Consider the following 142,340-nt stretch of genomic DNA (forward strand, 5'->3'; position numbering starts at 1 on the left):
TTCAATCAAGAAGATTATGATGGCTCACTCACAGGCACACACACACACACACACACACACACACACACACACACACACACCGATGCATCAGAAAATGGAGGTATAACAAGTACAAACGCCTGGAAAATGCTCTGGAAGACATACTGATGTGGTCTTAAAGTCTCGGTTGCCAAGTTGAGCAAGACAACGCAGATTTGGGCGATTGAACTTCACCTGTACCTACAAACCTTCTGCAGTAGGAGGAAGATGTTTAATGAATTCCTATGTGCAGGATTAAATATAGTTCATTGGTATGCAGAGTTGATGAATGCGGCCCAGTGTGACAGTGTGTGTGTGTGAGTGTGTGTGTGTGTGTGTGAGACAAAGAGCAGAGACTTATGGAACAGATGTATGGACCTTGAGACAGACTGACACACACACTGGATCCATATGGGGAAGCCTGTAGCAGAACAATCAGTCATGGATTCAGACAGAAACACTCCACAGAAGTGAGAGAGGAGAGAAGAGAATCCTTTCTATTCTTTTCTTTTCTCCAGACTCAGTGAGTGTCGGTGAGATGTTTCTCTTCAAACACACGGCTGGCTGCCTAAACGCAAACGTCTTCTTCTCTCTCTGCAGGCAACAAGCTTTTCTCTCGCCGAGCGCCGATGGAAGCAGAGACACATTCTGGACCACATCCCCACACACACACACACACACACACACACACACACACACACACACACACACACACACACACACACACACACACACACACACACTCACACACACACACACACACACACACACACACACACACACACACACACACACACACACACACACACACACACACACACACACACACACACACACACACACACACACACACAGGCTGGGGAAAACAAAACTCAGACATACGTATGAAGATGCTACACACACACATTCACATACATCTGCTGGATAACCACGCGGCGTCAGAGTGGAAGTTTGGGTGATCAGCCCTTCGCTACAATCCCCATTCCCATCACCTTCATCTTCCTCATGCAGGCTTTGTGGGCTTTCACACGCACGGCGACAGTAACTACCGATAAACACCGTCTAACTGCATTTTGATCCAGATGGCAGCGATGCCATCATCCTACAAAGAAACCCTAATGCCTCCATCTTTACACGGCTGAATCGATGACATTATCGATTCAACCGGACACAACATGGAGAGATCTGCACTACAGAGATAAGGAGGGGGAGGAGGATGATGATGATGATGATGATGATGATGATGATCCATTCATTCCAGGGTTCCTTTTCCCATCTGATCCATTCATGTCCGACATCAAGACCTCGTGATTCACAGTAAAAATCCATTCACTGGTCCCCTGAGCTATGAGTCCATGCCCCCATCCCCCCGCCCCCGACAGGCATGTGTGTGTGTGTGTGTGTGTGTGTGTGTGTGTGTGTGTGTGTGTGTGTGTGTGTGTGGAGGAGCCCCGCCCTTCCGCCCACAATGCCATCAGTGCCATCTTCCCACAACCCCCCCTCCTTCACCCGACCCTTCTCAGATAGCATCGCATCACATCGGATAGCCCGACTGCAGAGGAGGCCCATGAACGCACCGCGAAGAACGATCACTGAATGAATGAATGCACAAACAAATGAATGAATGAAAGTGAACGACGCCACAAATACTTCATAGCTTGATTAGAGACATCATGACTACGCACAGTTTGCCTGTTTAAGCTGCTTGTTTATTATCCGACCCCATTGTTTCTCAGATCTCTGTAATAATCAGCAGGATAATTAAATTAGACTGCAGCATAACTCAATCTAACGGCAGGAACAGGGGGAGACAGAGAGACGGGCAGCTGCTCTGTCTGTCTTCCTCCACCGGGTCTCCACAGCGAAGGCACAGGCGCGTTTTAATTACAAGCTACGCCGCCGCCAACGAAGGGGACGGAGGGAACGGCAACAAAGGATATAAACGAGGGGGTCAGAGGTCACATGTGGGCATTTCAAATGTGCGTGCGCATCGGAAACAAGCACCATAAATGACTGCACATCTAATTAACTGAAGCTGAGTGATACTTTAGATAAAACAGTGCCGGGAACAAGGGAGATACGGGGATTAGGTGAGAGAATTAGGTTCTTAACGAGGAGATAAAACAGAGAGAGTGTGTTTATAAGAGCTGAGATTCATTCCCTCTTTATTGCAGCAGTAACAGGTTGAGCCGCACATCAGGAATAAACATCATCACGCTTTGCTTTTCTAGATGAATAACAGGAAAACCCCAGAGTGTTTGCTGCAGTCAAAAGGCATTCTGGGAAATGTGTGAGGAGGCAGGTTGAGGCAAAGTGGATGAATTGCTGATCTCCTTAAATTAACTAAGTGTGCCAGCAGGTGAGTTCATTCTTTTCTGATGGGGAAACGACTCAACAACATAACGATTATGATATAATAGAGATATTAAGAAGTTACATCATTAAATTGTTAATATAAGAACGCTTTATTTTATTACGGACAGGAAACAAAGCTCATAATGTTTCATGAGCCGCGTTTCTTCTCCTTGTTCTCACTGGAATTACACTCCACACACACACACACACACACACACGCGCGCGCTCACTGTATGCTAAGAGGCGTTCAGGTGCCGTCAGTTCAATCTAGCAAGCTGCTCCATCAGGTAGAGCATCCGGGGGGTCTGGTGAGCGAGCGGGCGGGTGTGTAAGTAGTCATAACCGTGTAAGATGTCTCCCTCAGGCGTGGTGGAGGACGACGACTTCAGAATACCAAAAAATGTGTGTGTGAGGGAGAGAGATGGAGAGGAAAGGAGAGAGAGAGAGAATCAAACACTCATAATTAGTGTTTCACTCACGGGGGGAGGATTAATGAAACCATCAAGGATTCAATTGGATCTGATCTGACAGAATGAGACGCTGCCTGCTAATCTTGTTTCTCTTATGAAAAGTCAACAGAACGGCGGCGGCGGCGGCGGCGGCGTCAGGAGGCACAGACAAGACGCCGTCGATAACTCATTCCTCTCCGCGCCGATGTTTTCATTACAGCCCATCACTCTTCCCCGCAAACACAGCAGAGATGACAGACGCTCTGCTCCTGCAAAGGTTTCCCTCACAGCTCATATCCTTTCTCTCTCTCTCACATACACACACACACACACACACACACACACACACACACACACACACACACACACACACACCAGCCTCCTGTGCTATGGAGCGTGACAAAATGTGAAAAGCGCACAAATCGATGTGGTGGGGAACTGGTGAAGTGTCACCATTTGTGTGTGTGTGTGTGTGTCACCATGTATGTGTGTGATATCCTGATTGATCGATCCCGTCTCCGTCCATATGAACTATAAGCCCTCGCCGGTCTTTGCGGTGCATTGACAGGTCACTGACGGGACGGGAGGTGATTCATCCTCAGGCACGACGGCTAACTGCCTCTGAAGAGCCTCAGTCACGGGAGAGACGCGGCTCATATGTCAAGGCCAAACAAGATGTATGTGTTCTATGCACACGCATGTACAGGACAACAATGAGAACCGCTTACGCAACAAACAGAGGACTGGGGAAACAACTTGTTGCCTCAAATGAACAGAGAAATGGTGCTCCTCGTCACTTTCTCTACTTTTCTCCTCCTATTATGGAGAATCTATTGATGAGTGACGGTTGATGCTTCGGTATCGGGCCTCAGTGTGTGTGTGTCTGAGTGTGTGTGTGTGTGTGTGTGTTCGTGTGTGTGATGTGTTGGCAACGATTGAAGCTATTTTTAGAAGATGAAGGGCTGTTATTCTGGGGACACCCAAACAGGCCCGGGGCAGGGGGGCGGCTGATACAGAAGTGTGTGTGTGTGTGTGTGTGTGTGTGTGTGTGTGTGTGTGTGTCTCAAACAGGGAGTTTCCTTACCTTCTATGGACGGGGCTTGGTCCTGGGCAGCGTATAGCATGTCCTTGAATGCCTGGAAGGGGACAGAAGCACAGAGTCATGAGTGAGGTCATCATTTAGGATCACAGCTTAAACACGCGTAGCGTAAATACGAGGCGGTTTTTGTAGAACGTTACACACAGAAGCTGCTCGGAGCGTCTCGCAGTGTACCGCACCTCAGAGTTTACTGTGCTGACACAATGGGATCGTTCACACCATCTGCTTTTAAAGCGCCTGAGCCTCCAGAGAGTCGTCACTTTGCTCTCCATACGAGGAAGATTACAGCAACTGACACACAGCTGCTCACACAACAAGCAACACACACACATACACACACAGTTGTGTTTCACTTATCTCTTTTGGGTTGTTGGACAGAGATTTACTACCAACAGGAGGAAAACATTGCAGCGACGGCGGCGAGGCTGGAAACCAGGCATGGGCTTTACGGTTGCCAAGGACGACAGAATTGATGCCAATGCTTTTATTATCATTTATATCCAGGGAAATTTGGCTCCTGCTGCTTATCAGCTCTGTCTTGCGGGGTTATCATGTGACCACTCTATGCATTTCACATATCATCCTCAATGTGTTACAACATATTGCTTTAACATTAAAAAGGTGGCTGGCAACTGTTTACAGAAACAAGAGAGAGAGAGAGAGAGAGAGAGAGAGAGAGAGAGAGAGAGAGAGAGAGAGAGAGAGAGAGAGAGAGTCAGAGAGAGAGAGAGAGAGAGTCAGAGAGAGAGAGAGAGAGAGAGAGTCAGAGAGAGTCAGAGAGAGAGTGTGTGTGTGTGAGAGAGAGAGAGCTAGAGACAGAGAGATTCAAAGAGAGACATGGAGGGAGGGAGAGTCAGAGAGAGTGAGATGGAGAGAGAGAGAGAGAGAGAGAGAGAGAGAGAGAGAGAGAGAGCGAGAGAGAGAGAGAGAGATACAGTTGCTATGGCAGTTCAATGAGTTTGTTTCCTTGAAATAAAAGTGATGCAGTAGTAACGGAGGCTGACAGATGATGGAGATCATCAACATGATGTCAGCCGTATCAAAGAAGAGACAGAGAGAATCTGAATCCCTTCTGTCTTCTTGCCTCTACAGTGGATTTACCTGAGGAACATAATGAACTGTGACAGCGTCGTGTTTCTGCAGCTTTACTTTCCCAGAGTTGCACCACAGTCATTATATTTGAGTCTAATCATATATAAATAAAGCATCCAGTCTCTTATTGACAGTTAAAGGTGGAGTGTTTGTCTGCATGAATGTTTATTTTGCTGTAATATTGCATAGTGAGCGTCTGAGAGCAACATGCTGCTGTTATGTGACAGCACAGTGAGTAAGCCTGTGTGTGGGAGGAGAACACTCACTAACCACTGTGCACTGTTACAAGCCTGGGCTGCTGATACACACACACACACACACACACACACACACACACACACACTGAAACACAGGGGCTGGAGCCTAATCCACGAGGCAACATTTCATTTGTCGCTGGCGTTTGTCTCTACGTTGTCTGACACGGATCACAAGAGACAAACAGTGCTCAGGCTCCTGGGCTAATCTCTGGAGACCATGAAGACACACACACACACACACACACACACACACACACCGACTAATAGGGGGGAAATAGACATGCGGGCCTTCATCAAGATGGAGGGATTGCCATGGTGATGGCTGTGACAGGAAAAGGGGGCGGGGCGACTCTTTGGGGAATATTGGGGGTGAACCTGCAGGGCTCAGCACTAATCAGCAGTGAGACCTGTAGAAAGTAACTAAACCTCAACCTGAGCCTAATGGGGCCTCACGCTCAACCAGACACACGTGTAGGAGAAGCATGAGGACACACACAGCAGCAGAGTGTCCATTTAAGTGTGTGTCGTCGTCGGGACAATTTAATCCTTTGAGTGGCGCAGGAAACTAAATATTTGAATGGCAGACGGAGAGATCAGAGACTGGAGCTTCTCTAAAGATACTTGAGAAGATGGCAGAGTGGCTGTTATCCGTCTGAAGAGATCTCTGGCCCAAACACAACGTCGATAGCAGATCAAATAAATCCCTGCCTGGCTCTGAGTCTGAGTGGATCCCTGCATGTAGAGAGGGAGGAGAGGAGAGGAGAGGAGGAGGAGAGCAGAGGGCAGGACCGGTTGGGGACCAGATGTCCTCCCAGTGGGGGAGGAACAGTGAGGTGAGGGATGGAGGGATGGAGGGCTGGAGGGAGGTATGGGAGAGGGGGGTTCTCAGCAGTTGCCTGTTGTATACATTATGTTCTCTCTGTCTAACATGCTGATCACATTCACATTTACATAAACACAAAGGACCTGAGCGCGCTCCTGCTTTTTATGGAGTTGAATTTGTAAAATCATTACGGCAAAGCAGAGCCGTGTGTGAGGCGTTTGCGTTACGGCGCGGAGATAAATACGACAAGTTGTCACCTTTGAATTTAATCAACAATCGCTCACTGAAACACGACCCCTGCCTCGCTCCATCACAACCATCTCACCTCCCTGTTTGAATTGTAAATGGGTCTCGCACTCCACAGGCATCCTCCTCCTCCTCCCCCTCCTCCTCCTCATCCTCTCCCTCCTCATCCTCCTCTTGTAAACCTCCACAACTGCAGAATTAGACTGCAGAGGTTTCGCCCACACACACCTGCCTTCATCTCTCCCTCTCCCTCTCATTGTACACCTCTATATAGAGGTAAAGTCTGAAGCCTAAACTCAGAGACAGAGGGGCTCACAGGAGCTCTGCCTCTAAAGATAGAGAGGGAGCGTCTTCATCAGTGACCTATCTGGACTCTTGGACGGTGCACGTCTCCATACCAAATACATTATCGCCCCAACCCCATAGGATATCTCACTCACGCACACACACACACACCTAATTACTCCATCAGTCAATCACCATGTCGATGCCTCCATGTTTAGATGAAGTGTCTGGCTAATTAAAGGTCCCTCGCTCTCTTTCTCTCTCTCTTTTTGCTGGCACACGCACTTTGCTGCATCCTTCACAGAAACCGGCTGACCAATCTGAACACACACACACACACACACACACACACACACACACACAATGAGCATGCATGAGTAGGAGGCAGTGTGTCAATTAATCCAAGTGGCCGAGAACTTTACTCCAGACCCTGGTCAGTCTGAATGTGATGCAGACGTCGACATGTTCAGCCACAGAGGAAGAATCAGGTTAGACTGCTGTGCCTGCAGAGACAAACGACCTCCACTTCTGCACAGGCTGGCAGGCTGGCAGGCTTTAAAGATGAGGATTCGGTGTCGCCGTGTCATTTAATAGACTGACAACTGTGTTATGATACACCAGCTGTGTTGGCTGCAGCTACATCATGCAGGATAAAAACATCCCAAGCTGCATTTATGATGGGTAATGTTCTCTTATGCAGCTGTAACGGCCCGCTAACTGCCACGGCTCACACACACTGCCACGGCTCACACACACTGCCAAGGCTCACACAGGAGAGAGCTTTTATGAACAGCGTTAAAATGAAAAAGGTCTTTTATCTTTTCTTCTTTCGATCCGTGTGTGTTGACTTGTTGCTGAGTGCATCGGCGCACCACAAGTAAGACACAAACTGGAGACACAAACCTTCACATGAACACACACACACGGTGAGATGTGAGCAGCCACACAGCTGTTTGACCCTCTGACCCTCTGATTGCTTCACATTTGGCTTCCTTATTTTTTCTATTGGTTGAATTTCTACAGTGGTTGTTGGAGGAAAACTAAACCCCGGTCTCCACATGAGTCGCTGCAGATTATAATTATGCTGCAGTGACTGATCGCTGTTGTGTTCACACTCTTTGAATGTGATACTATTGTATATTTCCTATCGACATCATTAAAATCATTAAGCAATCACACACTAGAAAAACCTCTCAATCATTTCTTAGAGCAGATAAAAGTCATTCCTACATTTTAGAGTATAATCTAATGATAATATGTGTGATTCTTTATTTGTAATTTGGGGTAACGATGTAAACAAATTCCTAAAATGCTACATTATTACACTTTTAATATCACTTCAGGATCATTAGAGCTAATAAGACTTTAGGTAAACATCATCTCCACACAGAGCTGACAGAGAGAATCCATCACCATCCATCTCAGGTCAGCCTCAGTGCCGAGGTGTAAAATGGCTGGTACGTCCATGCGTCTGTCCCTGCGCTCTCTGTGCGCCCGTCCCCACATACAAAGAACACACGTATACACAGCATCAAGCTTACTTCTAATCAACAACAAAAAACATACAATGACTGATATTCTACAGCCTGTAACCATCTATGCATCTATATGACCAAACTGCATCTATATGATTATTTTATTCCTCTCAGTTAGGTTGATTAAAGACGTTCCTCTGATATCATCACTACATCACCTGGCTGCACACACACACTTGTCTCCTGTGACATATATCTCACATAACAATCATATACATATACATCTATGTGCTATAGGCTGAGAGATGCAGTTGCAGAGAGGTTATGTTGGTCCTGGGCTGCAGGCTGCTGAGGTTGAGGAGAACAAGGTCTTTGTCTATAATTCATAGAGCTAAATGGAAAGGAGCAGCCCCGTCCTGTCACTTCGCGTCTGCACTCAAGCTCTTAACGCACGGCCAAAGAGAAGTGGAGTGTGAAGATTAGATATTACTGAAGTATGGACACCGCCAAACAAAGACCATGTGTGTCTGCGAGGCTCGCTCTCCGTCCACAGACGTCAAATACCAGACAGAACGTTTACGTGAAGCCACGCAGGCGGATTCCCAGAAACATTATGGTTTCACCGTGCTAAACATTCAAAACAACCACATCCTGATCTGAGAGAAAGACAGAGGAAATGTGTGTAAACCTCACATCAAATATAAATCATTTAAAGGAAATGTTTGCAATTTGACAGCAGCAGATAATTGACAGCTGAGAGATCTCCTTTGTTTTAAATTGGATAATAATTGGAAAAAATAAAGCAATTGAAGCAAAATGAAAATATACCTGATTGCATTGCTGCCTAATTGATTGATTGATTGAAAAAGCCAATAAAAAAATCAATACAATTCCTGGCCTCACAGATCAGCTCAGGAATAAAGGAAAGGGAATTCAGACATTCAATTGAATTTTGATTTCATTAAAATCTCAGTTTGCTACATTTATTTTCAAAGTAAAATATTTTTCTAACAGGATTCTACAAAATGATGAATCCATGGTCTGAATTATGCAAAGAAAAAAAAAATTGTCAATCTCACTATGAAATTCACTTCAGATTTTTCTGGAAAATATGTTGAAAAATATTATATTTTATTGTGAAGTCAACAAACAGCTACAATAAAAACTGAATTCTGTTTCTATGGACCCCAAGAACCGCAGCCTGTTAGCCCACCATAAACAATAGACCCCCTGTCCCCCCCTCATTTACTGCTCTAAATGCTACAAGTGAAACTGAAACTGAAAAATATTAATTAAGATGAACATTTTAAATCAGAAATATTCAATCTATCTCCCTCTGTGCTCTCAATAACATTCTGGGGTAAACCAGGTGTTTGTGTGAGTTATGCACCTGAATGAGGCTCAGAACCTGAACGCATCATTGTGTGAGAATAAGCAGATAACGGGACTTTACCTCATACTGGAGGTACTGCTTCCTCCACTCCGGAGTGATGTGGGACGAAAGATGCTCCGCGAATTTCATGTTTGCCTGCACAAGTGTCCCCTCCGACCCGCCGTTAAAATCCGAGCGCGGCTGTCCCGCTTTACCCCGTCGACGCGACTTTTGTTATTTCCAGTCAACTTGCTGGCTCAACATGCGGCGCGTCAGCCCGGCGGCGGCGGCGCACTCGCACTCCGCTCTGCGTCTTCACTCCACTTGGTGCTCGTCCCGGTCTGCGCGCTGAGACCAAACCCCGTCCCGCATGCTACAGATCACCGAGGAGGGAGGGACGGAGACCGAGACAGACACGGAGACAGTCTCTCTTCTCCGGGTGCGTTAGACGCGGCGGTGTAGCGCGGTAGAGTTGCTCAATGACTTTGCTCTGTCCCTCCCTGGACAGGTCTGGGGACACTGCGGTCCGCCATCGTATTGAGCCACAGTGACGTGGTTTGCGTCAGCAGAGTGCGCGCTGTCTCCGGGCGGCGGTGGGACCTCCTGCTGGCAGCTGCGAGCCGGGGGGAATCGACCTGAAACCCTCTCCGGGACTCCGTGGAGACGTGGGTCTGAACACACAACAGCGTCTGCTTCCGTTTGGACGGGAAACTGGCCTGTTGTCTCTGAAACGATATTTGGGACAAAGTTAATCTCCCTGCAGACATTTCATTTCCGCTATGACGAATGACTGTAACCTCGATTTGAATATTATGTTTTAGTTTATACATATTTGACTCATAAAGCCCGGGTCTTATCTCCAACACTCCTTCTTCTCTGATTTGGTTCGTTGCCAATTTCTGAAGTTGTCCAGACTCAATAATAATAATAAACAAAGTTTAAGACCCTATAAATAACATTTTCACAGACTGAACACGGGACGCTGAGTTCCAGACGTGGTTTGCGGGTTGTACACAGCAGTCAATCCCAAGTTCATCGACCTTTTTCTCCAAAGCAAACGCGACGAGATAACGGGGGTACATATTCACATGAACGTACGCAGCTGACACGTTGTGTATTGGAGTCATCGATGAGCTGATATCGTTGATTAGTGCTAATATATGAGAGGATGAATTTCTGTCCTAAGATACTTGTGGCGTTGCATTGACATCTGCTGTTCTCAGGTATGAGACATTTCATTTACGTTACTTTATTTAGATTAAAGTTAAATCCAAAGCCAGAGAAAGCAAACATATGTCGTTGAATATTTAATAGTTCATCTGATGTACACTTTTGCTCAATCGACTTCATTTAATATGAGCGAATCTCTGGTGGCGACATGCAGTTATTAAAGTGGCGCAGTGTCGGTGGCGACACAAGCAGTTTAACGGTGTACCAACAGCGACATCTGGTGGCTATTATGTGCTAATGCAAGGTTTGCCGTTTTACCGTTTATTTCCCAAACGTCTTCTCTCGTAGATATAAATGCCTATTACAATGACATCGATATTGCATTAGCTATAGAAGAAAATATTTACAACAGATTTGAAGATTTAAATGTGTTATTATCGGTAAATCATAGAGTACTAATGTGTTTCAACGACTAGATGTAGGAATAGTGCGGCTATGTGGCAGAAACATTAATGAAAGCTCCTTTGCTTACAAGTTGAAAGCAGCAGTGTGTGTGCGGCGCTTCAGGCTACTTTAATTACACACTTGTTCTTACTTAACCTAATAAACCGGTTGACTCAAAATGGTCATCGCGTCGATAAACTAATTTCCTTCACGCCCGCGTTAACACACAAATAATGCGCTTAACTAAAACGCATTTTTAATAAAGTTAGTTTGTTATTTCCTACCAAAGCGCCGGGGGCAAGTAGACGGAAGCGAGCAGCGGAACCATCGTTCTATGTCCAATTTCACCCGGCTGTTTTACCCGACCGTACCAATGACGGACCAACTGGGGAAACAAATCCGGCTGTCACAATAAAATAATTCGCAGTTGAAACAGTACGCTGCGTTCCGTCAGAAGGCTTTCGCACCTTTTCGCACTTTCTTCACGGCATTTGTAACATTACGTCATCAACTGTAATAACGATGGCTTCTGGGTCGCCGTCGTCCTCTCCGGACACCGCGACGGGCTCAGGTACGGACCCAGCTCGGCCCGACACAGGGGAGCCCCTCGGCGGAGCCGGATCCGACAACTCCGACTCGGACCTGGGTTTGGGTAAATTCGACTGCAGTGCGGTGGAGATGGGGGACCGGCTGGAGGGAGAGGACCTGGAGCAGGAGTTCGAGTCTGCAGCAGACCGCCTCCGAGACCTGGTCCAGACGGCCAGCAGGGACCAGCTGCTGTACCTGTACGCGCGGTACAAACAGGTGAGTCCGTGCCAGAGGACAGACGCGTCAAAGTCCCGGTCTTGAACACTATGGCGCCATAATTCCTCACATTTACCTGCTGCTGTCACCTGCTGTCCATAATCCCTGTTGTCATGTTGAGTGTCAGTAACCAGGGTAACGAGTTTAACACCGGATCAGCTGAGTGATGTGCTCGTGTTGTGTTCACAGGCCAAGGTGGGAAAGTGCAACACACAGAAGCCTGGATTCTTTGACTTTGAAGGGCAGAGGAAATGGTACGGGACCTCTGATTGGTGCTCAAGTTACACGCATACAAACTAAGTTATGATTCTATCTTAAACAGCACTAGTGTGTGTGTGTGTGTGTGTGTGTGTGTGTGTGTGTGTGTGTGTGTGTGTGTGTGATTACACTCTACACACTCCAGTTACAAATGTGTGTATATAACAAGAGCTTGTAATCAATAACAGGTTCTTAAATTGTGTTTTGGCCTCCAGTCATAAAAATGCACTTTATTCACATTTGTTATGCTTTTATCTACTTTAAAAACATATTGTTACAAATATGACACCATAACATACATACACAGACACACACACACATACATACATGCTGGTGTTATGAGAGGGACAGGGTTAACGTGTTGATTGGAAGGTGACATTGTGAAGCTTTGACCTATGAAAGAACAGAATAAGCAGGAAATTACCTTCTCTGATTATTACTGATGATGATGATGATGATGATGATGACAGAGACTCTACTCTGGTTTCAGGCAAGCCTGGAAGCAGCTGGGGGACATGGAGGCCGATCAGGCTATGAAGGAATACATCTCCTGTGTGAACGTGTTAGATCCTGAAGGAATCCTCAAGGTAACAGCTCCGACCCTGAGAGCCAGCTGAGGCTTTTCACTCGACTCAGCTGTGTTTTGTTGTGAGATGTGATCACTATCACCACATCTCTACTTCAGCTCCAGACTGCAGTACAGCATCTGTGCCAGTAGATGTCAATGTGACTGTGTGTGTCGCTACCATCTACCAGGCCTCTCTGTATCTCTTCAGTGTGTGTGTGTGTGTGTGTGTGTGTGTGTGTGTGTGTGTGTGTGTGTGTGTGTGTGTGTGTGTGTGTGTGTGTGTGTGTGTGTGTGTGTGTGTGTGTGTGTGTGTGTGTGTGTGTGTGTGTGGACACATCAGGGAGACTGTTTCCATCTCCGCTCCACTCTCTCGTGTGTATACAGTGTTCATGTTTTGTCATCTGACCGTGTTGCCATGGTGAGGCGTTCCTCAGGGTGGCAGCAGTAGAGACATTAAAGTTACAGCAGCAGAGCAGAGTGTTATTACTGGATGTCCACTTCAAAATGTTTATTGTAGAAATGTGCTCTTGCTGTGTTGAAGTTAAGGATGATGTAATGGTGTTATTATTACACTGAGAGGGTCGAGAATGATTACAGACGTCCTAGATAAGGAAAGGACGCTTGAGAACCTCAGTTTAATGTGAGAGAGGATGCAGGCTAGTCATGCTTGGAATCACAGCAAAACACTGAATTAGCAGGCTCACACGCAAAAGTCGCTTTCCTGTTTCTCTCTCACACACACACACACACACACACACACAGAGGCCGTGTACTGTTTCTCTGAACAAACCGAGTCCCTGCCCTCATACTGGCACGGTGTCGTCTTGGCGCTGCCGGCCAAGATGGACTTGTATTTCTGGTTCTTAGGAGCGAAGCGTGTTGTTCCCTGGCAGGGCATCAGGTGTCCTCTCTGACCCGCCGTATACCCGCTCATGTTTCCTCTTTTCTCCCGCATCTCTACATCTCTACGTCTCTTATTTTCCTACTTCCTCCTGTCTACCTGATTTTCCTCCCTCACCCCCTCCCTCACCCTATTTTCCTTTGTTATCCTCTCCTCCCTCCTCCTGCTCTCCTCCCCTCGTGTCACATTAATAGTGTCAGAGTCAACCGGACGTCCAAACTTGACACGTTCTTTTCTCCTGGGCCGTGCTGCGGGACAATATTAGCTGACTCTGCCCCAGAGACGCACAATGCCAAGAGTGCAGCAGACTGGGCCGCAAACACACAAACGGCCCCCCCGCCCCCCCCTCTGAAAAGAAGCTGATTGTATTAGTGTTAACAAAGCACCACAGCGCGACAGCCGCCATTCTCTGGGAGGCACAGTGCGATGGTGTAAGCAGGAGTGCATAGACAGGGAAGCAGGGCAGAGAATAATAGCCAGGGTTTGACCTCTGTTACGGCCCCCATTGTTGAGCAGACACTGGCTTTTATGTTATATTATATTATTGTACAGCCCAGGAGCAGGGCCAGTGCATCAGCGAATATTCTGACTTTCAGAAGTGAATTAGCTTGTCCCAAAAGTGCACACACTCTTTGGTTGTTTTGCTCGGCTTGTCATGTTCTCCTCCATTCTCTGAAATCACATTTGTGCGTCTTCTTTTGTGAGTCGTGGGTCAGCGGAGAATGGCCTCGGTAATAAAGTCTCTGCTGAGCTCAATGTGATGGGAAAATAATGGAGATTAACAAAAGAAGGCCCAGATTAAGACGCCGTGTGTTTTATGATGGAGGGAGATAATGACACATCCCCTCAAAGCTCCGCCCCCTTACATGACGCGCTGTGACATCATTCATGAGTCTCAGAGTAGCACCTGTGTCGATGATGTCGTTAGCAACTGTGGCATCTTTCATGGTGATGTCATCCGTTCACGTCTCCCGTATTCAACTTCTACCATTTGCACAATTTGTTTATTTCAAATAAAACAAAGTGTGAAAATGTAAACAAAATGAAATGGCCTTTATATTCTTGTGTCATAACAAGTCCACACACAAACATCATCAACCTTCTAATCATCACCTGTTATTTCCCACTTCTTTGCCTTTAACGTGTTTCATTGTTTGTATTAATATTTATGTGTTCAACTTTAATATGAAGTGAAATGAAACTAAATAACGTCACCATTTCTTCACTTCTGTTTCGACTTTGCTACACGTCAACTCTTCCACCTTACTTAGATTTTAATGCCAGCAGTTTGTGTCATCAGATTACTGCCTGTGTGTGTTCAGCAACACAAACTGCACAACTAAGACCAAACTACCAACTAGACCAGAATTCTTACGAACTGTGTGAACAATTGGCGACATTACACACTTCCTGTCGCCATCACTGGCCATGGCGGTGAGCTTGTTAGGTGTGCAGCATCTGTGTGTGAATGCTTTTGGATGGAGGATGTTGTTTAACGTGCTTTAATGTGCTTCTTACCTGACAGGAAAGACGAGGAGCGGAGAAGAGATCAGTGTTTGGAGGAGCAGCAGTCAGCTCTCTGTACCAGGAGGAGACCATCAGGTATTTAGTTACATCAGAAAACATTGAAAACATGTGCACACACACACACACACACACACACACACACACACACACACACACACACACACACACACACACACAGTACTCTATGTTCTATTGAGGGTTTTAAGTTATTTAACTGAATGAAGCGTCCTTGTATGAAGGATAGCTGTCTGGTGTGTTGGTTCTTCTCCTGCAGTTCTGTTTGCTCCTCCAGAGGGCACTGATGACATCAAATAGAACCAAACTATCTTTTTCCCGCTGTGCTTTTTGTTGTCGTTCTGTTTTATCTCAGTTTCGTTTCATCTTAGGCACGGCAGATAAACAGATAAACACATGTTGGTAGATCAAGCGGCGCTCTTCACCTCTGTGTTCCTAGGTTGCGTTTCCAGATATCTGAGAGCTTTTCCCCAGTTTATGACGGAGCCATGATTCACCTTTTATGTGATGTCAGGTCATCCAGGTCTGAGCCTTCCTTTGTTAACTGCTGACCTCCGTTCTGTATTTGATTACATTCAACCGACCGTTTCCACATTTAGGGCCCGGCGATGTCGTACAGTTCTTATTTATGTTAATGAAATATATTCTCCATTTACTCTTCGCCTGGCAGACTTACTCAAGCTTAAAAACCTCATCTTCATTTCAATGAGAAAAAAAAAGAGCTCTTTTGGAAATGAAAATGAGATGTGTGTGTGAATCCTGCAGGTTTTCCTCCTAAATGCTGCGCCTGATTAGTATGCACAGTCTTGGGGGAGACGGCCAGAATCTCCCCTTTTTAATTACGTTGGGGGGATGTGTGTGTGTGTGTGAGGGGGTGCCGGGGAATAAAGGCACGGCGGGTACAGCAGAGGCAGACAGGTACACGGGGTTCCCAGGACGATGCTGCCCTTGGTGAAAGCCAGTAGCAACGATGCCCAGGGGGAAACCAGGAAGAAGGAAGTCATTAACACGGCACATACACACACTTATACACACACTCACACACACGCACATAAGCTCATACACTCGGCGCTATACGTCGACGCGATTGCGTTCGAACCCATGCAGAACCTGCCGGAACTGTCACACTCACTGCACTGCTGCTTTCCAATTTCCTCTTCCTCCCAAATACGCACGCACACACACACACACACACACACACACACACACACACACACACACACACACACACACACACACACACACACACACACACACACACACACACACACACACACACACACACACACACAGAGCCCACTCCATATTAAACAGCTAAGCACCTGTTAACCAGACAGAGTTAATTGCATTGCTCGCGCCTCATCTCCATCTCCATATGTGTGTGGAGTGTGTATCGACAAAAGCAGGATTGATTAGCGATATCCCTGGGCTAGTGAGCTGATCTGTGTGTGATTGGGGAGGCTTTGAATGCTACATTTGTAATTTTCTCACCCACCTTGAAGCAGGAAGGAGGTAAACACAGGAGGGATTGTTGTCCGGACGCCGCGCTGGAAGCCCGCGCTGAGTTATTTGAGCTCTCATTGTTTCTTGTACTTCCATGGAGTTCAGCCTTGTTAAGAGCTCAGACCAGGGTCCTATAGGGGAGCTGATGATGGATTGTGTAAGTGTGTAAGTGTGTGTGTGTGTGTGTGTGTGTGTGTGTGTGTGTGTGTGTGTGTGTGTGTGTGTGTGTGTGTGTGTGTGTGTGTGTGTGTGTGTGTGTGTGTGTGTGTGTGTGTGTGTGTGTGTGTGTGTGTGTGTGTGTGTGTGTGTGTGTGTGTGTGTGTGTGTGAGAGAGAGACAGAAACAGAGAGAGATGGATGGTGTGGCTGTAGTGTTGATCAGTGAAGCCCAGATCAGGTGGATGAGTGTTCCCCACCACTATGGCCAGTATGGGCTGATGGATGAAGGACATATCTGCCAGTACACCAGACTGGACACACACACACGCATATATACACACACACAGACATTCAAAGCCCTTGGTAACCAGCTGGTGCGATGACAGAGTAGCCTGTGACCTTCCCAGCATGCATTGCAGAGCTGTTGATGTCACGTCGTTTATAGGAGCCACATTAATCATGTGTTTGTTTATAGCCTCTGTGTGTGTTGGGCTGCGTTTATGTGCACAAACAGCAGCACAGACAGGTATTCTTAAGAAGAAACACTTTACTGATCTCAGTCACAGGCTCCATGTTGGGACAAACATGATATTCAATTTAAAAAACCAAGTGTTGTTCACTTAGAATAACACCAAAAGCAAAGGATGTAAACAATGATGTTTAACCTCCCTCCCGACATTTTTACATTGATTGATTGATTTAGATTTTGCATTTTTTGCATCCAATACTGAAAACACTGAACATATTGGGACCGCAGAAAAATCAGGATTATTTTTTATTTAATTTCTTACTCTCTTTTTATTATTATATTTTTATTTTTATTATTATTCAAATATTCTATACACACAATAAAAACAATTTCTATTTTAGGTTTTTTAAATTTATGTTTTACTGTAATTTATATTTTAATTTTTAATTTTTAAAATTTTATTTTATTTTATCTTTTCATTTTTGTTGTATTTACTTATTTACTTATCTATATTATATATTACTTATTTTTAGCTAACTTGTGTTTCTCAGTCCCTCATGGTAAGGTGATGAGGTTTGCCACTTTGTATGTACAACAAAACAAACAGTGGTATAGAGTATTGATAATTATTGATGTCATCTATTTGTGTTCATATGTGGGATTCTTTTAGTTACTTCATCTATTATATACCTTTAAACTGCAGCACATACTTGAGCATGTATGTGTGTATTTGTATTTTATATATGTGAGCGTGTGTCATACACCCATCATGCCGCCCATCAACCAAAGACTGATGAGCTGGCCTATTGATTAGTTGCCGGGGGAGACGGATGGCGGCCACACGTCAGGGACACTTGGGGTCACGGCGGCCATCAGACGAGAAGTGGGTGTGGCTCTGCCCGGAGCCTCATGAATAAACATAGCGGCGGTAATCAGGAGTATGTAAATGAATGTGCTCATACATAACCCAGCAATGATAAAAGTCTAATGAGTTATTCATAATTCATCACCGGCTGATGAGATGTTGCGAGGAGAGGAGAGGAGGGGAGGAGGAGGGGGAGGGGGAGGAGAACTGAGAGAGAGAAAATGGAGAGATGAGTAGCTGAAGAAAGGGAAGTGCAGAGGCCCATTAAGGCACAAACAAAAACTTCATGTCCGCTCGTTACATCAAAACTCTATTCTCACAGTAACCAATCAAGAGAAGTGCTGACGGTGAGTCAGAGCGTTTCATCTCCCCAGGGCACAGCTTTAAAGCCACGCTACAAAATCTAATGCTGTATTTCTTTTACGTGGACATTAAGACACTGTTTGTTTTTCCGTTTTGTTCATTTAACAGGACAAATTGATTTGACAAGGCTTTAACAAAGCATCACACACATATGGGAATCCAGAAGACGTTTGATTTCTGTCTTTGCACTGTTGGAGAAACCTTGGTTAGGACAACTTACACAAAACAACCTCAGTGACCTAGTTCAGACATAAACGACATCATGCCTTTTCTTTTATTGGACAGTTTGTTCTTCCTGCAGTGGGGAGGAGGACCTTATATGGTTCCTATTCTGTTGGACTTTGCCTTGTTGTTACACGTTACACTGTACAGAGAGCTACAACCAACCTTTTTTTAATAACAACGTAATGCATTAAAGAATTCTCTACAGCCACATTTCAAGCTCAATGGCTGGAAAATCCCCAATCACAAACTGTCATCAGTGTAAACAGCTGGTTGGTGTTTGTTTGGGTTTGGTCCACCGTCTCTGCTGTTTGGATTCTTTAAACTGGATTTTGTGCCTCACTTTTCATAGCCAGACCTCTGTTTCAATAAGCCCACGGAGCTCTGGCTGTGTGAGGGCATTAAACCCCCAAATCCTGGGTGTGTTGACTCAGTGAGCAGCTCCACGCTCCCCCGTCCTCCCGGGGGTAAGAGCAGAGTGAGGATCAAGCTCAGGGACGGAGGGATTCTGCCTTCAGAACGAGACGAGCTGGGTATGCAGGGTTTCTATCAGACAATAGTGCTGTAAATTCAATTAATCTGAACGGCCGGCACGGATAGAGGAGTGAAAGGCGTAAAGCTCTAAATGAGATTTGGCCCCTTCTCTCCCCTGCACCCTGCAGCCCGACGCCACCGCGTCCTGCCGGCCCCACAGCACTCATTCATGCCCCCAGTGCCACCAGGTGATTAGAGACGCACAGATATAATCAAAGCTGGGCTGGTGGCGGCTGTGTGCGTGTGTGTGTGTGTCTCGTATGCCAGCGGTCCCGTGGGATGCGACACGTCTGGCTGCTGCACACATGGTGTTTACTTTTCTGCATATACACACATAGCACTCGAATGTACACACATAGTTATCTACTAATGATCAAGTTAACTGTTCTCTTCTCTCTCTCCCCCTCTCCCCCCCTCCCTCTCTCTCTGCTTCTACCTCAGGGAAGAGGATAAGAACATCTTTGATTATTGCAGAGATAATAACATCGAGTACATCAGCACGGCCATCGGCTCCCACAAAGTGGACGTCAACGGTAAAGACGAAGAGGTAAATACAGAGAGCTGATGTGTGTTTAATGAAGTGATGTGAGATCAACCTTTAACCACACAATCCAAGCATTCATTCCTGTTCAAGTGGCCTTTTGCACACACACACACACACGCACACACACACACACACACACACACACACCTCCCTTTGCAGGAGTGCAAGTGAAAGGAGAGTTTCTCTACAAGGATCAATGGAGAGGGTTTTTGCTTCTCTTTTGGAATGATTGCATAATGGTTTGAATGGTCTGAAGCCACACACACACACACACACGGGGGCCGCTCTTCAGGCCGCGATGTGTCATTTTGCGTGTGAACAGCCATTATCAGCGTGAGGAGTTTTCTGGATTGACCCTGGAATCTATTCATCCGTTCTTGATTCATTATCAGCCGGGCCAAATAGCTCTCGCCCCGCTTGCCTTTCATCGCACGCGATCTGCAGATAAACAGGCAGTTGGCCGGTGAGACCCCCCCGCCCCCAGTCAAAGGCCAGATGGTTGAGGGCTCTCAGCAGAGAACGCTTTGTCTGTCTGCTGCCATTGTTGTTGTCCGCACACCTGTAGTGTACGCTGGTCAACAGCAGAGGGCAGTGGTGAAGTTTATTATCCAGGCAGACAGACAGAGAGAGAGAGAGAGAGAGAGAGAGAGAGATGCTCTTAGTACATTGCCTGCTGGTGTGACATATTTCTGGTGATGTGCCCAAGAAACTGTTAAGACTCCCGACAGCGACTGAGCCTTAAGAATGAGATTTGGGAACACGCTGGGACACGCTGGGACACGCTGGGTTCATGAGGTCATACCGGCGTTCGTGCACGAGGCCTCACTGCGATGCGTTGTTGTTTGAGCTTTGCTTCGTTTGAACATATCGCTTAAAGGCCAAACACCTGAGTTATGATTTTAAAGTAACAATAAAACAAAAGCAATCATCCAGATGGTTGAAGTGAAGAATCATATCATATGGAGGAGGATAAGACGGATACCTGATACTGGTGACTGATTAATATAATCTTTCCTTTCTGAAATTATTGATAAATGATCAAAGGTAGTTGGCAAAATTCCATTGCACTGTTTTAAATTCCTACACATGAACTTCTTGGATGAGTCGGGGATGATAGATGTTCTGTTGTTCTGGTAAATGTCCGCGAGGTTCTGCCAAAAACTGTGCCGTGTTTATATACCATAAAATAGATGTTTAATTGTTTCTGGCTTTCCCACATCAGAGAACACGAGGGGTCGACCTCCAGATGAAATCACTGCTTTGAAAGATTATTAAACGTGATGAACCTGGAGAATTTATTTGGAGTCGACAAAGAACCTTTAAGTCATTACTGTGTTCTCTTTCATCAATGTTTCTCTTTCAGATTCATCCAAAACGTGTACGTGTTTGTCCCATATCATTATCAATGCAGTTTGGTTGTAAATCAGGGAGGAAGACACTTCACAGTGACACAGTGAAAAGGGGTGCGTTTTTGTTTTCTTACACACACACCAGTAGAAAACTAAGAGAAGAAGAGGTTTTGTGTGTGTGCAGTCATAAATCCAGTACAGCTGCTAATCTGTCTCTTAATACTCACACGTGACTCTGCTCCTATCATCTGCTGGAGAAGAATCTAGTGTTTATTACCTACTTGAGCAGAAAGCGCTTAATAATTAATTAATAGAACTACAAAGAATTCTTATACAACTAATAACAATTTTATTATTACATTTTCATTCATATTTGTTGGGTTTGTGTTTAATAATAATGCTAAATAAAATGTTATTAATGCACCAATTAATTCTGCAATTTGTGTGTGTAGTCTCGATTACTGCAAACACCTAAGGTCATCAGTCTAAACCTGGGAGACAGTGTGAGAGAGAGTGTGTATCTGAGAGAGGGAGAGAGAGAGAGAGAGAGAGAGACTAATTGGTATTCTGGCCTGGCTCATAAGTTTCCATTTTAACATGCAGCCATGCTGATCAATATGTTTAAGCAACCAAACTGGACTCAGGGAGTTTGCTTTAACTAATTGGCCTCACTGAAAAATGATTGTGGTTTTATTAGAACAAGGAACTTGAGGAGATGTGTGTGTGTGTGTGTGTGTGTGGTAAAGGTTTCTGATCAGTGAGCAGCTCCTGTTTTACACACAGCCTCCCATCTGTCAAGCTGTAGAGTGTGTGTGTGCAGGTTTATGTATGTGATCTGTGCTGAGCTTGAAGCACCTACTCCTCTCTCTCTCTCTCTCTCTCTCTCTCTCTCTCTCTCTCTCTCGCACGCACGCACGCACGCACGCACGCACGCACGCACGCACGCACGCACGCACGCACGCACGCACGCACACGTTAACGTGTCTCGTCATTCTGTCCGCAGGTCATTATGGAGCTGAGGTCCAAAGGCTCTGAATTCTGAATGGTCGTGCATAATTTATTTTGTCTGGAAGTAGAGGGCCAGATTGAAGTCAAGTTAACTTTAAGGTGCAGGAAGGTAGAGGCAGAGAGTGAGGAAGAGGAGGAGGAGGATCTGTCTGAACTAACACAACTAGATATGACAGGACATGCAGTTAATTCATATAAACAAACTAATAGACTTTATGGGTAAATGAACTCAATCCAACACCGGGTATTCAAACTTTAGTGTCCATTTGTAGTAATTGTCATGTGTTTTTGTGTGCGTGTGTGTGTTTGGTTGTGTAGGGTCGGAACCTCCTGCACTGGGCCTGTGACAGAGGACACAAAGAGCTGGTGTCAGTGTTACTGCAGAACAAAGCAGAGATCAACAGTCAGGTAAGCAGCGTCTCTGGATTTCCTCTTTTTATGTTTTGAGGGGGGAAGCTTGACTGAGGTCCAGGTCTCTGTAGCGCCTCCTACTGGTCCAACAGTACCCACCTGACAGACAGCTGCTTTGAGATGCGGCGCTTTGAAACCAGTCTTCCTGCAGAGCTTTGGTTTGATTGCAGTTGAGTAGATTTCGGTGTTTGGCATTGATGGCGGCTGGAACCTTCCACCTCTGTGCACACTGAGAGCGACGGCGACATCTGCAGCATCCCCTCCTCTCTCTCACACACACTCTCTCTTCCATCCCCTGCATCCATTCCAGAAGGTCAACTTTAATTCACTTTATGTGCCACAGACAAATCCCCCCCCCCACCTCCCCGCCCCCCACGCGGCTTTAGTAGTGTTAGCATGTGGCTAGCCTCTTGTTTAGCCTCTCCAGGTTTATCCGCGTCCAGGAGGCTTTAGGCTCTGGCGATAAGCTGGCTCAGCGGCACATCGGAGAAATTACTCCTGGGCCGGTCCAGCAGCGCAGCAGCGTCCAGCTCCCAGTGCCGCCGCCGCACGCTGCAGGCTTTAACTGTACGGGCGAATCAATTGGAAGTAATCAGGCAAATTGTTTTAGGTTGCACAACCAACATAATCAGGACATTTCACAAATGACTTTTCTTTTTTTGTGGTCACGCGTGGCTCTTTTGTTTGCCGTGGCGGAGGGAGGGAGGGGTTGGATTTGCAGCGGGCGGTGCATCAAAGACTTAACGGCGGGGAGAGCGATGAAACACTTTGGCCGATGATGGAGCAGGCGTCCCGTAGTAACGCAGCAGAGGAAGGCTGACGTATGGAAACTTTAGTCCTTTTGTAGGATTAAGCATATTTACAGTCGCGTAGCTCTCATTAATATCCTAATGTGCAAAGTTTAAAGTACGTGACATAAATCTCTGCACGTCACGTTGTCGGCTTTGGATGAATTTGGTCGTCGTCATCGTTTATTTCCCAACTTGCAATGTCAAGAAAATGCAGAATGGATTGTGAAGGTGGCAGCGTTTAAGAGTTTTAAAACGCTTTTTAAGCTTTTCAAATCTGTCCTACATGAAAAATTAGTTTAAGTGCCATGGGGACCTGTGGGCCTGCAGGTCTCAGGTGTCACAGGTGTGTCGCCCCTGCTGGCTCTGGGAATGTGGGAATGTGGGAATATTAAGGAAACTGGACCTCTGCAGCAGCGTTACTGGGAGAGATTTATTTATAAGGTGGCTAAGAGGTGCCTGAGGGAAAAATATCGTCTGCTAAATCACATCGCTCTGTCCCACTGCCAAATGATCTCTCTGTGTGAAGCTTACAGAACCATACACACTCATTAGAACCTGCTAGAACATCCTCACATGCCTTTGGATCTTTAAAGGTTAAGACTTCCGCTTCGGCCCTTTGTGCACTTTGACAGGAGAAGAATTGTGTGCAAGGTTGTGTGTGTGTGTGTGTGTGTGTGTGTGTGTGAGTGTGTGTGTGTGAGTGTGTGTGTGTTCATGAGAGAATTGTTTGGGTTGTTTGCAGGCTATTAGAGGCCACAGTAATCTCTCTTGACCTCTAGCAACTGTAGCACAAACCAGTAAATAAAGATCAAACATGATTTATGCTTAATTTGTTGATTAAAAAGAGGAGGGGGACGCTGGAGATAAAAAAAAAAAAAAAAGTATTATTATTTGCTTGAGAGTGGAGGAAAATCGTTGGAAATTAATCAACTGATTGTTTTAGTGAATTGTTCCCAAACCCTGGTAACCTGCATTAAAAGGTCCGTTTGATAGTTAATCCTGGATCAGGAGGGGGGGTGGGGGGGGCTACAGTAGGTAGCTGTGTGTTTGAATACACAGATCACAGCTCTGCCACCTGCCAACAATAGATCAAGCTGTGGGCATTGGAACACACACACACACACACACACACACACACACACACACACACACCAACCCCATATCACTCCTCCCTCAGCTAATACACAGAGAAAGTGGGGCGTACAGCAGCACTGTGGGAAAAGAGACAGACTCATGTAATCATGGAAATTAAGGCTTAACCCTGCTCTTATATGTGTGTGTGTGTGTGTGTGTGTGTGTGTGTGTGTGTGTGTGTGTGTTTGTGTGCTAAAATGTATTTAAGCACATTAATGGGACTTTAGATTAAGTTTAGGACATTCCATCATATCAGGAGGAGCGAGCACAGATCCAGGGGCAGGGCCTTCAGCAGAGCACATACCTCCACCAAGGCCGAATCACAGACAAAATGCATTTTTCTTATAAAAGGTGTTTTGATGATCTCACACTTCAATGGAGACATTTGAGTTGTGAAGGAATAATGCTTTAGATTACTTTAGATTGTTTATGTACCTTTAAAGCAACAGCAGCACATTAAAGCCTTCTGTGTATTGACCTGATTCAGCAGCTGAGGTGTGTGTGTGAGGTGCCTCTCACGTGGCTCTGTGTGTTTGTGTGTGTCCACTCCCCGTGTGGTCATTTGGTCATTCTGTCCAGACACAGTAATCCTACACCTACAGCTAAGCCTCCTCTCCCCCTCACACACACAGGTACACACACACACACACACTTTTGTTTTCCCTCCCTTTGTGCTTCCTTTAGGTATTCATTCCCTCGCCAGCGCACCATAGGGTTGCCATGGAAATATGCATTTATAGAAACGACATGCCCGTTCAAGACAATCCGGGGCTTTGGCGGCGTCTGGGTTTCTGATTACGGCAAAGATGAGGAACGACCCTGAGTCGACTCAAAACAATGTCAGATTTAAGAACGCGACCCCCCAGAGTGTGAATGACAAAGACGCTGAGATTAGGCTGACAAAGGGAAACGACAGGTGAAGATGCAGGTAAACACAACGCAAACACAACAACAGGAAGGAAACACTGTCAAGGTTTAAAGGGAGGGAGAGGAGGGGGAGGAGGAGGCAGAGGAGTTTATGCACCGACACCACTCGCGCCTGCATTTCTGCCTTTCTACCCGTCTCTCCTCTCCTCTCTCCTCTCCTCATCACTCTGCCCTCCCTCCTTCCCTCCCTACCCGGCCTCCTCCTCCTCCTCTACTTTGTATTAAAACAACATGATCCATGAGGCGGGGAGGGCGACTCGCAGCACCGCTAATTCTAATTAATCCAGCGTGGTAGCGCGGCCGCGGCGCAGGGCCCAAGCGCTCCGAGTCTATCAGATAGAAATTCATAACTTAATTGAGGTCAGAGCCTCGAGCCGGCAGAACAAAAGTCTCCAGCCAGGACCAGAGAGATCAATAGTAATAAATATCTGACTGGGCCGCCTGCAATTGGTGGCTGGAGAGCACACAACAAGTCACACATACACACAGACTGGAAGACTATGGAAGGGCTGTGTGTGTGTGTGTGTGTGTGTGTGTGTGTGTGTGTGTGTGTGTGTGTGTGTGTGTGTGTGTGTGTGTGTGTGTGTGTGTGTGTGTGTGTGTGTGTGTGTGTGTGTGTGTGTGTGTGTGTGTGTGTGTGTGTCCATACTGTAGGTCTCTAAGAACATAATGTTTCTCTTCTTCTTCATGCTACTTATTGCCGAGAACTTTGCAGAGTTTAACTCAACAGTGTAGGTTGTGGGGGTGTGTGGGGGGGTGTGTGTGTGTGTGTGGTTGTGCTGCATATACATTACATGTCTATACAGTTGATTTTTTGGTGTATGAACCGATTGATTTGATATCGATGTGAAGAGGGGGCGGAGTCAGGATCCTGTAACTTACAATGGAGCTAAACTGTGACGGGACGGCTTTGACCTCAATCACACACTGAAGTTATGACTTTTCCTTTTGGTTAATGAAGTTCTCAAATATTCAGTATGTTGTAGAAATGTGGTTTTTGGCTGAAAGGAGTAGAAAGTAGAACATAAAAGGAAAACGTGCAGTGATTTTTATTACATTACATAAAAAAATGAAGACGAGCTGCTGTGGCTCACAAACATCACTGAACCCTCTCATCTACTGTATGTCCTCTTCTCTGGTGTCAACTACTTGTGTGTGTGTGTGTGTGTGTGTGTGTGTGTGTGTGTGTGTGTGTGTGTTTACCCCACAAAATGGTGGCTGATTGAAATTCCACGGTGGAGGCATTATTACACGTTTGTATCCCTCCCCTTTCCCAGCACTGCCTCCTGTAACTAATGGCTCAGTCAGCCCAGTCATAACAAATACACAGCTAGATTTGTCATAATTGTGTGTGTGTGTGTGTGTGTGTGTGTGTGTGTGTGTGTGTGTGTGTGTGTGTGTGTGTGTGTGTGTGTGTGTGTGTGTGTGTGTGTGTGTGTGTGTGTGTGTGTGTCTGTGTGTGCATGCAATTGTACAGCACACACTCACACGCACGCTCAGTGTATAGGGTCTATATGAAAGAAAAGGTGGGAAAGTAAAGAGAAGGAATCTACAGAACATTCGATGAATGGGAACGGTCAAGAAAATATGTGTGTGTGTCTGTGTGTGTGTGTGTGTGTGTGTGTGTGTGAGAGAGAGGCGATGTGTCTTTGCCTGCCTGCCATTGTTATTATGAGGGCTGCTGGTAATATAGAGGTGGGTGAAATGTTTAGAGAAGTCTTTGGAAGATGAATAGTTTTTAAATGAATAGAGAAGAATCAGCTCAGTGTGTAAAAAGTTTAACATTCCCTTTGAACGGGAAGCACACACTCGCATGGAGACGGAAACAAAAGCTGTGGGTCCTGTTTAGTACATGAGACACATGAACGTGACTTAATGAAATGAGAGCTGTTGCTGTGGTGCGTTCAGGGACCCACCGGCAGATACAGACGCAGCTCTAACTGTAACGTGAGCGCTCAGAAAAGCCCTGAGATGTGACAGTAATGTTAGCGTGTCCAGAGCGTCTCCAGAGCGTCTCCAGAGCGTCTCCAGCAGGTAACGCTCCTCTTTGCCATCATCAGCTGTTGTTTCTTTCTTATTGGCCACTCACTGGGCCTTGCCTACACTCTACTATTTGATTTCCATCGTTCTTAACCGTCCACATAAATTGTCAGGAGCATTAAAGCTGTCCTCGACTGTTGCAGACAGAGAGGGGGGGTGGGGGGGAGAGTGAGAGAGTGAGAGCGAGATACAGACAGCGAGGGGAGGAGGGGAGGGGACGGGGGTGAGGAGAGAGAATAAACAAAGTAAGTGTTTTGCCTTCCATCAGTCTCCTGCAGTACTCAGCTTTATGAGTCCCTCACTCCAAATGCCTCAGCCACAGCCCCGGCCGCCTGCACATTGATTTTCATATTACACTCTTTTATGTATTTATTTATTTCATATATTTCTTTTTAAACGTCATCGATGAGCCGCTGCAGGACAGACGGGGAGGGGGGGAGGAGGGGTGGGGGGTCTCTGGCGATGTTAATTCTCAGTCTCAACCCCATCCTCTTCTTTGATGGCTTTAATGGAGGCTAAGGTGTCCCGTGGGAATAAGCAAGCTTGGCGACAGGGGAGGGGAGGGGAGGGGAGGGGAGGGGAGAGGAGGGGAGGGGAGGGGAGGGGAGGGAGATGTCACGGCGGAGGAGAAAATGAAATCGAGAGGCAAAAAAAGAAGCTGAGAGAGGAAAACGCTTACTGTGTTTGCTTTGACAGAAAGGAGAGAAGAACGGCTCCGAATGCTCAGACTCTTCCTCTGAGGTTCAGCAGGGCTTTGTCACAGATGTGTGTGAGTTGTTTGGGATGGAGGAGGTGTTCTGTGCTGGAGCGTATAAATGTGACAAACAGAGGGGGCCACCAGAGACGGGGCCCCTGAGAGCCTCTGAGCCACGGCCCTGACACAGAGAAGAGGCAGAATCCTTAACAAGTTCAGGGTTTCCCCCTCTATGGAGCTTCTCAGAAGGTGTGTGTGTGTGGTGGGGTAGCCCGGGCACCTGAAGGACACTCCTGGGGAGGTGTGTGTGGGGGGGTTCAGGGCACTGAGTGTGGTGTGGGGCTAATTTGACCATGGGTGGCAGTGCTCACATACTGAGTGGCAAGGTTAGATCCCTGAGCTCAGAGAGCTGAGCAGATTCAATTAGAGCCCGACCGACTCAAGATCCTTTTAACACTGGCGCCTTCCCAACACACACACACACACACACACATACACATATGTAGGGTAAACTCATGTGCCAGCACAATCTGTGGTTAATCCCATGCAAATGCACACACACACACACCCACACTCACACTACATTTGTTAGTAGTTCAATCTGTGAATCTAGAAATCTCTGTGCAGAAACAGCAACTGCATCTAATGATTGCAAAGCTCCTGTTTTCACTTCATGTCAGTATGAAACGTCAGCTTGCAGAGACCTGAGCTGTGTTAGAGTTCAGTCACAGCAGCATAGTGAACAATGAAACCATCATGTTGTCATTAAGTAATGCAGAGATTTGAAACTCGCTGCATTTACAAGCGGTGCTGTCAGGAAATCAAACCTAGAAGAGAAACAGGAAGCAAACATGAAGAGGCTGAAAGGCTTCCTGTCAACATGATCACCTAACAAATCATCACTTTTATAACAATGCTTTACAAAGTGGCATGAACAGAAAGAGTCAAACTAAAGCAGCATCTAATCTTCACCCTTCTACTTTATACCCTGTGTCCTGTGTGAGTTCAGGTTGAGGTGTCGGTGCTCCAGCTGCTGCTCTGGTTGCAGATGTGTCCTGGTGAAGACGGAGCTCCTTCTGCTCCGTCTCCCTCTGATCTGCTGTCTGTCTGATTAATGGCACCTGCTCATCATAATGCTATCTGCTGGGATCTGCATACCAATGATCCCAGTCGCCTATCGATTCTCCCCCTCAGCAGTCCCATCTTCCTAACACACACCCAAGAGACTGCTACACACACGCACACACACCCTCTCAGTCCTTCACCATCTCCCCCTCCTCCTCCTCCCCCTGACCACTGTCATTATAAAAGTCAGCAGCTGCTGCATGCATTGATCATAAATCATAATTGCTTGTCCATTTTTCCCCACTTGTTTAATGTTGCTGTCATGGACATTAGGAGGGAGAAAAGGGAGAGGCGGAGAAAAGGGAGAGGGGAAGAAAAGTTTACTGAGAGACGAGGAGATGAGACGGAAAGAGAGACTGAGACGGAAAGAAGTATAAATAGATAGAAGGATGGAGAGGAGGAGAAAGAAACAGAGAGAAAGGCCCCTGATGGTGGAACGAGGAGAAATTAAGGCGTTGCTGACTGACTGACTATGTGAGTGTGTGTCCTGATGCTTTAGCTGTCAGTTGGCCTCACTGTTGTCTCCCTGCACTTTAATATTCTAAGATAATGTAACTGAAAACACACAAACCAAACCTTCTCTTTGACTCCAGCGTATCTTTGTACGCATACACAAGCAATTACTTACATCTGTGCCTCTGTCCGCTTCTTCCTTTCCTTGGATCAATTGTGGATAGTTGGGATCATATTTGATCTGCTTAGGCATCGAGGTCAGGAAATAAGATTAGAATATATCTCTACATATCTCTGATTGACTCTCTTTCATCCATCTTGCTTCATATAAAGACTCTGTGTGTGGTGGAAATGATAAATTCAGCAAAACTGCAATAGTACAAAAGCATCAATCCCTATCCCTCGCTGCTCCTAAGCATATTGGCCCGGTCCATTAGGAGGGCAGTGCACATGGCCGGATCTCTCCTGCTGGTTTTGTGCAAGCCGTGCTGCTTTATTGAGCACTATGCTGACATCCAGAGCCACGTTTCTGCAGCGCAAGGGGAAACTTTGGATGACATGTAAAAGCAGAGGTTTGGTCCCACACGCCTCCATAATGGGATGGGAGAGGAGGAACACCGGAGGAGGCGCAGGCGCTGGGGTAGCTGGCTGCAGGTACTGGGAGGTGGGGAGGGAAGGAGGGAGGGAGGGAGTGAGGGAGGAGGGAGGGAGGGAGGAGGGAATGTCTCTCCCAGGCTCCATCCAAAGCAAATGGAAGACAATCCAATTTCCCGTGATTCCATCAAGCCTCCGTCCTGGATCCAGGGGCATTAGGGAACGCTGAGAGGACAGGCCGCTGACCCCTCACATGAACATGGAGGAGGCATGTACACTCGCTTCACATAGTCCTTCACAAACAGGCTCACACACACACAGCCAGGGTTATACTGTCTGTGTGTGTGTGTCTGCGTTTGAAGCTTGTGCGTTTAAACGTTGGGTGAAGATGTTCCATCTTTTACCGTGCATCATCTCGTTCCTACTTCTTCCTGGTGTGTGTGTTTGTGCCTGTGTGTATCTGACAGCTAACAGCAGATTAGGCTTTTGAGAATTAGGATTAGGATTAACCCCCAAACACTTTAATTATAACTGTATGTATTTATGTGCATCAGGGTCTTCCCACTGGCGCAGATTGTAAACATCTGTCACTGTCCTGTGGCGCAGAGTTGTAGTGTGTGTGTGTATGTGTGTGTGTGTGTGTGTGTGTGCAAGCAAGTAGAGCACAATAATGGCATTGGGCCTTCTAACCCGGTTAATAAATGCATTTTTCCTCACAGAAGTAGTTTGGCTCAAACTGAATATTTGTGTAAAATAACTCCAGGGTGCAGGTTTCTGTATTTCCTATCTTCATCCATACGGTGTTGAGATCCTCCACTCTTTCCTGAGCGACATGATGTTTGCAGCACATCAGAGGTCGTGATTTGACTCTCAGACAGACAGACAGTATTGTTGTCTCGGGGCTCAACCATGGAACGCTTTCCACTGGTGGTGATTTGCATCTGTGTTCGGTGATCCACCCACAGGGAATAGAAAGCTCTAATCCAATCAGCAGGTCCCTGAAGTGCTGCGCCTCAGAGAGAGAGAGAGAGGGAGAGAAACACAACAATAGGATCACTCTGCACTAGGCCCTGCCACAGAGGGAGGGCGGGAAGGAGGAGAGGGGACAGAGAGGGAGAGAGGTGGGATGAGACAGAGAGGGAGGACTGGGAAGGTGGAGAAGCATGGATGTGGGAATAAAAGGTGAGAGGGGGAAGAAGGTGAGCCTGAGGAAGAAGAGGGAGGAGGGTGGACGAGGTAATTAAGAGGAAAGAGAGGCAGTAGGAGTGAAGTATGGAGGGAAAGAGGGCAGAAGAAGGGAAGATTAGAGGAATCTGGATCTGCTGTTAAGGAGGGCAAAGGTGAAGAGACTAATGAATAATTTCCCCCTAACAATTTTTGGTAATTTGGACGCGTTTGCCACCGCGGCGCCATTTTGCCGCACGCAGGGAAGTGTCACAGGCCTGTTGCTTTTTAATCCGTCTCCGAGCGTCGGGGAGCCATTCTGCTCGCCTCCATGAATCCTCTTCTTCTGAGACCGGAGGCAACAATCTGAACATTCATCATCATTAAGAGGTGCAGAGGCAGGCCGGAGGAGCGGTGATTAAGAACTGAATCTTCTGTTGATGATGCCTGTCATATATTGTGTCTTATTATACCTGCACACACACACACACACACCATCCCTGTCCCCAATCCCCAATTCGTAGAAGAGTTATATCTCTACCATTGACCTCTCGAACCGAAGTATCATTTTTACTACTCAAAAGACACACACCCACATGTATACACACACACACACACACCTGCACACACACACACACAAACGCATTCGGGAGGCTGCTGCTGTCATTGCGGTCGGCCCCTTCCAGTGAGCCCTCTGTGCAGCGACCCTGAGCCTTTATGTGTCCGAATCACACAGCATACACACGGGTGATTGATTTAAAACCTCTAAGACCATCCCCGCCCCTCAAACACACACACACACACACACACCCATATAGTTTTAGCTGTGACCCCTGTGCCTGAGCGTCTCTGGATCTGCAAGTTCAAAGGATGAAAGGTCTCAGATCATGGTCACTCTCTGCTCAAAGGCCGATTCAGGTTCCAACATTCCCAGTGTGTGTGTGTGTGTGTGTGTGTCGCTCCAGATGGTGGTCTTTTATTCTCTTTGTGTTGCTGATATTGTTCTTTTCTTTCTCTTCTTCCATGCCTTTTGCAGGATAATGAAGGACAGACAGCACTACATTATGGTAAGAAAGTGTCTCACATATATAATAAGAATCTGATATAAAATGTAGATATTTCACTTTAGAATAGAAACTCATAATTCTGCATTGTTGTCATCTTCACATCTTCTCTCTTCATATCTCACACTTTTGCTCTCTCCTCCCAATCGTCTAATACTCTTCACATCCTCTTCCTCTTCCTCCCACTCATCTCTTCTTGTTTCGGACATTCCTTTCTGTTTCTTCTTGTGTTCACCTGTGTGCTAGCAGGCTCTGTGGTATGCACTATATGTGTGTGTGTGTCTGTGTGTCTGTGTGTGTGTGTGTGTGTGGTTGTGTGTGCGTGTAATAATCACCAGGCCTCCCAGAGGAAATCAGCAGTGGTCCTCAGACTCCCCTGACCCCCTCATGCCCCAACACACGTGTCCCCGAGGGGCGGTTCCCATGTCCTCTGAGCGTGTGTGTGAGCGTGAGTGTGAGCGTGTGTGAGTGTGTGGTTACACCATCTGTCACCCATTTTGGTGGCATAGGAAAAGGCATGTTGCATCGTCCACTGTTGCATTTTGGAGATCTGCACACGTGCAAGCACACACACACATACACACCCTCACACACACAGAAGCCCTGAGGATGGGGCATAAAAAGATGACTAATAAACATAAGCGATGAACTCCAAGAGACAAATAGCAGAGAATGAAAATTCATTCCCACCTCTCTTTGCACAGGGCCACAGTGGCTGGCTGTGATTAATTGAAGGTTTACTGCTCACCATAAATTGTTCTCCTCCTCTACTGCTCCCCTGAGGGCCGGCCACTTTTTACAGCCCAAGGCCCAGCCGAGACACCCGCCACGCGCACACACACCGCCGGCTAAATAAAACACTGTTTAGAGCAGAGAGAGGAGGACTGCACACATAGCAGGAAGAAGAAGAAGCTGAGGATTGTTAATCTGACTGGGTTGCAGGATTTGTGCTTCTTGTACACTCGCATGCTTTTGTATACATAAACACAATATATGTTCACACACACACACACACACACACAAGCTCCTCCAGTCGGCCACCTCTGGGCCGGAGGTTAAAAGGCCCGGCTGTCAATCAAGCGGGCTGCTGACATCAGCGATCATGGCGGCGCACAGAAGCTGCTCTTTAAAAGGAGTGAGCGATTGACGCCGACAGAGGAGAGCACTCAGAAAGAGAGAGAGAGAGAGAGAGAGAAAGAGGGGCCAGAGGGGCGAGAGGTGCATCAGCGACGCAAGGACCCGCTAACTGGGTTAAGCAAGTGCAAGCACCCCCCCACCCCCACCCTCCACCAGCCCTTTCCCACACACACATACACACACACACACAGGAAGAAAGAGCCTTTTAGTGGGGCACAAATTGCCGATGAAATGAAGTGTTTGAGGGAAGCACAGGTCCAGGCCAATGTCACTGCTGCCTGCAGATGGAGGTTTCATTAACTTCAGGACTGTACATACTGTATTATTCTATGATACTTAAAAGACACTTATGACGCAAGTTGCCTCAAACCTGCTATGACTCATAAACCAGCGTCTCACTCACGGCGCCTGAGTTCATGCTGATGCTGTACACTTGTTCTTATTCTTTGTTTCTCCCAACATCTCCCAACCCACTTTGTGTTTTGTGTCCTTCAGCGTCGGCGTGTGAGTTTGCAGACATTGTAGAGCTCCTGCTGAAGGCCGGAGCCGACCCGTCCATCAAAGACATGGAGGGCTCTCTTCCCGAGGAGGTGACCGAATCCAACGCCATCTCCTCTATCCTGCGCCAGCACACTGTTCCAAAAGGCTAGATCACACGCACACACACCCCGTCCCCATGTCCCTGTCCCTGTCCCCGTCCCTAGTCTCATCCCACTCTGCCCAAGCCTTTCCACTCCCCCCCCCCCTGTATCCTCTCAGAGACTTTGTTCAGCAGATAGTAGACCAGGACTGCAAATGTTTTTATTTGATTTGGTTTTCGAATCCCTGAGGTGAGTTTTCAGTTCTGCTGCCTGTAAACATTAGCTGCCTCATTTGACAAAACCCCTGAGTTTAGGCGCACCACATGTATGTCCATTCTTCTAAATACTGTATATCTACTCCCTCTGCTACGGTCTGACGCTCAGTCAGGCCTGTTAGTCAGAGTGAGGCCGAGCTCACCACTATCATTACTGCGGTTTGTTCATGATTCAGTTGTGTTACATTCCTAAATGAAGGCTTTATGCATTTGTCATTCATCACTATTAAAATCTTCAACAAATCAGTTTCCTGTTTGTTCTTTTGTTTCTCTCTTCCTGCAACCAACATCACAAACGCCCCAACACAAGTTTCTCTTTCTTTCTTTTTTTACATTAAAAAGGTACTCTTGAGTTTGGGAAGTTATGTAAAGATGATATCTGAAATTGACATGCACAGTGACTAACAGTCTAAGCCAGGAAGCTGGTCTATAATATTTTCAGCTAGCTACTGTATAATATAATTCAGCTTTCATTCCCACACCGGGAGTCGAACCCGGGCCACCTGGGTGAAAACCAGGAATCCTAACCACTAGACCATATGGGAGATATATTGCCGTGCGATGAAGGGAAAAAGAGAATTGTTAGTAGAAATGTTAGCTCTCTCACTCCTTCCATGTCCAAGAAGTTTTCTCTAGTTTTACTAAACGACGACCAGGGGGTCAACTTTTTCCAAATTAACACCAATTGATGCCATTCAACCTGGATGCTGTGTATGAAATGTTAGCTCTCTCACTCCTTCCTTGTCCAAGATATGGGTTTTTCAAGTTTTCTCCAGTTTTACAAAATGATGACCGCGAGGTCAACTTTTTCAGAATTTTGTCAATATTCTCAGGTTTGCCCCAAATACACACCAATTGATGCCATTGCAGCTTCACTTTACAAAAAAACCTTTACAAACAAAACACAATAATATCGTCCATTCCTGTAGCATTATTGATTATTTAACCAACAGTATATAGTTAGTGTAGTTACAGAGAATCTAGTATATAAATTAGTTATATATCTCCCATATGGTCTAGCGGTTAGGTTTCCTGGTTTTCACCCAGGTGACCCGGGTTCGACTCCCGGTATGGGAATGTAAGCTGTAGTACAAATTGTAAAGTAGCTAGCTGAACTATTATACAGCTAGTTAAGACACCTAGACAACCCCCTGGCTCCAGTGTAGTTACAGAGTATCTAGTACAAAGATAACTTTTGTATCTCCCATATGGTCTAGCGGTTAGGATTCCTGGTTTTCACCCAGGTGACCCGGGTTCGACTCCCGGTATGGGAATGTAAGCTGTAGTACAAATTGTAAAGTAGCTAGCTGAACTATTATACAGCTAGTTAAGACACCTAGACAACCCCCTGGCTCCAGTGTAGTTACAGAGTATCTAGTACAAAGATAACTTTGTATCTCCCAAATGGTCTAGCGGTTAGGATTCCTGGTTTTCACCCAGGTGACCCGGGTTCGACTCCCGGTATGGGAATGTAAGCTGTAGTACAAATTGTAAAGTAGCTAGCTGAACTATTATACAGCTAGCTAAGACACTTAGACAACCCCCTGGCTCCAGTGTAGTTACAGAGTATCTAGTACAAAGGTAACTTCTATATCTCCCATATGGTCTAGCGGTTAGGATTCCTGGTTTTCACCCAGGTGGCCCGGGTTCGACTCCCGGTATGGGAAAATAACCTTTAGTACCAATTGTTAAGTAGCTAGCTTAGTCAACAGCTGACACCTAGTCAACCCCCTGGCTGTGTCTGAAAATGTAGTTCTCTCACTCCTTCCTTATCCAATATTTGGGCTTTTCAAGTTTTCTGTAGTTTTACAAAATGATGACTGCGGGGTCAACTTTTTCAGAATTTTGTCAATATTCCCCAATTTGCCCCATGTTGGATCCACGTTAAGGTGAATTTAAAGACATTAAAATTTGCGGGGAAAAACATTTGTTTAAAATTTAAATAATAGAAATATAAAAAATAAATTGTCTTATCAATCACAAATTTCGCGACTCCCCTACAGTACATCCACGGACCCCCTAGGGGTTGCGGACCCCCTGTTGAAGACCTATGGTCTAGCGGTTAGAATATGAAATGGCTGCAAAATGGGAATGAACCTTTAAAAACTAAACTTAACTTTTCCATCTGCATTTCAGCCTTGGCCTTCACTTCATGGATGTATTGGGAGATTTTACTGTACTTTACTTCTCTGTACTTAAACTCAAGGCCTCCTAACCGTCCCAAACATGTCTGCTTGTGACACATCAGTCAATCAAGTCTGTGACAGAAATAAATGGACTTCCAAGCATTTGTAGTCATCACCAGGACTTCACTTCAAATTCAATTTTTGTTTTGACAGCTGTTGTAGTGAATTGAAATGCGAGTGAGCGATGGGATACATGAGGGGAATCCAATTGTTTTTATGAGACGTCCATATCTGCATCCATGTCCTGTGCTTCCCTCCTTCACAAGTCACATGGGAGAAGAGGCCCAGTAAATATTCTTGCAAAAGTATCATCACTTTTGGAGAGTGCAGCGCTGGAGCGTCCCTCAATGAAATCTCCTCCATCTCCCTTCATGCATTTTGAGAAGGAAGCGTAGAAGGCGTCCTGCGCGAGAGGTCGGAAACCTTTTGGGTATTCAGCCTGAGTCTGGGACACGATGCGCTACAATCCCACAAAGAGACAACAGTGGCCATCTTATTGTTATGCATTCCGTCCGCATGCAGCCATTAGGCCGTCGGTGTATCTCTAAAGCCTGTTTGAGGCCGAGTGTTGTCTCCTCGGCATTTCCTAAACCCCGTTACGCTGGCTTGAGGTAAGAGAGGGTGACGGCAGCCGTGCTTCCCCCCCGGCTCGTCTGCAAGACTCTGACACTAAGCCCATTATGCTTCCATTATGGGGCTTCAATTTTCCTCTGAGCTTTTCTCTTTTGACACTGCATCTCCATCCCTCTGCAGAGCACAGACCCACAGATCCACAGACCCTCAAGGCCCAACATCCTTCATATACTCATATATCTGATGTGAAAGGGGACAACACACATTTACTCAAGTACTGAAACTTCTCAGGTGTTTTCATTTCCTGAAAATCTGGTGGAAATGTTTCTCTCCACCACATGAATGTAAAGCTTTACTTTACAGACAACCTTTACATACAAAACACAATAACATCATGCATTCCTGAAGCATTATTGATTATTTAACCAACAGTATATAATTACTGTGTAGTTAGAGTATCTAGTATATAATTTCTTTTGTATATCTCCCATATGGTCTAGCGGTTAGGATTCCTGGTTTTCACCCAGGTGGCCCGGGTTCGACTCCCGGTATGGGAACATATGCTTTAGTACCAATTGTAAAGAAGCTAGCTGAACTATTATACAACAGCTTGCTAGCTAAGACACTTAGTCAACCCGCTGTCTCCACCAGCCCCACACACACACGCCAGGGAATCCAGTAGTAAGCACAAATCCCTCTTCTATATAAAAGCTTCCCACTAATGACAGAGATTCATTCACTGGAGTCCAAGAACGTGTGTGTGTGTGTTCCAACGCTCTGCTCCAACCCTTTATGTGTAGTTTGTAGGGCTGAACAAGAGTGCGCTGACACAGGAGGCCGCAGCTTTGAAGCAGCAAACAATGAAGACGCTGGTGTATTAGAGGAGGGATGTCAGAGTCCAAGGCCTCTAATACACCAATCATCACCAGGGTATTTGTCATGGAATCCTCTGGGTCGTGAACCCGCCTCCTTTGGTTACCTGTCATCTATCTCACATCTGCAGCCACGTTCCCGTGGAGGGGGGAAAGACCGCGTCTCACATTAAGGCAGCATCCAGCCCGCAACCTTGAGGATGTCATTGAGAGGCCTCTGTGTGACTCCGGCACGTCTTTAAGACTCACTCCGTCATCCTGCGGATCATTGTTCACTGCAGGGAGGAAGAGGGAGTCGTTTGGGGAGAAAAATGCCCTGTCTTGATGCCGCAAGATTGACTTTCAAGCCCAACTGAGTCCGATCTATTTTGCATGTTAATTTATTCCCTTTTGCATCGGATGGAAAAAAAACTGTTTCCTTCAGGAAGTTTGTAATAAAAGCCCGGCGATCGATGATAATGGCATTTGTGCTTGTGTTTGTCATCTTCGCAAAAGCAACAGTGGTGGAGTTTCCACAGATTTATTTGTATACTAGTGCTGTAAGTGGCGTGTAAATTATCCTAACTGTCCGTGTGGCTCTTTATCTTTGTAAGGCAGCACTATTAGAGCCTATCCATTAATGCCCGTACCCAGCCAATCAATGCCTGAATAAAAATCAGCTCAATTTGTGGTGTTTTATGCAAACGTGCAAACTGTAACCAGGCTGACTGTTTGCTTTTTGTTTTTATAATGCAACAGGAATGGCAAAAACACAAAGGAATCGATAACACTTAAGTTTGGGTTAGGTTGGCCCGCTCTCAGACAAATGCTGCACTTTGTTGCATACAAATGAGTTTCATATAGATGTACGCTACGGTGTAATTTCATTATAATACCGCTCATAGTTAGGCTGCACCATAGCTGTTCTAATAACCCGGCTAGGACACCAAAGGCTGAGCAAGCGCACACACAGAAAACACACTAACAGCCCATTTAGCAGCCTGATATATTGACATATAAACTAACTGCCTGCATATGGGCCATAGTCCCTCTTTGCCTGACCACAAAGTGTATTCGCCCATATTTCACAAAGCAGTCTGCAGCAGCTCAGGGATTAAGGAGAGATTTGACGCCACAATCTGTCGCCGTTTCTCTTTATTAATCAGAGGATCAGCGGAACAACAGCCCAGCCCAGCGCGGCCCGCCCGCTTCTCTCTTTGTTTTATGTTTATTTTCTCCTCTTTTTCTCCCTCTCTCTCTCTTCATGTATCTTTCGTGTCACACCCCCTCCACTCCGAGGCCGAGAGGAAAGCGGCATCAATCACTGTTAACTGACTGACCACTGTCTGTTGGTGGTACTAAATGGATCTCCACAATTGAATAGAGGCCTAAGTGTGTGGTAAATGCTCTCAATGGGTAAATGAATTTGCGGGTTAACTCTCTCTAAGAGCGTTTAGATAAGGCAAAAATAATAAAAACACCTAGAATAGATATTTTTCTTGGGAGTATCTACACTGGAGCGTTCACCACTGCAGCCGCTTTAAAGACAAACACAACCCAAAGGTAACCCAAAGACAATTCCGCTTTATTTTCCTCATATAGATTTGACTGTACACAGTTCATACCATTACACAGAAGGCATAAATGAATAAATTCAGTGCTCTCTTTTACATCTTTTTCAAAGACACATGGCAATAATAATAAATAGCTCATGAAACAAGACGATCAACACGTTTTTCAAACTGTACAAAATTTACAACAATTAAGATGGAAACTTCTGAGGCAACACAGACTTAACAAAATGTGTGTGTGTGTGTGTGTATGTGTGTGTGTATGCAGTCGTGTTTTTTTTGTTGATTTGCTTTCTGGTTCCCAGGTCAGGATGCTGTTGTCACTCGGTAAAAAAAAAGGAGTTGGCAAATTTGTTTTGATAAAGATAATGAAGATGATTCTGTGGATAAGGTTAGGATTGTTTTTTTTTTCTTCTTTCATAATATAAAACAAGAAGAGGGCTGGAGCTTCCTGTGTTCCTCAAACAGTTCTTCGCACCTTCCTGCTTGGCTGGAAACGTTGGCCCGCAAAGTAGGGACACACTGTGTGTGTGTGTGTGTGTGTCTGTGTGTGTGTGTGTGTGTGTGTCTGTGTGTGTGTGGTAATCCTGGCGGGAGAAGAGGCTGACCAAGCTAAAGCTCTGCTGGATTCAGTAGATTACTAAGGAAAGCCTGGATCAGACAACTGAAGCTACCCAGGGGAATTCTTAATACTTGTTGGTATATCTGATGTCAGTATTTTGTGTTCTTCTCTGAGTGGTGGACTTCTCCTCCTAATACGCCTGTGCATTCAAAACAAATAAATTAATAAAGGTGTCTGATACATTACTAGGACGGTTTAAGTTACATTTCTTCACCTGGTCTGTCTGGATTCCCAGGGTGAGTTTGAACACTGCCTCACGTCCGCTCTCAGACAGACGCACACACACCAGACCAAGTCAAGCACCTATAAGTATAGAAGAGAGACCTGCTGAGTAGCAAACGCCGTTCACCCTCACTCAAACAGAGGAAACATCAGCTTCTAAAGACGGACGGACAGACAGACGGACAGACAGACCAAAGGCCACCTACTTCCTAACAACGTTTACAAAACATTAGCATTGGGGGGTTCAAAATTCACACTTGTGCCACTGTTCTTGTAAATTCCTGCTCCTGGTGAAACACTGCGTTTTGCCTTGTGCCTATGTCTCTCCTCTCTCTCTCCCTCTTTCTCTCCCTCTCTCTCTCTCCTCTCTCTCCCTCTCTCTCTGTCCGTACGCGTAGAAAAAGGAGAGGAGAGGAGAGTAAAGTGCAATGCCAATGTTAAAGGCTTTGAGATGGTCAGGCAGAAGGTCCTACTCTCTATGGATCAGAAGCATGCAGGTGCCTCCTGGCGTCTACAGAGGGACTCTGGTCTAGATTGTAGCCATGACATCATAGCTGTCAGTTGGGGGGAGGTGGTGACGTGATCTGTATTCTGAGAGGGGGGGGTGGAGACACTTTGACCTCCCCTCCCCCCCTGTGAGCATAATCCTTCAACTTCATGATGGAAACTACAAGTCCAGTCTGAATTTGATGAGGTGAGACAACAAAACAAACTCAGCCGATAACAAAAACGGTATGAAACAGCGTTTAAGACTGGACGTTTTGTTTTTTTGCTCCAGTCGTCTCACTGAGCAGGGAGGTGTTCTTCACTGCTGTCCTCCCGTAAAGCGACAGGACCACACGTCTTCCTCCTTCTTCTTCTTCCTCTTCACCCCAAATCATAACAGTCTCGCAGGGTGACGGATCATGAGGTTTTGTGAGTCTGTTTCGGCCTTTTTGTCCCCCGTTTCGCTCAGAACTGGGAATGGTCCATTTCGTCCAGCCAGGAGGCGGGGCTGGTGGGGAAGTCGGGGTATCCTGTACTGCTACCTGTGGAAAGGTCTGAGGTGGGCCCGCCCGCCATGGCCCGGAGAGCCTGTCCCACCCCTCCAGGACCCCCCTGTGCCACTAGACTGTCCATGTTGAAGCCCAGGTTGTTTAGGAGAGGGGTGTGGCCCGGCAGGGAGGCGATGGAGGAGGGCGACTGAGGGAGGCCGTAGGGACTTCCCGCCCGGATGTCGTGGTACGGCTGCCCCGCCGCGTCTAAAGAGAAGCCGCCGTTCAGCACCGCGCTGTTGGTCACGTCGCCCACGCTCCCGTAGAGCCCGTTGGTGTGGCCCAGGTCGGACAGCACCTGGTCGTCTGCGGAGGAGACAGAGAGACAAGGACACTCAGCATTCAGACACAACAACATTTACCTAGCTGTTCTTTACCAAGCGAGATTCATCACGACGTCAATACGCAGATCTCATGCAGCTGAGTGAGCCAATCAGGACTTTGGTGAGTATTTGAGTTGAAAGGAAGCGTTCCTCTACACAAAACTGTGTGTGCTGCAATTACTGCAAAAATATTTGTGTCCCTGTCAGTCTCTCTCCTGGGTGGCAGCGATAACAACAATGCCCCAGAGCACTTTGCCTCTAATTGACTAAAAGCCTCTCGTGCCTTATAGAGTTTCTGTCACCAAGTTTTCATTTCTCATAAAAAGGGGCCTTCTGTTTAACAGTGTCTTGAAGGCTTTTACGACGGACCAAAACGGGCTTCCCGAACATTAAATAACAATATTAAAAAGAAAAGAGACAGGGATATCTTGAATGTCGTTGACTAAGCGTCTTTCTTTCTCTCTCTCTCTCTCTCTCTCTCTTTCTCTTTTCTGGGAAGCTCTGTCATTACGAGGTTTGTGCCCATGTGGCGGCGGTGTGAGGGAAATATCAAACAAAGGCGCCATTTTGGATTTGCCTGAGGACGACGCAGCAGCAGCTTGTTGGCTCCCTTTATCACATCAGCACCAAAACATGTGTCGTTTGTTAGAGACGCCACGTTACCTCTGAAGCTCAGCTCACTGTCGCTGAGTCCCGCGTCGTCGGCCGAGCTCTCCTTCTCCACTTTAGCTCCGCCCCTGTTGCGTTTGACACTCTTATAAAACTGAGACCAGCGGTGTCGACCCGCGTCCTTCTTCAGTCGCTTCTCCTTTGCTCGTCTGTTCTGAAACCACACCTGAAAAAGACAATAATAACAATAAACATAAGCGAGGGGGAGCAGGGTTTAGATGGTGCTCAGGTCAGAAACAAAGGTGAGTGAACAAAGAGATGAGAGTGAAGTCTCTACCTGCACCACCCTCATGTCCAGCCCTGTCTCAGAGGACAGCTGCTCTCTGACGTGGCGGGCCGGCTTGGGCGAGTTCTTGTAGGCACTTTTGAGGGTCTCCAGCTGCTTGGCTGTGATGGTGGTCCTTGGTCGCTTGGTCCCCGCCTCCGAATCATCTGAAAACACCATTACATGTGTGACTTGACTTCCTCTGTCATTTGTCACATGGCTGTAACAGGCAGTTTCCCATCCACCCCACCCAACCCACTGGCCTTGCGTGGGGAATATGTGTGTTAAATGAAGTGAATGAGCACGTATGGAAGTGTATTATTGTCCTTGTGCAACTATCCCACTGCCACAGCAGAGAACATAAATCTCCTCCCGGCTCAGAGTGCCAGAGGAATGGAGTTATTGGGGCGCCGCCATATAAGAGCATTGCCTCACTTTACATAATCAATCCGAGATGCATGGAAATCTCCAAAGAGAGGCAGGCAGAGAAGCAAAGGAAATATGGCTTCACACAGCACACACACACACCCAGACAACCAAACAACACACTCGCTGTGAATGGCTGCACCAAGCCAGAGGCGGTCAGCAGAAGCATTTAGCTGATAATACACAACATCAACCAGAGGGAAAGTCTCATATTTCCCGCTTATTCAAACATTATCTTTGATATTTGGGCCCAAAGCGGACACACACTCTTACCGTTCTGTTTGGCCGTCTCATAATCCACCTTGCACACCAGCCTCCCGTCCTCCATGAGGTAAAACTCGTCCCCGGTGGCGAGCTGCCGGCTGCACATGATGCAGGCAAAGCAGTGGAGGTGATAAACAAAGTCCTGGGCCTTCCTCACGACCTGCGTGGGGGGGATCCCCTGCTGGCACGACGCACATTTCGTCCCAAAACGCCTGCGGGTGAAGAACAGGAACAGAGCTGCTATTAGAGCACACAGGAGCACAACCACTTCCTGTTTATAGCCACTGATGACCACAGTGAGACAGGTAAAGATTAAAATTTCACACACGGGACAGTTTTTGTCTTCATCTGCAGCGCCCAGAGTAACGGCACAGTGTGTGTATTAGCAGTAACTCCAGCTGTTGTAGAGAGAAAAATCAGCACTGGAATGCATTTCTGTTAACGATAGACCTGTCCTCAGGGTGATGGATGGAGAGGATCAATGCAGCGTGTGTGTGTGTGTGTGTGTGTGTGTGTGTGTGTGTGTGTGTGTGTGTGTGTGTGTGTGTGTGTGAGTGAGAGAGAGTCTACATGTGCATGTTTGCATGTTTATGTGTTTGAAGCAGATGAAGTACTGCCAGGAGCATGGAGGAGGAGGAGGAAGAGGAGGAGGAGGAGGGAGGGGGAGGAGGTGTGCTCACAGTAAACACACCCTGAGGAGGACCAATAAAAGAGTGACTCAGGAGAGGCTCTAAATCACACACACTCCAGCCACAGAAATAAAACAGAGCAAGGTGAAGCTCCCAAATCACTGCTGGGAAACATACAGCAGTGTGTCGGCCTGTCTGTGTTATTTGTGTGTGTTTCATTGTGAATGTGTACGTGTGTGTGTGCTGCCGCTCTACATCCCGTCCCCATCACACACAGGGGTGTCCAGCAGAGACTCAGTCCCCAGGGCCGGGCTAATACAGTTAGCTCCCAGTGAGACTCTGTGAGCTCTGGAGGTCTCGTTCAAGCTCGGAGCATTAAAACCTTTCAAACGTGATTTAGTCAAAAAGCCCGGAGCCTGGATCTGCTGATCCTGGGCCGGATCAAAGTCAAACTTAATTTTCTGCTTTAATGCCTCAGAAATCCAATCCGCAAGAAAGAAAGAAAGAAAGAAAGAAAGAAAGAAAGAAAGAAAGAAAGGGGGGGAACATTTCGTGTACGTTACAGACCTGCCTTCTAAAAATGTGAATTATGTGAATTATGAAGGCAAATTATGAATCCAGTCAGCACATATGGTAATATTCAGAGATAAATAATCCAGCACGGTGACTCGAGCAGAGTAACGCCTGAATAATGACGTCCATTTATAACGGAGCAGCAGACTGATGCCTCATACAAAGTACTAATTATAATAGGAGGAATACATAGATATATAATGAATTCATGCGTTTATGAATTTTCCCAGTCTCAGTGTGTTGATGTTTCGTTGTGGAAATCCAACAGAACTCAAAACGCTATTTAGATGAGACGTATTTTCAAAATAAGAGATCTTGACTTGACGGGAGAAATAAGAACAAAAATACTTTTTGTAATGATGAGAAGTAAAATAAGCGCAGATTTGTCTGTCGAGCAATAACGGAACACAGATTCATGCTGATTTAATCATATTTCGCTTTCAGGAATTATTCCAGTGAAGCCGAGCACAATATCCGACATTTAAAAAAAATAAAGGATGTGGCTGAATTCCATTTCTATACTAGAAATGTCTAAAAAAAAAAGTGAAATATTCCTCTTATTTTGGATTTCATTATAGGACAAACTCCGATATTAGTTTGGCGAGGCAACAAACTAATATCTGGATCAGAATGGTGTTTTTGAAGCAGAGTGTGTGTGTGTGTGTGTGTGTGTGCGTGTGTGCGTGTGAGCTGTGTCCTTACTTGAAGAAGTCCTCTTTGCAGTACACGCTGCCTGCCCGGGAGAAGCATTTGTCCGCCAGAGGAGTGTGACAGTCGGCACACTTCAGGCACTTGGAGTGCCAGTGTCTGTCCAGCACCTTCAGGATGAACTTATCCAGGATGTGCTGACTGCAGCCGGCACACTGAGGGATCTCTGAACACACACACACAAACAACACAAGGTCACAATCTACAACAAGTGCAGCGGAGGATTTATTCACTCTGACAAAAGGTCAAACAAACACTGGTACTCAGGAAAACAGCGACCGATAAACTCATCTAGATTCTCCAGATTTCTCTAATTTTTATTTGTTTCTTTATTCTTATTTTTTTGCGGATATTGGATTTAAAGGTGGATGTTTCTCTACATAAACCCATGATATTTACTGTATTTACTGATTAAGCTTAAATCATCTTTTAAAGCTACAATATTATGGAATTAAAAGTAATTTTTAAATTTCATGGATATTTTAAAATGTTTCTTTGTTACATGATCAGATCTTACAGTCTTATTATTGGCGCCTTCCTGCTGCTAAACACTGCGCCGTTTCTCCCTGCAGATGTTCGCGCAGCTGAAAGTGAAGCTGCGCGACTCTTTGGGACAAACGCATCGATTTTTTTCTCTTTCTTAATTAAATTGTCCGCTTGTGTCCTCGTGGAGCCTCGGGAGCGCTCGGCTCGCTTTACGGCGCAGACTCGCACTTCCGCTTCACCTCACACCTCCAGAGCTGCGCGTCAATCTGCTCCAGACCGGAGGGAATTTGATTTGTATGTATAATAATTTAAAAAAATACAATTAAAATAATAAAAACAATAATAGTAATATAAAAATAATGTATATTCATTCATATCTCCATTTCCTGCTCGGACACACTGAACTGCACATTTTACACCGGAAATATAAATTCATAAAGCAGTGTCAAGTCAAACGTTACTCCAAAATGTACATCTTCATCTCCGTGGTGATGAGGACGATGATGATGATTGATAAATCCCACAGCTCAGTCTGTTTTAATTGCTACTGCCGTGAGTATTATAAAGAGAACATTTAGTTTTTTATTTACATTGAAATGAACTGGTACTCGGTGAATAAATGTTTGATTATTGAGGAGAGACCGAGAAATCTGCTTTTGCATCATATTTAGATCAAAACCACAGTTTTACGCTTTAAACCCCCATGAGATTGAAACAGTCAAACGGGCGTGATATTCAACTATTAATGGCGAAGAAACGTGATTAAACACAGCATTAAACGAACACACACACACACACACTTTCTTCTTGGTACTGTCTATTTACAAGAACCGAGCCTCATCACATCATCTGGTCCAAACAGATGTGTACATAAACATGCACAGAGGTTTAAAATGATTCCTGATATTTTCTGTTATTTTGCTTTGATTCCGAAAAATACAAAATTGTATATGCGTTTAAATCTTCTATTGTTCAGGAGTAAAATACACCTTTAGACCGATGTAATGTTTTGCTGAAGAATGAGAAACTACTTTGTAGAATAAATGCAGCATGAAAACCTCACATCTGAATCAATACAGCAACATTCCTGCACACACACAGCTCAAGACACAAGCAGAGGGAATAAAGAGGAAGCTCATCTGAATTATTCTGAGTGCCTGAACAAATGATGATGGTGGTGGTGGTGATGATGATGATGATGCGTTTTAAATATTTGGAGGAACGCGTGGGACCTGAGCGGGGTCGTGTGTAAAGAGAGAGGTGGTGCTGAAAGGAAAGCAGCAAGCTCTTGGCAACTACAAGCAGAGGTCCAGTGTGTGTGTGTGTGTGTGTGTGTGTGTGTGTGTGTGTGTGTGTGTGTGTGTGTGTGTGTGTGTGTGTGTGTGTGTGTGTGTGTGTGTAAGAGAGAGTGAAAGTGAGAGTGAGAGAGAGAGAGTAAAACTCGTGTGCTCAGCAGGAGGGCTTCTTCTTCTTCTCCTTCCTCATATCTACATGTGCTGCCTTCACGGGCAGATTCAAACCAACGCGTTTGCTGTCCACATAATGCAGAGGCGTTCAAGGTCCAGACTATAATGTTCCATATATGTGATGGGTTTGATGTAATTGAGCAGATCACAATCCGCGATCCAACATTTAAACTCCTCATAATAATCCAGATTTAAATGAATGAAAGGATGAATGAGTGAGTGAGTAGCAGGATATTCATCCCATCTTAATCTGCCTCGATTAATAAAATTAAAGAGCATAAACCGAGCACACACGTAGGCTGTTTTCACTCAGTGGGGCCAGAACATGAACTCCAGGCGCCACATGGCCTCTTTTAGTTTCTGCAGAACAAATCAACCTATTTTGTATTATTATTGTATAAATTAGAAGCCAGGCTCGTGAAAATAATCGCACCAAATGTTGATAAATCCCAGGTAATAATTCACAGGTAATAATTCGTCCCTGAGGTTTCATTAACACGGATAATCTCCCATAACATCCAATTTTATTCTGGATTATATCTCTTTTTGACACGGATCCTGTTTAGACTGGGCCCATCTGTAGCATTGGAATAATTAGGTCAGTGTAGAAATGTATCCAATTCCACTTTGTATCTTGATTGCACCATCAGATTATAAAGGGCCTGGCACGGATTAACGCGCTGAGGAGATAAAGAGCAGATGCGCCAATGGAGGAGGAGGAGGAAGAGGAAGAAGAAGAAGAGGAGCAATTCTCGCCTTCAAATGTGGAGAAAACGCGACGAGATGAAGATAAAAAATAATCTTACATTCCCTAAATTATGAAGATAATAACGATTATACCGGATTAATAATCTCCCTGCAGGTGAATATAAAATGTGTGTGTGTGCGGGTGTGTGTGTGCAGATGTGTAAAGTGTAGCAGGCGTGTTTCACTGACCCACTAACGAGTGTCAGTCAAAGTCAGTGTGTGTTTGTCTGATGGGCGATGACAACAGCCTGTCTGATCTCTGGACCGTGCAGCCTCGTTTACAAATTAACAGCTGATGAAGATGAGGACGGCAGGATGAAGAGGACCAGACCGGATGTTATAGAAAAGTGCTGGCTTGAAATAAGAAATAATAAAGATCAATAAAGATAAATTGGACATTCTGTGCACGCGTTGGAGAACGAGTCGCAGATCGGTGGTCGGTAAATGTGACCGGAGCTGCTTGTTCTTCTGCTTCTCCTCCTCTCCTTCCTCCAGCCAACATGCAGGCTCCAGATTAGACCATGACACACACACAGGAGGGTATAAAGCTCTTACGTTGCAATGGCACTCCGAGGATCTCCGGTAAACTCTTTACAGGACTCTCTGTCGGTAGGACCGCCGCACTTTGCATCATCTTGATCCAAACGCCTGCACATACACCCGCAACACGGTGGGCGCACTCCCCCGTCCTGTCTTAAGGAGAAAAAGTAGGAGGAGAATGATGGTGGTGGTGGTGGTGGTGGTGATGCTTCACCCGCGGCCTTCTCCGCTCTCGCTGGCGTCCTCACACTCGATCCCCCCCGTTGTGTGCTCCTCTATTCCTCGGATGTTGTCCGTGCCGTGCCGAGCTGTTTTGGAGTGGAGGAGACCAGGCAGCGCGCTCCATTCAGCGCTGCGGAGAGCGGGGGGTGGGACGGGACGGCGCGAGAGTGACGTCACCGCGCCACAGGCCAGCCGGGGGGCCAATGGGAGCGCAGGAAGAGGAGGGCCCCCCGGGGCGGAAAGCGTCCCCCATAGGGCGAGAGAGAGAGAGAGAGAGAGAGAGAGAGAGAGAGCGGAGGAGCCCCCGTGAGCTCGACGGGAAAATGTCTCCAGAGAGGCGGGACCTGTTTCATCCCCCCTCCTCCTCTTCCTCCCGAGGAGACCATAAATAGCTCACACTGCAGTGGCCCCCATGAAGGAACCCCGGGCCAGCCAGGGGGAAGAGGAGGAAGAGGAGGAGGGAGGTTCCAGAGAAAAACGGGACGCTTTGCTTTCACTTTTATTCCTCTTTTAAGATAAGGAACGATGATAAAGACAAAATGAATGTCCCCGTAAGAGCAGGGTGGGGGGGGGGGGGCATATCCCTCACACACACCCTCACACACACACGCATGCTCCTCCAGACCAAATCCAAAGCGTTGCAAATGGTGATGGAGATGATCAGCAGGTGCTTTGTGATACGGAACACGTTTCTGTCCAATCAAAACAGACGATTCACATTTACCCCGTTTTCCTCCATGTTTGTTACGATCCACGAGTCTGAAGAGCGCGAGACTCAGCTGTCACTATCACACACGTGGATCCACATATTGGTGTGGTAATGACTCAAGTCCCACCGTGTCGTGATGTTATTTGACGTGTGTGTGTGTGTGTGTGTGTGTGTGTGTGTGTGTGTGTGTGTGTGTGTGTGTGAGAGAGAGAGAGAGATAGGTTGACAGCACCTGGACCCGTGTGAGCCGCGGTTCGCCTCCGTGCAGCAGGATCGGGAGCTCAGGCCGCACAGCCCCGCTGACACTCCTCATTTCGGGGCTACAGCGTGAGCTCGCTCCGCCGGAGAAGAGACTCCCCCTGGAGGGTTGCTGGTTCAAGCTAGATGAACTCAATCTTCGCTTCCAATTTACTTCAAGTGCGGAAAGAGACACACATACACACACACTGAAACACACACTGACACAGATAGACACACACACAGACAGTGGCGTTTTCTGCTGCTGCATGAGCCTCAACTAACAATGCCTCCATCAACAATTAGTCTCCATCTTCAGGTCCCACTGGCCTGCTGAGTGTCTCTCTCTCTCTCTCTCTCTCTCTCTCTCTCTCTCTCTCTCTCTCTCTCTCACACACACACACACACACACACACACACACACACACACACACACACTTATTGTAAGATGAATATTCGATTTTATGGCTGGTGTAAAAAATAATTAAGTGAATCCTAAATATTTTTTCTTCTGGCTAAATAATGATAATAATAATAATAATAATAACGCCATTTTGCCGGCTCTATTATTTCGTGCAAACCTTCAGAAAATGTATAGAACATTGATGTTTGTTGTGGCAAAAAAAATCTTAAAAATGACATAAAATTGGAATTTAATTTGAATTAAATCCTGAATAACTGGGATGAAATGTGGTAAACAAAGCAGGATGATGTTGGAATCTTGTGCTATCCCGCAGTAAGGGTTGTGAGCGAGTTTTCCTCTCGGGCCATTATGCAGATTCGGGGCTGTAATATTCTTCCCGTATCTTGTTTTAAAATATGGACTGTTTATTCTCTTGTCGCTCAGCTCGTGCATGGAAGCACAATCCCATAAGCCGTTTGCCTGTGTGGTTAATGTTTCAAACGTCATTTAGTAAAATGAAAACGCACATCAAGCTGATTAAAAAAGGAGGCTGGGATATTACGGGAATTTTCATCCAACGGGGCAAAAAAGCTATAAGTCTCCAGACCAGGTGTCCATCCGTCCATCCATCCATCCATCCATCCATCCGTGTGTGTGTGTGTGTGTGTGTGTGTGTGTGTGTGTGTGCGTGGCAGGGGAGTCATCTCGTCTTACTTTATTTTCATTATACACTTTTCCCCTCAAGATCATTCAATTTATTCAACTATTCAATTACTCTGATTGCTGGTATCGAGGCCCCTTTAGCTGCTTTTGAATACAATGCAGATAAAAATGCTCTTAACCTGTCAGCAAAGGCCAACGCCATTAGAATAATTGACCGATGTGAAACACGCAGAGAGAAAGAGAAGAAGAAGAGGAAGGTAAGCCAGCGCACATCTGGTTCACCAAATGTGAAACCAAACCGGAAAACCAACAAGCCACATCTGAATCTGCATGGGGGAACCTCTGGAAGGGCACGTGCGGTCATAGTTAAAGGGTTAAAACAAACCATACAGTAAGAAGAATGGGTGGATTGATCATAATAGTCAGATAAATAAATGCCTCCAGGTTGTTCAGGTGACTATAATCTTTGTCCCGAGTGCCTCCATAGCACTCGGGACTCGGGAGAAGAGAGAGGAAGCACTCGGGCCATAACTCAAGCAGAGGGCGCGTGGTTTGACCCAGACACCTCTAATTAGATCTAATATTTCAGTGCACGACTTCATTGACATCTGCGATTCACAGATCCATCTTAGTGCGCGCGAGACAGAAACACATCCACACAGAGAGAGAGAGAGAGGGTTAATGCAGGTGTGTGTGTGTGTGAGAGTGTGTGAGTGTGTGTAGCAATATGTCATGATGATCTGATGTCTTAAAAATGATATAAACTGAATTCATATTTTTTTCATACATATGGGTTCATTTTTTTACACACACACACACACACACACACACACACACACACACACACACACAAATATATACAGTATATATCAAATGAGTGCAAAAGTAATATATTTACAAAAACATAAAAATAAGAATCCCATATTAATTTTGTGTGCACGAGGTAAACAATCAGTGACCAATAAATAAAAAGCTTAATATATTAAATATGAGTTGTGCTTGTAATTGCTTTTCTTCTTTTGTGATGATAAATAGAGGTGAACGTACCTCAGCACCGCGCCGTGCAGGGAGCAGGGAGCAGTGAGCGGGTCTCCTCTCTCCTCCTCCTCCTCCTCCTCCTCTTCCTCCTCCTCTTCCTCCTCTTCGTCTTCTCCTTCATGTGGTTCATTGAGGTTTGTTCCGCAGCAGGATGAGACCCAAAGAGCAGCGGCGCAGACCCAAACACGCTCCCCCAGAATCCAGGCGTGACAGAGCGGCACCGAGCAGCAGCCAGAGCAGAGCCTGTGCTCGGTCCCGGAGCAGGAGAGGGACAGACAGAGGGACCAGAGGCAGAAAGCAGGGAGACCTCAGCACAGCGCCGAGGAAATTAAATTGCACTTGGGGGGCAAATTCTATTAGGGAATAGTTATTGTCTCCTGACAGCTCCTGTCCATTTGGGTAATTAGTAGAGGAGATTGGTTGAACAAACGGAATTTATTCCCATCAGAAATTATATTTTCCAATTCCCTGATTGAACCTGACCCTGTTATTCTGGAGGCGCTGATTGGCTCGTTTGACTCCAATTTGTTATCAAGGTTCAGCCAAGATTCCTCATGAGAAATACACTTATTATTATTATTATTGTTATTCTTCTTCTTATTATTATTATTGTTATTATTGAAACTAAAGATTCATTACATTTGCTGATGACTTGGATCCTTCCTGTAATCTGCAAAGACAACCGTAAACAAATGGCTGTAGTTCTGTAAGGTCCTGTACTGTCCGTTGCATGCATGGGAGGGAGTTAATTAAATATTATATCCCATGAAAACCATAAATATTGGTTCATTCTCATCCTCAGTAATCTAATGTGCAAATATGTCCAAATCAGAATAACACATATCCCACTGCACACAAATATACTTCCCAATTCAATGCATATAGTTAAATAAATCTTGGATGGAGTCATATATGTATTCAGAATTTTAGTCAAATCTTCATAATAATGATAATAATAATCCACTGTGGACCTCCAGAATCCTTCTGAATGCACATTAAGGGGCTCCAGGTGTAGCCCAGCTAATTCAACCCTCAATTAAATAAAAAAAAAAACAGGATGCCTTTTAATTTTATCCAAAATGTATTGCTGTGAAAATAAATAAAAAAATAAAAAAATAAATTTGGACAATTAAAATGATCAGAATGAATGTGCTGCACATTTAGCTATATAGATTTTAAAATAAGGCCTCAAAATTACCTAATATTACTGACAAATAACAGTGAATAAAATCAGAGCATTAAACGTCTAAGTTCAAGCACTTCCTCTAAGCTGTGTGAAGCCTAATTGGGAGGTGGAACAGAAGACTTAAATGTAAAAATCACATTTGTCTTGAATTCAAAATAGTTCAGTAGAGAGATCAGTACAGATGATCAAGCCTACATGCAGCTCATGGAAGAAGGTTATTGATTGTGTGAGCTTCCCCTCCCTCACATTCACACACTCTGCTGCACACAGATGGACTGAACACACACACACACACATACAACATACTGTACACCCCATCCCTGCCTCAGAGTGTGTATGTGCTGTTAGTTTGGTTAAGCAGTGTTAACCCCCCTCTCCCCCCCTCCTGTTGGCACCAGGAGCTGTTTGGGAGCGATGGCGAGCAGCACAATGAGAGAGGGGGAGGGGCCGGGGCAGTAAAATGAGATGGATCTGACCCTACTTGACTCAGGGCTCTAAAAGGCTGAATGTTGTAACTGAAAGGGATCTGTCCTATAGTTTGGATGTGATATACACCAACATCATATATTAACCTCTTTTTTTCATAATTTATTCACTCTGACCCTACACACACACACACACAAACACACACACACACAAACACACTCCTCCACCTCCCCTCTCCCTCTCCACAGCAGGAAGCTTTATAGTATTATTAAAGTCAGAAAGCCAGATGACAGAAAAATGCATCAAGCCCCTCCTGCATTTTAATATCAATGCTGGCTGGGTAATAAACATGGATGCAGGGAGCAACGGCGGAGAGGAGCGACTATAAAACGCTACATTGTCTAATTTATGGAAGACAACAACGGGGCAGCAAGGTGAGGTTTTTACCCTTCAGTCTACGCCTGCACACGACAGCCAGCGTCTAGACCGCACAGCGTTTGTTTGGGACACACACACACACATACTCACACACACACATGCACTCACACTCGCATAACTTTTGAAGGAGGCCAGTTTGATGCCTCCTTCAGTTCTGAGTCTGTTGGGAGTAGAGGATCAGCGGTTATCCTCTGAGAATCAAACACACCTGCAGCTGATGAGCTCATAGGACTCCCATGTGACCCAGAGAGTCATCTGGACCTGGAACTGCGAGAGATCTGGACTCACACCGTTTTTTACATCCGCTCAATACTCCAGAGGAGGCCGCTGGAATTTCAGGAAGTAGGGGTCTTCGCTCAAAGCACCTGGAAGGGACGAAGGGCAGGGACAGCATGATGAAGGCCAACTGCGATGAAGGCCAAAATTAAATGGAATGAAATAGTCAACAGGGATGGAATGAACATGATTCTGCTGGATTCTGAGTGAGGAGGTGCAGGTGAAGGTGTTTACCTGGAGGAAGCAGACTTTGATTTGTGCCTGACGCTCTCTCATCTCTGAAGTTTTTCTTTTAATCACTCAAAATCCCATTAGATCTGCACAAACGAGCTTAACTTGTTTTCATTTCAAGGGGCAAACAGGAATGCTTCTGCTTCTGCTTTTGAATTTGAATTCAGGCATGAAGAGGAGCGTATATAAAAAAAAAAAAAAAACTCTGAACGTGCCTGGGTTTGGATTGGGAGCCTCTGTCCTCAGTGTGAACCTCTCCCATTAGCATTGGCAAAGCTGCAGGCAGATACTGCACGGTTGCCAACTCGCTCATTATGAATCATTAGTCTGAAGGCAGCGTACAGTCACACTTGCAGCTCTGTAAAGCAGCACGACTCCACCTAACGACACCTGAAGGCATCATTAGACAACAAATAACACACATAAAAAGTTTGAACGTGCACGTGATCCCTCCTTTACTTTGACACTTTCCAAACTCATAAGAACGTCCCGTCACTCATAAGGACATGTGTCAGATGATTCCTTCAATCCATTCTGCCAATCAGACGACGTCATTCAGGGCTTAATTCAGACTATCGGAGAGTTTGATTGAGTCGGAGAAGCACAGCTGCTCAGCCTTGATGCTCCTCTGCTTTAATGTAGGCCATTAATCAGCCCTTTTGTGCTTGTGTGCGCGTGTGTGTGTGAGGTGTGTTTATAAAGGAATCGACTGCTTTAACTCAACCATTTTGTGATCTACTTTGGAAAAGTGGTCGGGATAAACAGATGGAGCAGGTTGATGGAGAGATCAGAGTTTATGTGTATACCTGTGTGTGTGTGTGTGTGTGTGTGTGTGGCAGGTTGAGGATGGGGGCAAGGGGCAGGAGTCAAGGGAATTCAAAGCCAATGTTCCGGCGAAACGCAAAGCTCAAGATCAAGCCTGGGCCGTCCTTTAGATGGGCTCGCTGTAATCCGGACAACATCAAACCCTCCCTCCTCTATCTATTCTTCCCTCCATCCATCCATCCATTTATCCCTCTTTCAAACAGCCCTCTTCTCCCCTCGCAGTCCCCCGAGGATCTACCGTCCACCTCCAAGTGTGTGAGGGCGAAGGAGGCCCGAAAGCCGATTGTGTTTTAATAAAGTTTATTATCTGCAGGCAGCTAATCCTCAGGGGTAATCTCTCCCCTCCCGTCCTAAAGGAAAGATGGATTACTCACTCGCTCTAATCCCAATGAAATTGTCAGGATTTAGCCGGTGCCCCACAGCAGATGGCAACAGGCTTGTTTCCTTCAACCGAGGATCCTTTAACCCCCTTTTCTACAGGGAACATCGGGGTTCTTCATCACCTCGCCCAAGACTCTGAATAACACACACACACACACACACCAACACACACACACAGTATTAATAGGAGAACAAATTGCTTAAACTGAACACATTTAGAGTAAAAGCAAAAAATCGCAGAGTCGTTATCAAAAATAATTTTATTGATTGGCGATAGATGCAGAGGAGCACAGAGACATAACAGCGTTCTGAGGCGACCAGCAGCCAAAGCTTCACATCATGGACACCAGCCAAAGCCGGCTCCTCCCGCTCCTGTGTGAGCGTCAAGTTACTACACACACACATACACACACACAAAGCAGCTGATCAGGAACCAAAGAAAACAAACAAACATGCCGTCTGCTATTAAACACAAAAACAGGATCCATCAATCCTTTAATCTCTGAAAAATCACACAGTGACGCTCAGTCTATCAACTAATAATGATTGGAAAAAATGATGAGCGTGAAATCATAAACTACTGATCTGAAGCACACAGGGGGAACAGGGTAGGACGTCTACGGCCTACGACCACAACAATCACACAGAAATCCATTAGAAACTGAGATAAGTCACACGTTGTTACATTAAACTTGAGCTCCACCCACTTCAGACATCAACCAATGCTCCATGCTGTTACTCAGAAGTGGTCAAACACCAGCAAAACTAAATTCATTTCTTCTCACATGAACAAAACTCAAACAGAAAGGCCAAGAATGGAACTGTACAGAAACACACACGCTGAGGTCCGACTGATCCAGCATTCCTCCTCCTCCTCCTCCTCCTCCTCACCAGCACACTGGGTGATCACAGCGTAAACACTCTGCTTTGGCTTTGGGTCGTATTTAAGTGCTCCACTTAACGTCGTCCTAATCTTGACACATCTCCTTACGCTGACGCTAACGCTAACCCTCGCCTACGAGAACATAATCAACATAAACCTGCTGCGTGTGGCTCAAGTCCCATTTAGGCCTGCCTTGCTTCAGGGCAGGGGCACTTTGACCCGCCGTGGCCTGAGGCGGTTTTTGAAGAAAAGGTACATGAACAAGAGACACATGGAGGACAGGAAGTAGAGAATGACACACAGGCTGATGTCCACTTTGGAGAATCCGATGCTCAGCATGGACATCCAGCTCCCCGTGTGGCTCTGAGCGGACAGACGCTTCTCTGCGTTGTCATTACTGTGCTGACCCGCCAGCCCTCGCTTCTGCAGCCACCTTGTCCTCTGCCCCAGGTCCAGATCCAAGTCTGGGTCCACGGGCTGCAGGCCCACCATCCCCACTCCTGCGTCCAGCTCCATGCCCAGCCCGAACACGAGCCCGGCGTCCGGCTCCTCCTTACGCTGCAGGGTGCGGTGTTTGACCCAGGTGGAGGCAGCCGAGGCCCCCCGCATCGCCTTGGCCTTGTAGTGCTCGCTGATGAAGGAGTCCAGATCTACGATGTCCTCCTGCTGGTCGCGCATCCTCATCCCCACGATGCTTGCCTTCCTGCGGCCTCGCCGCTGGCCCCTGCCCAGATCCATCTCCGGCTTGGCCCAGGGAGCCGGCTCTGGTGTTTTAGCCCCCAGCCTGTCTACAGGTGCGGCTCCCTCCCCACCTTCCTCCTCCTCCTGTGCTCCCTCTTCCTCCTCCTCCTCCTCCTCTTCCTCAGGAGGTTGCGATGGAGGTGACTGCATCACGGCCTCCAGCACCTCCCGGGCTTTCCTCTCTGCTCGTCGCTGAGCTTCCAACGCCAGCTTCTGACTCGCATGTTTTTCCATCTGTTTTTCCAGCACCTGACTTTCATCATCCAGGTAATCTGAGAGAAAACAAACACACAGGAAATAACACTTCATCAACCGGGCGGGAAGAGGAAAGAAACCTCAGATGATGGTCGAATCCCTTACACACACATTATTGACATTATTCAAATGGTTGAGTTACAGGTGGGCGAGCATTAAGGACGTCTGCCAAGCTAAAGTCAGTTAGAGAACCTTTAGACCGGTGGAACAACATATGGATTCATGTGCTGTACCTGTGAGGATGCTGCCGGAGGAGAAATAGGACTGGAGAAAGGAGAGGACCTGGGTGTTGTTCCACCCGTGATCCCCGTTCGTCTTCACCGTGTGGCAGTCCCGACACATTTGAGGAGAAGGCCACTGGATTTTCGGGAAGTAGGGATCTTCGCTCAAAGCGCCTGGAAGGGACGAAAATCAGGGACGGCATGAGGAAGAATACGGGAGGAAAGGAGAGGACATAAAAAGGCAGTAAACGCATCAAACTCAGCAGCGTCTTAATAGGATTTGTTGGATTTCAGCAGAACTGGAACCCCGTGTGACCTCTGTGAGCCAGACACACACCAACTTTAAGCAGATGTGCGCACTGGCACGGGGGGCGCTGCCTTCACTCATTGTTCTTCCTCTTCCTCTCCTGTTGGGGAGGTAAAGTGCTCGGAGGACCGGATGCAATCTGAGCCGGAGCCATTTGATCTTGTCACACGCCTCATAAAAACTAAGTGCCTATATGCATATGTGTATGTAAGTGCACGTGTGTGTATATGTAAATCATCTATCTGGGCGTGATGGGTAAAGTACGCTGAGTGTTTGTGTGCAGTAATCTCGGGAATGATATTTTTGTGTGTTTGTGTGAGTGTGTGTGTGTGCGTGTGTATGACAGGAGCTAACAATGATCAATGGGCTTGTGGGATGTCCCCGGTGGGAGGGGTGGTGAGATAATAGATGTGGCCAAAGTGGACAGCTTCCCCGCACGGACCTCGGCGCTGTGGACCACCTGTCTCCTCCCCTCACACCCCTCTGAAAGCAGTCAATCTCCAAATTGAACAGGAGAGCAGCAGGACCCTCCGGGGGGCGCTGCCCTCCTAATGAATTAGAAACTTTCTCCTTTAACATCCACAGCTGCAGCCAGACAACTCCTCTCGTCACTCACACACACACACACACACTGTAAACAAACTGGTAAAGAAATGGGTGAGTATACACCCAAATACACACACACACACACACACACGCGTATATGCAAGCTTGGAAGTTCCCACTGTGCACAAATGGCCACAAGGACACACAAACAGGGCAACGTGCAGTAATAAATTGCTTGTTGTCATCAATAGTCCAATGAGTGTGTGTGTGTGTGTGTGTGTGTGTGTGTGTGTGTGTGTGTGTGTGTGTGTGTGTGTGAGAAGAGAGGGGAAAAAGCAGAGCAGCAGCAGGTCTGTCACTTTACAGCACTGTCAATTTACATCCTCGCCCCCCTCTCCCACCCAGGCCCCCCCCACCCCAGGCCTCCCTCTCCTCCCTCCCCCCATCTCTCCCCCACTCAAGATTAATCTCCCTGGTATGCACGTGTGTACGTACTCTGCATACAGCGCTTTACATAAAGGATACATCAATTTTACTGTGTCTGTGTCGATGGGCCGCAGTCTGTAGATGTGGGAGGGAGGGGGAGGAAGGGGGAGGGGGCCTTTTACACATTTCAGCAGGTGAGACACACACAAACCCACACCCACACACACACACACACACAACTCAAAATCTCCCCATTTATTCTAATCAGCTCGCCACGTTTCTGCGTCCAGGGTGACTTTAGCCATCGCCGCCATATTGAGATTACCACAACCCAGCCTGTCGTGGAGACGTCGTCGCCGCTACGCATAAATATTCATCAGGCATAAATATGTATTGTTCAGCACCAAACTCGCCCCCTCAGCACTAATTCTGTAAGTGAGGATCGCGCTCCCCGGCATGAGGACCCGGAGCCTAATGGACGCTGCAGAACTGTGCTGACATCTACGATTTGGCTCATTTAGCGACGGCTGTTGATTCCTCGCCAGTAGGGGGCAGAAATGTTCCAAAACAGACACACGGCAACATCGGCATGACGTCATGGGTCAGAGTCGCATTCGTATCCGCCTGATAGATCAGGTAGAGTAACGTGAGCCGGTCGTGGCCGTATGAGATTACTTTATACATTACATTACATTACATTACGATCATTTGGCAGACGCCTTTATCCAAAGCGACTTACATTACATTACCACCCTTCGCAGAGGGGGGAGCAATTGAGGGTTCAGTGCCTTGCTCAGGGGCACCTCGTCAGGGGCCGGCAACCCTCCGGTTCCCAAGCGGAAGCACTACCCACTGAGCTACTGCCTCCCTATATACTGCCATCAAAGCAATAAGTAGCTTCAAAGGTCAGGTAAACAAGCAGTTGGGGTTGAAATCTAAATATGGTTGCTGCTCCTCACACACCCAGATAATGTGACAGGGAATCTAATCATTAAGTCATGTACACATTTTAACTCTTGAGTGTATGAGGGCCTAATTAGAGAGATACAATGTTGTTACTATTATTGTTTCTATTTAAAAAAATAAAATAAACCTTAATACTGGTTTAGATAATAAAAAGGTGTAGATATTTGCTTTATTGATCTCTGAAGTGTCTTGTTTGCATGGCCTGGCTGCAGCAGCTGGGCAGTGGTGCTCCTGGAGGCCTGAGACTGGAGGCTGCTCGGTCTGTAGATATGTGCATCTGTCTCAGCCTGTTGACAAGCAGCAACAGGGCCGAGCTGCCTCTGCTGGAGCCACAGCGCCCTGGGGCCTCTTTGTTGCCAGCTAAATTAATTGTTGGGCTGCTTTACAAATAGCTGCTCTTTCATGCATGGCTGCTCGTGAAAGGAGGGGGAGAGAGAAGCAAAGGGAGAGGAGGGGCGGAGTGGATGGAGTGTGGCGCTCCTCAGGGAGACACTAATACAGCCAAACCCTCCGCTCCTCCCTCTCCCTCCCCCCTGATTCAACCAAAGCATCGCCCTGTGGACTCCGGCTCGCCCACCGCCACGACCAGCTCCCACCCTGCCACACGCCAGAACTTGAGTCAGGTTTTGTGTGAGTGTGTGTGTGTGTGTTTGAGTGGGGAGGAGTGGGGAGGGGGTGGTGACTGGTAAAAGGGAGGGGTGGCTTGGTGCTTGTGTCATGGTGCTTGCCACCTGCTGTCACACACTGTCTTGGGAATTGAGCTTGCTTGTGTGCGTGTGTGTGTGTGTGTGTGTGTGTGTGTGTGTGTGTGTGTGTGTGTGTGTGTGTGTGTGTGTGTGTGTGTGTGTGTGTGTGTGTGTAGGAAAAGAGGAGTGGTTCCTGTGGGAGCCATCGTGGAAGGATGTTGTGCTACTACTTGTCAAGTGGAGGATATGACTCCCTGGGGAGGCAGGATGGAAAGAGAAAGAGAGATGAGCACAGATATGGAGAGAGAGAATGGGGGTGTTGAATAGCGCCTGGAGAGACAACACACACGCTGGGACGCGTGTCCTTCTGGCCCCTGCTGCTCGGGACACAAGCTGTCCCTGAGCGAGGAGAGCGAGCAGTCAACACAAACAAAAGACGGTGATTTAACAAAGTGGGCTGTTAATGTGTCAAATAAAACGAGCCCCTAAGAGCTGTTTAGCACAGAAGACTCCTGTGTGGGACTGAAACTTATACAGGAGGAAAGTCCTGTTTCCGCTTAAGAACCGGAGGGTTGCCGGTTCGAGTCCCTGCCGAGGTGCCCCTGAGCAAGGCACCGAACTCTCAATTGCTCCCCCCTCTGCGAAGGGTGGTAATATAATGTACTGTAAGTCGCTTTGGATAAAAGCGTCTGCCAAATGATCGTAATGTAATGTAATGTAATGTTTCTGTTCTGTTAGGTGAGAAACAATCACAACAGTCCAACTAAAGAGGACAACCACAACAGACAAACATCTCAAAGGAGAGAAGAAGAAGGTTTGACAGCAGGGTGAGGGAATAAACCAAGATAACACTTTAAATTACAGAGGAGGTGTGTGAGAGAATTAAGGCAACGCAACGCTGTGTGTGTGTGTGTGTGTGTCTGTGTGTGGGGCTGGGTGAGACGGATCAGACATAAAGGTCTAAGACCGATGACAGCTGGTGTCTGATCTGAGGATCCATCTTTGCTCCTCCCCTCACATCCTCTGAGGCGACACAAGGACTGACTGATGGAGAGGGGAAGTTACAAGGTTTCTACCAGTGAGAAAAGAAGATGAGTCATGGGACGCCAATAATCCCACAGAGCGGAGGGGCGGAGTCAGAGGAGGGACAGAGTGTGGTAGAAAAGTTCATGGTTAAACTTTGACTTTTGTTAAACTTTCTCCCACCTGCCAGCCTGTTGTTGACCCGGTTGTGTCTGGACCACAGCCAGGTGACGGCCATGTCCAGCGTCTTCACCTCACGCAGGCTCTCCCTCGCCATGTTGTTGAAGTGTTCAGCGCACTGCCTGCAGCCGAAGAAGCTGTGGACGTAGCCTCTCAGGGCCCTCAGCACCTCCTGAGGCTCTGCAGGGGAGGACACACACACACACACACACACACACACACACACACACACACACACACACACACACACACACACACACACACACACACACACACACACACACACACACACACACACACACACACACACACACACACACACACACACACACACACACACACACAGGTAAATACAGGAGGACCAGGACAAACGGAAATATGATACAAATGGACTTTGCTTCCAAATATTACAAAGCTAAGGTGGCAAACACACAAACGCAAATGTACACGATTCAAGATTATGACTGAAACTGGATTGAGTCAAGCTGGTTGGTTGCTAATGGCAGTGTGAGTGTGTGTGTGTGTGTGTGTGTGTGCAGCCTGCTGGATTCCCACGCCTATGTGGGCCAGGAGTCACACAGAGCTGGGTTAAAACCATATTGAGGTGAATAATCTACACAAACGGGATAACCCAATCTGGAGATTAAAGGGTTAACCCCGTGTGTGAATGGAGGCTTGGCTCTTATCTCAGGACCTGAACACAACACACACATTTTCCCTGGAGCTGCTTCCTTCACTTTTGTTCTCAGCTTTGCAGGACCTTCAGATGAACTGTCACTGAGTGTGTGTGGGTGTCTGTCTATGAGTGTGAAGGGAGGGAGGGTGTGTGTGTCTACTATATATATCACTGAATGCTGTGTGTGTGTGTGTGTGTGTGTGTGTGTGTGTGCTGTTTTGCATTATGGGGCAATAATGTCACACACTGTTCTGTATGTGTGTGTGTGTGTGTGTGTATCCACCTGTCAGGACAGTGGTGTGTGTGGGGGCCAGATGGACGCCCCCTTTTGACCAGTCCATCTGCAGGTCACATGATGGTCTATAAACCTTTGGATTAAACACTGTGTGTGTGTGTGTGTGTGTGTGTGTGTGTGTGTGTGTGTGTTTTGGAGCCAGATTATCTCCCAGCAGCAGAGCCTCCAGTCATCTGGCTGTTTTATTAACCACTCACATTGCACTAATCCAGTTTAATCTCATTTTCAAACAGTCACAATTAGGCTCCACTTTAGCTGCAAACAAATGACAAAACTGGCTGGGAACTTTTGGAGATGTACAGTACCGGGCGAGTGTATGTGTGTGTGTGTCCTTTGTGTTGTTAAAGCAGGTAAATGAAAGCCAGACTTTCCAAAGCTCACTTGTTGTCTCTGTTAACTCTCAATGGCTCTCGTCCCACACCAAAACAATGTGTGTGTGTGTGTGTGTGTGTGTGTGTGTGTGTGTGTGTGTGTGTGTGTGTGTGTGTGTGTGTGTGTGTGTACCTAAGCTTCCAGAGGTCTTGGCCTGGACAGTGAGAACATGGAAGAGGGTCCACATCCCGCATGGGTACTGTCTAAAGTAGGGCTTAGAACCCTGACAGCCCACCCACTTCACTCCTTCTGGCAAAGCAGCATCTGGAGACTGGGAGAGAGAGAGACAGACAGACAGGCAAGCAGACAGACAGAGAGAGAGAGAGAGAGAAACAAAGAAAGAGGGTTGGTAAGCCTGAATTCCAGAGAACAATCCTCTCAGACGTCCTCTCCTCCTCGTCCAGTGTTTCTGCAGGAGTTAATGAAAGTCCTGGGTGTAGTTTTGGTGATCAATGAGGAGTCGATCCCAGGTTAATGGTGCAGCCCTCCTCCTCTAATAAAGAGAAGCCGTCCACATCTGCTGCAGCCAGGAGCCACAACCCAACGCAACAACACATTTTCTCTGACAGATAGTCGTTTCTCTGGCCGTACCGCTTCCCATCGCTCTCGTGATTGACAGGGTTACTCACACATCAATAGTAAAGATTTGGTGCGAGCGAGCGAGCGCGTCGGTGGGTGCGTTTGTGTGCGGAGTCCATTTCCTCCGAGTCGAAGTCTATTCATACCTTCCCATTGATTCTTTGATACATTGATTTCCTTGCTAAAAGCTAATGATGTAAGTAAGTGACTCTTTCAATTTGCGACGGGCCGCACAGTGGAGGCATGCAGACACACACACACACCAAGTACATAGAAAAGTACATTTGTGTTACCAACAAATATCTCCTTAGCGCTTGGGTTGTGCATTTTTACAGAAAGTGTCAGGATCAGTATTTGACGTAGTGCGTTCCTTAGACAGGACGAGCGGCGCTTTAATGCCTGTGAGGCGGCGTTGACCTGATGAAGTATCCGCTCTGACAGGCGACCTTGCAGCTCAGTGAAACAACAAGGCCTCTCCCCCAGACAGACGTCCTCACATCAGTCTGGCTGCGTTTTGTCACGGCCCTGCCCACCGCTGCTCATCTGTCTGCTTGTCTCTCTGCTTGTCTCTCTGCTTGTCTCTCTGCTCGTCTCTCTGCTTGTCTCTCTGCTCGTCTCTCTGCTCGTCTCTCTGCTCGTCTCTCTGCTCGTCTCTCTGCTCGTCTCTCTGCTCGTCTCTCTCTTCTTTCCCTTCCTACTTTTCTCACAAAAGGTTGTTTTGGACCTCAGACTACATTCATGTGCAAACGCCAATTCCAACTTTTTCGGAACAGAGGTTTGTAATTTTCCCTGTCCTATATGTGTTTTTAATGCAGAATGTGATTTAGGTTAAAATAACTAATAGACATCATAAAATGCTGGGCAGAAAAAAAAAAATCATAGAAATCCCAATGATTTCTGTAATAAATGGAAGCCATGGCCCCTTGACCCACCTGAGCAGAGTTGTTGTTGTCCACCACCTCCCTGAGCGCTGCATGGGAGAGCTCACTGCCAGTCTGGTTCTGGAGCCAAGAGTCAACAGATCTCAGCAAGTTCATGATGACTGGACGTCCTGGGAAGAACTGGAGACAAAGCAGGACAATGGAGACGTGTTACTTTAAAACAGTGATTAGATTTGGAGTTAAGTTTGGTTTTAGTTTGTAAATGTGATGCTGTTCTAAATTCATAATGAATTATTCAAATATAAATATATAAAATAAGAAAAACTAATTTCGTCAAATTTGAAAAAGGTTCAGAAATTTTGTAAAGTTCAAAAAATGTTCTTCATGACCTCGATGATGTCATCAACCCAGAAATAAATTATGTCAATGTCCAGATTTGGAATTTGATGTCACCCAATGACATCATGTAGGTTGTTTGAGAGGAGGGAGCAGGCCTCAAAACAAACACACACACACACACACACACACACACAGAAAATAACTGACAATTTCTTCCTTTCTTCAGTAAAATACATGTAATATGACACAAATGCTCGTCAACAAAGCGACATTACAGTCTTTCTTAAACGGCGCTCAGATGTTATGATTTCAGTTTTCCTTTACAAAACAAACCCTGATGGCAAAAGTGGCAACAGCCGAGCTTAAGTCTGCTCCAACTTCCTTCATTAGGATCCATTTCCTAATCCACTAACAAGCACTTAACCGCTCGGGCTTTTCTCCCGTCCTTTGTTTACATTTTCCAAACTATCCCTCCCATGGCAACGGGCGCAGATGTGAGGAAACACGGGCTCTGTGACTGGCCGAGGTGGTTGTGCAGCGAGAGAGAGGAAATCCACCTGATGTGTGTCTGAGATCAGTGATGACAGAGTGGGAGCAGACGCACACAAACGGGTCTTAACACACTCAGCGCTGACAATAGAAAGAGCCGATATGTGGATTGTACTGACGGTAAAAGAGAGAAGAGCACTTTAATAAACTTATTCTTACAGTAAAGCCTGTCTGCAAAACAGTTTGGGGGATAATGGCTCTGTTTCTCAGAAGACGACAGAGGATAAAGCCGTTTTCCGAGATTTAAACACATCATCAAAAACATTCCATGGTTACTTTTGTGTTCTGATTCACATGACTGCACTTCAGGGGAGCTTTGGTTACTCGGGTTCATGGAGAAAAACAGTGAGAGTGAGCGTGGCATCATCTGACAAGTGCGCCTTTATTGATTTACGTCACCAAGTCTTTAATTTGTCCTCCGCCATCTGTTTACCCACACACACACACACACACCTGCATATACGCACGCCTGCAGTCTCACACAGACGGGGCTCATTTCAGGCCGTCGCTCAGCTTTCCACTCGTCATTCTCTCTAACAGGATCTGCACATTCACACGCTGCCCACTTAACCAGGGCCCCTGTGATCTCAGCTTAAACCTCCTTGAACCGGGGCTTACGTGCCGCCGCCCCGTCCTGCGTCCCATCCACGTCCAACCAACCATTTCTGACGCCATGTGTTAACGTTTCACCTGCTGCCCGTGTTCTCCGTTTTGACTACTGCACTCTTCTACAACTCATGTTACTGTGGAGCTACAGACTAACACACTTCTCTGCGTAAGAGTGTAACATGTTGTGTCCTTGAACGCATCATCACCAGCTGCTTTACATACAAACCCCCAAGAGAACTGCTCATTGCAAATGAATGAGCAAAGAGATGAGCCCCCCTCAGACACTAGAGATGGAGGTGTAAAGGCTGTGTGCTGCTGGGGAAAGTGATATAATGGGTTTAGGTCTGACGTCTGGACGCCAACCGGTCAGAAAAGCTCATTAAACAGCCGTATGAATTTAAACAGAAGAGAAAACGCAGGTGTTCCCACTAATGGGCTTAGCTCTGCATCACCAAAGCAACACTATTCATCGGCTCACTTGGTTCCCCCGCATGCTGAGTGTGTTCTGTGTCCTCGTCTGAGGACTCAGACCCGTCTCTGCCTGATATGCGGCGTCTCTTCTGTGAACATCAGCAGTTTCGGGGCATTAGTGGAATGACATTTTGGGAAATATTCAGCTATTTTCCACTTCAAAATCCCATTTAAACATCGCTCATGACTTCACGCTGATGTCGTGCACCAAAGCAAAATGCTCCAGCAACCACCCTCCATACTAAACCAGTAAGAAAGCAACGTAGTAACCAATGACGATGCACTTCTACAATAATTCCTCAAGTTTCTCTTTTTCAATCGGCATCATAATCATCAGTATCTGTCGTTCAAAAAATATCCACAACAGAATCAAAACATTCTCCATTTACCACCTCCACATCCCGCCTTCTCTACATCTGCTCTGTCTATCATGAGTAAACACACACACACACACACACACTCCTCCTCTAAACCCGCACCCCCCCCTTACAACATCCTAGTAGGACCAAGACAATCCCCTTCACCCCGGCAATATGTCATCCCTGATCCGATTAGTATCAGCAGCACTTGAGAAACCGCAAGCTCCTTGTGGTGAGGGTCACCAGAGAGAGAGAGAGAGAGGGGCAGAGAGAGAGAGAGAGACAGAGAAAGAGAGAGAGAGGCATCTGTTGGCTGGGATGGGGCAGGACAGGGGTGAAGCTCCTTGATAATCAAACTTCAACTCACGCACAGGGGGGAGGGGAGGGGGGGCAGCAGACACGTGCCACGGAGAGGATGCCCGTCTTTACACACACACACACACACACACACTGTTGGGTCAAAACGGAAAATAAGCAAAGGAATCAGCTGCTCCATATGTGAAGGCTGTGTCCTAAATCCTGGTTCATTTATCCCCCGCCCCCCCCATCTTAACTCTTTGTTTTATCCCCTTGGACCTCTGTCTCCTCTCTGGGGTTGACAGGCGTCTTTCAAGAGCATCAGGATGGAGGTGTAATCTTTTCAAAAACCTCTCTGTGATGCTCTCACGCTTACCAAGATCCAGCTTTTAATCCTCATATGCATGTGGAGGATTCATAAATCCAGCCTCGACCAGACAAGACAGTAAATCTAGTAATATAACGACCCGGCGCAAAAGAAATACGCCGCATGTTTACGTCTTTGGGGTGGAGATGTGTGAGGAGACACCAGGCAGGAGGACGGTGGGCGGGAAAAGCAACAAACAATTCCCAGAAGAGCGCCGTTTCTGAGGCGGTCAACAAGAAGAAGATCAACATAATCATCAGCATAAATTACATGAGATTACACCAACACGTTATTGTGCAGAGTCACATTCAACATCAGCTCCCGTGTTTGTACATTTTGAATAATGGTCCTGTAAAATTCCAAATATGCCGTGACGACTCATGGCGTCGTCAGTGTGAAGTGATGGTGTCGCCGTTTGGGTCAGAACGCCGTGAGTCACTTTCTCATAATCTAATTTTATGACTCACACACAGAGGAGTCCAGGTGTTTACATATTGTGTTAGTAATGAAGGTGACTGGACAGCTTGACAGTGAGGTCACCGAGCAGCAACTGAGACACGACAATGGAGGAAAATACATCAATGTTGTCACCAATCTGCTTTAAGTATACACACTTGGCCGGATTTAAAAGCATTTTCTTCACTTAATGCCAGTCAATCTCAGCCTAAGTCTTTTATTTCTTTGCACTCTTTCACAAACGACGCGCTTGTCTTACATTAACCGCTCCTAACAAGCTGTCACCCCGAGCGGACGCCGGCCCTTTTGTTGGGGCGAGTGCTCAGTCAAACGTCAATAAGGACTGTCACAAGTCCTGGTCAGCCGTAACAATGACCGACTCCTCAGCCACACAAAGCCCTGTTGAGCCACCGGTCCATTCTGGTAGCGGACAGGCTTAAAATACCACTGGGACTTGCCGCTATTGACTAAACAAACTAGAGCTAATGGGAGGCCACAGTGCTCTGCCCACACACACACACACACACACACACACACACACACAGACACACACACTTGCAACAACGCCTCCCTAGAGAGTGCGATATAATCAGAGAGATTGGTGGCAGAGTAGAGCAGTGAGACAGCCTGGTGCTCAGCCAATAGGGGACAGGGCTCGCAGGTCAGGCCTCATCATCACAACATGTTTGCCTGGCTGGCACACTTATGGGAGGAAGGTGGGTCTGATCCAAGGCAGGAGGAAGGCAGCGAGAATCCAGCACACGAGATGGGAGTAAATAAGAATGGAGTCAATGTGTGTGAGGATTGGGAAAATGTCAAATGAAATCACATCTCAGGGGTGTGAGAGCAGCAAGGGGGACGCAGAGAAGAGGAGGAAATACGTCTTATGAGAAATATGGTGTCCACATAAATGCCTGCATTTGTCCAAATGAAGGGATACAGAGGGAGGAAGAGGGGAGGAAGAGGAGGAGTGGTTGCTCAATAAATGCTGCATAAAGCCTGCGTGGGTGAAGAGTGGTTGGCAGCCACGCTTCAACCCCCCTGGGAGTCAAAAACAAGGGGGTCAACAATACCCATGAGAGCCTTTGTGCGCTCAATTGCATCCACTTTGCTTTCAATAATGTGAATGTGTGTGTGTGTGTGTGTGTGTGTGTGTGTGTGTGTGTGTGTGTGTGTGTGTGTGTGTGTGTGTGTGTGTGTGTGTGTGTGTGTGTGTGTGAGAGAGAGAGAGAATGAGATGAAAAACAGCAGCACATTTGACGGGACAATTAGAGGGTTCAAAACACCTTTAAGGTGGAAACCCTCAAAAAAGGAGAGAAGCTCAACTCAACAAAGGGTGAAGCCACATTCTGCTGTCTCACTCTCCCTCTAGAGGCCAATGGCAGTAACTACACATGTCTGTGTGCTGTTGATACTCCACACACAAGTGCTGAGATATTCTCTGTGGGAGCTCATAATATGTTAAAAGAAAGCATCACTGTATAATTTGTCTAGTTTCCATGTGTGTGTGTATCTGCAGCGCCCCCTCTGGTGCGTGTGTGTGTGTTTGTGTCTCACTTTACCTTTGCAAGGACAGAGATGTAGTTTTTCAGAGCAACGAGTCCTTCTGCTCTGATGACAGGATGTGCAGCCAGTTCCACACGCAGAGAGTAGTGCAAGGTTGACTCCAGGTCTGCCATGTATACCCTGGAGCTACGCACACACACACACAGACACGCACACACAGACAGACAGAGACAGGGAGCCATGTATGTGTAAACAAGCGGGAAATGGTGTCAACAAATACAAAGAACGAGCAAAGATGAATAGTGTGATGTACCTGTTGAAGGGTCTCCAGGGTTCATCTGTGTTGTTTCTGAGGACCTCAGGGGGGACTGGACGGGGCTTCCCAGACCGCACTACCCCCGGCAGCCTCTCGAGGGCGTAAGAGTAGAATGAACGGGCCTCAATGTGGCTGCAGGAGAGAAGGAGGGGTCATTAGGTCACAGTGTGAACAGAGTACAGTACGTGCAGCTGTGTTTAGTGTTGCAGGTCTGAATCTCCCAAAATGCACCTGTGCACTGTGGAATTTAATGGCATTTAATATAGGATTGGGAAGGTCACCTGGCATCTTTGAAAAGAAATTAGAGACCAATGATTTATTATTCAAGTATTCTCCCACACACACACACACACACACAGCAAAGTATTAAGCAGTTGAAGTATGAAGATAATGTGGGACAGGGAGAGAGAGAGTGAGAGAGAGAGAGAGAGTTGGCTGATCATTTAACCCTGGAACGAGAAACAGCCATGTCTGTTCTCTCTCTCTCTTTATCCCCCCCATCCCTCACATCCTCTCATTTGCTTTCTCCTCTCGTCAGGGAAAAAGAGAGAGAGAGAGAGAGAGAGAGAGAGAGAGAGAGAGAGAGAGAGAGGGCGAGGGAGTGTCGTAAAGCTGGAATAGGATGGTAATAAGGAGGATGGATACTCCAGGCCCCGCGCTCACTCACAACAGCCCGGGACTCAATTACACCTGCGTGTGCGGTGGGAGTGTTCAGATGTGTGTGGGGAGCCATTCATCCAGAGATCCCCAGGGCCGGCAGGCGTCAGGGTGGGCTGGGGCAGGGGGGGGTCGGTGGGGGAGGAGGGGGCTGCATTCACCTGGGACTAGCACACATTACATGCATGACGGATGTGAGACGCCCCCGCACAGTCGCACACGTGCACACAGACGCACACGGGCATACACACACTCCCCCCCTCTCCCAGGATCAATCAGACATTCAGCGATGATGGGAGGCCATCTGTCGCCGTGTGCGGCTGGGGCTTGTTTGGCAGGTGAAGCCAGAAAAGCAATGGCATTGTTTTCATGCAAGAAATTAAAAAACCTCCCCTCTGTACAGTGATGGAGATGAGGGGGGTTGGAAGGGGAGAGACGGAGGGTGAATAAATAAATCAGCAATAAATCATTTCCTTTTTGCATTTGTCAACTAAAAAGAGTCCTCTTTGCATGCCAAGTTATTGAAACAGCCAAACAAAGCGGTCGCAACAGCAGATGAATTTGCAGGGTGAGGGATGATCAGCGAGGCTTTATGATGGTGAATAATGGGAGTGATTTTGAGGCTCTGATCCCATTAAGAGGCCAGATGTTTAAAAGTATTCTCATGAATAGGGTTCAGATAATGAGCCCACGATGAAGCTTTCCAGCAATAAGCAAAGATATTGGATGAGGAACAATAGGTATGGAAGGGGAATAAACTTGAGGGTTGTGCGTCTCGGATCGAGTTCAAAGGGAATTATCATAATATGTTTGAATAAAGTTTGAGGGGCTGTGGCAAAAGAGACGGAGAGGAGAAGGAAGTACACCATGTCCACCTCCTGTTCACGTTCTCTTCTTTATTCAATTAGAAATGAGATCAAATGTTTCCAAATGCACTCTCTCAATGAGGGGGAAGGAGAGGTCTGTAGTGGTTTGGATCACCACTACAAAAGGAAATGGGTCGTTTGATGGAAAACAGTTCTGAACTTTTTGCATGGGTGGATTTTAAAATAAGAAAGTAATAAAGCTTGGAATACAATATAGAGAAGAAGGATATATAGTGTGTATAGAGTCAGTGGAAGGTAGAACACTCACACTTTCAGCCTTGTGAAGTTTCCTCCAGCATGATAAAGGTAGCAGGATGGGAACTCGGTAACTCCCAGTTTGGTCACCAGACCTTTCTCAGTGCTCAGGACTCTGCGCACTGCAATGTTCTCATACTGTAAGAGGTCCAGAGTGACCTGGTACACACATTACACACACACACACACATACACACACACACACACACACACACACACACACAGAGGTTCACACAAAGAGAAAGAACAGTTATTTAGAATATTTTAGGTGATGTCCAACAGATACAAAAGAAAACAGAAGCAGCAGCATGTCTCCTTGGTAAAAGTGTGTAGAAGAATGAAACACAGAGGTTGGGGCTGATGTGTGTGCCGTTACCTCTCTGCCAATGTAGGATTTGGAGTTTTCAAAAATTAGGGCCAGGTGCTCAACATTGTTGGTTTCAAAGAATGTGTCGACCTCTTCTTGGCTGGAGAGAGAAGAGCAGATGAATCACATGAGCCTGAAAATCTCAGACATAAGCTGGAATATGCTGAAAGGAATTGGATGCTGCTACAGTACAGATCCCACAGGAGAAATCTATAGTTTCACAGATATTTAAAAAATGTTCATTGTAGTATTTGTAAACTGATATTTAAATGTGATGATTCCTATTGGACAAGGCAGGTTATTATGGTATGACATCAGAGGAAGTCAGAGGAACATCAACTCTCCCCCAACATCACTGAAACTATGACATCATTGTTGGTGGGAGTTATTATTTAAATATATCTGCAAGTGCAGGGGTGAGTGCAAATATGAACAGTGACTTTATTACAAAAGCAATGACTTTGAACGTCTCAGCAGAGATGATCAAATATCTTAGCGCCAGACTGCAGGCAGAGCAGCCGGATAACGCATCTCTCAATCAGCAGATCTGTGAACTGTGGAACCAACACCAGGCTGAGACCACCCTGTGGCACCAGGTGTTAGAGGAGATGAAGACTCGTCTGGCTGGGCTAGAGCAGGGCCACTACCAAATCCAACAGGATGCCACATACTGGGAAGATTGCTGCAATAAGGTAAGCACAAGACTGAGGGCCGGGATCACAGCCTGATGAGAGTGTTGCTGTTGCGTTTGCAACATATGATTTACGGAGGTTGCAGCTAATTACACAATCAGCGCATGGGCCTGCCTGCGAGTGGTGGAAACTGTCCGACATGGAGCCGTCAACAAGCTCGGAAAATAAAATAAAATTTAAATTCATTGGTATCGAAATCCAAATTCTAATTATTGAAGTAGAAATAATGTAAACATTTTACAGGGATGCAATTCAACTTCTAATATTCATAAAATCAACGCAGCAGGAGTGACCAGAGGACCAAGAGAGTGGGGCAGTAGGGACACCATAAAATGCAGACATTAATACACCTTCACTTATGTACACCTGTTCTCCAGAGGCAGATAAACATCAACACAGAATTGACCCCTGACACTTTGAGTTGCGGAAAAATTGCTTTATATCTCAAATTTGATCAATCGATTGATTGATTGAACATGTTATGGTGTTTCTATTGTGTCTTGTCTGTTCAAAGGAACGTGCCAGGGGAAATAAGGAGGAGGCTTTGAAAGTCCAGGCCTTGAAGCAGCTCAAGATCGAGAACAGCAAGGTCAGTGAGGTCAACAAAATCAAGAAACATTTTGAAAGGCAGTTGATGGTGGTCAACGAGGAAAACGACAGGCTCAAGAACCTAAATGAGACGAAAGCTGTTGAATTTGTTAATTCCCTGACGGCTATTAAGGCCATCAACAAGAAAAAGAAGAAGACCGTCCTCCTGGAGGAGTTAGAGACAATCCTCATTGCACATAGGGAGACTGTGTTGAAGTTCACCTCCCAGCTCAATGAGGAGAGCCAGAAGAATGAGAGCTCTGCCATAGAGCTCAAGCAGCAGAAGGAGAAAAATGTGGCAATTGGCGCAGACCTCCAGGTCCAGAAGGATGAGAACAAGGCCCTACATAAACACCTGGATGAACTCAGGACCCTCATCGCAGAGAATCAGTGCAAGGCCTCAGAATTTGAGGGGCTCAATATCAGACACAATGAGATTGTGGAGACCCTTAATGCTCAGCTCAATGAAGAGACTCAGAGGAACAATGCCCTTGTAGGAGATATCAGGCTGCACGAGAAGAAGAATGCAAACCTTACTGCAGACCTCGAGGTTCAGATGGATATGCACATGGAACAACTGAAAGAAGTCGATGACCTGAGGACTCTCATCACCCAGAATCAGTGCAAGGCCTCACATTTTGAGGAGCTCAACGTCATGCACAATGACATTGTGGAGAGCTACAATGCCAAGCTCAATGAGGAGACGCAGAAGAACAATACCCTTGTAGCAGACATCAGGCTGCATGAGGAGAAGAATGTGAGCCTTATTGCAGACCTCCAGGTTCAGAAAGAAAAGCATATGGCACTACAGAAGGAGCTGAACAATCTCAGGTGCAAGGCCTCAGAGATTGAGGAGCTTACAGTCAGGCACAATGAGATTGTGGACAATGTCACTGATCAGCTCAATGAGGAGACTAAGAATACCAACGTCCTTATAAATGAGCTCAGGCTATGTGACAGAAAGTACGTGGTTGTTGCTGCAGACCTCCAGGTCCAGAAGGAAAAGAATGAAGCTCTACAGAAAGAACTAGGAGATGTGAGGACCCTGAAGAAGCAAGACGAGTGCAGCGTCTCGACGCTAAAGGAACAGAAGGACGCGCAGATGAAGATAGCCAAACACAACGAGTGCAAAATGAATGAGAAGGTGAGTAAGGCCAACAAAGAAAAGGAGGAGGCCCTCTCAGCTCTCAAACAGCTACAGACGGACCTCCAGGTCCATGAGACAAACTATATAGCCCTCACTCAGGACAACAGAAGGCTGACTAAAGAACTTCAGATGAATGCAGTAAAGAAGAAGAAGTCAGCCTGGAAGAAGTTCAACGGCTTCTTCGATCGTTTAAACCTGAAAAAGGGAACAAAGGAGGAGGAGGGGGATGATGATGATAATGACTCTGAAATGACAGATTCTGATGATGACTGTGAAGTGGTGTTCCAGGATGAATCTGACGAAGTCCAGGGGGATACAGTTTGACTTTAGGCTGGTGTTCAACCAGGTGGAACTTTCCCTTATAAACCTCCTGCCTCTCTCCTTCACTCCCCTTCTCTCTCAACACACACACACACACTTGTGAGTTTACACAGAGGTTTGTGGGTTTTCTGCATGTGAAAAGTTGAATATAAAAGTCAAAACAAAGTTCTGTCTGTTTAGTTTTTGTGCTTTATTTGTCTTTATTATTGTACTTGTACACCTAAGTGCTGTTTCTAGACAGATGAAGGGATAGTGCTGTGTCCGAACAGGTGGAGCTCCCCCTTGTAAGGCTTCTACCCTATATGTGCGCGCACACACACACACACACACACACACACACACACACACACACACACACACACACACACACACACACACACACACACACACACACACACACACACACACACACACACACACACACACACACACACACACACACACACACACGTCATTTGATAGACATTGTATTCTTGTGGGGGAAAAAAGGACAGTACTACAAAATACTATTTCAAAAGGTGCTATTTGGATAGAAATTTTCTGTATTAATATAGAAATTTGCCAAAATGTTGCAAAACCGAAATGTTGCAAAACCAACTGTCTCACGATGACTATCTAAAAATGATAGTCACACACACACACACACACACACACACACACGTTATTTGATAGACATCATATTCCTGTGGGGGAAAAAGGACAGTATATACAAAATACAATTTTAAAAGGTGCTATTTGGTTGGAAATCTTCTGTATTCATTTTAAAATTTGCCAAAATGTTGCAAAACCAAAATGTTGCAAAACCAACTGTCTCACGATGACGATCTAAAAAATTATAATAAAGACAAGTCATAGATCCAGATCACTTCCTAATTGTAATGGGTTCTGCAAAACCAAGTTTCAAACCAGGTTTGAAAAACATTTCATATCCTTTTAAAGTCATCCTGCTCAAAAACAGACAAGATACTGGTAAGAACCTCATAGTTGGAGGTGAAATGTGGAATCAGTAGTGTCAGAGTAATTTTAAAAATAATGTAGTGAACACCCCCTGAGTCAGCGAGAGCAGGAGCAGGAGAAGACCCATCAGCAGATAATCCGGCACCTGACAAAGAGTTTGATGATCAGCACACTTGAGGCTTCAACAGCTGTAGCGGGACACGAACCCCAAAGTTGCATATATGGCTAGGCAAAAGTTCACTCAACCACAGGGCTGAAAACACACCTGGGCAAGAAAGTGTGCCTGAAGACAGGAAAACCTTGCATCGACAGCTATTTCCTGAAAAGCAGGTCGAGTCAGTCAACTCATGTTCAGCAGCAGGACAAAAACCAAAGTCTGTTGGACATGAACAACACTGTCCAAGTGGCGGAAGAGCAAGACACCTGCAACCTCACCCCAGCCCGTCACCACCTGCAGTGGAAAAGAAGATCTGGGACCAAAAGCCATTGATCAAGTGGCCAAAGTCCTGTGAGAAGGTACTGTGGGAGTAGGTTCAAACTGACCTGTGCACCATCTTCGAGAACCTTAGCGAGGAGGAGACCCCACCATCCTCCCCATGCAGTTTGGGCTCCTTGCACATCTCATATGGCCACTATCTATATATGAAGCTCAGGTCTCAAAAGTGGGCAAGCTGGAGAGGTTGATCAGCTCATACACAAGGAAGTGGTTTGGTCTTCCTAGTCCTTCCCATTTCCCATTATATTTGTATACTGGTATTTCAATGTGAGGATTCCTATTGGACAAGACATCTACTATGGGGTATGACATCAGAGGAATTTTTAGACAGAGGAACATCAACTCTCCCACAACATCACTGAAACTATGACATCATAGTCCGTGGGAGTTATTATTATTTAAATATATCTGCAAGTGCAGGGATGACTGCCAATGTGAGCAGTGACTTATTTACACAAGCAATGTCTTTGAACATCTCAGCAGAAATGATCAAATATCTTAGCATCAGACTGCAGGCAGAGCAGCCAGATAACCTGTCTCTCAATCAGCAGATCTGTGAGCTGTGGAACCAACACCAGGCTGAGATCACCCTGTGGCACCAGGTATTAGAGGAGATGAAGACTCGCCTGGCTGGTCTGGAGCAGGGCCACTACCAAATCCAAAAGGATGCCACATACTGGGAAGATTGCTTCAATAAGGTAAGCACAAGACTGACATACTGTTTACAAACCAATAGAGGTTTATAATCTCTTTGGTGGAAGTTATGGACAGATTTCAATTAAATATGTTGTCACGTTTGACAATTATGTGATTTAAACCAGTATGGGTTTTTTCTGCTCGTTTTTCATCTGCCACACTTGCACATTGTGTCTTTATTGTGTCTTGTTTGTTTAAAGGAACGTGCCAGGGGAAATAAGGAGGAGGCTTTGAAAGTCCAGGCCTTGAAGCAGCTCAGCCTTAAGAACAACAAGGTCAGTGAGGTCAACAAAGTCAAGAAACATTTTCTAAGGCAGGCGAAGGTGGTCAATGAGGAAAACGAGAGGCTTAGGAACCTAAATGAGACGAAAGCTGTTGAATTTGTCAATTCCCTCACGGCTTTTAAAGCCATCAACAAGAAAAAGAAGAAGACCGTCCTCCTAGACGAGTTCGAGACAATCCTCATAGCACATAGGAAGACTGTGTTGAAGTTCACCTCCCAGCTCAATGAGGAGGCCCAGAAGAATGAGGGCCTTGCCACAGCGCTCAGACAGCAGAAAGAGCAAAATGTGGTGCTTGGTGCAGACCTCCAGGTCCAGAAGAAGGAGAACGTGGCCCTACATAAACACCTGGATGAGAATCAGTGCAAGGCCTCAGAGTTTGAGGAGTTCAACATCAGGCGCAACGAGATTGTGGAGACCCTCAACGGTCAGCTCAATGAGGAGACTGAGAAGAACAATACTCTTGTAGCAGATATCAGGCTGCTTGAGGAGACGAATGTGACCATTACCACAGACCTCCAGGTGCAGAGGGAAGAGAACTTGGCCCAACAGAAAGCATTGGATGATCTCAGGACCTTCATCACCCAGAATCAGTTCAAGGCCTCAGAGTTTGAGGAGCTCAATGTCAGGTACAACAGGATTGTGGAAACCCTCAATGCTCAGCTTGATGAGGAAACTCAGAAGAACAATGCCCTTGTAGAAAATATCAGTCTGCATGAGGAGAAGAATGCTACCCTTACAGCAGATCTGCAAACCCAGAAGGAAAATAACATAGTTCAAGAGAAAGAGTTGGATGATCTCAGGTCCCTCATCACCCTGAATCAGTTTAAGGCCTCAGAGTTTGAGGAGCTCAATGTCAGGCACAATGAAATTGTAGAGACCCTCAATGCTGAGCTCATTGAGGAGACTAAGAAAAACAATGCCCTTGTAGCAGATATTAGACTGCATGAGGAAAATAATGTGATCTTTACAGCAGACATCCAGGTCCAGAAGGAAAAGAACGTGGCACAACAGAGAGAGCTGGATGATCTCAGGACCCTCAACACCCAGAATCAGAGCAAGACCTCAGAGTTAGATGAGCTCAATATCAGGCATAATGAAATTGTGGAGACCCTCAATGCTCAACTCAATGAAGAAACTGAGAAGAACAATGTACTTGTGGTAGATATTAGGCTGCAGGAGGAAAAGAATGTGACCCTTTCTGCAGACCTCTATGTCCAGAGGGAGAAGAACATGGACCAACAGAAAGAGCTGGATGATCTCAGGACCCTCATCACCGAGAATCAGTGCAAGGCCTCAAAGTTAGAGGAGTTCACTGTCAGGTACAATGAGATTGTGGAAACCTTCAATGCTCAGTTGAATGAGGCGACTCAAAGGAACAATGCCCTTGTAGCAGATATTGTGATGCATGACGAGAAGAATGTGACCATTACTGCAGACCTCCAGGCTCAAAGGGAAACAAACATGGTGCAACAGAAAGAGCTGGATTATCTGAAGACCCTTATCAACAACAATCAGTGCAAGGCCTCAGAGATTGAGGAGCTCAATATCAGGCATTATGAAATTGTGGAGACCCTCAATGCTCATCTCAATGAGGAAGCTGAGAAGAACAATGCCCTTGTAGCAGATATTAGGGTGCATGAGAAAAGAAATGTGACCCTTGCTGCAGACCTCCATGTCCAGAGGGAGAACAACATGGCCCAACAGAAACAGCTAGATGAGCTCAGGACCCTCATCACCCAGAATCAGGCAAAAGCGTCGGATTTTGAGGAGCTCACTGTCACGCACAATGAGATTGCGGCGACCCTAAATGCTCAGCTCATTGAGGAGACTGAGAAGAACAATCTACTTGTAGCAGATATCAGGCTGCATGAGGAGAAGAATATGACCATTACTGCAGACCTAGACCAACAGCAAGAACTGGGTGTTCTCAGGACGCTCATCACCCAGAATCAGTGCAAGGCCTCAGAGTTTGAGGAGCCCACTGTTGATGAGATTGTGGGCGGTATCACCACTGAGCTCTGTGGGGAGACTACGAGCAACAATGTCCTTACAACAGAGATCACTCTGTGTGACAGAAACAATGCAGTTGTTGCTGCAGACCTCCAGCTGCAGAAGGAAAAGAACAAGGCTTTAGAGAAAGACCTGGAAGACGAGAGGACCCTCAACAAGCGGGGCCAGTGGAAGCTGAAGATAGCCACGTACAACGAGCAAAAACTCAATGAGAAGGTAAATAAGGCGAAAAAAGAAAAGGGGGACGCCCTCTCAGCTCTCAAACAGCTGAGGACAGATCTCCAGGCCCAAGAGAAGAACTATAAGGCACTCACTAAGGAAAACACCAGGCTGACTAAAGAACTAGAGAACATGACACTGATTAAAGAACTGGAGAACACAAGGCTCACTCGGGAACTGGAGAACACAAGGCTGACTCAAACAATGGAGAACTCGCGGCTGACTCAAACAATGGAGAACTCCAGGCTGACTCAAGAACTAGAGAACACGAGGCTGGCTAAAGAATTGGAGAACACAAGGCTGTCCAAAGAACTGGAGAACACGAGACTGGCTAAAGAACTGGAGAACACAAGGCTCACTCGGGAACTGGAGAACACAAGGCTGACTCAAACAATGGAGAACTCGCGGCTGACTCAAACAATGGAGAACTCCAGGCTGACTCAAGAACTAGAGAACACGAGGCTGTCTCAAGAACTGGAGAACACAAGGCTGGCTCAGGAACTGGAGAACACAAAGCTGACTCAAGAACTGGAGAATACGAGGCTGAGTCAAGAACTGGAGAACACAAAGCTGACTCAAGAACTGGAGAACACAAGGCTGTTTAAAAACCCCGATGCTGTGGAGATAGCTAAGAAGAGGCCGCGCTGGCAGAGGTTCATCCCAAATAATTTCTTTAAGATTAAAGAAATGGAGAGGAGGTGATTAATGACGACTCTAAAGTGGTGTTCCGGTCTGGAATGAATCTGAGGAATTCCAAGGGGATAAAACTTGACAATAACCTGGTGTGTGACTCAAACAGGTGGAACTTTCCCTTGTTAAACTCCTGCCGCTCTCCTCACACAAAAACTCACACACACAGATTTGTGGGTTTTCCTTATGCGCTCTGGTTTCCCAGCATAAAAACCAGAGTATGAAAATAAAAATCTGTCTGTTTAGTTGGTGCTTTATTTGTAAATGACAAAGGGACCCTCAGTCTCCTTGAATCTTTAATAGATCCATTGAACCGCTTGCACAATTAATTAATTATAAATTGTCCTTAGAGCCCCCCTTTTACAAGGACTGCAACATCACACTCAACATCACTCTGTGCATAAGACACATTAGTTCATATGGCAGATGTTCAACAAACTCTCCTCTTTGTTATATGGAAAGAGTTAATAGCATCAATAACATTGAAGGATTTTCTTATTGTGATGTCTACCAAAGAATGCGGGTTATATTATGATCCAATTTTGTGATGCTGTTGCAATAAAATAATACATTTAAAAAAAATAGCTTACATATATGTATACAATAACAACAAAAAATATAAATCATTGCATTATTGCTCACCTGGCTGGCTCCAGTGGTGGGCAAGCAGGGGGCCAGGGCTCCTTGTTGGTTTCCAGATTGTCTATGATAGTCTGACGGAGACCTCGAACCTCACGGGAGGAAACTGGAGGTCAAAGGGTAACTGCATTACATGCATGTCTGTGGCCTTAAGGGTGCCTTCATAGCTTGCTGAAAACTTTTGTTAAATATCTTATGACAACACATCTGGTGAGTTAGTGAGATCAGCATGCATTTGTTTACTTTGGCCTGAACTGCTTCACTGTGTGTGGCAATACCTTTAAAAGCCTGTCCAGGAGACTCTCGCTTAGAGTAGGCATGGAAGAACTGTAGAGAACGAGAGAGAGACAGAGAGAGAGAGATATCAGATCAGATCGGCCTCACATAACCACGATAGAAGATGAGTGTGTGATGTCAGGTTGGGGACAGCATCCTGCCAATCATTCACAAACAAACTTACAGCACCAAATAGGTCTAGATGTGGACATAGATATGACGATGCATAGTTTGTACTATTTTTTGTCTTTTCTTAAGTTCTATCACTAAAATGGTGTAGTGTTTGAATGAGACATGCATTTTGTTTTAGTAATCGTTCCAATAATGTAAAATACATCCCAAGGATGTGCAAGAACACATCATCACTGATGTAACCTGGGATTGACAAACAAAAGTCAACAATTGATCTGTCTGGTCTTTTTTACCTTGAATTGCACATTTTTGTATTATTGAATTCATTTCCTCTGTTAAAGTTGACACACATACTAGACAGAACCAGAACAGATATCTAAACACTGATAAAGCTGACATGGCCTCTGATCTCCTCCATATTCTTGCCTTTAAACTCTCTTCAGTGCACAAATAAGCAGCCAACATGATCCCCTCCTTATCTGGATTTACACAAATTTAAATTTAAACAAATGTGAAAGGTCACAGGGCATGGTGAACATATGCAAACCAGTCTTGACCTACCTTTATAGTTGGATATCCTTTGACGCCAAATCTAAAGCAGATCTTTCCATTCGGTTCTACTGAACAGTCTATGGCTGCCAGGTCCACAGCTGGCTTCCACTCTGAGGCACACAAATCAAAAAAAAAGATCCAGACACTGTAAATATTTTAACTGTCCGTCTACTGCACCGTCTTCTCATTTCAGTCACATTGGATCCTTGTTCCATTATGTCCCTACAGTATGTTGAATGGTGTTGCACTAGTTTTGCCAAGACAAACTGCATACTGTGTGGACTGTAAAGGCTTTTACTGAGCAGGGATTGAATCTATATCTTTCACAGTGGAATAGTCACTGATGGTAATCCAATCACATCAGTGTCCATGTGATTGCAGGTTTATTCTAGCAGATGAACATTTGCTGCAAGAGCTAATGGAAACTCATGTTAACATTTCCTTTTTTTTCTCTCCATAGCATGCCATTATCAAAGTGTGTGTGTGTGTGTGTTGGGGTGGGGGTGCATGTGAAAGGGGGGAGAAATGCCCCATGACTGTGTTAGGCCTCCTGCCAAAATAAGAAACTTTTCCCAGAACTGTCACTCTAATTATAATCATTGGCATATTCATTGGCATAATATTGTAATATGCATCAGCTCTGGGTGATGAAGCAACTCTCCTTATACAGGATGTGGTGATGAGACAACATAACAAAAACATGAATCTGATTAACTAGGTCTCATGCTATTATGAACGGATATGGATACTTTAGATACTTTAGTTTAACGTCTAGGTGTGTATAAATTGGGATGCTGGACGGTTAAATTGATATGAAGACAAAACCAGGTCTGTTGTGCAAAATGGATTAGAAAATAATAGTTGAGAATCCCTCTGTGGACCATCACACAGCCACATGTATGCATATTTACATTGAATGTGTTGCAGCGTGCGCACCAACCTTTAATATCTCTGGCCAAACTTTTGTACGACGGTGAAAAGGCGATGCAGTGTCCGCACCACGACGCGTAGAACTCCACGACTACTGCCGCGCTGGAGTTCACCAGCACGGCGTCCACATTCTCCGGCGTTAGTAAGATGATTTGGTCCGAGGCGGTGTACAGTCCGGCCTCCGCTGCAGAAACAACGAGGAGACACAGGCACCACAACAACAACGACGAAGACGACTCGGTGGAGGTTCGGTTGAGTCCGGCAAACCGAGACGTGGCACGGCTGCAGCACCGCGCCATCTTCCGTGTACGTGCTGCCGCTGCGGCGACGGCGACTCAAACTTTTCAGCCTCCGCGTCAGAAAAGTTTTAACCCTGAGCTTTTCCCTCTTCTCTTTCCCTCCTCTTGGGTCTCTTCCAGCAGCAGCAGCAGGGTTCAGGAGTCCTGCCTCCCCCCCGTGAGCGACATTCCGAGCCCCGCCACTGCCGGCATCGCGTTACGACACAGGAGCCTCATTAGCCAGTGTTCACCGTATCTCATACGTAGTGATATGAAAGCGGCGGAGAGGAACTATGTGACGGTTTGGCTCTGTGCGGCTCTCAAACAGGAACAGGAATAACATTTGTCACATTTCTTCCCGTCTCTGCCTCGCCTTTAGTGTCGCTCTCTTCCGTATTAACAACAGACGAACATTGTTACAGTGGCGGATGTAAACAAATTGTCACGAGCGACAGCAGCCTGGAACATATGAAAGTATTCAAGTAATGACGTTACTTTACGATGACATTAAAGGAGCAGTCCGGAATCTCATCTACCGAGAACTAAATAAAACAAATACATGTCGACTTTCCGCTTAAGTTGTCCTAAGTTTTACGCATTGTAGTAATATTACATTGTTGTCATTGCATTACATCATACTGCACGACTTGAAGTACCAACACTGAGCAAACCAAGACACCAAGTACATCTTCACTACCATCAAATTCAGTAATAAAACACAATAACTGAACTTGACTTAATTTAAATGACTGACATCTTCCCTCTTCTTCTCTTTATACAACAAAAGTTTTATTTACAATCTCAAAGTTCATTTAATTAACAAATATATACTATGTACACATTTGCAAAGCAAAGTGATTATTTTACAATCGTTCAAGGTTACAGTGACAGTGGGTCAGAGGGAATAGACATGTAGCCGTATATTTACACCGATAAAAGAATTGTACAAGCCTTCAAGTGCACTTGGCGCACACTTACAGTACATTATAAATATTCATAAACAGGTCAAAAGGTCAGGTCATCTCTAACGGGGTTAATTGGATAATAAAATCTGTTGTGCCTATTTTTATGAAGTTACAAGTGTTTACACACAATCGTTTACTTTCTTACAGGAGGTTTAATATTTGAGAAAGGGTGCGACTCCACCTACACCAAACAGCTTCTGTAACATTTACTTAACTCATCAAATGCACAAACTACAGAAAGAGTCTAAGCCGTTTGGTCCACACATATAAAATAATGTATAAAACCAAAGTACTGCATAGATACAAAGTGGGAATTGAACGTCCCACATACAATCAGTTCAAGAGGACAATCCAAGAGGAAGATGTCTCTCTGGGTACTAATCATGTCACCATTAGTTACACACATGCCTACAGAGCAGAGGTGGAGTCATACAGCAGGGGGGAGTTTGGTATCAGTTCATCTTTTTGGTCTTTTTTTTCTTATTTTTCCCCAGTACATTATTCAATTTACAGGTTCAACAATCAGCCTAGAAAGTACTAAAATGAACACAGATGGCAGGAAAAACTGTGTGGAACTAAGTGTCTTTCCCTCCCATCTATTTAAGGTCACTTTTGCTAAAAAACAAAACAAAAACAAAAGAAGACAGTACAGGTTAACACACTATGATGAGTTTGAACACAGTATCAGCTGACAGTGAGTCATGTACACACAAGCCTACGTGTTCAACCGCATACACCGATGCCTCACTGTGGCTTGTTGACCTGGTGCGTGTGCGTGTGCGTGTGTGTGTGTGCTCTTCCTGACAGTATCGATTTCACTTGACCGTCAATATGTACACACAGAGATTAGCTGAGTTCCTAGCTTTTCCACAGCTGTTAGAATTTTTAAACATTTTCTTAGGTTAAGGGACGGGAAAATTAGGCAGAAAAAAAAAAACACTTAAGTAAAATACCCTTAGGTAAAGAAGGATCAAGTTGCAAGAGGCTTTCAAAGAAAATAGGTCCAAAGTATGCTGAGATATCAATTAAGTCCGTTGTAACACTTCTCAACTGAAAGAGGCACTTCAAAGTAATGTAGAGAAACTTTCTGACTGCAATCACATCAGCAGGCATAATTTACATGGCGCTTTTCAACCTCGATGTCATTCCAAATGTGTTGCCGCCGCAGCAGGTGGCAAAGCGTATAGCGATGTTGCCATGGCATAATTGGTTGTTGGTGAAACGGTCAAGCTGCAGCTTCCTTTACCGGCTAATAAATATAAAAAGAGAACTGCACACATCCTTGGCCATTATCTCAAGTCATGAAAAACACTGGGTTAAATTAAGGCTCCAATCCAGCATATCAATACAGTATATGACTCGGAAAATGCAAAATGCTGTTCTGTGTCACTATTACATGCTTTATACTGAACCTGTTGGGAGTACGTAGTGAATTTAGACTGAAGAATGTCATCATCTAACTAGTTTCTGAGTGTTAATGCACTCTTTTGTCCCATAATCTAACCAAAAATGCCAGTCAGCATCAGTCCAGGAAGTCTACTTACACACTACAGTATTAAGGTAAAGTATGAAATGGTGACGCATGATTGTGCTGACCGATCAGACAGTTGTGGCCAGAGTAAAGGATGCCATGTAACCGTTTCACCTAACAGCATTTAAATATTCTGAACAAATACCCCTCTGCTTTCTCCTTAAACCTCCTATTACATTGTATTGCCATATTCACATTCACACTTCTGTTTGTGCTTTAACAATTTCATTAGATTTGTTTACAACATGTTAAGATTATCTGTTCTCTATAACTTACAACTCCAAATCTGTTCTCCTGTAATCAAACAATCAATAAATATTACAATTTGAAGGCAAAACGTTTCACACACTTTCCGATCTCAAATATGTTTTCTATTGCCGTATTTAGATCCATATAATTAATTTTTTATTCAGTACAAAATATACAGCCTGCTCTTGTTTCAAGAGGAATTTATACAGTTCACTGTGAAACGATCCACTTAGCAGCAATAAGTGACTTGAAAACGCCTGCTCCATCAAGTCCAATCAAGGTTTAAGAAGGCTGGATTGATCGAGAGGTGCTTCGTGTGTAAAACAGATTCTATAGACACTGTACATTTACTGAGGCTGCGGCAAATCAGCAAAACCATGCCACAGAAAACATGTAAGTAGGTGTTGTTTGGGTTAGAGGTAACGGTCGGACAGAAGGCATCTGAGGATTGCTGTTGGCACGTCAACTATTGGAATACAAAGCAGCAACAGGTTGGTTGGAGGTCACCAGGATGACTATAAAACCGTGATTGAGCTAGAGGTTGTAGGTTAGAAAGGAAACTGAAAAGCTCTCAGGAGAGGGCGGCTCTTTTGTCTCTGGTGTCAGAGATTAGTGTCAGAGCGTTTGCAGTGTCCTTTAGCAAGGCGTCAAACACACTGTCTGCCAGCTGCATCTTGACAAACAGCTCGTCTTCGTCATAGTTGACCCACAGGGCCTCCTCTTCATGAAGTTCCTGAACCTAACAGACAAGTGCAGTGTGTTACCTTAGTGACTGAAAGCAGATTGTTTTAATTGATTTCTTTGTGCGCTTTAAATCCAGCTGAATAAACAACTAACTGCATGTAAACACGTATGAAATCTCCTTGGTTATGAATCCACGTTTCAGACACAGTTGTCCTCTCTGAAATCAATGACTAAACATCTGTCCCTTCTTACCAGTATGTGATCCACTTTGTCGCGCTTCTTCCTGCCAAACTTGAGCATCTTCTGCCAGTCGGTCTTCTGGTTCTGATCCTTTGCCAGTCCGTACAACGTCAGCACTTCTGTTGTGACGTAGTCCTGTTCAACAGCACAAGTACAGTACAGCCATGAAGTGTCAATGGAACTGCAATTCTGCACCTTGTTTGTTTAGACTTAGACCAATAAAAAGTCTGAATGTTATCCTGTACTACCGTACCTGGACGCTGGTAATGTCTCCTGGTGTTCTGACTCGGTGGAAGCAACTGGACCTGACCCGCCTTGGTTTGACCCACTGTGGTTTATGGGCATTGGGGTCTTCAGCGTAGACTTCCTGAAGGATCTCCCATGTCAGGTCATACACAGCCTAGGCAGAGATGTAGGGCAATGAGATGCATCTTATGAAACAAAGTGATCTCATGTGTGATATGCTAAAAAATGTAGATGGCAGCCAAGTAGGTCAACAATTTTTGTGGTCAATCATGCGGTTTGTTTATTTCCTTGTTGCATGATTACACATGGGCAAAAGAATGTGGCCTAACTTCCTAAATCCCTTTGCCTTGTTAGAAATAGCAAATATTCCCAATTAGACCTCTAACCCTCATTGTCCCTCCACTGACAGGCTGCATCACCCCCACCTTGACCTCACAGTCACCCATTCATACACTGACGGGAGAGGCAAACCATGCAAGGAGCCAGCCTGCACATCAGGAGCAGTTAGGGGTTCAATGTCTTGCTCAGGAACTCTTTGACATGACCGTTCTACCTTCCTGACTCACCTTCCTGTAGCTGCGGATGGAGAGGGCTTCCTGGTCCTGGCTGCCGGGCTCCTTGCCCAGGTACTCTTGTGAAGGCTGGGGGTCGGGGATCTGAGAAAAGCTCAGTGTTCCCTCCTCTGTTCCCAGCCTGCAGCTCTTCCAGATCTCTTGAGTAGCAGCGTGGACCATCTTCTCCACCTCTGTGGCTGAGTGAGGGACCACCATGGCGGGCTGCTCAGGTAGTTTAGGGGGCAGGGGCAGAGGCAGCTCGGGCCTGGGTGGGGTCTTGACCGGCTGTTCCCCACCCAGTCCTACCCCTGACCCAGACCTCAACCCTCCTAACCTGGCCTCCTCCTCTTCCTCTTCCTCTTCCTCTCTCTGCATCTGTTTGAGTCTCTGCTGTTCCCTTCTGGAGCTGAGGCCAAAGTCCTCGTCGAACCAGTCCTGTTCGTCACCTTCCTCATCCAGCAGCTCTCGGCTGAGTTCCAGCTCGGCAAGACGCTTGGCGAGCTCCTCTTGCCCGCTGATCCCCAACACTGGACTCTCCTGTTATGAAAGGAAAGCAGAAAACTGTAAATATTGTGTTTGTAATGTAACTTAGACCATCTAGTAAATACTCAAGTCTAACCAAAACAGCAGCAGACTTACACTATGAATCAAGATTTGATACTTTGGCTCAGCTGCTTCTTTGCTTATGTTTAACATACAACAGGATGGCAGCAAAGATTCCTAAATTCCATAAAAAACTGTTTACATAAGGTTGGACTTTGGCTCATTTAGAAACCTAGGGCTTTTCCAGGTCAAATCAACAAGGAATGTCATTAGCTTTCCCCCTGAATTCTTTCTTTCCAATAATCTGCCACATCAGACTGTTTTGATTTGATTTCTATTCATATATATTTGCTGCTTCCAAACACATGGTGGGGACTGTGTCTCTCACCGGTCGGTTACGCAGCTCTGGGGAACGAAGCTCCTCTTTCTCTGCGATAGGGAAGAAGGGCAGACCGTCCTTTTGGTCCACTGAGGAGACCCAGTCCTGGTCTTCAAAAGGCTCAGCAAAGATGACTCTGTTTGTCTGGTTGGCAGCTGATATCTTCTGCTCTTTGGCCTTTTTTATCTCAGCAAACTGTCTCAAGGCGTCCGTCACGATGCTAGTCAGAAGCTTGTCAGTAACCGTGTCCTGTAGATCTCCCGTGTCCTTCCGTTCTACCTCTGCGGAGAGATCATTGGGTGTGAAACGCTGATGGTCGGGCTCTAGATTGTTTTGCTCTGCAATGGTAGTCATTTCCTTGGGACTCTGCTTCAACGAGTCTAACTTGTCCGCGTCGAAGATGAGGAGCGATGTTGGAGCATCCTCGAAATGTAAGATTATGTCCGCTCCTCTGCCATTAGTAACCTGATGCTCAGAATCTCTGTGATGCTCGAAATTCAGATGGGATAGTGTCTTTAGAGGAGTTTGTCTCTTCTGTTGTTGATCCGATTGATCAGTGTCATCTGTAATGGCTTTATCTCTGGATCCATCCTCTTTGTAAGATGATTGTTCCGTTTTACCCTTCGGTTTTCTTTGTTTGTGACATTTCCCTTCATCCGTTTCATGTTCCTTCCCATCTTTATCCGGTGAGTCATCCAAGAAAGAGTCTTCATCCTCCGTGGTGGTGTCCGGGTACATCTCAAACTTCTCTGACAGATGTGTGATCTTGTCTGGAGGAGCGAAGATACCGTGGCTTTCCTGACACACAAAGTACGCCACCCCGTCATAGGTGCCATTGTTGCTCCCTTCAGACTTATCCAGCTCCACGCCTGCCCAGAAACCATTGGCAAACCTGGTTGTACCTTTGAATCTGAGTGTACCAGGCTGAACGCCACCAACAAGAACCCGATCTCCGATGTTAAAGCTCAGCATCTCGTCCATGAGAGGAGACAGATCAATGTCCTTGTCAGCATGTTGGGGAACTCCTGTCTGTCCATTGAGATCTAACAGCCATCCAGAATAGTGATTATCGATGCTAACTCCAGAATGGTGGCTGAGCTCTGCAGGTAAGTCTTCCTCCACCTCCTCCTCCTCCTCCTCATCTTGGCTGCTGCCGGAGCCCTTTCCTGAACTCTTTGTCTCAGCAGGTTTGGAGCTTTGTTTCTCCTCTCTGGGTGAGGAATCCACCGATGATTCAAAGTCATTGTGATAATCAGCCAAAGGAGAAGGAACTGCTTTCTCTTTCTTTGCAGAGACGGTGACTGAGTCTGTCGAGCAAGACCGACCGTTGCGCTCAAGGGCTTTGACAACTTCTTCAGCCTCCGATGATTTCTTTATTTGTTGATTGTTTTCGAGGCCAACAGCTGGCTGGTGTTCAATCACAGAAGGCAAAACACGGTCAGATACAGTCGCGCCAAGTTTGTCTTCCGGGAATAGTTTGAGAATACATTCAGAACGTCCATCAGACTTGTTGCTTGCCTCTACATCCAACTCCTCCTGAATGTCAGACACAATGTTCTCGTCAGCTTCAGTCACTGCTGCCTGGGCCTCCTTGGAAGGGGGCCTGGGAGGAACCTCTGGGGTCTGCCGTCTCTTTAGTTCGGAGCTGGGATGCTCTGGGCTGCCATGCATTGGCGTTGGAGTGAGTGTCGGTGGGTCTTCATCAGACAAATCTTCAGGCAGGGATGTGGATCTGCTCCGGCCTGCTTGAGCAAAGACATCTGTCATAACAGAAGAGAGGAATATGAGGAAGCATCACAGAATGTCCATGTACTGTTTATACTGTACATGTGAAAAGAATGAAAGTATGTTGAGTATTTTAGTAATGATCAGTATAAATCAAATACCACTGTGGTGTGAGGGTGAGTCAGTGTGGGTCCACTCAGGTTCAGAGCCCGTGTTGAAGATTTTGTTGGTTTCAGACCTAAAGGGAGGAAATTGTTTTTTAAATGCACCATCTACATGTGCTCTCTTATATTTAAGTATAGACATGCAGGCAGGCTCTTGCATTTCTTGTCCAGAATGGTTTTGGTACCTTTGTGGAGTCGATGGTTCATTACTGGACAGCTCAGCAGCAGACGTGTCGTCTTTAAAGCAGGGCTTAGTGACAGCTGTGGGGTCTGGCTGCTTGTTCAGCTCTGCTTTGGTTTTCTGAATGAAGTTATTATAGGACTGGGGGAAAAAAAGGGAAATAGCGAGAACAAAGTATGTTGTGAAATATTATAAAAAGACAAAACACTGCAACAACCTTCTGGTAGACCACATACAGTACAAGCAAAGTACTGTGACACACACACACACCTCCAGCTGCTTCAGCAGGTTTGCTTCCTGTGCCTTGAGGCGTTCTTTCTGCCTCTTCTTCTGCTCTCTCTTCAGCTTGTAGGCCATGAACTTCCGTTTCCTGAGTTCTTCCTTCAGGGCCCTGATACGGCCCTCTATGTCACTCTGGTCTGAAACAGGATCTAAAAGCAAATTTAGATTATTTACGCAATCAGCAAGAGGAACCAGAGTTACAAGTCTTAACAGCAAACTAAAGAACAAAACACAGGGAATCTTATCACCACTTGACTCCAATTCAACTCAAACCTCTGATTGAACGCATATTGTTTTGGTGTGTAACAGATGGACAAACTGTGTCTGAATCTTATAGAATGAAGTGATACACAAAATTGGATTTGATAGTAGCCTGTAAATGAATGAAACACAGTCACACACACCTACAGTATTGAGCCTGCACAACTGTCTTTCCTCGTGTGATAACTGAGTGCAGTGCAAGTGAAACTGCGACGCAAAGTGTTCATTTATCACAAAGCTAAGCAGGTTAGGTATCAGTGAAGTGCTTGCCTAATGCATTCCTAGCAGAATCATATTATGTCCAACAACACAGTGCCAGCAATGTAGACTAACCTCCTCTGAGAAATGAGAGAGAATCGTTTTGCATTCACATCAAAAATGTTACTGAGGTTGTGTGTTAATGTGTGGCGGCAAGAGACAAGAATCAAAAGGAATTCAAGCCTATGTTCTGTGTGACAGCCACTGGGAACTCACCGGTAATTACAGGGGTGTCAGTGGGCCGGGTCTGCGTCTGTGCGGGGGTCCGGCAGGTGGGGTGAAGCTGTATCTTGGTTTTACTGCTCCCGTCTGTTTTAGAGGGAGCGGTAGACTGCACAGATCAAAGAGGAGAAGGAGGAGAGGAGAGAGTTACTTCATCGGCAGACGGGCTAAACATACAGCTGTGTCTAGATTATATACATGTGCATAATATCTACCTGAGCTTCTACCACCAAAACAACTATTTCTAAGTGTTGTTCACTTTTCGCATTCTGCAGAGTCTTGTGTAATAGAAACCCTGATTCCTGCTTACGTGTCTGCTGTGCGGCGGGGAAGCTGAGCTGAAGTCCTGAGTGTAACCTGGAGGGCTGCTCTGAACGGAGGTCAAGGGTGTTTCATGGAGCGATGCGGGTCGTGCCGGTGATGGAGATTCAGGTTGCTGGGACGCCAATCTCTCCGTGTGTATGCTGGAATCGGAGGTCGCTTCGTTCACATACTCTGAAAAAAGGTAAGACAGATAAAAATGAACTCAGATGAATGTTGATTCCATCTTCAAACACTCAGATAAGTCCCGTTTCATGGTTATTTGACATTACATCATGGCAAAAATCCATCTGGGATTCACCTGTGTCTTCACCTGTCTCACTGGAAGGTCTGTGCTCTGAGCTTTGATGATGACTAGAGGCGGGGCTAATGTCAGACATCCTCTTCTCTGGACTGTGTGATGCGTTGTGATCCTGGTCCCGGGATGTTTGCCGGTCCAAAGCAGCCAGGGCCTCCTTCTCCATCCTACGGACCTCTGCCTCCTCCTGGTCCAGCTGCCGTTTCCACAGCAGCAGCTCCTCCGCATGGCGACGCCTGTTCACCAGCTGCTGCTCTCGCTTGGTCAGGAACCTTGAGGTAGGGGATGATGGTAAGAATGAAAGCAAAGGAAAGAGAATGGAGGGAGAGAAGAAGGAATGTGTGAAAGAGAAAGAGATAAAAGAGAGAAACAGCGAGGAGAGTGGTGGAGGTGAGGAGCGAGGAAAGACAGCGGCAACCAGGGTGGAGGAGAGAAGAAGTGGGACAAAGTGAAATGGTTAAACGTGACCTTGCAAGAAGACCCAAAGCCACCTGGACATCCAAAACAGCACACGCTCACACCTCAACCACCAATCCATGCTTTCATTCCTTCCAGCCCTAGAATAAATACCCCCATTTAAAAATGCATAAGCAGCCATCCAATGGGAAACAATGGAGGGTGAAGATGTCACAGGAGAAATCAACAGCAGGGAGAGAAGTCGTGGAAATGTCAGATTCATGCATCCCAGGGGGGCGGGGGGTTGGAGTTTTGTTGGGTAAAGTCTCACACACACACACACACACACTTCAAACATACAGTACAAAGGTGATCAGAGGCATTATGGTTGAGAGACAAAGAGAAGCCCCTTAGCAGAGAAGCAGTTATGTCTCTATGGGTGGTCTCTTTAGAATGACCTCATCCATTTAGAATTCCAGGCAACTTCTGACTCCCTTCTCTGTCTACTACTACAACATATAGTATCTTTACATGTACCTTGTATAAAGGGCTATAGGAGCTGGCTGTGTGTGTGTGTGTGTGTGTGTGTGTGTGTGTGTGTGTGTGTGTGTGTGTGTTCTCACACAGCTATGGGTTACAGTGCAGTATTATTTAGCCTTGATCTAATTAGGAGGCCTTTCACTTCACCTAATGTAAACTGATGACAGGCTAAATAGTGAAGCTACAGTTTGGGGGACCGACCAAATTCTATTACAGGCAACGGCCATTTGTATTTATTATCCAATCCCAGGCAACAGTTACCTAATAAGGAAAGCTGGTAGATTTACTGAGATCATTAAAGAGAAAGAACTTAAAAACAGCTTGTTCCTGCTAAAGAGGTTATCCTTTACTTTCATTTGTAGTGTAAACTTCCAAAACAGGGTTGGAACTGACGAGAGCTGCACTGAAACTAACTCATCCAGAGAGGACAGAGAGAGAGAGAGAGCGACGGGAAGTGAACACCACATAGAAACACAGCCCGATTAAACTAAACCTGACAGAACGCCATCTTCAATTCTCTCAAAGTGGGTGGGCTTTACATGATATGATGTCATTTTGATCACAAGCAGCATACTTTAATGTGGACACTGGTGTTATTTGCATGCCTGACACACAACGTCACATCATCAAAAGGTCAAAAGGTCAAAAGGTTAGCTTATTTGAGCAAGGCAGCGTTCCTTGGGCGAGATTCAAGCTTTTACCCAAACACCCTCCCTGATGAATCCCAGCACAGACTCTCAAGACCCGTCAGAAATCCCAAACAAACCCAAACACTCATCATTCACTGCTCCGCCCCTCAGGTCCCAGTGCCAGTGGAGGGGGGAGTGGAACACAAGCATGTTCCAGGGCGTAGAGGAGGAGGAGGAGGGGTAAGGGGGGATGAGGTTGGGTTAAGGCGGAGGTGCAGGAGGAGAGGTAGAGATCACTGTACAGTACCTGGACAACTGGTTGTAGATAAAAAGCTGGAATTTAGGGTGGAGGTTGGGGAGACAGACACTGAGGGAGGCCCAGTGATGAGACGTGAACACAGAGAAGAAGCAGTGGACGGGAGAACAGTTTCTACAACACACACACACACACATAACAGACACAAACATGGGGTGTGAAAATGCACAACGGTGAAGGAGAGGGAGGGAGGGGAACAAAACAAAAACATTCAACACGAAAGGGAACAGATGGAGGATAGACAAGCAGAGAGACAGAGAGAGAGAGAAGAACCATATGAGCAAATGTGATCTGAAAAGCACCCAAGGCCTCAAATCGGAACCATCGTTTGGACTGGCTTCTGGTTGGGAACATGTTTTAGAATGTGAGCAGCGCACAGCGGGGTGAGTGAGGTTTGAGCCATAGTGGTGTGTGTGTGAGGTTTGGTTTGAGCCGCATCGCTTCAGGAGGGGGCGAAGAGGAGGGAAGTTTTGTCAGTGTCGTTAATCTCTAACAAAACATTTGCATCAGGAACAATAACGGCGTGACGTGAATTAGAACAGTGTACTCATTCACATGGGTGCGTACAATAACCTAGAGAACGGCGTTGGAGGGGAACAGACGGCTATTGTCAGAGGGTAGATGGCTTCAAAATGGGACGTGGCAGGTAACCTAGCCGGTGAAAAGCATCATCACAGCCCTCTGGCACTGTTTTGCATGGTGTTATCTCTAAAATGTGAGTCTATACTGCCACTGTGGGTGTGGTGTCTGTAATGCTGGCAGGGAAAGAGAGCTCTCCGTCCTTATGTAGTCTGGATGGGCTGCACATACTGAGTAAGCAAAATAATAAAAGCAACAAAAGCCGAGAGAACGCTGAGTGGTGAGGAGAAAGCAAACATCTTCTGTCTGTTCACTGCAACACAGTCCAGGACTCCTGATTGGTATGATCAGGCATCTACAGTACGATCAAAGAGTCAAACCAATTGATCTATTAAACCAGCACATGACTCTTTGTCCTGGTGACCTTCGACCCTGAGGTCGGCCAATAGACCTGATAATTTTCTGCTGCTCTTTGGTGTAGCTGTTGCTCCATACACACCCCATTACACCACTCCTGCATCAAGTATTTACTTTGACTAATACTGAAACAACTGATCTGATACCGCCTACACAATCAAAAGAAGTTGTTGGGAGAGACTAGAACCTTGGACGTTAACGCCTCAAGCACACATAAGTATCAGACAATACAAGAGGAAATGGAATGCACGGCTTGTGTTTGTTCTGCACGAATCACCAAGAGCTTTCTACAGCCTGAACACAACAGGGAGGTTTAAACTGACGATCTGAGGTGAGCTAGGAGACGCTGTGGATCCTCTTATAGTATGAGAACAGAGGAGCCGTATTTTCACATACACACCACAAGCCCAGAGACATCAAGAGGAAGATGGGCAGTGGTGATGATTCACAGTGAGTTCTCTCCGCAGCATATTGGACAACACTACAGGGAACCGTATAAGATTACAAGAAATCTGCGTTTCCTTACAGCAAAGCCATTCAGCTGTCACAAAGGCTTTAGTGATTTTGATTTCACAAAGTCAAACTACAGCTTTGTGCGCTCTGTGCCGCTGCTGAGGCTTCTTCATCATCACAGTACTACAGAAACTTCATCAGGACGCCCCCCCCACTGTCTGTATCCACACCCACATCCCAACACACACCTACAGTAACCACAGTAGAAACAGTGGGGAGTCTTAAATGTGAATAAAAAGGTTGGTCTTTACTTCTCATCCATGTGGGAGCGCATCTTCTTCAGCTTCTGCATGATGCTGCTGGTCTCACTTCCAGAGATGGAGAGGGGGGGAGAGGGGCTGCGGGTGTCCTCGTCGGCCCGTCTGCCGCTGGGGGACGCAGCCGCTGACACTGGGGTCTCTGACATGGGAGTCTCCTGGAGGGGGAGGGGATGAAACACAAACACACAGGCATGACAGCATGTTCAGCAGGTAAGTGTGTGTGACACTGATGAGTGGCTGTGGTACTCACAGGTGGTTCCTCTCCTCCGGCACACTTGAGACGCTCTTTGAGTCGGAGTGTTGAGCTCCTCATCCTCTCGATCTCCTCTTGCTGCTTTAGCAACAGTAGCCTCTCCTTCCTCGCCGCCTTGTTGGCCTCCTGAAGGCGCTTGATCTCAGCCTGTTGACGTGAGAGAGAGCACAGTCAAACCTGTAAAGCCTCATGAAGGCTGTTTGGCACCAGATGTCATTAACTGTAAAGCTCATCAGTACCTGCTCCTGCTGGAGCTTCATCAGCAGGCCCCTCTGCTTCTTCCTGATGGGCGGCATCTTGTCGTCCTCCCCTTTGTCTCTCAGCGTCTTCTTCTGGTGTTCCAGCCAGGCCAGCTCCGCCTTTGTCTTTTCCTTCAGAGCCTTCTGACGGAGATGCAGCAGGGAGCTCTGGTGCTGCAGCCTCACCTCCTCGTCCTTCATGTACTGACGCACCATGTCCATGGTGAACTGGGAGAAGCTGTCCTGGCCACACGAGAAGGCTGTGCTTGCATCCTGAGATAGTTTAGAGTGAGAGGAAGACATACAAGATCCATGGCAAGAAGGGAGAAGAGGTTATGTGATTAATGGAACTGCCTCAATTTGTTCATCTGTGTCTGCGACTTCACTGCTCTCTCACCTTAAAATGATTAGCGACGCCTAAGGCCTCAGTTGTATTGTGATGGGCTGGGTCCTCCTCCAGCTCCTCGTGTTGGCGGGACTTCTTCTCTAAAGTTCCACGCCTGTGCGCCTCAGACGGAAGCAGAGAACGAAACGAGCGCTCCTCTATCTCATCCTCTGTCATGGATTCGTCAAACTTCAGTGAGTACTCTGTCGCCACCGATGTACTGTCACCTGGAGAGCACAAAGAAAGACTCAGTGTCCACTCGTACTGTGAGTGTGTAAATGTGTGTAAGGCCACTTCTGTACTACTTTGCAACACATCTCAGTACCTTTGTCGTCCACCACAGAGTGGATGCTGTCACTGCAGACAGAGTCGTTTGCTGCTGTAGGAATGTCCTCCTCTATGGAGCTGCTAGCCGCCTCTCTCTCCTTCATGTCCTTCTTCCTTTTCATGTCCCCCCCTTCCTTTCTCTTCCATGACTTACTGTCCGAGGACACATGTGAGGCGCTGTATTTGCTGCTGCTGTCTGCTCCACTGAGGAGGGAAACACAGGACATACATTCTGTCTCAATGACAACTCAAAAGACCTGTGTGTGTGTGTGCGTGCGTGTGTGTGTGTGTGTGTGATGGGTACCTATAGTTAGGTCTTCTGAAGGACTGGGAGTCTGAGTGGCTGAGGCTGTTAAAGGAAGACAGGGGTTCCTCTGGCCTGCTCCTTCTTCCTGAATGCTCACTCCTGGAGCTTTAAGAGAGGAAAAGAGAAGATTTAGCATAAAAAGATACAAAACTAAAACTTGACGTACAAAATCTGAATGCTTTCCTCTGTGATGACTTAAAGTGTCTGACAGATCATGAGTGTAGATCACAGTAAACCTGATGCTCTGAGGCGTTTACCACTCAAGGAGAGAGAGAGAGAGAGAGAGAGAGAGAGAGAGAGACCGGGCGGCTTCTTTTTATTACCTGTCATTGTCGGCTTTGGCCTGAAGCTGTTTGGAGCCGGGCTGTTCTTCCCGCTGGTCCAACAGGGTGGAGACGGGAGCAGCAACAGGAGGGACAATCAACGCTCCGGCAATCTGGGAGCGTGCCAACTCTGTCATCTAACAGACGAGAAGAGAATATATACCGTAGATCAGTTGATTTAATGACTCTTATACTGGATACTGCTCTTTCCTCTGCTGCATTTATTGTGTCTTTCTTCACTGAAAGCCAACGATCAATCAGTTTTTGTTCCAGAATCAAGACACGGCCTGTTTTCCCAGACAGAAGAGAAGGTAGTGATTGCTGACCTCCTTAATGTGTCGGGCAGCGTCGGCTGTGTACCGTGCTGCCTCAGCCTGTTGACTCATCATCTTCGTAGTGGCCTCTTGGAGGCCTCCCAAAGATTCTTTCTGGTTCATCACCATGCTCTCCTGTAGGTCCACGTGAGCCTGGACGAAGACATGCACACATTAAAAGACACAAGGAAAAAGAAACGCAAATATTTGTTGGAATTCAAAAGGCGATGAGATAAATGAATAATTAACAAAGTAAGCTGCTTTGTACTACCTTAGCTACTCTCTGCCTGCTCTCCTCCAGGTGCAGTTGGGTCTCCAGGGCTTCCCTTTCAGCCTTGATCTTTAGCTCATAAACTTCTTCCTCATGGCGCTGCTGCTGAGCCTACAGGGTCAAGGGTCAAAGAGCAGGTCAGCACAATGCATAAGGACAGATATATATTAAGATTATTCTATAATATTTCATATGGACATGTTCAAATCAGAGAAATTTAGATTGGTCAATATTATTCTCCCGTTGAGACGCTTACTGCCCGTAGCAGCTAACCCCCTCTTCACCTTGATCATGTGGGCCAGTGACACGCTCTCCTGCTGGGCCACGGACACGGCCCTCAGCTTTTCTACGTCCCCCAGCTGCCGGATCGACTCCTCCAGGGCGGCCAGGTAGTGCAGCTCCGCCGTCATTCGCTGATGCATCACAGCAGGTGAATACTGCAGCTCACCTGAGAGAAGGGAGGGTTGGGGCAGAGGGAAATTAATACTTAGAATACTTATTCTGAATGTTATTTCTCTACATGAGACCATAGCTGAATTATATGTCCACATTTTATATCAATCACTTTTGTGTTGCATTTCATCCCTGATATCTATACGAGTTGTGTTTACCTGTGGTCTTGGTGTTGGCTCTACCGCTGCGTCCTGCGGTGTGTGTGTTGGGCCTGCTTGGCCCCGCCGCAGAGCCGTTTGTCAAGGACTCGCTGGGAGACTCTGCCCCTGGAGAAGAACCGAGGTCTGGAGAGGCAGGAGGAGAAGCCAGTCTGGTTCTGCCTGCTGGAGTCTTCTTACTGTCCGGCCCCAAACTGCAGAGGAGGCAAACAAAGCTCAGGTATTTATGCAGTAATGAGAGAGAGTACCATTAGGTAATGAAAGGTGCACTCATGTTGGAATATTGAATTTAAACTCAAAAATCTTTTTAAAAGTAGATACGCTGGGTTCAGGGCAGGTTGTGTCATATCCTCCATGATCATACTGCCAACTTTAACTTAGGATAAATATTTGTAGAGTCATGATATTGACAATATTGGCAAAGTCTTTTTAAGTGAGCAGGTGTCTGTTGAAGCATTTTTTCATGATATTAGGACTTCTTATACTATTGTTTTAATTTCCCTCCTACTTTTTTTTACAACATGATGATATTTGTTGTAATGTATTGATTTGATGTATTCTAAATCTGTCCCAGTCTTGTTTTTAACCTTGGACTGCTGAATTTCCCACTTGCACAACAAATGTACCATTGGGTTCTAATAAAGAAACCTTGAAACAGCTGCCAAAACAAATGTGATGCACCTGGGGGTCAGATCTACAACAACAAACATCCCATCATCCCGACAGAACGAGTGGACTTAGCAGGGCTTGAAGCTGGTTGACCAAATAACAACGGGAACGGGAACCAGGTCTACTTAAAGAGTAGAACTGACCCAAGTAGAATGTTCCTGCTGTGAGACAGACTATGAATGGCTGGTTTGTGCTGCTAAGCGATGGTCAGGATAAACACACCACTTCCTCCCACGGGCAGCAGTTGCTCTTTTTGTCTCTATGCATGACCATCAGACTCAGTTAACATGCCATAATACAGCAATGCTATCTCAGTGCTGGAGGCAGGTTACCATATGAACAGAAACAGATAAACATGCAATCAGCCAAAAGCCTTCTCACAAAGGAGCCTTTAGAAATGGATGTGCTATTCCTGAATAAATACTTCTACGGTCCATCAGAGCCTGCATTGTGAACGGTACTAAGAAGAACATATATAGTGTTTTGCTTTTTCATTGACAGACAGATGGGTCCTATGGAATTGCAGGAATCTGTCACATGGGCTTCAGAATCACAGCATTAGAAAGCTCCAATGTCATGACTGGGCACTGGGGTTAAATTGGAAAAAAAAACAAAAAAAAACCCTCTCTCTCTTCTCTTTTGGCGACAAGCCCAAGCTGTGGTGAAGCTGGCCGCCCTGACCGACCGCACAAAGGGGCTACTGTTCCGCCATGGGGCGAGCTGCACCCTCCTGCTGCTGCTGCTGGGGAACACGCGGCTGCTTAAGCAATCAAAGCATTCAGCAGAACAGCAAGCCTCAAGACTGTTTGCTCTGGCAGCTTCAAAATGACTTCTCTAAGCACGGTTAAATAATGACTAGATAAATTGCTGAAAAGGTCCCATTCATACCACAGGACACGTGGACTGAGATTGGAAAGGAAACGGCCCAGCTGGTGTGGCATCATAATAATGCTTATTAGAGGGAGAACTCTGGGTCAGCAAGACGTACAATTTAATCACAAACATGTTATAACAGTTATAAAATGATGACCTAACAGGGGCGTTACTCTAAAGATGTGGGTCTGCGTGCCCAACCATGGAAAGGACCGGATGAAACCATTTAACAACAAGGCCGCTATTCCCACCAAGCGGAATTAATGAAAGTTACTCAACACCAGGAAGGAAATACCAAAGCAAACCTGATGTAGGTCATGTAAACCAGTGGGAACATCATCCATCCTCCTCTCCGAGACCTCTGTACATTCAGTTTCACTTCTCACTCAGCTTCTTTGTATGCTTTTTAAATTAGGAGCCCCTCTATGATACCAGTCACTTATACAACATGTACTCCATGTTCAGTTACCTGTGGTGAGAGTGTCCTGAGGCTCCCCCTGGTGTGTAATCAGAGATGGTGCTCCTGCTCTGGGCCTTCCTTGACTCGGAGGATAAGGCCTCTGAGGAGGGAGAGTTGGAGCTTCTCTGTTCCTCTACCAGAGTTCCATCACTCTGGTCTGTTGATTTGCCTGGAGAAGAGGAGAAATATGAATACAGAGCAACAGAGGGAGAGGAGCTCTAACTGTGAACACTCAGAGGTGTGACAGCATGACCAGCTAACTGATGCTCACCTCTCCCTCTCTCTCTTCTGGAGAAGCTCTTGGACAGCGGTGAGGATGCAGAAGGGAGGCCAGAGGAAAGGTGAGGCGACTGATGTGACGAGTGGAAGGATGAATGATAGGGACTGATGCCCCCTTTAGTCTGCTCATGTGGAGACCCCTTGATCAGATCCTCATAGGGACTGTTCACACTGACAGAGGGGAGAAAAACAGGTGGTCAGAAAATATTAAAATCTAATACAGGTCTGAGAAAATACAAAAAAAACAACACAAAGATAATGTATTAAGATATTATGTGTGTATATCATGGAATGAGCAGTTGGGGAGATCTGCCTCCCTGTGGTGGAACATGAGTGCCACCCAGTGGTCAGAGGAAGCTTTAACCTTAACTCTTACCTGTGGGAATTGTATCCTTGCCTGGTGTGGCCACTGGCTGCACTGTTAGGAGAGGAGACAAAGTCATCTTCATAGACACCCATGTCTCTGGAGACGAGGCCTGACGACGTGTGGACAGACGGGGAGTTCCTCTCTGACCTGTCCTCACCCACTACAGGACAAGAGACAAACATCATCTTACAGTATGAACACAGCAGGATCAGGATCATAAATTACAAGTTAGATTTTCTATGATTTATATTTCTATCCTATACTTAAAAACATGTAACTCCAGACTCACACATTTAGTGATAAGACACTTATAAGTGAACTGACCTTTAAAGTGACCCTGAAGGTTCTTAGTGAAAATGTTGATGACACTCAGCGGGCTACCTTTGTTCAGATCCTCCCAGGCCGCCCTGCTGCCGTCCTGCTGAGCGAAGGGCGAGTTGAGGGCCAAGCACTTTGCTGCCTCCCTCTGGAACTGTGCCAGGCGATGGCTGTCCTCTCTGTGCGCCGCGCAGTGTTCCGCAGTACGCAGGTGGCCCGTCGGCCTCGGCGTGTGATTGTGTGACAAGTGAAGCGCGCTTGCGTCGTCTTCAGAAAAGCTGCCTTCGCTCAGCGGACCCTCGCTGATGGAACCCCCGCTTGATTCGTGGAGATCTGTCCTTCTCTCCTCCCTCCCTTCGTATCCTCTCCTATGTCCTCCCATTTTGTCCGTCCTCTCTAACGTCTCCGTACCGTTGACCATCCTCCTCTGTTGTGCGTGTGTGGTCATATTCGTGTGTGTGCCAGTCTTTTCCCTCAGCCCTCTCAGTGCGTGCAAATTGCCTACGCCTGGTAAAGCCAAGCCATTGTATGAACTTTGACCTGCGCTAAGCAAAATCTTCTGGATCCTGGACGCCACGTTATTGTCTGCAGTGGCGTGTGCAGCAGTGTCCCTAAGGAGGGGGCTGCTCATGCCCACCAGGCCCCCATCATCATCATCAAGGTTAGTCTGAGTTGGACCACGCATATTGTCCATATCCACAGCGGTCGTTACGCCGTAGTTGATCCCCTCGCCCACTAATTTCCGTGCCTCGCGCTCTAATCGGTCGGAGAGAAACGCAGCTGAAGCCTTAATGGCCTCAATGCGGGAATCCTTAGTCCCTGGCCTGATGAGAGGACGTGTGGTTGGTTGTGGTCGAGTGTGCTGGTGTTCCCTCGCAGCCATGGCCGTCTCCAGCCTGAGAAGCTGAGAGAGTAGATGGTCACCAGAGGGCGCTAGAGGGCTGCTGAAGGCGTCAGCTGTCGGGCGAACAGGTGGGCTCATGCTGACAGGATGAAGCAAGGAGGGATCATGGAGATCCAGATCATTCCTAGAAGAGGGGAAAGGGTAAGAAGATGAAGAGAAGAAAGACAGTTTATGCTTTTGGGACGAGTAAGGACAAGAGAGAAGTCACACACTCCTCTTTCCCCCCCAATGGTTATTTATCAAAGTAACGTTTCCAACATCCAGGGCTTGGTCAAGCACCATCAATGTGTGTAACTAAAATTTTAGAGCCTAAATCATCTTACTAGATCACTTAAGGTCACATGTTTACTCCTCATTAATCTCCAAAGGGAGCTGGACTGTACCAAGTCACTGTGTCTGATTCCGTTGGTACTCTTTAACAATAAGTGACACTTGTATGTGGTCTCCATAGAAACCGAGGAACCAGTTTGTCAGTTCCCTGCAGCCAACAGGTGACTCGCTCTTGTTGTCCCCCAAACATTATTTCAAGGAGGTACAGGAATGTGTACTCAAGAGTTTGTCGTCACCTGAGTCAATAAATCTGCTCTGAGGCTGTTTGCGTTTGCAGGAAAGGACGGTACGCCAAGTACAGTATGCGTGTGTGTACCTGGATAATGGAGGTGGCAGCTCAGTCAGAGACCTGTCACTGCTGGAGGGGCTCTGTGGGGGCTCCAGCCGTTTGTTCTCTTTGTCTGATTCTCCTGAGGGCTGGTACATTTGTCTCTGCTGCACAATATTGACACACAACAAACACACCTCAGCATTTTGTAAATAGTTACAAAGGCAAGAAGTTTGTGTATTTACTCATTTAAGCACCGACTCGTGTCTTATGTGCATTTACCAGTTGACTGGAGAGAGCGATGGGCTGCATGTGTGTGGATTCTTCCAGCAGCAGTTTGTCGTACGTCTCCTGCAGTCGCCTCTGAACAGGAACCCCAGGAGCCTCAGGAGGAAGAGCTGCTGCTTTAGCCGTGAGCCTCTGCTTCCTGTAGAGTTCTTGTAGCCTTTGGTTTCTCCGCTCTGCCTCTTCCCGCTGTGACCTCTTTTCCTCCGCCTGGCGCCTCTTTCTATCTTCTTGTTGCCTGGTAATATACTGCCGCACTGTGTCGGCGTCGTAGTGGCGCTTCTTCTGCGCCATGTCGGCGGCGCTGGCGGTCTCTTTCTGCCGTGCGGTGGGGCTGGCGCTGCGACAGCCCCTCTGGGAGCTGAATGTTACCGTGCTTGACCCCCAGGCAGAAACTGGAGCCCTTGTCCGTGACCCTGATCCCCCCCTCCCCCGTCTCCCTCTGTTGTCTCTTCCGTCCCTCTGTTCTCTCTCAGCTGCTTTGCACTCCAGCTGAAGGTCGTCCAGAATGCCCTGGATGTCCGCTGACAGCAGCTCTGTGCTTGCAGCCGCCGAGGCCTTGTCCTGAGGTGGAGATGGGTGCGTGTGTGTGGTTTTGGAGCGGCTATTTGACTGCGCCCGAGTACCGCTGCGTCCCCTCTCGTTGCTGTTCGGCCGCGATCGCCGGCTTGATTCTGAGCGTGAGGTTGAAGTGGAGCGGTGAAGGTGATCTGGTAGACATTAAAGGAAAGGCAAGGTCACACTGCTGGTTAGAGTCATCAGCCAAAACAATGCTTTACTATTCATCTATAGGTTGTAAATACTTCTCATACACAGACATAACACACAACTGTCTTCCCCGTCTGTGGAAGCATGTCCCTGTCCTTCTCTACATACTGCCTGCACTGGGGGTGAAGTCTAATTGTGCAGGCAGCCAGAAACAGCCAGCCAGACAATCTCTGTTCCTTTCAGGTCAATCTCTCTGACTCAGGCACTGCGGCTACTTATCCTACATATCCTCTCCTCAGTCTCACTCTGGGTCTCAGATGTAGGTGTGGCAGTTTGCAAAGCACTTCGATAATCTCATGCGATCGAAACACTGTAGCTCTGCAGTTATTCCTCTTTTAGTGAAGCTCCCAGTAGAATGTTCCATCTGAGTTATTTGGAACTTTTAAAAGGGATAGTTAGTGGTTTGTCACTATGGAGAGCATGCAACAAAACACATGAAGCAGCCATTAATCTCACAGAGGCCAAACACAACACTACAGGGTTGAATCAGACTGCAGGGCTGTTATACTAGATTACATCAGTCCTAACTTGTGTACTTGAGTGAGTCTTTAGGTGTAGATCTCTAAATCTCTGGGCCGCACCTGTTTTGCGCAATCTCTCAGCCGGCTGTCCATCATCTCTGGGCGACTTGGAAACTTGACCCAGCATCATCTTTACCACCTTCTGGCCGTCACGCCATGATGCAGGGCCGATCACTGCGGAAACATGTCAAGTTAACACCTTAGGCGCTGACACTGCAGACATGATTTATGTGGTCTGCGTGTGGAGGCAGACACAGCGCTTCTGTCGTAGACTTACTTGGCAAATACACACAAAAATGCACTCATAAAAGAGACACAACTGTGAACACTCGATACTAATAAAATGAATTTACCCGCGCAGGGGAATTGCACCAATCCCTGCCTTGCTAAATTATGCAACCGAGTCTACTGCGGAACTCAAGAGCAAAGAGCAGAAGCTGAACTTGATGTGTGTGTCCGTCTGCACACACACTGACATGGCAGCCAGACTTATTGTGATAATATAACCAACATGTGGGTTCATCTGTTATGACAACATGTGGAGCTAAAAGCTAAGGGAGGACAAAGAGTAGAGAGAGACATGGACCTTTGCCCGGTTCAGTATTTGCAGAGGAATTCCCTAAACATTACAGTAAATGCAAATTACATAAAGTCCATTCTGCATTTGCTTGCTGCAGTTTGTTGGACACTTCTGACAGACAAAGCTTTGCCGGCGCGGCACACGGCGATCCCTGGATTTGAAGCCGTACGGACACCAAGCCAAGCAGCTGTTTGCACGGGGGGCAGATGAGCCAACTGAACATGGCCCCAGCGATCAGGGGACTATTTTTAGAGCCTTCTCCTGCATGGAACAGTGAGCAGCCAGACTTCAGAGACGCCACAGAAGTTAAGGGGAACATGCGAATGAGGGAAGACATCAGAGAATGCTTTCCAGGAAACAAAACGCTATATTTAAACTGTTTCTTGCATAATCTCTGAAGCATGAATCAGGCTGAGAAAACACCTAAAGCATTTTTTTTTGGTGAACATATTTCCTTTTGGCCTTCAGTCAATTTCCTCAGCTGTCAAAGAACAGTGTGTGGTTACCATTCCTGTATGACACTGTCCCCACACACACACACACACACACACACACACACACACACACACACACACACACACACACACACACACACACACACACACACACACACACACACACACACACACACACACACACACACACACACACACACACACACACACACACACACACACACACACACACACACACACACACACACACACACACACACACACACACAGTGGGATAAGAGGCTTAACCCGCAGCCTCAGCAGCCAACAATGGCGCTGGTTTATGTAACAGCGCCCATGCAGGTCTGGTCTGAGTGGATGGAAAGACCGGGGCAGAAACACTCTAAAACTCACATTTACAAGGGAAAGAGGATAAAAGGTAGATTTAAAATATACAATATAAAAGTGGCTTAGCAGGGCCCAGACCCTGGAGGACAAAGCCCATTTAAATCCCCTGGATATGGAATAGAAGCACTGACAAGTAACCAAATCCTGCCAGACTGTTTCACCTACTTAACTTTCCTCCTGGCACAAGGTAGAGAAACAAAACAGCATGTGGCTTCTACTTCTCTCATATAAGGGAATTATAATAACGTACAGGTTTTGGATTTGAGGTCAGAGGCGGGTGCAGGTCTCTGGACCTTCCTCACTGGTTTGGGAGGCCTCCTCTCTTTGGACCGGTCTGCTGGCCTCTGTTGTTTCTGTTGTTGTTGCCTGGTACTGGGGCTCTCTGTACACACAACACACAAAACAAGACAGAGTCAGTCACAAACACCACAGATCCACATGACACACGTTTCTAACATAAATCTAAAGACGTGCGGCTTTTAAATCCCACGCTATCAGGGAGCAAATCAGAAGACGTCACAACTTTGCTGTGACGACAGAAGCAACCGCGCCAAGAATCACACCTCTATTGGAGATGGAACACATTTCATCCTTCGCACCATACAAAGGTAACATAACCAAGGGCACGCTGTCATTATTGCTCAACTGTGTGTGTGTGTGTGTGTGTGTGCGGCTGACGCAGGAAACGGAGTCACGTTTCCTGGAAAGAAACCCAGGCACAAAACAGAGCTGGGGCCAGTTAGAGACGATGACAAGATTCTGGGAAGATGAGTCCCTGTAAATATGAATACTCTGCAGAGGCTGCTGACTCAACCCTGGAGGCTCTGACGACTCTCATCACAAACATCAACCCCTTCAAACAAGACAGAATACTCTCACACACACTCATTCCTCTATAGATGTATTGACAGACAAACATTCCCTTATCCTCAGCAGAATCTCTAATCCACTTTTCTGATGCCTGACTGCTGACTGTTCTTCTAAACTAACAGAGTGGCCATCATTTCCTGCCACAGCCTCAGTAACTTCACATGAATAGAAACGGCCTGGACTGTGTGTGTCTGCGTGCCAGTTACATTCAGATCCTATGAGAAGAAGGGAGGTCATAAGTGTGTGTATGTGCTCATCTGTAGTGTACAAAGAATGTGCTCCGACTGGTTACTTCTAATCAAACAAAGACGCTCTGGATCATCGTGCTTGTACGAGGTTGCGCCGCACAATTTATCACATGCTAATTTGTCATTTGTAGTCGTGTGCTTACTGAAATCACAAAACAGCAGCGGTTGATCTACTATTTCATAATATACTGCATATTCATGGTGAGCAGGGGCCGGCCTGTGGAGCGCTCGCTCTGGTAACCGTGGTAATCCTCCAGCTGCCTCGCAGGGGATTTGCACAAAGTCGGTCACTCCGATATGCAGCATCCCATTCCTGCGGCGTTTGTTGCCGTGGGGGTGTGGGGTGAAGCAGGGAAGCACCTGTGTAGGTGTACTGCAGTGGGTGGTGTGTGTGTGTGTGTGTGTGTGTGTGTGTGTGTGTGTGTGTGTGTGTGTGTGTGTGTGTGTGTGTTTTGTTATAAGCGCATGATCTATCTGCTGAAATCAAGGCAGTAAACACAATTAGATTTGTCCTTAAACCAAATGGTGCCGTCACAGAAAGCCCTAGACAGACGGAATGACAACAAACCAGTGTTGTGTGTCCGGCGCCTACCAGCATATTGCAGTGACAGGTCTCTGTAGAATTCCCTGCTGAGGTTATGAAACTCCTCCTCCTTCCAAACCTTCCCATCAGGGGTCCGGATCTTTGTCTCCGTGCTGTTTAAACCTGAGAGCACAAGGATTTACTGCAGAAACCTGTTCTGTACGCCGTTATCCAAAACACCACTTTACAATGCTTTTATATGTTTGAAGAGGGTCAAAGGGACAGATACCTTTGTAAACAGGTGCCGGTGGTGCAGCAGCCACTTTCCGTACTTTGGCTGTGGGCACAGTGTTACTCCCCACAGTCACCCCTAAGGGCTTGTCCAGGTAGCCTAGCAGCTTGTCTCTCTCCGCTGCCTCCTCTAGGTGCTGTCTCTGTCTGCGAATACGCTCTTTCAGCTTCTCCAGCTTATTATCAGGCTGATGCTTCCTTAGATTCTCCAGCCGCTGAGAAGCTGAGCCAGGGCTGCTGGAGGCAGAGTCTGGGGCTGTTAGACACGGGCTCGACTCCTGGCTGTCCATGCTCTGGGTGATGTGTGCTATGGGTGTGCTGGTCAGATCCGTCCCCACCCTTGAAGGGGCTTTCACACCTGTAGGATGTGACTGGTGTGCAAAAGCCCTCAGAGCGCTCAGGGCAGGCAGGTCATTGAGGTAGCAGACCTCTGTGCTCTCCAGAGCTGAGGAGTGTGTGCTGTCCAGGTCTCTGTCAGTCTGTCTGTCCCTGGTGTCTCTCTGGTAGACCAGTTGGCTATGGAAAGAATCTGAGGCAGGAGGGGAGGATGAGTGTAAACATCCAGGCACTGAGTTCAGGCTGTAGGTCTCCAGGCGAGAGGATGGAGGTGGTGGAGGGGTGGCATCCCTGGAGACAAACCAGATTACATAGGATCAGGAAGAGGATAAAGATGGACTCACAGAGGGAGAGTATGCAAACAACACATCTATGAGCGGCCCGGGGAGGGAGCGTGCTCTTTAGATGGTCGGGTGGGAGGAAATATTGATTCTGTTAGGAGTCATGATTCTTGAGATAACCGACTCATGAATCGCTGCACAAATGAAGAATCAATACTTTCATTTAAGAAACCGCTGCATATTTAGAACTCTATCTGCAGGAGTCAGACTGATCCGGTTTGTTCTGACAGATGTAGCTAAGGCCTGCTGGCTGCAGACACACACACACACAGAGATACAGGATGTAATTCCATCAGATACAGCAACACCAGAAATACACTATCAGGTCATGTCAGAGATTTAAATGTCACTTTGCAAAGCAGAACATTAGATTGATTCTTGCTGTGTATTGTAAATACAGCAGAAGCTCTTTATGTGTCAGACAGTTTATTTATTAACACATCTCTACAGATTATAGTTTATCATTGTGCAGGCACACGAAATGAGGCTTAAGCTCTTGAGGTAACAACACACTCCTTGGCGGTGGGGGTGGTGGGGAGTGGGGGTTGTCATGAACATATGGTCCCAGATTTACGTCTTTCCTGCCCACTAGTGAAGCTCTCAGGCAAACGGCTCAACTGGTACTGACACAGTAACGGATACAACAAAAATGTCAACCAATTAACATCCTCGTCTCCTTCTGCCTTCATGATGTGAAATACACATACTGGACTGCTAGACAACGGTTGGTATCATTTCAAAGACGTCTCAGAATGACAGAACACACACACACTCCAGTCCACACACTAATATCCCTGTGGGCTGATTTAGTAGGCGTACCTGAAGGAGGCCAGTGGCTCCCTGAACTCCACGGTGATGTTTCTACAGACATTGCTTTCCTGGGTGGTATTTCTCAGCGGACTGCGAGAGCTGCTCTTCTCTGGACTCTGGTGAGTACGACCCCTGCGCTTGGAAGACCCACCTAAGTCCTCCGATCCATGGCCATCTGAGAGAGAGGGAGAGAGAGGAGAGGGAACAATCAGAACAGTCTGTGGAACCATGCAGCAGGTTTTATTTTGCATTTTGGAGTAACTTACCCCTGCAGGCTGCCCTCTTGGAAGACTTCTTCTTCTTCGGGTCCATGACCAACTCCAGCAGGACCCCTGTCCCTGGAACTGCCTCCAGGTGGTTTTCTATGTGACGCAACTGTAAGGAGAGATTCAGAAAGGTCAGCCTCCTTGGATGAAGTAAAGATAAGAGGAAGTCATCCCTGTTCTAACACAGTGATCAGACAGAGATCCTGTTCCATGTCCACTTACAGCAGCTTTGGACTGAGTCAAACTTTTCCATGGCGCTGTCAGGTCTGAGAAAGATGAAGAGAATAAAAGAGAAGCACAACATTCAAAACACAGTTCAGTAAAAGATTCCTCATTCTAAGAAAATGAAGATGATGATGAGAGCACCACCAACTTTGAGAAGAAACTATAACTGCACCTGTATCGTTGTTGTGACCTGGGAGCTGCTGTGCAGAGCTTCTGACAGACACTTCAGCCCTCTTGCTGCTCCTCATCTCTCCTATTTACCTGCAACACAAACGAGGAAAAAGACACTCAAACACAAAGCAACAATGTAAGTAGGCCTTTGGCACATTAGCTGTAGTTTATTGACTTTTGTACATTGAGGACACGATGAGGACACGATCCCTGATCAGTGCCGCCTGCTGACCAACCACTGTTATAATGTGACAGATTCCAACTTCAGATTTCTGGACAATGAGTGGCAGGTGATAAGAGCGGAACAATACATCTGATCATATCGTAGGAGATCTTTCTCGATTCAGTCGGCGAGGTGGCAAATACCACAACACAGTCCACACACAGGCGTGGTTCTTCGTCAGCTGACTCTCCCATTTAAAGTGAAACAGCATTATGTCGTGACTTACGTGCTTCTTTGACTACAGACTAACTGGGTCAGGCAGGTCATTGTATTCCTCACTTGTAATGCATCAATCAATATGTGAGGACAGAAGGATGGGATGTTGTGTTAATCACAAATTCACCAAAAATAAATTACTTATGAGATGTACGGAACGACAACACTAACAAACTCGGGTCTTTGTCACTTCACAACACCTCTGACAAGTGAAATCCCTCGGTCTAAGTCCACAAGCTCACAAGCTGCCAAGTGTGTTGAAACTGAAAACAAGACAACAAACAAGCATCAAGAGCTCTGAACCGAGGATCTGACTCAGACAGAAGCAAGCCTTTAAGCTCGCCGGGACAACAGTCTAGACAGCGAGCTGCAGTTCAAGTTCAGCACCTGAACACATGAAGGGCCCAGGAAACAACACACCTGGTAGCACGAGGGACATTCCTAAAATAGCAGGTCTGCCCTTTATGACAGAGTGTTGACAGCACATCACTGCCATCCTCCACCTTAAACTGGTTCTACTGGAGCACATTCTTCACCTATTGTCTATCGATGAAGAATAGCAGAGTGGTACATCAAACATGGTCAAGAAATCACAAACTGAAGGTGTTTCTCTGACAGTTGTGTGTTTGTTTGTTTGTTGTTATATTTCTCTCTTGTAATAAATGATGCTGATTCATAGCAGCTGAACCCCATTTTAACGGTGTAAGGAACAACATTCTAACTTTGTTGTCGTGGCCTTCAGCACTTGGACATCGACACATTTCACACTGGGCTCATTGTCCAGAACTCCTAACAAGTTTACTCCTAACAATCACATGAGCCGAGCCTGCGGGGCCGTGCGAGGCAACACCGGCAGCAAAAACAAACAACCTTCGCTTCCGCACAGACAAAAGCACTCCATAGGTGCTCCGCTCCCGTTATCTAAAGTAAACGACGGCGATTAAGTGATTAACATGACGGTCACACCCATAAGTGTAGGCAAATGTGGAAATGAGCTTGACTAAAGTTAAAGGAGCAGCCTTGACCCTTATCGGCACCCGTATCAACAATAAGCAAATATTACTGAAACGAGTGACAGCGGAAACATGAACTGAGTGAAACTCCGCTCCTTTACACTGATGGAAGCATTAAGTGTCACCTGACTGACTGACCGACCGTAGCTGCTTCTGAACTGAAAACTACTGGTCACGGTGTTAAATTAGGCCATTTCTGTTTAATATTAACCAGCATCACAATTCAAACACTGCTGACATGAGAGGTTATATAGTATATTATATATTCCCTGTTAACTCAGAGGGCTACACGGTTATTCAAGCTACTTTAGCAGCCAATACTCAACTAACGACACATTCGCCTTCACCAGTGTTTGCTAACGACCCAAGATGATATCGAACTTTAAACTACAGATAATAATAGAACATAAAACAGGATTATGTTAACATTTAGCTCCCCAAAGCCTTCAAGCAACGTTAACAGAAAGTCAGATGAGTGAAGACCTACAGCCGAAACTGTCTGTCCAGGAATTAGGCGGACCCCTAAACTAGGACAACCCAGATCTATTTACTTTACTTGATCATTGATACTAAGTTTCAAAACTACTTATTCAATATTCAATGTTTCTGTAATAGCCAATGAGGCTATCTGGTATTATTTAACGGTAATCCATCTTGAGCTCGACCCAGCATCTGATTACAACACGACATGTAATGACTCTGTTCGTATGACTCGGCCCGGAACATAGCCGGACCCGCTAACTCGAGGGCATTAATGTTAGCTATCTGATCGGGAAGTCACTAAGTTCCCAAGTTAACAATCTCATTAAAGTGACATATCACATACCTTTAGGACAGCGACCAGTCGAGTCTATATGATCATAAGGATTTCCTCGATGACGTCTCCATAATGAGGAAATAACTTCTGCGGACTTCTTTGATCAGCTGTTCGTTTGTTAGCTAGCTAACGCTAGCAACCCGCTATTAGCTAGCAGTTGTGTCAACTCAACTAGCAATCCTGTAAGCAACGCGAAGCCATTCTGCTTTCCCAACGCGGGCCCAGTGCAAAAGAATACTCCGGTGGAAATGAGCGATCCCGAGTTCGAAACACCGCAGGCCGCCACTGAGGTTGTCTTTCCCGGGTTACTATGTTGACGGTTCTCCACGGTGGACCGAAACTGGAGTATCCAACGCAACGACGTCACATGCAGAGCCGAAACATCGCGAGAGCTGGACCGCCACAGCCTAAAGTTAAGAAATAGTGACCCCTGCTGTCCACTATGTTTGGTAATCAGTGGGACGCTTCATTATATGCAATGGTTGAAGCTGAAGACAATGAAAGATAATATTATACAAATTAATGTTGTTAGAATAAGAAATTTAAATGATGCATAACCTAAAACTTGCTGGAGGACTAATTCACACTATTCAGAAGTATTGTTCATATTTAAATCATAGTCTACTAACTAACATGAATATAAGTAAGGTTCTTAGCTGTGAAATCCTTCACAATTGTATATAATCGGTTGAATAAATAAACTGTAAAAAAAAAAAATACAAAAATAATAAATAACACAAGGTGAGTTAACTGCCATCTAGTGTTCTGTTTGTGTATCACATCACCCCGCCCCCCAACAACAATCACATCAAGTTGCGGGGTTTCATTCATTGAAAGCGTTACCTACTAACCCCGAATGCACTTCATTTAGACGCGACATTTCTCTTTTTTTATTGCAGGATATTGCTTCATTTTTTCCCGTCGGATTGATTTTATTGGCCCCTTTTATTGGCCCCCATGGCAACAAATAGCGAGCACGTTGTAAAACTGGGTGAAATAGTTTGCTGATATGGTCTGTGCTCACTGTGCACAGGTGAGTCATATAAATATAATAAAGAGCAGCATGGCCACGTCGCTGCAGCTTCCGGTTAAAGCTGTGTGTGCTCGCTGTGGCCAAACACAAAGCAAAGGCAACAAGTAGGTTTACGAGGAGTTCTGTTCACAAGCGTTCGATTGAATGAGAACAAAATGTGAAATAAATAATGAAACAGTTTTGTACATCATATTTAGACATTAATTACATTTTTATTTCCTGATCAACGGAATAAAAATGGGAACAAAATTCTCTCTCTCTCTCTCTCTCTCTCTCTCTCTCTCTCTCTCTCTCTCTCTCTCTCTCTCTCTCTCTCTCTCTCTCTCTCTCTCTCTCTCTCTCTCTCTCTCTCTCTCTCTCAGTGCTGCCTGGCGGTCGCGTTTGCTGCCGCATTTTGATTTTCTTTGGAGAGGAGAACAAAATGGAAAGGAGTTCTTTGATTTCAGGTAGGAAAACCTGTGGAATTCCACATGCTACATATTTCATTCCGTTTAGATTAACAGCAGTGCAGATCCAACATATTGTTTGTATGATTCCTCTATGTTGAACCCTCATATTGACAACTTGCCTTTGTGCCTGTATGTAATCTTAATTTTTCCACTTTTAGGTCTTTATTTGGCCTGTAAACGCTTGATGTTAATCATTGACTGTGTCTGTGTGGCACCCATAGGAAAAGTGTGTAAAAATCCATAAAGCTCTCTTCCATCTTTATTGATAAGCTATAATTACTGAGGAAATATAAGTGCAGGGTGGTGAATCTTTAGTGTGTCTTCTATGGAAACATTGTAGGCAGAGATTCAGTGTCATGGAAATATGGAAATTGAATCTTGTGTGTTGCTGCTGCGATCTGATAATTAACACACTTTTTGCTCTCAAGATGTGGACTGTATTCAGTGTGTGGCAGAGTGAGGATTGTAGATCGCCTGTGTGTTGGTCTTGACAAGTAGTTGCCAGTCAACTCTACGCACTTTGGCTTGTTGCACTTACTCACAAAGCATGGCAAAATTAGCAACGTGATCGGATTGTGACTGAGCACACTTTCACTTTGGGCTCTGCCAGTGCAACACGATGAGAAGCCACAAGAGTGAGTCATTAGAATCGTGCTGATACTAGAAGATTTGACATCTCCATATTGAGTGTGTTACTCAGCGTGATGGTGCAGGTGTCATTACAAGGGCCTCATGGTGCAGCCTTGAATTGGATTCTGTTAATTACTAAGTGGGCCCCAGACTAGATAATGATCCAATATCAAGTGCAGGGAACAAAATCTCTCCAGTTCAATCTCCCAGGCAGGAAAGAGGCCCTGATCATTACCATTGGGAGGGAGGAATTAATTAAAGATGAGAAAATTGAGACCTGATTTTCTGCGGTGAATAGAACGGAGACGTGTGTCTGACAAGTTGATGATGATGTTTCAGGTATTGAAACTTTGTGATTCACTTGTATAACCTGTTATTGCATGTGGCTTTTCTCCCCGCCACTTGAGATCTGACAAATTGGAATGAATGTAAATCCACTTACGGTCAGACCTGCAGTGGTTTATTCAGAGAGGAATAGAAGCAAAAGCTAAGTTTTCTAAGGTCTTGGGACTTTGACAATGAAGGAAGAGACAGTTTGAATCATGGTTGTTTGTGCTTTAGATGACAGCTTGCTGGAGGGAAACACTCATTTATTCTCTGCAGTAGAGCTTCACTTTTGTTTCACTTTCAGTCGTGGTCATCCTGCAAATCTCCTCAAAAATCTCCAGTGAGTGATCCGAGGTTCACTCAGCAGTCTGATCACCTTTGTGGACAAACCAATCAGTGTTCAGTGTGATTGGACATTTGGTTTGATCAATATCCCTGCTCTGGGGCGCCTGAGCAATTATTTCCTCTCAATAATACTTTGTCATTGACCACCTCCAAACTATTTCATTATAATTTCCAGTTATAGCCTTTTGTTAATTTTTCTTATCAAGTGCTCTGAATGTCCTGATTAAATAACAACACTCATGTTGGAAAAGGTGCAAATTGGTTTTCATAGTGAATAAATTAGTACGCTCGCTTTCAGCATTCATGTACAATCGGAGCAGGCTGTAGGTCTGGAAGAGATTCCAATGGCATACAAGCTGTGTGTGTTTGCGTGTGCGTGTGTGTGTGTGTGTGTGTGTTTTGTTTCTAGTAGAATAATCAAAACATGAGACTGATTGATGGGCTCTGAACCTGACACATACTGTCAGTGAGCAAAAGCTGTAATACTGTTTATGGAAATAATACAGTTCCTTCAAGGTGTCTGCAATCATTTCATGCTAAGTGATGAACACATGCGAGCTCCAGAGGAAGCCAAGTGTCTGTGATTTAGACAAAGGGGGGACATGCAGTGATTATCAAGTATACTTGTATAAAAGCTGAACGTATCACGGCAACACTGGGAAGGGACGAACGCTGCTAGAAAAGACGGCAAGCAGGGATTTAAACTTTGAATGGCCTGTCAGTCCTCAAACAGCAGAATGATCCAGAGGACCCTCCATGGTTGACCACACGCTCACTGAGTGGTGGAGGCTGTCTGCGGCTCCCAGGAGAGGGTTCCTGCCATTATCAAAGATGGTCTGGCAAAGAGGAGGGTTTCCGCCCGCTGGGTTCCAGTGCTTTCTGACACTCCATCAGACGCTCACACAGCAGAGCATAACACGTGAAAATATTGTCATTTATAAATCTGACCCATTTATGTTCTGTGTTCATCAACGAGCCCTTTGTATGTCAGTGTCAACCAGAGCCAAAAGAGGAATCGGTGCTCACCTGCCAAAAAGAAGCAAAAATGTACCATCAGCAAGAAATCACCTCTGTTTTTGGGATGCAATAGCTTTCATAATGGTTGATTAACTGGCATAAGAAGATGGATAATACAGGACTATATTATTCTGCACCTGTGATAAAAAACATCCAGGAAACCATGGCAGAGATCCATGATTGTGTTTTAGGCTGCAGCTGCAATCCACTCTTCCTCAGATGATGTCATATTAGCTGCAGAGGATTTGTTGAAAGCCAAGAAAATGTTTTTTTCAAAACGGTTAAATCCTTCCAGCATTGCTAACAGAAGTGTGTCAGACTTTTAACTCTCTGATCTGTTAGAGTTCAAGGCGCTCAGGCAGGTTGGATACTTCTATAGGACACATTACTGTCGCTAGAATCAAACTTGTGATTGTTGAAGTTAAGCAATGAACACAAAAGACAGTTATGTGCTTCTGATTTTATAATAACAATAAGGTTGGATAAAAACAATGCTGATTTATTCACAGGCTCTGTTCATAACGTGCGTCTGTGAATGAGCTGCTGGATGATGTCGCTGCCCTTGGGCCTTTGGGTGAACCTGTACCATGATTTAAATGTCAGTGGCCTTTTGAAAGAGCTGCTGCATAAAACACTAAATGCACAGCAGCACCGTGAGGAAACACACAATACATTCTATTTATAAGCCAGAATGTAAATGTCCAAACATTCTGTACTGTGACCTTCACCATCACTTACATCCTTAGATTTCATGTTTATGTTGTTAATTTTACCCGTCAAGAACTGGTTCAGAGGCATTATGTGTAAGATGAGCTTGGAGGTATAGGTACAGCACCCTACACACACACTCGCACACACTTACGCCTGGATTCTAGCAGATATTTAATAGAAACTGTAACACACTTTGCTGAGCTATTTCATTTCTTGCTATTTCTTATTCTCCAAACATTTAAACACCACTTAACAGTCATAAATCATCAGTCAGGACATTAATTTATTGCCCATGGGAGTTTATAGCTCATCTCCGCCTTCCTTCCTTCCTGAAATGCACGATTTGTTCCATTAAAATGCTCCAAGATTCAATTGAAGACGCATAGAATGATGCTTAATCCTGTTTGTGACCGTACGTGTACTTTCTTGTATTTATCTGCATATGCATCACCTTCTGCTCTGAACCCTCCCCCTCCATGATTGGACCGTCACAGTAATGACCTAATTGATCCAGCTGATCATTATCAGCCGGGACGTGACAGTGATGATATGTAACGATTTTCTGGAAGGTCATCACGCCGCAGGAGCTCTGTAAGAAGTCTCTTTTCATCATGGCGGCGTAAACCTCATGGTATGGCTGGCAGCAGCTGAGGCCGCCCCGCTGAACGCCTCAATTATGAATGTTTCAACTAAATTCATATGAAGCAGAAACAAATGAGTCCTTGTTTCTCTCCCAGCTTCTTTCCTTTTTATCAATTCTTACCCGTATTCTTGCTGCCAGAATGGTAAACCTCTTGTATTTGAAGCCCATGCTTGCTTGCTTGCTTTCTTTGTAATTGCTTGCAGCTCGAGCTTAAGGCTGAGCTCAGGGCTGGAAATGCGAGCCACAAGCAGATGTGTGTGTGTGTGTGTGTGTGTGTGTGTGTGTGTGTGTGTGTGTGTGTGTGTGTGTGTGTGTGTGTGTGTGTGTGTGTGTTTACAGTTACACGTCTGTTTCTCTACGTGTATGTCACGTTCACAGATGAGTGATCCAGTGTTTGGATAGTCGTTACCTAATAATAAGATGCAACTTTAATAAACACTGCATGGAAATCTGGGCGTTATTGCCACATATGGTCTGATATCATGGTGGCAGGATACGGCACAGAGCAGTGTGTGAACTCTGTGTTTATGAAGTAGGAAGACAGTACTGCATGTGCGTATGGAATCAAATGTGATGACGTGAATGAAACTATAAACAATACCCAGACACTGTTTGTGTCATATAACAAACAGGAAAAATAGCAATATAATGAGGTTAGAAAATGGAATTCACACTGTATACACACACACACACACACACACCACGAGCAAGATGTGTATAGCAGCAGTCAGAAGCATGAAAAATGATCTGCAGGCAAAGTGGGTTCCCATCCTATTCATATCGTTAAATACACTCAATTTCCAGATGCAGGGGAGCCGAGGTAAAAATTTAGAAACAATGACGGCGGCAAGGGAGCGCGGCTGTGGGTGGGATAGAGTGTGTGCTGCTGAGGCTGCCGGCAGGGAACGGTGGGCAAGTTTGCTGGTTTTGTTTGCATCCTTGAACCATTCATTAGTTTCACTGTGTGTCTTTCTTTCTTTCTTTCTTTCTTTCTCTCTCTCTCTGTCTCTGTGTGTGTGTGTGTGTGTGTGTGTGTGTGTGTGTGTGTATGTGTTAGTCCTGAGTCTTCACAGGGAAAGTTAACACCAAATGTGTGTTTGGTTGTCGGATGATATAATTGCTTGTGATCTTGCAGCACCAGCATATTAACATTTTGCCATTTTTGAAAAATCATCTGCGCATTTGTATTCTCCTCACAGGATCCTGTGTGTGTGTCAGTAATGTGCTTGTTGATCCTTTTACATGACATCCGTGCGCTTTAAATACAAACCTCAAGCTATATTTTGCCTCTCACAGACTCTAAACATTTGCATACAGCCTGGCTGGAATGCAAACACACTGTGTAACTGCAATCTGTCATTTTAATATGTCGACGCTGGTCGCATACAGAATAGTAATACCCAGCAGCAGTGTTTTATAGCTGTGACAGGGCAGAAATGTAACTAACATATGCAGGGTAATACGGTCTGAGGCCTTAATACTGTATCTGCTGATTAAAGCTGCTATTGAGAAATCACCTTAGTCTTCCTCTAAGAGACAAACAGATGCAGATTTTAGCCCAAATCTGACTGAAGAAATCAACTTACATGAACTTTATTTCCTTTGTTGCTGTTAGATTTGGGCCCCTCTATATATGTATCTGCTTATTACTCTCAGCTGGATGAGCCATTTACACCTGATCTCCCTTTTTTTTTTAGCCCATTTGAGTAGTTTGAGGCGACCTAACGCTTCCTGACAGTTGCTTGGCTGACTTCCATGTCGAGCAGTAGGATGCAGCGGCAGTCTGCCGTATAATCAGGCGGTTGCGTGGGCAGCAGGTGTGAGAGGGTTGCTCGCCTGCCTGAGCTTTTCCCTCACTCCTCATTACTAACCCATGGAGACACCTGGCTGCTGAGCAAAAAGCATAAAAAAACAAAGCGGCCGCTGTATTTATGTGATTTAGATTTTAGTCAATATTCACATTCTTCCATCTTCTTTTATCTGACTGTAAGTGGCCAGAGACTCAGCACAGGGCTTTAAGTAAAACATATTTGTAATCAATTGTAGCTAATGGCAAACTGAAAGGAAAGTGACTATGGCTCCTCGGCAACCATTAGCCTCCAAGAATGTGATTAGGCCGCTCATATCAAACCACTGTCATCAGTCTTGGCATCGTGGCTTTAGAAGGCAACCACAGTGGACTGGAGGCACTGTGTGTGTGTGTGTGTGTGTGTGTGTGTGTGTGTGTGTGTGTGTGTGTGTGTGTGTGTGTGTGTGTGTGTGTGTGTGTGTGTGTGTGTGTGTGTGTGTGTGTGTGTGTGTGTGTGTGTGTGTGTGTGTGTGTGTGTGTGTGTGTGTGTGTCCCAAAGTGGTTGTAAATACAGAAGACCAGCGTATTCTTAAGCTGCTCTTCATCATGTCACATGTCATCTCTCTCAGTTGCAGATTGGCCACTAACACCTCACTATAGGAGCTGATACATATTGCATGAATGGATGAATATTGTATAGAAGGCCTTTATGTGCCTCCGTCAGCCGCCAGTGAAATCCACTAACTGTCAGAGTGAAGGAGTAATTATGCTTGTGACCACAAACGGAACATCTGCATCAATCATAGCCATTTAAATCTTCTTAATGTTCTTTTAATTATTCTAATTAATAACCACTAATAACTGTCTGTTTGTCTCATACATTCATACATGTCAAGCTTATAGGGTTCTCTGTTTAAATGCTTGTTTGAGTCTATTGTAATCCAATTGATCACAAATATGACGGTTTTCTGCTCTGTTTTGTCGATTTTTCCTGTCACTCCTCTTGTTTCTCTGTAATCTGACTAAGAGGGAATGCTGTAAGTCCATCAGATCTCAGTGGGCTCTTCCCTCGGGGCTATGAAACCTTAATCCAAACGGTCTGAAGTCAAACATCCTTTTGGGCTAATTGTGTTGGCATTCCTCCTCAGCCTCAGTCTGAAAACACAATTTGAAAAATGGATCAACAGAGGTTTTTCCAGCAGGCACCACAAACTATTGTTTGAACCAAAGCATGCATATTTATATACTTCTATCTATATAAAGCATTTCCCTGGCATGGTCTGTGAGATCCATCCTGTGTACATAATTGAACTCATTAAAGTTGTGTGAGAGAGGGAAGTGGGCGGGACTTGGCAGCACCTGTTGTTTCCTCTACTGGAAGCACCGCTCACATTCATTACTAAACAGCTACAATTAAAGTCATTTTACTCACAGTGGCGTCGGCTCTGTAGGTTCCGCAGCAGCGATGTCATTACAGGAAATTAACCTCCCAGAGAGCGGAATGTCGAAGGTGTCAGAGGGATCAAGGGAAGGGACGGATCAGGATCTATATCATGAATGGATGTGTGATAAAGACATTTCAGCTGAATGAGGATTTGTCTTTGCATTTTAACATCATAAAAGCAGGGACGGATTCTGCATCTGTGTTGCTCAATGGCACTGTGGAAACACGCTTCACTCGGGCCATTGAACCTACGATTTACCGTGAACCACCACTGTTTGATTGCCTCTGCGTTTCTCAGCGCCTGTAATGAATGAAATGAATTAAGTGAAGTTGCGTTTCCCCGAGAGGCACTCAGGATATCTGTGTTATTGATAATGGTGCGTGACATTTCTGAAATGCAGAAATAATACTGCTGCAGAAAGCGGCAAATTAAAGGAAAACCATTTTTTTGTCAGTAAAGTGAGCAAACTAAAGGGTTGGCCTTTTTGAAATGGCACTGGTTGTTTTATGTCAGATGAAATCCCCACATGCCTCCATCTCCATCCCCAGGCCGGCTTGTTTGCTTTAGATAATTTGCCTAATTTAAGTCTGGGTCCTTATAGGGACTCTGTAATGTGCACCGTGGTAAATAATAGGACAGCTGAAGCTCTGCTGCACTGGCACGCTCACCAGTTGGCCCACGTCCATTAGCCCTAATGAGCCCCACCAGTCATCCTTGCATCGGGAGCGTATAGACTCTGTGATGGATCAGGGAAGAAGCCACAGAATAATGCAGCAGCTTGTCGGTCACATTGCTTCATTTGTTTTATCCAAGTCTTTTATGTTAATGTCACTTTTGTTAATCGGATGATGTCTCAGTGAGAGCAGAAATGTTTAACCTTTTGTTTTCTCACTGATTCGCAATTCAATCTTCAAGCTTGGAGGTAAAAATGTCATTGCAATCGTCTCTATCCTTCAACCACCTCTTCATCACCGTCCACATGACATTTGCAAATCAACCATACGTACATATGCTGTGTGATTGGGTCAATGCAACCACATTCAACTGTGGGCGTCAGTGGAAACCCCTTGAATTGGAAGCATAAAGGAGTTCATCATCATTGTCATCAACTGAAAAGACCCTCTGCTCCTCACAGCCTCACTCTAACATGTATGTCCACTCCATGACTGCTGTCTAATTAAAAGGCTCTTAGGGCCAAACAGCAGTCTGATGGATTTTAAAACTGCATCTTCGCATCACTACAACTTCCTCCTTTCTTCTCTGGGCATCGTGTTCTCTTCACTGCTCCTCTTCCTCACAGAGGTGGTCGGTATTTATGGGCTTTCTCACCGAATTACACAGGGGTTAGATATCTTCTGTCTTTTCACCGATGTAGCTTTAATGAATCATCTAAGCACTGAAGATTCTGGTTGACTGTCTGCATCTCTCATTGGGAATTACATTATGATGTCATTAAACCAAACACACACTTATATCTCTTTCTCTTTGTGTCTCCTCCCTCATGCAGAACTATGTTGAGAGCCTGGGCAGCCTTGAGACCATGTTGGAACTGGGCTCCTGTTCTGTCAGCTCTCAGTCTCTGACAGGGGACGACGATGTTGCGGGTCTACCGAGGGCCCCGGGTGGACCAGGCATGGGTGCGGTGTGTGGCAGCAGCACCCCCAGGCACCACCTCTACCCTCCCCCGGCAGAGTGTGAGAGCTGGCAGCAGCACCGGACGGGCCTGGCCGGAGCCCGCACCCTCCTGGAGCCACACAGTCTGTCCACCAGCTACGACACCCTCTACGTGCCGCACACGTCGGGCCACACGTCCCCCATGCACCAGAACCGCCTGGGCCTCTCCCTGGACGTGGGGTCGTCCTTCGAGGGCGGAGGGGGAGCGCTGGGGGTGGACGGAGATCTGGCGGTCAGTCCCAATATGATCAAGAGGCGGCGGGGGGGCCTGATCGAACAGAGGGACATCGTCAAAGCCCACCAGGCTCATAAGATACAGAGCACACCGCAGGCACGTCGCAAGGAGTGGGAGTGAGTATGAATCCTAATCCCTCATAAATATCTCCTGTTTTTACTTATGGATGTTTTCCTCATGCGTTCCCCGGCCGCCTCAGGCTGCAGGAGCACATCTGTGAACAATGACATCATCAACATTTCACACCGTGATGCTGATTCTTTTTATATTGAAGCAACAGACACATACAGATGACCGTAAACACATTTGAATGACTGTGTTTACTTAAACGTCCTATACTTCTTAATTCATCAGCTCAGGAAATAGATTGGATTTACTCCTGGTGAGTTTGGCTTTGTTCACATATTTACAAACCCTCTCTTCTGGATGTTATTGCAAGTTGTGCCTTCTGCTGTGGAGTGGAGTGGAGAGGAGCGGAGAGTGTCTCTATTGATTGCTGTGACGGCTGTAACAGTTTTTCATTTCAGTTGTTGTTGTTTGCTACGTTGTCATTAATGCTTAATGGCTTTAGTGAAGCCACTCTGAGACGGAGTTCTGCTGTTGTCAGACGACTGTAGAGTGCCGGCTGTAATGCCAGTGTACTGTATACGTGTGTGTGTTTGTGTGTGTGTCTCATGCTCCTGCTGCGTGTGTGTGTGTGTGCATGCCTGTGTGTGTGTGTGTATGTATTGATTTCCTGCCCTGTGGTGAGGTGGATTTTCTGGGTTATTCTGGCAGCGGCACCCCCCTCTGTTTCCCAGCTGAAGCTGGAGCTTCACCTCTAGCGGTGCTGTCACCCTCTGTGGCACCCCTCCAACTCACCATAGGTACAGGATGCCACCTGCCATCACGGCCAATGCATCATACTTAAAGTATATTCAGACCCCTTATGGATTACCTCAGCGTCTTGCCTCCATCATGGATAATGCCAAGAAAAGCAAAGATTCTATTTTGGTGTTCACTCTCCCGCTTTTGTTCCTGTTGCTGCGACGACAATGACAATGACCAGAGTGTGTCAGGATGTGTTACAACCATGAACATCTTCCTCTCCGTGCCGCCGAGCAGCAAAGCCGCTGCCACCCGAGAGGAGGATAATGAGACGCTGCACCTGAGCCAAAGTGTGCACCTGCTTTTGTTTTTCAAAGGAAATTAGGCTGCTGTCAGATCAGAATGGAGTCACGTGGAAAGGAAAGCTCATGTGAATTAGTTTTTCCTGGCTAGCAACAGGCTGTAAGGAGGCTGATGTGAGCTGGTTCACCAGTCAGCCAGCCTGTCTATGGTTGGACAGGTTCCAATTTCATTTTGCATCACTAGAGGATGACGGCTCCTGGTTTTAGACATGCCCATGCAATTTCATACTTACTGATCTGTATGTTCATGTGATGTTCTGTATGTTTGTTTAGGCACACGTGTGTACAGTTGTAGCACACGGCATGTAGCGGGCTGGACTTCCTCTAGGAAGTGATGAAATAACAGTGCTTAGGGTCGGTGTTATACCGTCCTAATGACAGTAATCAGACTGCATCAATGTGTCATCTCAACTGCATCAAGAAGCTCCAAACACTGGAGACAAATCAGCAGCAGAGAGCTAAGGGGTCTCAACCTGACGTGTGTGCGTGTGTGTGTGTGTGTGTAAAATAGAAACAGAATGAGACGGTTCACACCTTTGACCTGAATAACTTCAAACTAGAGTGACATCCTCTCTCTCTCTCTCTCTCTCTCTCTCTCTCTCTCTCTCTCTCTCTCTCTCTCTCTCTCTCTCTCTCTCTCTCTCTCTCTCTCTCTCTCACTCTCTCTCTCTCACTCTATCTCTCACTTCACTCTGAGGATGATGTGTCTTCATGTGTGTGTGTGTGTGTGTTTCGGCACGATGAGCATAGGTTCATTCGTATGTTGCTCACATCTGACTGCTTTCCTACTTGAGCCCGTCTGTTCTGTTCTAAGCCCATCTGCTTAATCACAAAGTGTTTTGTGTTCTCTGTCCTGACACAGCCGAGTGTCGCCCTCTCAAAGCCAGTGTGTACTTTGTGTGCGGGCCTATTGTGTATTTGCCTATTCAGTAATTTAAGCTGCGGTTGTTTGTTATTCTCTGTACATGCATGGTGTGTGTGTGTGCGTGTGTGTGTGTGTGTGTGTGTGTGTGTGTGTGTGTGTGTGTGTGTGTGTGTGTGTGTGTGTGTGTGTGTGTTTGTGTGTGTGTGTGTGTGATTAATTCACCTCGCCTGGGTTTTCATGACATCGCCCGCTCAGGTTGGTGTCACTTCAGTAAAGACAGAGGGGTTAAAGTGTGGGACTAATGATGAACTTAATTGTTATAAGCCAAATGTTAAACGTGATTAGAGTGGTTAAAGTAACAATGGTAACATTGGTTAAAGTAACAATGTCGTTATTAGGATGGACAACTGAGATTATCTTTGCAAGTGGCTTCATTTAGAGCTTAAATGCAAAACTAGTCCCACAGCAAACGACTCCAAATGCAGGAACAAATTGAATTGATTTACAAGGTGTGTGTGTGTGTGTGTGTGTGTGTGTGTGTGTGTGTGTGTGTGTGTGTGTGTGTGTGTGTGTGTGTGTGTGTGTGTGTGTGTGTGTGTGTGTGTGTGTGTGTGTGTGTGTGTGTGTGTGTGTGTGGTGGGATTCCCAGAGTGCAACACTAAGAGCTGTTTCAGAGCGATTATGCCTTCAAAAAGCCAATCCATCTCTCCAGACAGAGATATTCAACTTGAATATTACAAATTATGTCTGAAAGAAGTATCCCCAAACAAATCGTTTTCTTAAATTTGTTTTTATAAAGTCGGCTAGATCAGACAGATCACAGATCACTGCCAAACACTCACACACAGACCACAGGCTCCTGCTCTCCGCTGCAGAGGTCTCTGAGTGTAGGTTCTAACTGATGTTACCATTTGACCCACATTTAAAGCAGTGAGATCTGTAGCTGGATTGCTCTAATGGAGCCTAACAGGGCAGCACGGGGGAAATGAAATCAATACGTCATACAGAGTCTGGCAGCTCCCAGCAGAGTTACACCCCACAGCAACCTAAGAGGCCTAAGCAATAATTGAAGACACCTGTGGGGGCAAACTGAGACCAAAATACAGCTGACCCACGGATCAGGATCAGGATCAGGATCAGGACCAGGCTTAGGCTCAGCTGGATCTGTGTTAAGATAGAAGATACTTATGTGGACGTTGTGCTGTGGAGATGAAGGTGGAGAGCAGAGCCATGATTAAGCAGCTTTGCCTTCTCCACAGTTCATCCTGACAACAGCGAGTCAGCACATGTGGTGGATTGTTACAACGAAAGCAGTTTAGCTTTTATTGTCCTATTACTCTGTGATTTGACTCAGCAGAGCGTTTGTGTCCGTCCTAACCTAAACCCTCTGACCTGTAATCTCGGACTTGGCTGAGCAGGAACACAAAGCCATTGGTGTTTGTCCTGCTTGATCATTTTGCGTTGCTTCCTCTCTGAGCGACTCCTGCGTCTTTGGACTTTCTCGCCACGCCTCTGCTCTCCTGGCAAGCAATTATAATAAAAGGATGCGGGTTGAATGGGATTTGATGAAGTAGTTTGGAGTGCAGCGATAACACAATAATAACATCGCTCCAGCGTCTCTGGACTGCACTCAATCCATGCGGTTATTAAAAGGTTCCAGCTAAGTAAACGGAACGACGCCACTTCCTCTTTCTACCAACACAGATGATGTCATTCTGTACAGATCTGTGGGGAAAAGTCACTTTGGCGGTTTACATTTATGAATAACTCAAACTGGCAGACTAACTTGTTGTATTTCATTCACTTAGATCCGTTTATTCTCAAGGCCAAACTGATTTTCATCTCACACTCGCGTCAGGAATTTTCCATCTTTTTCCATGAGCCAACATTCTTCCTGCGTCTTGTCGGAGGCGCTTGGCGGCGCTACGGGCGGGGGAAACACACCCCTCTGAGCTATGAGACGTGTTGCTGGATGTCAAATCAAAAATTCATGCAATACCTCAGCGCTGATGTGTTTGTAAATTCTGCAGGACTCAGTGGTTACAGATGAAAGATGAAGACCCCGAGATGGACACATCATCTGTTTGTGCGGCCACTGCTTGCGTGCATGTGTGTGTTATCAGCGTGTGTGTTTGTGTGTGTCCTGTGTTGATGCTGTTCTCTGCAGGGGATGTTTGGATTTGGGTTCATCCTCATTTCTTCTGATCACAACACCATTGATGCACGCTGGTTGTTCCTCTGACCTTCCCTGAAGCTTCCAACCTGTTTCATTGCTCACAGCTGCAGTTTGGAAATTGCCTGTTTTTCCGCCGTGTTTGTGTTTTGATTCTTTTAACACGCCGAGCACAAACAGCAGCCACACACTGAGGTCCTGAGTTTCCTTTCTTTCATTTTAGCAGCTCAGATGTTTCCTGTAGTTTTTACATTAATGGGTTTATATTGGATTTTTCTCATTACTTTGGAATTGACAGAATGTTTTGCTGAAAGGAAAATAAAAGGTTTTTGCACAAAGGAACATCAGGTAGTTTGCTAATGAAGTATGATAATGCTTTCACGTTTCACTGAGGCAGTTTTTCTGTCAATAACACCTTCATATCCTGCCGTCACCGCTGAGTGAAAACAAAGGGCCACATTTACTAAGCGTGACGCAAACTCCTGTGGCTCTGCATGTTTCAGTTTAGACTTTGGAGACTTTTTCAACTAGATGAGTCGTGTGTATTAGTAAAGTGAAACTGAAATGCTGATGTTGCTAGACGGGCAAAAGATTACAAATAAGAAGCAGCAGCAGATCGGTCGATATTCTATATGACAGGCCCACAATCTAGGGCTGCAGTGAAGGACGTGATTACCTTTCCTGTGACAGCGACCAGGCGTGAGATATCAGCCGGAGCGAGTCGGATGCAGACATTTACATTCTCTGCAGCCCAGCAAAGCCTTTAATGTTTAATTGTGCATTCTGTCAGTGAGATTTGTATGTTTTGTTAATTTATCCTTCCCATTTTAACCCAATCCGACCCATGAATGACTGTGAATGCACAATAATGGATGATGATTGTCTGTTATTATGATGCAAATGAGCTCTATGTCTGTAACGATATGAAGGCAATAACTTTGTGCCAGTACAGATGAAAGAATTGTTAATGGATCTCATAATGATATTCTACACAAAGATGTTGATCCATGCTGTTCATGGCTCTAATGTCTTAAAACATTAAGCTGATGAAACTCTCTGTGTGGTGGAGAAGCCCGGCGCAGTGGTTTTGTTCCGGGCTTCTGTCTGCCTGTCTGTCTGCTCCTCTCAGTGTCTCTCTGCTGCCCCCAGAGGGCCTCACACACCCGCTCATCCTCAACCTGTTGAACTGTCAATCAGGCAGATATTCAGGAACATAGGCGGGCAGGAGTGCGACACTTAGTCACCATTTACGCATTCTTTATTCAGCACATCTGTTGACAGCTGAGCGACGGTGTGATTGATGCTTCAAGCAGGCAGCAGCAGCATCACACAGCCTGACACGCAGACTGAACGGCTTTAAGGCTGCATATTCATACCAATATGTCCAGATTGACTGAAACTACACTTTAGCCAAGCTTTTCCCACGTCTGTTTGCTGAGCTGAGTCAGTGCTTGTATCTCTGTGTAAATAAGCTTAAACTCAGGCTCAGTTTGAGGTCTTTGGATCATTTTCTTCCATAGTTCAGGAGAAGCAGCTTAGCCTGGTCCATTACTGTTTGGCTACTGAAGCTTTGACACTTCATCAGGCCTGACTGACCCTTTCTAATTCCATCTGTACACAAGGAGAGAACCTGTCTCTCCCCCTTGTTGGCACCCTCCCCCCTCATTACTGTCTCCCTGCCGCTGTCAGACAGACACCCAGCTCAGTGTAAATGTCAGAGCTGTTTGTCATACGTAAATTATTAATGGTGACATGCTGAAAAGCCATTTTCTGCCACACAAAACCATGCGTCGCTCAAATGAGAGAGAGAGAAGTGTGTGTGTGTGTGTGTTGCAGAAAAAGTGCAGAAACGTTTGTCCCCTCACACACAGAGTGGATATTTAATTCAAGCAGGCCAATTTCAACATACGACAACTTTGTATCATTTTCTTTATTCCCTGTTTGCTCGCTCCTTCTCTCCCTCTGCGTTTTATTAAGGAACAAACTGTCACCAAGTGCTGCTGTTGATGAACACTGCAGAGACGGAGAGAGAGAGAGACGGAGAGAGAGACATGGAGAGTCACTAAGGTGTGTGATCGGTCAGCCACCAATGGCCTCCGAGTTTGAGTGAAACGTTCTGGGAGTGAAATGGAGGCAGTGGACGGATGTGAAGGAGGGCTGGAGTGCAGTAAATAAGGAACAGAATTTTGTTTCCTTCTAACGTAAAGCTCTCAGAGTAAACGCCGGCCTGTGTTTCCTCTCAGCTCAGAGGATCAGCCGGGCTCCTGCTCCCCTTTTCCCCTTTTCCCCCAGCTTTACGCCGTCGCTGCTCCCTCCATGTATCTCTGCCCTCTGATATACTGATCCAGCTCCACACATCTCCTGTGGGAACCTGTGTGAAATATGGACTCCGCTGCTCCCATTCAACACCACCTGACAGCGCTGTGTGCCCTCATTTACACACACACACACGTACACACACACGCAGCTCAGTGTGCCGCTCAGTTTTCCTCCGAATGTGCAAGCTTTGCAAGAACACATATCGTCTGTTTAATAATTAAAGAACACAAATCTCCACATAACTCGCTCGCTGGCCGTAATATAATAGAATAAGGTTTCAGGCTCGGCTGCTGAATGTAATTTCAGTGTAAATTGAGATCTTCATCCTCTGAGGCGGCGCTCAATAAGATGACTAACACTGTAGCTCTGGAATAAAACACAAAGATGACAAAAGGAATTTAAAACAGAATTTAAAGGCCAGGAATCCGTTTGTCCTTCTGCCGGGTGGAAGTGTGTGACTTTCACTGTGCGGGCTGATTGATGAGAGGCGTGTTTGTCCGTAGGCGCTGCGATTACTCTGCTGGGCGAGGAAGACGTCTCTGTTCTGTACACACATAATGTGACATCACAGATTAATGGAAGTCGATCTCGGTCATTGTTCTGGACGTGCACACATGAAAGATGCTGAATCAAGTATATTTACCTCTTAAAATGTTTCCTCATCATTTATCAGAGGAGTTTTTTCAGCTGTTATTACATTTTAATATTACACACACTGTATATATTCTAGAACTTCAATTTCAAGGTAGATAAATACACAACGTGGCCATGAGTCTGTGGCCACCTCTTGTAATGACTGTGTTCACTGGACTGACCTGCTGCTGGAGGAGGAGTAATGGCTCCAGTGTCACTGGTGGTGGTACAAGAGGAGGAGCGCCCCCTATTGCTGCCCCAGATAACTGGAACCTGGAACGATTGAAATATGAGGAAATGCTGATTCTCCAATAACAGGAATAGAATAATTATAGTCTCTGAATGAAGCACAACATTTCCATGTATGTTAGATGACTTGATTTTTTTTTTAGATGTTCAACAGTGAGATATTTTTCTTATGTGACCTAAATGATGTGAAATAATGTTATAAAAGATGTCTTTGCTGGAGGGGTTAATGCTTCAGTGCAATATAGATTCTGCAATATCCTGACCTCCTCCCTGCCCTGCCATATGAAACAATTTAGCCCAGGAAGCAGTGTGACCTGTTGACCTCCTCCTCCACACACACACATATAATGGTGTTAGGCGAGAGGAGTCGCACACTCACCCTGATCTTAAGAGCAACACGTGATCGTCCAACAGCGCAGAGCTGTGGTTGAACGTTCCTCTCCAGTTTCAGTCATAAAGGAGGAATCATAGCCAGTCAATATTTCCACAGAAAACAGATTTATCTAAACAAAAACAGCCCCACTGTAGAATATATAAACACAATCCTCATGATGAAAAGTTTCATTGCCTGGTTGGCCGAGTTATTGCAATTAACAGCTTTATGGTAATATTTAATATGAAATGTGAGACAGGCTTCAGGCTGTGGCAGCTTACTGCCGTTTACTGGGAAACTGCACCATTTTGGAACAAAGCCTAATACTTTACTATAGTTAAATTGTGTGTGTGTGTGGGGGGGATTGGTGTGTTTCCTGTAATGCTGACACGGAGGGACGTGCGCTCTGTACACGGATTGTGTTGTGCCGTTGGCTTTGTAGTGTAACAGGACTTCTTTCAAGCTCTAGGGGTTTCCAGTCAAATGGGCTGTGTGTGTGTGCTTGTGTGTGTATGTGTGTGTGCGGCAGCTTTATCTAAATTGCATTTTTTTCTGCCACTATTTTCAAATTAGAATGCAGTGATGGGTGTTGTAGTGTGTGGTCAGCATTAAGATGAGCTTCTGTGTGAGCAAATAGGTGTCGAAACAAGCCAGGGACTGACGCCTGAAGTGTGTGTGTATGTGTGTGTGTGTGTGTGTGTGTTTGTGGGAAATTCATCACATCAATTCCCCCTTAACCCAGAGGGAGCCTAAGTGTGACTTATGTTGCTCTGGGAGGGAGCCGCTTAGACAAATGTGGCTGAAGGTGCTTGGTAAGCAAACTGAGCCGCCATCAATATCCCACAGAGCAAACACTGTAAGTCTGTGATACAGTGTCACGTCTCTGACCCCTAGTGGAGACACTGGGAACTGCTCCCTGTGCATTCATCAAGCAAACAGATGGTTCTAATTCTGTGTATTTGTATGATTATCATGTGCAACAAGTTTAAAACGTATTTTAAAGTAAAACCGAAAAGAACATGACAATAGGTACAGTTTAGAATGTTTTTCTGTGCATGTTAGAACTAACACAAATCCATCAGTGTGTGAGAGCGACCGGGGACAGACTGAGAGTCGTCCCATCTTGGATACTGTCGTGTCATTTCAGCAGGATAATGTGGAAAATTAGCAATGTTTAGCTCACCAGACGGCAGACTAATCCTCAGTCTAGTGTCTGACTGCAGTGTGAGCTGTGTTCATGTGTGTGTGTGTGTGTGTGTGTGTTCCAGATCACAGCAGCTGCCGCTCACAGAGCCATTAGGCAGTGACGTGTGGATATACCGTACATTGTTATGTGGACTGAAAAACCAGCCAGTCTGAGTGATCTCATTAAAGTCACACACACACACACACACACACACACGCACACGCACACTAGAATAAATTATGACTCTGATATTCTTGAATTACAGTGTTGTGATTTGATTTTATTGGAGAGACTTTCAGGGACTCTTCTCTTCTCTTCTCTTCTCTTCTCTTCTCTTCTCTTCTCTTCTCTTCTCTTCTCTTCTCTTCTCTTCCTCGCCTCTCCTCTCCTCCTTCCTCCAGCCAGGTATCCCTCGGCCCCACCAGTTGAGACCCCCCACATCACTTTCTTGAATTTACAGTCTTCTGTAGACATCATCGATCTGTCTGCTGCCAGTTTGATTATTAACACGCTTTTCATTCACTCCAGTTTTGAGCCGGATAGATATATGGACCTGTGGAGAGTTTAATTAAAAAAAAGTAATGGTTTGTGGCTCTGAGCACTCACTCACTGTTCACTGCTCGAGCTGCAAATTTCTTATTCATTGCTTTTTTTGATTAACCCACATACTTTCCTTTACCAAACAGCATAACGCCGTTCCATCTGCAGCTGTTCTGCTCCTTTCTCTTTGCCTTTGTTCTGTGTTCAAAGCTTGGATTGGAGTCTCTAAATCCCATTTCATTAGCACTGTGGGACACAAACCAAACCTGTAATAATGTTGTTTTATTGTACAGGAGTTATTCTGCAAACTTTCACTTCCTATACACACATTCTGGCCACAAACACACTTTAATATAATGTTTCTATGCTTTATTGGCTAAAGTAAAAGAGGCCATTTTCCCATTTCCACACCCATATAAATGATCTGATGTGAGGTAATACCGCATGAATAATTTATATGAAGTAAATGACTTATCAGAGCGTTTCCGTACATCTTCCCCCGGCACGGAATCAAATTCAATATCTTAATATTCCATTTTCATTTTTTACTCATTAAGTTTCTGAACTGAACTCACAAATCAATCAGCAAAATGAAGATGTTCGATTTGGAAATGGGAGATTGGAAAGGAGGATGGATGAAGCAACATTTCAATTTATAACTTTGATATCGTAGAGACACTGAGGCAGCAAGCCCCCCCCCCCCCCCCCCCCCTTCTCTTTATTATGGCTTTGATTTTAAATGAAGGATTCACTCATTTGTATTTGTGACCACAAACTAGAAAAATGAGTTGTCCCTTCAAATTATGTAGTTCCACTAATTGTCACTAGATAGAGCCAAACCCTCATAAATCTAGTTTCCCACCTCTTATAAGCAGTTACTTGTTTTAATAGAGTTTAGGTTGAGTTTATGCCTCAGTTTTCCTCTTATATATGCTGCAAAGTTTGAGTTTTATTAGATCACAGACTCCTGCACAAAAATGCCATTGCCCTGCAGTATAATGGAGGATATTCCCTGATTATAGACACACATACACACAAACACAGCTGCATACATCTACAAGTCACATTAACATCTCTCCCAATTCTTCACAAAATTATTTATGAATCTATATTTGTAAATATGTTTAAATGTTTCATGGAATGACTCCGTATCTCTGGGTGTTCACTGTGTTTTAAGGAGTCAACCAGCCGTAAACAGAAATACTGTGTTGCTGTGCTCATAACGGCACTAACAGCCATTTTTATCTGCTGCTCAAATAAGTCCCTCAGGCCTCCACGTCTGTGAAAGTGTCATTTAGAGGAAACATTTCCAGATACAAATGATTCAATTCACTATGACTCCATATAAAAGGACAAACAGTGGAACGATCTGTCTCCAGCTATCGAGCACAGAGCTCTCCTCTCTCTTTCTAAATCACGTCACCTAAATTAACCCGTCAGCTCCGTATATCATGTTCCTTTGCTTGCTCATTGCGCTGCATCATTAATTGCGGCGGCGTGGCTCTGACCTGTCCAAACTCTAAACTGATGCGCCGCAAAACCAGGTTACCGGCGCGCTCTGAGACGGTGTCATTTGTCTGGAGCCAACAGCCATAACTCAGCTCCCTGTGGGGAACAATGATTTATATAGGTTACTCCATAAAATATAGGTTTGTGGCGACAGCTTTCTCGGGGCTGATAATACAGGGCATGTCGGTTCAGTTGCTAGGAAACAAGTAGGAGGAAGACAACAGTGGAAGGCGGGAATCTGGGTTGGGGGGGTGAGACAGATTTGGTGGGGGGGAGAGAGGGAGAGAGAGACCCATCTTGCTGTAGGGTGAGTGTGTTTCATCATAACGCCACCAGGCTCTGATTTGAGGCCAGAGAAGAAGAAAGTGGAGCTGCTGTTTCCAGGTTGTGTGTATCGCACAGAAATTGCTATTGATTCTGTCCGAGTTCCTGTAATTACATCTGTCTTAATGTGAAGAAACACTTTCCCAACCAGAACTGCTCAGGGAGGGGGGGGGGGTGTGTGTTTGCTCAACGGCTCGTGGTCAAACACAGACACACGTGCTCAGCTGACACAGGGACATATAGAAGCACGTGCACGGCCCAAAACGGCACACAGACGCACACACACACACGTCCTGTCATGTTCCAACCATTTCCATCTCAATGAAGCTAAATATAGTGCAATCTCCCCGGCTCCCTTCATCTCAACACATCAATGGCTCCGGCTTTGTCGTCCGCCCCTCTGTGTTTCCCCTCAGCTTTTTTGTGCGGCGCTGAAATCTGCAGTCTGGCTGACGGCACACGCTAGAAATGTGTGTCCACTCCTTAAAATACACACCAATTACACAGAGAGGACGACTTCATCATGACTAACAGTCAGTGACGAATATCGTTTCCACTTTTCTCTGGTGACTAATGTTTGGAAACTTTGTTGCAGGCGTAATGGAGGTTTTGCTCCTCTGGGTTCTTGCCGTTTTGCCGTTTTTGAGAATTCCGGTTGATTGTTCTCTTCCCTACTACCACTGCCTTTCATTTTAAATATTTGTAACTTCAGAGTAAACGGGAAAGTTTGCAATTCCAGCGCACTTCCAGTCGATCCCAGTTTGCTAAGTGAGTTGTGTCCTGAGACGCATCTGAAAGGAGCCAATCTGCCTTGGTGCTGCTTGTATTCACTACCTCAGCTGTCAATCATGTGTCAAGTTCTCCGGTGTGAGGAGTCGAGGAGGAAGGAGTGGAGCAGCAGGTGGGAGGAAGAGGAGGGAGCTGCTCTCTTTCTTCATTCTTCCTCCCCCTGCACAATCTAACATATTGCTGCTTTGATTAATGTTTGACCACCAGGGGTCATAACTTTAAAACACGCTGATGTATGAATCACTTTAGAAGCTGTTGCATCTAAACAAAAGGACTGCTGACGGTACAGATTTAGCAGACAGGGAGCCACATTAGCAACCCACAGGAGCCACACTCCTGTCCACCTGATGAATGAGAGGCTCCACCATCTCCTGAGACAATGATCTAGGTCTCTAGATGCTCAATGTCCCTCCCCAGCTAGTGTGTAGCTGTGTGTTTGTGTGTCTATCTCCTCGGGCGAGTGTTGGAAACATGTTGCCTTTTTTTGGGCCACCCAGTTTCTCAGCACTCTGCACAGTCACAGTGATGTTGTGTAAGGCCACACACTCCTGCACAGTCAGTGTCTGGAGGTGGGATGGGGGGGGCATCATCCCTGAGGTGCCTTGTTGCCATGCCGACCACAGTGACGGTGACTGGTAAAAAAAAACACAGATTTTTGAGTTAGTTAAGCCTGAAAGTCATAAAATCTTTCAAGCTGACTTTGGCTCCTAAACTGCAGCGTTATAAATATCTCATCCAATCAAAGCCTTCATCATCATGCTCATCTAAAACAAAAGCTGGCATGAAAGCTGCAAATAAGCCTTCATTTCCCCCTGACAGACGACAGAGTGGTGCATCGCCTCAAGCTTCACTTCATTTATCAAACACACACAAAGAGCTCAGCAGAGACTGAATGAAATCTCCTCAACGCTCCGCTTCTCATGTACATTTGCTTTGATTGCCTGTTTTGCCTCTAAACACCTCTTGGCTTGATAAACACCTGAGGGATTTTATTTTGAAAGGCTGATTCTATTGCTGCATACATAAGTGTAACATCAATGGCGTCGACGTCCTCGCTTTAAGTTGTTTGACGTGGAAACAGAAGACGCACAATAAGTACACCAAAATACTGTGGAGAGGAGTGAGTTTCAGGGGATAAATGTCCTTGAACGCACCACAAAGAGATATCTATGTATTCATTCATTCTCCATAGCTGCTTCTCCTTTCTGGGACATTTCTGGAGGAATGTTAAGACTTCCTTCACTTCCTTCACTTCCTTCCTCCTTTCACCATCTCTTTCCTTCACTTCCTCTTGATCCGTTCTAACAGACGCAGGTGGTCACTCACTCTGACTCCCTCAGACAGTGATGAGAGGAAGCTTCACAGCCTGATCAGGGGCGACTCGCTGCTTCCCGTTAACAGTCAACACCGGCTTTAGGAGGTCAACAAACGTCCTCCTGTCCTCGGGAATTATCGGAAAATAGGAGATGTTGGTTTAGTTTGTCTTTTTCCGACCTCTCTCAGACAGAACAAACAGAGAGGAGGACCTGCTGGGCTGGAGGGGGAGTTCTTCTTCTTCGTCCCTTCAAGCTGGATGCCAGAAACGGCGTCTAAGTATAGGACAAGATGAAGACACTAACTAGAAGAAGGGAGAATGCAAGAAGACGGATGGTGTGTTAGAGGTGTAAAAGAGGCCATTTATGTCAAACTGGGCCGAAAGTTCCCGGATCAGAGGAGGTGAGGGGGGGAGAGGGGGGACGCCACTTGTCGTGCTATTTACGACGCCGCTCTGACGTCGCTCTGCTGCCGCTCTGCCAGAACACCAGCTACACCTCTAACCCCCCTGATGATGCACACACGCTCCAGTTCGTCGCTCACCCATGTATCCACGTCCCACAGTGGGGATATGGGTTTAGTTTAGAACTGAAGAAGCCTTTTTCAGATGAATAATCAAAGACAACACTCCAAAATAATCATTTATAATAGATATGTGTGTGTGTGTGTGTGTGTGTGTGTCTTATACCTGCACAGTTAAAATGCCTCTCATCGCTGTCAACAAGATCATTCGTCACACTGATGAAAAAGTGATGACGTGTATCTCTCTCGTGCTCTCTCTCTCTCTCTCTCTCTCTCTCTCTCTCGTGCTCTCTCTCTCTCTCTCTCTCTCTCTCTCTCTCTCTCTCCCTCTGTCTGTGTGTGTGTGTGTGAAAATAACTTAATTCTGAACAAAATAGTGTTTCAGTGGCGTTTCAGTCCGTCACTCTGTCTGAGGAGCTCTGAGATGAACTCCACTGCTAGAGGAAATAAGCAGATTGATTGATAATTAGACGCAGCTGTACTCAATTCAAAACCAGTCACCCTGAACCAAATGCTCAGCCGCACCCAGACTCCACACACACAAACACACACACACACAGATGAACAGACTGGATCCTACCCAGGCTGTTAAAGCACTACCACTCACACACACACACACCCACGTCATGTTTGAGTTTGTGCTTTTGGACATCATGTAAGCGTAGGAGCGCTGGATATCTATACCTTGAGTCAGCCTGAGTGATGTTAACTTGTTCACCTCCTGCGTTGTTGCACTGCAGCTCTTCATGTCACACTGTGCACACACACACACACACACACACACCGTGAAAGTAGTCAGGATGTGTCAGGTTCGGCTATTTTTAGTGAAGGAACTTAACATCGTCCGTCACGATTGCACCGACTTGACGAAGAGGCCGACACTCCTCCTCACCGAACCGAAGTTCAACTGAGTTTCCAAGAGTCGGAACGAATCAAACTCCCGAACTCCAGCACAGAAAATCATCCATCAAATCTGTAAAAAATTTACTTTAACAATCACATTCGACAAATCAACATGAGCGCATCTGCTTTGAATTCCTTGTTCTGACTCTTGTTGTGAGGGTAAGGAGCAGTCGGAGGCGATGAAGAGGAGCTGATGGTAATAAGCAGCTTTCAGATACCAGCCTGCCAGGTATCTGCTTTCACGTGTGCTATTTTTGAATTGAAATCTGTGCCCACATCTGGGTCCTGTGGCAGTAAGTCCCACCACTAAAAGCACACCGACTGTCAACTCACTGTCATGACAGCGCGGTAACCTTGGAAACGTGTGCTCTTTTCGCTAGATTAAGTTAGATGCTTTTGATAGACATGACAATGAAGCGGAGAGGATGTGCACAGTGTGAAGGTCCCAAGCAATTTAATCAGAGGTTTTAAATACAATCAACAGAATTTGAACACATTGTATTTGTTTTGATTTTCTGCAAAAATTGTCCGTACAACCACAGGTCCTCACGCCACAGTTTGAGACCCCTTGACTAAAACAAACGCCACACTAGAAGCTCGGCAAGCATCTCACAGTTGACTTCAATCGCAGGCAGTCAACAAAAGTACAAAGCCACTGACTGAAAATGTCGCCGCGGTAACAAAAAGGCTCGGCGCTCCTTTGCCATTTTCCAGCAGGGGAACATCAGTCTGCCACCCCTCATCTTCCTCACTCCCTAACACCTCATTATAATAATTCACCCCTCACCTTTCAGCCGTGAACGCTTCTGGCTGCTGCACTGAGACAGGATGTGACACTAACTGAGGTCTCGTCCCCTCTAATGTGTCTTTTACGTTGTGTGTTCTATTTTTAACCCCCATAGGATGTTCAGTTGGGGTATTCATGGCCTATACACACCACTGATCACCGCCTTCGTCATACAGCTACCACCATCACTGAACACCCACCAGTATCTCACACACACACACACACACACACACATCTCGTTTGCATCCTTAAATGAGTTTGATCTCTTATGTTTGGGAAGCAACAATAACATGTTTGCTTCCATCTCTCCATTTGCTCGCTCGCCCTGGTCAGGTTGGTCCTCTCCACCCTCTCTCTCTCCCTCTCGTTTATAGCTCTGCATGAATGTGCTTCCTCTCATCCTCATCCTCCTCCTCCTCCTCACTCTCGCGGGCTTGGAGACCCTGCTGCTCTTCTACAGGCGCAGAGACTCGCTGGCGTCCCTCTGGTGCTGCTCGGTGTTGGCAACAGGTGTTTGCTTCAACACACACACACACACACACACACACACACACAGATTTGTTGCGTGACCAGCATTCACAGCGGAGCCCCTCCCCCAATAACAGCTGACCACTTCCATATAAACAGTGGTGTGATCCTAATATCATAAATGTAGATTCTAACATATGAACACGCTGTTTGCCTTCGTATAAGTCATTATAAAACTCATAATAGGCTTTAAATTCATTATCATCTGTTTATATAAATTCTCCGTAAATTTAAGCTTTAGTTTTCATTAAATTAGACTTGTTCCTTTCTGTGGACCCTCAGTTTGTTAACTCTGCTTGTCTCCAGGCTGCAAGCTGCGCAGCTCCCTCTCATTCTCGCTCCTCTGGGCTCTGTTGCGGTCGCATTCGGTCACTATTGTGAAGAGAAACCGGACGCGTCCCTCAGCGCCACCGGAGGCTCTTTTTAAAACATAATTTTCCTCCGCCTGGCGTCAATTGATCCGGTTTGGTTGTGCTTGCTTTTTTTTTTTTGTTTATTATCGCGTGGAAAGTTTGATTCCTCCGCGCTCTCACGCACGGACGCGGACTAACGCGAGGACGAGGCAAGGGGAGACAGAAGCGAGAGGTTAACTTGGCGAATCCAGAGATGAACACTCGCTCCTCAGTCGGTGGACCGAGGATGGATGAAGACGTGACCTGTTGCTGCTTTTAGCCGTGTGTGTGTCTGTGTGTGTGTGTGTGGATACATAAGCAGCACAATGCACCAGGCGAGCTCAGTGTAACACGGCTGAGTGTTTTATGATTTGAAAGACTTTGTTTGGATCTGCGTTGTGTTTTACGCAGAGCGCGCTGGAGTGGAGAGACATCGACGTGTTGCTGTTTCAGAGACTCCACAGGTCCGGGTCACGATTCAGGTCCCTTAAAACGTGACACACTCTGCGAAGAGAGACGCGAAGGAGGGTTTGAACTCAGTTTGAGTTTAAGAACACTAGGATGTGGGCTGTTTTCCCTCAATAAATTGATGATGGACTAGAACCGGGCAGGATCTTGCCTCTTCGCTTCGCTGCCGCGCCACCGCCGCGCTGCTGCCGCTTTTCTGCCGCTCCGCTGCCGCACCGCGCCCTGCGTCCTCCAGGAGACTGTAACCTCCTTTCCCTCCTTTTTTGTTGTTGCTTTGCTTCTGACAGAATGGCCCGCTTTGGAGACGACGTCCCTGGCTTGTTGAGTTCAGGAGATGGGGGTTCCGAGCGCAACCGCAACCGGGATGGGGCCGCCGTGTCTACAGGTGGCATCTCCCCAGCTTTCAAGCAGACCAAAGCGCAGCGCGCCCGCACCATGGCCCTGTACAACCCCATCCCGGTCAGGGAGAACTGCTTCACCGTCAACAGGTCCCTCTTCATCTTCGGAGAAGACAACATGGTCAGAAAGTACGCCAAGAAAATCATTGAGTGGCCATATCCTTTGTTTTCAGCTGCATAAAGGGGAGATGGAGCGGCGAGGTGGGATGATCACACGCACACACACATACATACACACACTCAGGGAGCCAGTCATGAAGGTGCATAAACAACAGAAAACTACAAATCAGATATTTTTTAAATGGCTTTGATACCCCCAAAGTTTCACTGAATTTGTGTGTTAAACCACACACACACACACACACACACACACACACACACACACACACAGTCAGGAGGCTCAAGTCAGCGTTGTTTCCCTGCATCAGAGCGCAGAAGCATTCAGCACCATGGACAGCAACATACACACAGAATTCCTATACAACGCAGTTCAATGGGGAATTAGGAAAGCTGAGCAGAAACAAGAAGGACTTTTTGAGTGATGTGGTCAGTGGATTGGATGAAATCACACACACACGCACACTCTCAAACACACACACACACACTCATGCCCTCTGTCGCCTCTATTCTCTTCCAGTGAGTTATGCAGGTTTTCACTGTCAATCCACTAGAAAAGCTACAAATTGTCAAACTCAGGTCTCAAGCGCTCCTCTGTTACTGAGATGCTGTGGTTCCCTCTCACTGCCGCACGCAAACGTCCACCCATGACGTCATTGTGTTGTTGCAGTGGGGCGCACCAGGTGTCCAGGCCAGCCAGGTGTGGCCTCCTGGCTGCCATTGTGCTGCTCCATTCACTGGCTTCCTGACTGACTGTCCTGCACTGCTGGTTTTAATAAGCCAGCAGAGAATGGGCGCACCTCCATTGTTCATCACCCGCTATTGTTTCCGTCTTCCACGGCTTGCACTTAAATATAGAAACTGGATGAATTTCAATCAACAGTCTAGAGAAAAGGTTTAAATGTGTGTGTGTGTGTGTTTATGCGCTGCTGTAGTCCCTTCAGATTGTCTCTCCTTGAACTCAATGATGTCAGAGCCAAAGCACGTACACAACAGACTATCAGATAAGGCCTGAGTGGATGTAAATCTGAATATTGTGTGTGTTGTAGTGAGCAGAAGGAAAGCAGCCAGACGGAGTAACCTTCAGGTTAATGGGTTGTTCTGGAGGGAGTGTCTCATTACATCTAATAAGCTCCACTGTATCTGATTAACAGACATTAACAGGCATAGTATGTAATGATATCTGACTGTTGTGTCACATGGTATGACAACGTGCCGTTAGTTACTGATCCACCCTCGGTTATGTTGTTGATATGGCGTTCCTCCTTTATACTGTATACGCAGCAGAACGGCTCGCACACCCACAAGCCTTTTCTCACACACACGCACACACACACAGAGACACAATCTCAACAAAACATCTGGTAAAGGTCAGGCCACTATGCGTCGCTGTCACCTTTCCACAAGTGCCTCTTTTTGCTTTGAGTGCTCACTTAATGGCAGATCATCAATGCAGGAATTACCCAGAGGCCTCGTGTGTGTGTCTGTGTGTGTGTACGCTACCTGGCACGGGGACGAGGCAGGGCTAATGAAGCACATGGCCCGGGGCTCACCATATAGCAGGCCTGGTGAGATGGCAGCTGCTCCTCCTGTCTGATCCCTACTGGGACACCCCGCAGCGGGAAGTTACCCATAGAGAAGGTACACTTCTAAATAATTGATTGTTGGATTTAATAGAGTTGCTTTCAAGTGCGCACGGAAATAATCACGCGGCGTGTGTGTGTGTGTGGTGTGTGTGTGCGCCTGTTTGTGAGTCACCTGCAGCAGCTCTTGGAG

The 142,340-nt window shown here is 46.1% G+C and overlaps 6 protein-coding genes and 6 non-coding genes across 19 annotated transcripts in view; 7 read left to right on the plus strand and 5 right to left on the minus strand.

The window, feature by feature from the left end:
- Window positions 1-11,443, minus strand: part of xpr1a (xenotropic and polytropic retrovirus receptor 1a) — a 50,201-nt gene extending 38,758 nt beyond the window's left edge. Inside the window, exons 1-3 of one of the 2 annotated variants that reach the window (XM_076153463.1) lie at window positions 11,370-11,443; window positions 9,553-10,196; window positions 3,907-3,958 (exon numbers count right to left, since the gene is read on the minus strand). In XM_076153463.1, the coding sequence (XP_076009578.1) occupies window positions 3,907-3,958; window positions 9,553-9,621 (121 nt within the window). In that variant the 5' untranslated portion in view covers window positions 9,622-10,196; window positions 11,370-11,443. Of the gene's footprint in view, window positions 1-3,906; window positions 3,959-9,552; window positions 10,476-11,369 lie in introns of those variants that run through there. The other variant, XM_076153462.1, reaches the window with a different exon arrangement.
- On the plus strand, window positions 10,524-34,809 carry acbd6 (acyl-CoA binding domain containing 6). Of its 2 annotated transcripts, XM_076153466.1 has the most exons (9): window positions 10,524-10,694; window positions 11,657-11,889; window positions 12,079-12,143; window positions 12,638-12,734; window positions 15,142-15,218; window positions 19,714-19,819; window positions 22,492-22,581; window positions 32,543-32,573; window positions 34,203-34,809. In XM_076153466.1, exons 2-9 carry the CDS (start codon window positions 11,764-11,766, stop codon window positions 34,355-34,357), a joined length of 747 nt encoding a protein of 248 aa, XP_076009581.1. In that variant the 5' UTR covers window positions 10,524-10,694; window positions 11,657-11,763; the 3' UTR covers window positions 34,358-34,809. The 2 variants fall into 2 exon arrangements, with proteins under 2 accessions (XP_076009581.1, XP_076009580.1); XM_076153465.1 differs by lacking the exon at window positions 10,524-10,694 and having other exon boundaries at window positions 11,075-11,889.
- A 227-nt stretch (window positions 34,810-35,036) lies between these two features.
- On the minus strand, window positions 35,037-35,108 carry trnae-uuc (transfer RNA glutamic acid (anticodon UUC)). Its single transcript has one exon. It is a non-coding gene; the product is annotated as a tRNA-Glu (tRNA).
- A 460-nt stretch (window positions 35,109-35,568) lies between these two features.
- Window positions 35,569-35,640, plus strand: trnae-uuc (transfer RNA glutamic acid (anticodon UUC)). Its single transcript has one exon. It is a non-coding gene; the product is annotated as a tRNA-Glu (tRNA).
- Window positions 35,641-35,765: 125 nt separating this feature from the next.
- On the plus strand, window positions 35,766-35,837 carry trnae-uuc (transfer RNA glutamic acid (anticodon UUC)). The gene has a single exon. It is a non-coding gene; the product is annotated as a tRNA-Glu (tRNA).
- A 124-nt stretch (window positions 35,838-35,961) lies between these two features.
- Window positions 35,962-36,033, plus strand: trnae-uuc (transfer RNA glutamic acid (anticodon UUC)). The gene has a single exon. It is a non-coding gene; the product is annotated as a tRNA-Glu (tRNA).
- A 125-nt stretch (window positions 36,034-36,158) lies between these two features.
- On the plus strand, window positions 36,159-36,230 carry trnae-uuc (transfer RNA glutamic acid (anticodon UUC)). Its single transcript has one exon. It is a non-coding gene; the product is annotated as a tRNA-Glu (tRNA).
- Window positions 36,231-37,807: 1,577 nt separating this feature from the next.
- Window positions 37,808-37,879, plus strand: trnae-uuc (transfer RNA glutamic acid (anticodon UUC)). The gene has a single exon. It is a non-coding gene; the product is annotated as a tRNA-Glu (tRNA).
- A 2,388-nt stretch (window positions 37,880-40,267) lies between these two features.
- lhx4 (LIM homeobox 4) lies at window positions 40,268-48,886 on the minus strand. Its single transcript, XM_076153644.1, has 6 exons — window positions 48,734-48,886; window positions 45,474-45,645; window positions 43,579-43,781; window positions 42,892-43,046; window positions 42,609-42,780; window positions 40,268-41,928 (listed from the first exon to the last, which is right to left on the minus strand). Exons 1-6 carry the CDS (start codon window positions 48,810-48,812, stop codon window positions 41,540-41,542), a joined length of 1,170 nt encoding a protein of 389 aa, XP_076009759.1. The 5' UTR covers window positions 48,813-48,886; the 3' UTR covers window positions 40,268-41,539.
- A 7,109-nt stretch (window positions 48,887-55,995) lies between these two features.
- On the minus strand, window positions 55,996-83,310 carry qsox1 (quiescin Q6 sulfhydryl oxidase 1). The gene is made up of 13 exons (XM_076152999.1): window positions 82,844-83,310; window positions 81,913-82,013; window positions 81,222-81,270; window positions 80,947-81,049; window positions 72,214-72,304; window positions 71,851-71,996; window positions 70,057-70,191; window positions 69,800-69,929; window positions 64,842-64,970; window positions 63,463-63,601; window positions 61,991-62,167; window positions 57,866-58,027; window positions 55,996-57,649 (listed from the first exon to the last, which is right to left on the minus strand). Exons 1-13 carry the CDS (start codon window positions 83,130-83,132, stop codon window positions 56,835-56,837), a joined length of 2,466 nt encoding a protein of 821 aa, XP_076009114.1. The 5' UTR covers window positions 83,133-83,310; the 3' UTR covers window positions 55,996-56,834.
- Window positions 83,311-85,216: 1,906 nt separating this feature from the next.
- cep350 (centrosomal protein 350) lies at window positions 85,217-113,064 on the minus strand. 6 transcript variants are annotated; one of them, XM_076152995.1, is made up of 38 exons: window positions 112,718-113,064; window positions 110,441-110,529; window positions 110,266-110,309; window positions 110,044-110,152; window positions 109,787-109,952; window positions 108,289-108,917; window positions 108,069-108,182; window positions 106,609-106,740; window positions 104,997-105,110; window positions 103,645-104,357; window positions 103,411-103,529; window positions 101,867-102,888; window positions 101,552-101,702; window positions 101,168-101,346; window positions 100,906-101,065; window positions 98,895-99,088; window positions 98,568-98,731; window positions 98,284-98,394; window positions 98,025-98,165; window positions 97,699-97,835; window positions 97,373-97,474; window positions 97,067-97,272; window positions 96,754-96,968; window positions 96,357-96,629; window positions 96,115-96,264; window positions 95,856-96,019; window positions 94,087-94,209; window positions 92,218-92,486; window positions 91,906-92,090; window positions 91,590-91,704; window positions 90,843-91,003; window positions 90,577-90,713; window positions 90,389-90,465; window positions 88,512-90,262; window positions 87,593-88,117; window positions 87,034-87,180; window positions 86,793-86,915; window positions 85,217-86,595 (listed from the first exon to the last, which is right to left on the minus strand). In XM_076152995.1, the coding sequence occupies exons 2-38, from the start codon at window positions 110,514-110,516 to the stop codon at window positions 86,428-86,430; spliced, it is 9,366 nt and encodes a 3,121-aa protein (XP_076009110.1). In that variant the 5' UTR covers window positions 110,517-110,529; window positions 112,718-113,064; the 3' UTR covers window positions 85,217-86,427. The 6 variants fall into 6 exon arrangements, with proteins under 6 accessions (XP_076009110.1, XP_076009111.1, XP_076009108.1 ...); XM_076152996.1 differs by having other exon boundaries at window positions 92,230-92,486; window positions 97,373-97,480; XM_076152993.1 differs by having other exon boundaries at window positions 97,373-97,480.
- A 9,961-nt stretch (window positions 113,065-123,025) lies between these two features.
- Window positions 123,026-142,340, plus strand: part of cacna1ea (calcium channel, voltage-dependent, R type, alpha 1E subunit a) — a 60,451-nt gene continuing 41,136 nt past the window's right edge. The window contains exons 1-2 of the mRNA XM_076153320.1: window positions 123,026-123,122; window positions 140,337-140,603. Of these exons, the coding sequence (XP_076009435.1) occupies window positions 140,338-140,603 (266 nt within the window). The 5' untranslated portion in view covers window positions 123,026-123,122; window position 140,337. The remainder of the gene's footprint in view (window positions 123,123-140,336; window positions 140,604-142,340) is intronic.

Source organism: Genypterus blacodes, unplaced genomic scaffold, assembly GCF_046128005.1.
Source record: "Genypterus blacodes isolate CSIRO-AG114 ecotype Tasmania unplaced genomic scaffold, CSIRO-AGI_Gbla_v1 ptg000058l_1, whole genome shotgun sequence".
Taxonomy (NCBI): domain Eukaryota; kingdom Metazoa; phylum Chordata; class Actinopteri; order Ophidiiformes; family Ophidiidae; genus Genypterus; species Genypterus blacodes.

What these genes read in the sequence shown, in the direction of transcription:
- acbd6 (XM_076153465.1), top strand. Translation starts at nt 11,608, where the DNA reads ATGGCTTCTGGGTCGCCGTCGTCCTCTCCGGACACCGCGACGGGCTCA. An exon ending in TCAACGGTAAAGACGAAGAG is followed by an intron (nt 19,820 to 22,491) that starts GTAAATACAGAG and finishes TTGGTTGTGTAG; the next exon opens with GGTCGGAACCTCCTGCACTG. An exon ending in AAGCAGAGATCAACAGTCAG is followed by an intron (nt 22,582 to 32,542) that starts GTAAGCAGCGTC and finishes TGCCTTTTGCAG; the next exon opens with GATAATGAAGGACAGACAGC.
- lhx4 (XM_076153644.1), bottom strand. Translation starts at nt 48,812, where the DNA reads ATGATGCAAAGTGCGGCGGTCCTACCGACAGAGAGTCCTGTAAAGAGT. An exon ending in TGCAAAGAGGACTTCTTCAA is followed by an intron (nt 43,782 to 45,473) that starts GTAAGGACACAG and finishes CTTCACCCGCAG; the next exon opens with GCGTTTTGGGACGAAATGTG. An exon ending in TGGACATGAGGGTGGTGCAG is followed by an intron (nt 42,781 to 42,891) that starts GTAGAGACTTCA and finishes TGTCTTTTTCAG; the next exon opens with GTGTGGTTTCAGAACAGACG.
- qsox1 (XM_076152999.1), bottom strand. Translation starts at nt 83,132, where the DNA reads ATGGCGCGGTGCTGCAGCCGTGCCACGTCTCGGTTTGCCGGACTCAAC. An exon ending in CAAGACCTCTGGAAGCTTAG is followed by an intron (nt 62,168 to 63,462) that starts GTACACACACAC and finishes CCTCCCCTGCAG; the next exon opens with AGCCTCAGGAGGTGCTGAGG. An exon ending in GGTCAACAACAGGCTGGCAG is followed by an intron (nt 58,028 to 61,990) that starts GTGGGAGAAAGT and finishes CGTCCCTTCCAG; the next exon opens with GCGCTTTGAGCGAAGATCCC.
- cep350 (XM_076152993.1), bottom strand. Translation starts at nt 110,516, where the DNA reads ATGAGGAGCAGCAAGAGGGCTGAAGTGTCTGTCAGAAGCTCTGCACAG. An exon ending in CGCTCCCACATGGATGAGAA is followed by an intron (nt 94,210 to 95,855) that starts GTAAAGACCAAC and finishes TGTGTGTTGTAG; the next exon opens with AAACTGTTCTCCCGTCCACT. An exon ending in ACCTGCTGAAGCAGCTGGAG is followed by an intron (nt 90,714 to 90,842) that starts GTGTGTGTGTGT and finishes TTTTTCCCCCAG; the next exon opens with TCCTATAATAACTTCATTCA.